This window comes from Solanum dulcamara, chromosome 1 (genome assembly GCF_947179165.1).
Source record: "Solanum dulcamara chromosome 1, daSolDulc1.2, whole genome shotgun sequence".
Classification (NCBI taxonomy): Eukaryota; Viridiplantae; Streptophyta; class Magnoliopsida; order Solanales; family Solanaceae; genus Solanum; species Solanum dulcamara.
The window spans coordinates 79,006,386-79,135,876 of record NC_077237.1 but is presented as its reverse complement, the minus strand read 5'-3'; the positions used below and the strand labels follow the sequence as shown (position 1 = coordinate 79,135,876).

Here is a 129,491-nt window from a genome sequence, read left to right as displayed (position 1 = left end):
GAGACTGTGAGTTTAGAACATGGATCAAGAGGGGATGAGACCGTAGGCAGATAATTACAGTCAAACTCTTGTAACAAATCCAATACAAACTTCCTTTGGCTAACAATATAACCATGCCTTTCCCGAAAAATCTCTAGGCCAAGAAAATAATGAAGCTCCCCTAGATCTTTAATTTTGAACTCTGAGTTGAGAAACAATTCATAGCTATAGACTCAGTAGGATCATTACCAGTAATTAAGATATCATCAACATACACAGCAATAATAGATATCAAACCTCTTGTTTTCTTGAAAAACAATGAATAGTCATTCAATGAAGCTGTGTAACCCTTAAAACTCAGGGCTCCTGCAAGCTTGGCATACCATTGCTTAGAAGCTTGTTTGAGCCCATATAAAGACTTTTTAAGTCTACAAACATGATTGGGAGTTGGAGATGCCATACCCAAAGGAAATCTCATGTAAACTTCTTCTTGAAGTTCACCATGTAGAAAAGCATTGTTGACATCAAATTGAGAAATTAACCATCCTTTCTTGACTGCAATAGCGATGAGACATCTAATTTTTGTCATCTTGACAACAGGAGAAAAAGTCTCATTGTAGTCAATTCGTTCCCTTTGTATATCTCCTCTAATGACAAGCCTAGCTTTGTATCTTTCAAGAGAACCATCAGAATGTTGTTTTATCTTGTATACCCATTTACATGGTAATGCTTTCTTCCCTAGTGGTAAAAGCATTATGTCCCAAGTACTATTGTCCTCCAAAGCTGCAATTTCCTTATCCATTGCAAGTCTCCAATTAGAGTCCAAATTAGCCTATTTGAAACTGGTAGGTTCTGAGATTGCACTGATAGAACCCAATAAATGCTGATTCTGGAGAGATAAGGCTCCATAGGAAAAAGTAGGAGAATTCATAGGTTGAGCAAAATAAGAATCTGAAACAAGGGAGAGATAGACATGATGGCAGACATAGTCATTCAAATATGCAGGTCTTTTGTTATCCCTGTGAGATTTTCTGATTTATGGTGTAGGAGTAGAAATTGGTATGGAATCAGGAACAACAACAACAATAACAACCCAGTGAAATCCCACATCGTGGGATGTGGGGAGGGTAGAATGTACGCAGACCTGACTCCTACCTATATAGGACGGCTGTTTTCGAAAGACCATCGGCTCAATAGAAGCATAGAAAAAGGTCAGACAAGAATATTAGAGTAAATAAGTAGATGACGAAAATGGTCCAAACAATAGTATAATCAAAGAGAGGTAGGAGTAGAAAAGAATTCAAGAGAGGATGGTATAACAGAGGGAGAAATAGGATCTATTGTAGGAAAGAGGGTTCAACATAAATGTCTAGTGAGGTAAGAGGAATAGAAAAAATCAGGTCTGAATCTGATTGCATGGTAGAAAAAGGGAACTTAGTTTCAAAAAAATGAACATCCTTAGACACAAAAGTCCTTTTAGTAGCAAGTTCAAGAAGTTTGTACCCCTTTTGTCCCGGAGGATATCCTAAAAAAAACACAGGTAGTAGCCCTGGGATCAAACTTACCACTACCATCCTTCAAAGTAGAAGCATAACATAAGCAACCAAAAGTTCTCAAAAAATTGTAGTCTGGATATGTACCAAAAAGAACATGATATGGAGTTTTCCCATGATGAACTTTGGAAGAGATCCTGTTAATTAAGCAAGTAGCAGTTAACACACAATCTCACCAGTAACATTTGGGAACTTTAGATTGAAATAATAGTGCTCTTGCTATTTCTAATAAATGTCTATGCTTCCTCTCAACAACCCCATTTTGTTGAGGGGTAGCAACACAAGAAGTTTGGTTAACAATGCAAAGAGAAGACAGACAGCAAAGCAAAAGTCAATTGCAAGGAAGAAAAGAAAAAAGCAGCAATTGTTGAAAAGTAATTGCAAGGAGGAAAAAGTAAAAGGCAGCAAGACAGTTGGTATTCAAGAAAAGTTACTATTTACAGATAGTACCTTCGCATAAAATAGACAGAATAATCGAGAGCTCTGATACCACTGTTGGAAGGAGAAAACACCACAACTAAAGTTTGATATGATGAAAATAATAAAAATAAATTGGACACGAGAATTTTACGTAGAAATCCCTCAAACAGATAGAGGGGAAAAACCACGGGTAGAAGGATTTTACTATGAAAATATGGGAGTACACTGCTCTCTAATACAAGGAGAAAACAATAATTAACACTCATCTCTTGTAAAAGAAACAACTCACTAAAGGAGACACTCAAGAATACAATATTTATCTTGGTGTATAACTCTCTTTGTGTATTTACTCTCTCTCTTTCTGAATTGTGGATGCTTTTAAATGAGGGTAAAATGCCCTCTATTTATAAAAAACAATAACGTATAAAAAAAATTACGCGTTGCAATTTTTCAAAGGAAGAACGCGTTTTCTACGCGTTAACAAAGTTAGGTTCAAAAGTTACTGCCAACTATCTTGCTGCCTTGTACTTTTTCCTCCTTGCAATTGCTTTTCAACAATTGCTGCTTTTTCCTTTTCTTTCTTGCAATTGACTTTTGCTTTGCTATCTGTCCAGAGGTCTTTAGCAGTCCTTAAATAGATCACATAACTTGCTATGTCCTTGGATAAAGAGTTGAGTAACCAAGAGGTTACCATATAATTACACATGTGCCATGTTGAGAAATCATTTGCTGTAGCTGGTGGTTCTGAAAAGTTGCCATCAATAAACCCCAATTTATTTTTAGTTGAAAGTGCAATCAAGACAGATCTTCTCCATCCTTGATAGCCTCTTCCAACAAAGATATTGTTAACCAGATTCATCCCTGGTGCATCTGAAGCATGAAGAAAAAGAGGATTTTCAGAGTCAATAGTGACAGTACTGGGAACTTGTCTCTCAAAAGTGCTCCCTTCGGTGGTGACAACCATGATTCAAGAGGAGTATGAAACACAAATGAAGAGCAAGAAATATGATCTATCGCTCTGATACCATATTGGAAAACATGAAGAAAGTTTGGAGAAATTTTCTGTGTATTTCTTGTTGTTCATTCTGTACATCCTTAGGCTAATTTATACAAGAAAATCAAAAGAAATCAATAATAAAATGTATGTCAAGTGCTATGACACTTGTGGTTTATCTATTTGTTTCCCACTAACAAAGTTTAACAGCATGTGCTATGACACTTGTGGTTTATCTATTTGTTTTCCACTAACAAACTCTAACAGCTTTATGTCATGTGTTATGCATATGCACTGCCAGTGAAGCTTCTGAATTTGTACATCTACTTGTCCATCTTCTTCCTTCCACTATCTTTTGTAAAATCTCTATCAAAGCTTGGTGTTCTTTCTTGATTCTCAACACAAACGCTTACCATCGTACTAAAAAGTATAGTACAACTCATGCAATATGTTGTTTTTGGGAACTGGCCGCTTACCGTCATGCCAAATGTTATAGCTGAAAGCAAGAGTGCAACTTTATTTCTTAACTAAGCCCACCAAAAAAGCCTCATGTTCGATCATGACTTCAACCTGTGACACCCCAGCCTTCTTATGGGCCTTACAATAGGCATGATGCGGCGTTACCCAATAGTCTAAAAACTATATTGATAGAGAGCAACATAGTTTAGGATTAGGATGTAGAATCTTAACGTTAATATATATTGTTGACACCCAATTTTGACCCTCCACAATGCAAATTAGCTATTGAATTTCTTTGAATTTCGAATATTTTTGAAATAATTAGCTTTTATAAAAAATAAAGATATTTTCGTGTTATTCTTAACTATTTTTATCTTTTTATAAATTTAATATAATATACATATTTCTATACAACTATATCTTTGATTACTATTTATGTGGTTATTTGAAAATCATCTCAAAAGGATTTTATTTTTAACTAAATACAATGTTAGTTAGGTTAGTTTAATTATAGTTTGTATTTTTAAAATTTTTAGTTTTTTCTAAAAAAAATAATAATTCCAAATCTCCCACATCGAAAATCCTTGAGGGATTTGGAGGTTTTGGAGCTTATATAAAGGCTCATATTCTCATTAAGAAGAAGGGAGAGGTGAGAGATTTTTTAGCCATCTCAAAATTAGAAATTTTCTTAACTTGGTTAGGATTTTGGATTCTTATTCCCAGCCTAAAAGTTGTGAAAATTTATAACTTTCAATCTATATTTTTCTTCAAGGAAAATAAGAGATTAAAGTCAAAATTTAGGCTAAAAACAATGTTCTTATAGCATCGAACCCACGGAGGTTCGACTCTAAATTTTCAATTTTTCTTTTGTTGTGGATTGGAGTTCCAACAATTTGACGCGATACAGTAATACAATGAAACAAGCAAATCAATTGTTCTTGTTGTTAATACTCACAATTCACCACCCTAGTCATCGCCTATGTAACACCCCCCAAAATTTTTCGCTAAGATTCGAACATTTTTTCATGTGAGTATAGACTCGGACCGGAGGACTTGTAATTCTACACATGAGTTAGGATTAATTCCTAAGTATTTGAAGTGTGTTAGATGTGTTTAGGGGTCATAAGGAATCTCTAACACCGAGTCGAGTCCAAAGAACTCCAATCGATTAAGTTTTTGGGTGAGTTAGTATTAGGGTCAACTTCAAAGGACCATATCTCCTAGGATATAAAGAACTGGGTGTCCCACAACCTACCAAATTAAAGTTAGTCGAGTCTTCTTTTCAACGCCACTAAGAATGTGAATTTTGGAGTTCGGAGTCGAAAGATGCGACGATCCTAAGACGAACTAGCATGGCAGGAATTTCATTTTCAGGCCTGGGGTTCAACTACTGGAAATCTGGGCTTGGCGCCATAGCGGCGCAATGCGCCACTATCGCGCCAGGAACATGCCTCAGTAGTTTGGCCCCTGGCGCGACGCGCCGCTAAAAGTTGTGCAGGTTTTTTTTGGCCAATTTTCCAGAACCCAGAAATTTTGGTCTTGGCGCTATAAAGGCGCGACGCGCCACTATCGCGCCAGAAACATGCCTCAGTAGTTTGGTCTCTGGCGCAACGCGCCACTGCGAGGTATGCATGTTTTAGGTGTAATTGGCCTGGCGCTGCAATGGCGCGACGCGCCACTATCGCGCCAGGTGCATTTTTAGCCTATTTTCAGAACTTTTGAAGAGGGGTAATTTGGGAACTTACCCAAATTATATATATGTTACCCTTGGTCTTTTGGGAACACATTTTGCAGCCTCACCCTCTCTCTAAAAAGCCCTAGCTTCTCTCTCTTTTCTTCTTCTTCTCCATTTCTAACAAAAGGAGCCCAAGAGCTTCAAGATTTGAGTTCTCCATTGAAGACCCAACCACAAGGTTTTCTTCAAGTCTTCACTAAGGTATGTAAGGCTAACCTAAAATATGGATTTAGTTCTTCCATATGCCCATAGATGTGTTGGATAGAAGTTGTGAAAGAGTTGAACCTTCTAAGAAGGTTTTCTTGAAAGTTTTCCTAAACTATAGAATGTTTTTAAGTACTATTAGTGATTGATGTTTTTAATGACTTGAGTTACTAAATAGTTATCTTTTATATTATTGATTTCAAATGTACCTTTGTATATAGATTTATAGATGTTGATGATATTCTTGAGTTGAGTTTTATTGAGAGTATGGATTCATGTTTCATTCACATGAACCCAAAATGAGATTTTTTTGGTCATAATTTGTCTTGAGTTGAGGTGGATGGTTTTGTGTATATATGTATTGATTGGAATAAAAAGAATGAATTAGATAGTTAAGAATGTCCTTTTGCTTCTATAAAATGAACATAGAACTAAAATAAGGATTTTGGAGTAGATGTTTGACGATTGATGTGATGATGATACTTGACAATGATGTGATGATAATGTTTGATGATGATGTGAATGATGATATATGATGATAATGTGATGATAATGTTTGATGATGATGTGAATGATGATATATGATGATGATGTGATGATGATGTTTGGTGACGATGTGAATGAAGAGGTATATTGATGAGGATATTATGCGATGAAGTGGATTGGAGTCTAATGTGATTTTATGGTATGTGATGTGCATAATTTGAGTTGATTGGAGTCTTAGGAATATTTTGAAAATAAATTATCTTTTGAGGAGGAACTTTAAATAAATTATTTGTGAACCTTTTTGCATAAACCATTTACACGCTATTTTGAGTCTAAGGAATTATTAGTTTTATCTTTGATTTAGAAAGGAGTTTAAGTATGAGTTGAGTATGAGGAGCCTTTAAATGAGTTGAGTATTTTTACATTAAAGTATCTATTTTGAGTTTGAGTTGAGGGGTTGAAATTATGTTTTAATGTACATAATATTTTCTGCATCCATTGAGTTGAGATTGTATAAATTTTTTAAAGGAAGAGTTTGATGATTTGAGATAAGTCGATTTGAAAGAAGGTCCAATGAGGCTTGATTGAGTTGAAATGAGAACAGAGTTGATGGGGTGGCAATGTTCCACATGAAACTAGCCGTGAGGGCTTGTTTGAGATGATTGGAGGAGTTTTATGAGCATGGAGTCATGGGAGGAGTATCGAGCACCGAATTGGGCAAGAGTATAGTCCATACTCGAACCCAATACCTGTGTTGCCAAACGTAGGGGGGATTGAACCGTTAAAGTCGGATGCTTCCCCGAGAGTTTTGTCCTGACATTATAGGACTTGGTTGGATTGGATCCATGAGTGTTTGATTCGTTCATACCCTATCAAGGTATGAACGGGCGCGGCAACAACATCGTTTTGTTGTACCTTCACTGGCTCATAAGTGATGGTTGTCGGTTAAGAGAAACTCCCATTTAGGTCTTGATAGTACTCTGAGTCAGTTGAGTTGAGTGAGTTGCTATATGCTTATGAGTTAGTCCCGTCTAAACTATTTCTTGTTAGATTTAGGACACTTGAGTGAGTTGTTACATATTTATTGAGTTGAGTCCTTTGAGTTGAATTGTGAAACGTTGCATAATTTAATTTGCATATTTACTGAGTTGAGTCCTTTGAGCTGATGGTTGAGTTGAATGTTGAGTAGATTGTATACGTTCGGATTGGAGTAGATGAATTGTGATTGGATTGAATAGAATGGTATGTGACTAGATTGGATTTGATTATTGAGTTGATTGTTCAGTTGAGTGTATATAATCGGTTTGAACATGATTGAAAGAGATCGAATTGTAAATGATTTGATTGAACTGTATTATACATGATTGGATTGGACTGTATGATATATGATTGATCCTTGTCTAAAAATGTATTCTTACTTTAGACTTATGATGCCTTATTTGAGTCTCTCTTATCTTTCTAGTTTGAGATATGTGGACCGATGTTATTCTTCCTCGAGGTACATTTCATTCTGCCATTTTACATACCAGTACATTCCACGTATTGACGTCCATTTGGACCTGCATCGTTTTATGATGCAGAGACAGGTTTAAGAGATCGTCAATTGGAGCATCATTGGGGATCTATTCGCACTCAGCGTATTGGTGAGTCCTCCCCTACATTCGGAGGACACCGTCTGTGTATCCTTGCATCGAGTTAGCCCTTTTCATTTTGATTTGAGATAGCCATGAACATGTCATTGGCACCAATTAGATAGTAGTGATAGAGGCTTCATAGACTAGATAGTGATGAGTCGATTGAGTATTCCTATCCTTGAGTTATTCTTATCAAACTATTTTTAAATGACAAATATTTTAGTTGATCTGTCGGCCCATGGCCTTTATTCTTTGAGTTGGATGGGTGATTTGAGTTGCCCGCTAAATTATTCTTTACTTTTAAGCTTTCCGCTGATCGAATGAATGAACGGATGTGTGATCAGACTATGTGGTTCGCTTGGGAGCCAGAAATGGTTTCTGAGTGCCGGTTACGTCTAGGGTACCCTCCCGGGGCGTGACAGCCTAACACTTGCCATCGTCATTGCAAACGTAGCCACCGCCGTTCTTAGTTCTTTAAATTTTGATGTTGTGAACCTAAAGTAATACTAAAGTCTAAAGGGTAAAAATTAAAATAATAAATTGTTATAGTCTTAATGGGTTATCAGTTTACCCAATAACCCAATATTAAAAAATCAATACCGAACCGATAATTTAATATTTTTTTTAAAAAACCATTAAATAATCGTTAACTCAATAATTCAATACCAATAAATCAATAACACTTTTTTCAATTTGGTTTATCGATCGATTAGATTTTTGCACACCCAAGCTCCTATGTATAAACCATGTATGTGTGTGTATATATATATATTACCCTATTATATAAGCCAACAAGGGCTGGGACGAACACAGAAATAGGTTATTGTACAGAAAGTTACATAGGTTGTACTATTGGTAATTTAACTTACATAAATATACAATATTAAGAAAATATTTACCATCTATAGCAATAAAAAAAAATTCACTGAACATTTATAATACAGTTTTAATACATATTGCAGAGAACTATTTATAAAACATATATAATACAAGTTTTATAGATGGATAATATATTTATTGCATACTTTAATACACTTATAATATATTATGTTAGTATCTTACTACACAAACATAATATATATTTTAAAACACTTATAATACATTTATATTGTATGCATAATTCAATTTTAATACAAATGTAGATTTATCATAGTATTGTTATGTATTGCTATAAATGGTAATAAATAAAAAATATCGCTAAAATCAATAATTAATTTTTAAAAAGCACTCAATCAAATAATTTTTTTATTTTTATTTAGCCTCTTTTGTGGGCACGTGTATTACACTTGACTTGCAGCCCACGATTTCTCTTTTTTGGGGTACACACCTGTCTCCCTGGCTTTAGTTCACTTTTTTGGGGCACACCTGTCTACTTCCATTCTCTTTCTTTGTCCAATCCTCTCTGTTACTCTTCCCCTCTTTTCTTATATCTTCTTCTTTGTTCCCAGTTCTCTCTACAAAATGTTATTTGTCCCAAATTGGTCTGCGCTTGTGGATTGGACCACTAAAATTCAGGCTAACTGTGGTGAATATTCGCTAGATTTTTCTTCATCTTACTTTATTATTATTCATAGTTACAATCTGGTGTTTTTGTTAGTTTTCAATCATTTTGAATGTAATTTCTTACTAAATTTTTTACGTACATGTTAGTAGTTGTACTGCACATGTATCATATCTCTTTGATGAATTTTGTCTTCGTTTTTAACTAATTAAAAAGTTTTGAGCTGTCAAAGAGTTGAATTTTACAAGGTGTTTGCTTTTATGCATGACTGCATGAGCCATCATATTTTGACTATTTCGTTGTCTTTTTTTTCTTTTTGTGTTGCAACAATGAAATCTCTGGATCTAATGACCAAAGATTCTTGTTGATTTTGTTCACCATCCTAGCTATATATTATCATCTTCCACAAGTTAAAGATGCAAGGCGTGATTGTTAATTACTTGTTACAGTTATTCTCCTTGCTATATTTTGATCAACGATGAGATCTTGAGTATTGCTTACTGCTACTGTCATTTTTTATTTTATTTTTATGTTTGATATGTTGTTCTACTTTTTCTTCGAATTGAGGAATAGTAAAATTGAAAGATTACTATAGGCTGATTTTTGCATTTAAAAACCCTTGGAACTAACTTACTTTGTCCAGTAGAATTATTAGTCCCCTTTTCTTAATTCTCTTAGACTTGAAAGAAAATGATAGTGCATTGATATTGAAAATATTACTGAAGTTACAAATTATATAGACAACTTTTCTTATCCTTTTTGTTTTGTTTCTCTTTCATGTTATGCATTTCTGTTTCTTTTCATTCTTTTCTTTGAAATTAAATTTTTATATTATATAAAATAATATCTTATATATATATAAAAGAGGATCTTCAATCTGGTGATGTGGCATTCTCTCAGATTAGAAAATACATTTTCCTCCTTTTCATCTTATTTTTCACTCTAATTACTTTAATTAAAAACCCGAAAAATTGTCTTTTCAATGAAAAAACAATCCCCAAGTGACTATTAACCATGCAACCATTCGGATAGTAAGTGGGATTGCAACCGTTCAGACAGTCAGTGGGATTATATAAATAAATTATTCACAAATATAGATGGTGTAATGTGAAACAATAGAAAAAGGCATAAAATTGACACACACATATTAATGGCTTTAATTTTCTGCCCAGGTTTCTTTCCTTATTCTCTGCCTATTCATTCACCAAAGCATTTAGAAATTTGATTCAAATGAAAACTGAGTCTTATTAGTCTACAGTTTCTGGGCATCAAACTTTGGAAACCGATATAATCCGCTATTGTAGATCAGAGAACCAATATTTTACAAAAAAACGTACAATTCCTTTCTTTCAACATAGTACAAACCTTTTCTCAAGACAAACTGTTGGGGTCGTTGCTTCAGATCTTGTTCTCCTGGTGTGAAACATATGTTATATTTACTTATATATTCTTGTACAAACAAGACTTAAATCTTTGTTTGATCATTTTTCTTATGATATATGCTGTTGAAACAAAAGTTAATTTCAACCAAAAAGAATTGGAAGGCTGTACTTTTATTTGAAACACATAATGACTACATATAACTTCTTGGGTTATCATATGACGATTATGGAACTTTTGTGCTTGATAAACACATCAAAATTATAAAAAAAAAGGATTAAATATTTCAAAAGCAGTTGATAGTGTTATACCAACAGAATTTACAGACATAAAGTTTATCTAAGAGAGTTGCATACGGCATCTTAGACTAGATTTGTGATGATACGAACTTTTATACTATATTCTTAATCTACATTGTGTGGTCTTTTTCCACTCAATTTCTATTAAATTAAATGTATTTCCTCTTCTTTTCAAGAGTAAAGTGAAAGAATTATAATAATGGAAATAATGAATGCAATTAAAATTTCCACAAATAGTTTTGGTTGATATGACTAATGCAATGGTAGGAGGAGCTATTCAAAGAAATAAGATAATTTATTATTTATTAGCATAAAATTATGAGGAAAAAAGAGGAATTGATTTGGTTATTTAGTAGTCAGTGGGTGAACAAGTAGGAAAGAAGAGGTAAGAAGGAATACGCGAGAGTTAATTTCTTATACAATTATTCAACTAATATTTTACTTCAGACCGTCACTTAATTTTATTTTATAACATAAAAGTCATTTAACTAATGATAGTTATTTTAAAAAGTCACTCAACTATTGTCATTTCACCTATAATTCACTCGATGACTTTTTAAGATGATTATTATTATGTGAGTGAGATTTTTCTGATAACAAATAAAGTTGAGTGTCTTTTTTATTTAATTTTCATTAATTAATTGATTTTTTTGTTATAAAATAAAATTGAGTGACTTTTTGAGATAATTATCATTAATTTAATAATTTTTATTTTTATAAACAAAGTTAAATAACTTTTAAGATAAATTATTTATTTAGTGATCGCACGCGAAATTAGCTCGAATAAACAATAAAGAAGGGAGAGGAACAAAGGAAAAGAAGAATTATGGAAGAAGGGGAGAACAAGGAAACAAAAAAGAAAAAGAGAAACTAAAAACTTTGAAGACAATAATTTGAAACCCATTAGTTGACTCTCTAATTAAGGACACAAACAAAATATATATTATTAAATATACAAGAGAGAAAAATCATTTATTCAACATATGTTTGTCTAAATAAATATATTGTAACCATATAGATAATAAAAATAAACTAACTATTGCAAAAATTATAAATCAATTTAATGAATCTGTAAAAAGTGAAATTATGTAAACTAGGAGAAAATAGTATTATGATCTGAAATTTTGCCTATGGTAAAATACAGTTGCATAATCTTTGTATTTTTTTTCTTAAAAAATTATATAGAAATATTATAACATCAAAATACAAAAAGAATTATATTCTAATCAATCTTAGAGATGATTGCTCGAGTTTTGATTGTAGGAACTACCTCGAGATCGAATTTTTAAATTATATTTCTCTATTTTTGATTACTTATTTGATGATTAAAAAATGAATATAACCTTCAGTTATAAAATCATAAAATTATTTATTTATCAATCTTTTAATTCATTTGTATAACCACGCAAAGCGCGGACATATTTACTAGTTTGTTTTATATATTAGAAGTAGTCTATATGAATCTCTGTACCCTATGACCCAAATTTCTTTGTGCTAGAAACTGTTACCTATTTAATATACAGAGAGGTGCAAATGTAGTACGTACCTAAGAGAACATCCACTGAATGGTTACTAAAAGGATTCATCATAATGTTACTCTTTTTAACAAAATCTGATGGGGAAGCATTCTTTCATGTTCAACATTTGGTATTTTAGATTTAGATATTAGTTACTTGACTAAAATTAAGTAAATTTATTCATTAGTAATGTGTCTACATCTTCTATTTATGTTTTATGATCAATCCAAATACAAGAGATAAAAATATTGATTCTTGTAATTTAAGATAGTTTATGCATTATTATTTTTTAGTTTAATTAGTTATTGAAGACCAGATGTCATTCTATAAAAAATAACGAAAGTCAAAATGTTAATTTTGATAGATTGTTTATATTATCAACTGGTGTTACAATATTCAGGTTTCTCTTTTGCCCTTTGCCCAACTCCTGCTCTCTTCTTTTCAATTTTGTTGAGAGCTTCCTTTTCCCGTCTGATTTGACCTTATGGGGTTAGAGAGTAAGGAATGAGGGTGAAAAGGGTAAAACTCGATTCTTTACCAGAAACAATGGTAAAAATTTGCTATGAGTTTGAAAAATTACTTCACAAATTATCAAGAACTGTAAATTATAACAAAATATGTTTTTTCTTCACTTTATATTTTCTTGTTTTTTTTTTTGGATCTTTTTTTACTCGATTCTACGTAGATGTGTTGTCTTTTGAATATTTGAAATCAAAACGACGTTCTCTAGGAGGTGTAGCGGGTATTCTTGTAGAGATTTTTCCTCTTCTCCTAATCAAGATTTTCAAAGGTTAGTAATAAACTTATGTTCAGTCAATTATTTGTTTACCTAATACCTTTTTTATAGACTAGATTGGAGTGGACAAAAAAAGAGTTTCTTTTAGCTCTTTCTAAAAATCAAAAGCAATGTATTTTGTTCGAGTTAATCACCATTTTAATTAGATATTGTAAGAATTAATTTCTAATTGAATTGTGCACCTCTTAAAGTTAAATAAGGCAAAAGATGTGTGTTAAAAATACTAATTTATTTATTTAGTGAATTTATTGATCTTATAGGACTCGACATTGTGAACAAGACAACAAGACCGGACATTTAGGTGCTGAATATTTTGGTGGAGGAATAATGTTGAATACTAAAGTCTATGTCAAAGTGGAAAGAATGTAATAGCACATTCGATAATATGAGGTTATCTATATAATGTGGTGGTCTTATACATTTATTATAATAAATAAATAAAAGTACCCAATTATGCACATAGCCTATTGATTATTGTTATCTATTTAAACTACAGTATGAATCAATGTTTGATTATATCTAATCTTGATGTAAGATTGGAACAACATCAATATTATCCAAAGCCCAAAGGTATATAAAAAATACTTCTTATTTTATTATAATTATTTTTTATTGTTATTTGAATAAAAACTAATGATTGATTTATTATGATCTTATATATATGACATATATTATGAAATTATTCTTTTTTCACACTGTACCAGCATTTCTCCACCAGGGGCGCCTCACAGAAATACTATTCGCCGAAAAACTTTTACCTTTTCTGGTCACTGTAATCAAAATTGCTCTCTAGAGCAACAAGAAGTGACAAGAACCTTCCAGAGCTTTCAGATCCGGATCCGGAACTACTTCTTCTTCTTCTTTCTTTTTCTTTTTCTTTCTTTTTCTTTTTCTTTCTTTTGCTTGTTTTCCAACGAATACCTCCAGATCTGTTCAGATTTGGCCTAGATCTATTGATTTCCGGCGTCGTCTCGCGGTTTTCCATTTTTCCGGCTTGAACAGTGTTTCCGGCGTGAACAATGTTTCCGGCGTGAACAGTGTTTTCGACGTGAACAGTATTTCCGGCGTGAATCAGGTTCTTTTCAACTGGAGTTGGTACCTCCGGTTTACCCATATTTTTGTTCATACACTTATCGTTGCAATTTTCTAAATTTAGATTTTTGAATAATTTATTAATTCCTACTTATTTTCGTGGCTTTAGATAGTGATGGTAGACTAAGGTCATGTTCTCATTCAGGGACGGGGTCGGGGACAAGGGTAAGGAGGGGTAAGTGGGTTAAAGGAGCGTCTAGACTGAGAGTTGGTTCTTGGAACATTGGAACGTTAACGGGCAAATCCATAGAGCTAGTTAAGATTCTAAAGAAGAGAAAGATTAATATAGCTTGTGTCCAAGAGACCAAATGGGTAGGTTCTAAAGCTAGGGAGGTAGACGGGTATAAGCTTTGGTTTTTAGGTAGATCAAAATATAGGAATGGGGTAGGCATTTTAGTAGATAATGATCTAAGGGATCAGGTAGTGGAGGTTAAGAGAGTCAACGATAGGATGATGTCGATTAAGGTGGTCGTTGAAGGGAGCATATTCAACATTATTAGTGCTTATACGCCACAAGCGGGCTTAAGAGAGGAGGATAAGAGGCGCTTTTGGGAGGATTTGGACGAGTTAGTGGGAGGTATACCACCTACTGAGAAGCTTTTCGTGGGAGGGGATTTCAATGGGCACATCGGGTCTATTTCAGGAGGGTATGATGATGTGCATGGAGGCTTTGACTACGGGGTCAGAAATGGAAGAGGCCTTTCACTTTTGGAATTCGCAAGAGCTTTTGGGTTGGTCATAGCCAATTCGAGTTTCCCAAAGAAGGAAGACCACTTGGTAACATTCCATAGTTCAGTGGCTAAGACTCAGATAGACTTTTTACTCCTGAGGAAGGTCGATACAGGTCTGTGCAAAGACTGTAAGGTTATTCCGATAGACAACCTTACAACCCGACATAAGCTTTTGATGATGGATTTAGGGATCAAGATGATGAGAAATAAGAGGGTCGGGGATGATCGATCTAGGATCAGATGGAGGAGTTTGACCACTGCAAATGCCCTGGAGATGGGAGACAAGTTGAAGGTCATGGGGGCCTAGGATAGTAATGGGGATGCGACCAGTATGTGGGATAGGACGGCTAGTTGTATTAGGACTGTGGCAAGGGAAGTGTTGGGAGTCTCGATTGGTAGTCGTAGTCGGCATCGAGGAGATTGGTGGTGGAATGGAGAAGTGCAAGAAAAGGTGGAAGCAAAAAAGATGGCGTACGCAAAGTTGATAGAAAGCACAGATGAGGTGGAGAAGTGGACGAATATGGAACTTTATAAGATAGGGAGAAAGGAGGCGAAGTCGGCGGTTTCGATGGCAAAAACAATAGCTTTTGAACGCCTTCATGCTGAACTAGAAGAGAAAGGTGGGGATAGAAAATTGTTCAGGCTAGCCAGGGCGCGGGAGAGAAGGGCACGCGATGTGGACCAAGTGAAGTGCATTAAGGACGAGCATGGAAAAGTATTGGTAGACGAGACCCTCATTAAACAGAGATGGCAGTCCTATTTCTATAAACTCTTGAATGAGGAAGGGGACAGAGACTTTGTGTTGGGAGATTTAGAACATACAGGGAGGCGTCGCGATTTTGGGTATTGTAGGAGTATTAAGGTCGAGGAGGTTAAGAGTGTCGTTCGTAGGATGCGCTGGGGAAGAGCAATCAGACCTGACGAGATTCCTGGGGAATTTTGGAAGAGCATGAGCTCGGTAGGTTTGGAGTGGTTGACTAGGTTATTTAATGTCATCTTTAAAATGGCAACGATGCCCGAAGAATGGAGGTCGAGCGTAATGATCCCTCTATACAAAAACAAAGGGGATATCCAGAGTTGCAACAACTATAGAGGTATTAAGCTACTAAGCCATACTATGAAACTGTGCGAAAGAGTGGTAGAGATGAGGGTGAGGAGAGACGTGTCTATTTCAGAGAACCAGTTTGGATTTATGCCGGGACGCTCAACTACAAAAGCCATCCATCTTATGAGGAGACTGGTGGAGCAGCATAGGGAGAGGAAGAGGGACTTGCATATGGTATTCATCGACCTAGAAAAGGCTTATGATAAAGTCCCAAGAGAAATACTATGGACATGTTTGGAGGCTAAAGGTGTACCTGTGGCATACATTAGGGTGATCAAGGACATGTACGAGGGAGCCAAAACCAGGGTAAGGACAGTAGGAGGGGACTCAGAGCACTTTCCAGTGGTGATGGGGTTGCACCAAGGATCAGCTCTTAGTCCTTTTTTATTTGCCTTGGTGATAGATGGATTGACGCGATAAATTCAAGATGAGGTGCCATGGTGTATGCTTTTCGCGGATGACATAGTCCTGATCGATGAGACTCGCCGCGGAGTTAACGCTAAGCTGGAGGATTGGAGACATACCTTGGAGTCTAAAGGGTTTAAGTTGAGTAGAACAAAGACAGAGTACTTAGAGTGCAAGTTCAGTGAGACACCTCAGGAGGTTGGCGCTGTAGTTATGCTTGGTGCTCAAGCCATCCAAAAGAGAAGTAGTTGCAAGTATCTTGGGTCTATCATGCAAGGCAGCGGGGAGATTGACGATGATGTCACACATCGTATTGGGGTAGGGTGGATGAAATAGAGGCTCGCTTTCGGAGTTCTATGTGACAAGAATGTGCCACCAAAACTTAAGGGCAAGTTCTACAAAGTGGTGGTTAGACCGGCTATGCTGTATGGGGCGGAGTGTTGGCCAGTTAAGACTTCTCACATTCAAAAGATGAAAGTTGCTGAGATGAGAATGCTGAGATGGATGTGTGGGCACACCAGGAGCGACAGGATTAGAAATGAGGCTATTCGGGACAAGGTAGGAGTGGCCTCGGTGGAAGACAAGATGCGGGAAATGCGACTGAGATGGTATGGACATGTAAAGAGGAGAGACACAGATGCCCCAGTGCGGAGGTGTGAGAGGCTGGCCATGAATGGTTACAGAAGAGGTAGGGGTAGGCCGAAGAAGTATTGGGGAGAGGTGATTAGACAGGACATGGCGCAGTTACAGCTTACGGAGGACATGACATTAGATAAGAGGGTGTGGAGGACCCACATTAGGGTAGAAGGCTAGTTCATAGTCTCGTTATTCTTCTCTATTCATAGGCGTAGTAGTGCATTACGATCTCTTGCGCTTTGACTTCTGATTTCTGTTATTATTTATTACTTTCTATGTTTTGATTACTCTATTTTACCTGTGACGCTTTTATTATTTATTTAATCATTATTTGTTATTGGTATTTATGTATTTGTATTTATTTGTTATCTATTCGTTATTTGTTTGTTGTTTTTCTCATAAAACTTTTAATTTCCTATTCTTATCTAACATTATTTTGTATGCATTTATGCTTTTACTGAGCCGAGGGTCTCCAGGAAACAACCGTCCTACCTTGATAGGAGTAAGGTCTGCGCACATTCTACCCTCCTCAGACCCCATATTGTGGGATTTCACTGGGTTGTTGTTGTTGTTGTTGTTGTTAATTAATAAAATGAGATTATGAAGAATAAAATAATTTTCTACATTTTTATTACTTAAGGTGGTTTGAAAAAAAAATAAGAATAGAGTTCCTTAAAAGTTATTTTTTTTATAAGGAACAAGATTTGTTTTTTTTAAAAAAATATATTTATTTGAAAAATGACATTTTTGACCCATTTTGTAACGATATGAGCATTTTTAACCCATTAAATAACAATAGGGGCATTTTTAGATCAAAGTATTCACGACAAGGACATTTTTGGATCAAACTATGAACGAAGGCCATTTTTGTTCATTTCAAATAGTTTAAGGGTATTTTTTATTCTTTTCCTTTATTAAAATAATCCTTAATTGGCGACTTACAACTTAAAATCTCAAAATAAATAAATTAAAATAGGTAAAAAGATTATGTACTTATATTTACTTTATTTGCTTTTATGATATTAGTGATAAAATAGGAGATTTAAATATCATTTTGCCCGTTATTATTCAATTTAGGTAATAAAAATAATAATTATCTCAAAATGGCAAAATCTTTACAAACTTGACTCAAAATTTGAGATCTCTAACATTAGCACAATCCACGCAATTATTGGTAAGCGGAATTCATTTTAGTCTATAATAGGTATAATATTAATGTTCTTATAATTTCAAAAATCTCAAGTTATATGAATTTACCATATAGTTGGATTGAAGACAGATAGGAATATTTTTTTATCACTAGTATAAATAGAAGTGCAAAAGTTTGGAAAAATCAATTATCTAAAAGTTCATAAAATTGAAAATGAAGCTAGCTTTAACAACATGTTTCGTCGTAATAGCTTTTCTTTTTCTCATATCAGGTATATATATAAATATTCTTTTGCTAAGATAGTTTTTATTTTTCGTGATTTACCTTGTTGTTATTGTTAAAGTTCCTAATTCCTTGCATATATGCTTCAATTCACATTACTTTGCTATTAGTTATCATATTTTTTTTTTAATTACTGCTTTAATTTTGCTCGAGCGAATGGTCTTTCAGAAACAATCTTTCTACCTCGTAGAGGTAGTGGTAAGATTTGTGTACATTCTACCCTTCAGTGGCAGAGCCAAAATTTAAATTTAACTAAGGGGGTTTAAAATTTGAAAAAGTAGACACATGAACTTGTCGAAGGGGGGTTTGAAATTTGCTATATATACATAAGAAACTATTTTAACCATATATAAATAGCGTAATTTTTCATGAAAGGGGGTCTGAATGAACCCCGTGACCACAAGATGGCTCCGCCCCTGCTACCCTCCCCATACCTACTTTGTAGAATTTCGCTAAATTTGTTATTGTGTTATTGTTGTAATATAGTTTTTATTTTCATCATCCATTTAATCATGTGTAATTGTAAAAATTTAATTCTACAATTATTTTTGATGAGTTTCACACGTAAGGTGTAAGAAGAACCTATTATTACTTGAGTTTAAGTTTTGTGCACTGTTAGTGTAACAAATTTTTTACACATTTATAACGCTGTGGTAGTTCAAGGTCGAGATAGACCATCAGATAATCCCAAAGTTAATTAACCATGGTAACTTTGTTATGTACGTAATAGTAATACTTATTACCTTTTTAAATATAATTATAGTTCAAAAAAAATATTTAAGGCAAGTTGAATCTTATTTATACTCTAACTAGAATTACTGTGAAGATTTTGGCTTATTTCTTGATCATGATATAATTAGGTTCTAGAAACATCTTGATTATAGGTTCTTCTTAGTTTGAATTTAGTTCCTTCCAATTCAATAAGCTTTATAGATATTAATCATGCAAATTGAATATATAGAGAACTTGGAGAAAATGACAAACTTATATCATATTATTAAGCCATGTAATTGTATTGGATTTTTACCATGAAAAATCATCATATCACGGTCAGAACACATAAGATTTTAGATGAACATGATACGCATGAGGAACATGAAGGAAAGAACATAAATGGATGATCAAATCTTCGTAATTTGTGAGACTTTGGAAGATGGAGGTTTTGAAGGGAGCCGAAAAAGAAAGGTTTTCGATCGACCATCGATTCATGGGAATGAGTGAAGAACAAATTAATTGTTGATGAAGTCAAATCTATTTATGTAGCTATTTATTTAAATTGACATTTCTAATAATTTTTATCTTTTTTACAGAAAATGGAATGATTTTAGTTGAAGGTGCTCAAGTAAATGTTTGTGAGAGATTAGTACTTGGAGTTGATTGTCCAGTAGAATCACAATCAAGAATATGCCTAACAGAGTGCACTAAAATATCCAAAGGTCATTACCCTTACGATCATTATTGTTTACAAGGGAATGATTCAACTTATTGCTATTGTGAATGGCAAGCAGATTTCTGCAATTAAGGGGTCGTTTGGCAAGATGCATTACAACGTCGTTTGGTACGTTATAATTGGTGTACCAACCAATACTAGGAAAAGAGTTTTAAAAATATAATACTATTGTTGACTTGTTGTTGATTCTTTGTGAAATTTTGCAAGTATAAGATGGAGTTGCTTTTAAATATTGCATTCATAAGATATTTTTGAATTAATTTCTTAGATATTTTAGATTTGAAATGAAAGAAATTTTCAAGGATTACGCTATGTTATTACTTAAAAAGACCATCGAAATTTAAAACATATATATTTTATTTAATTAATATGCTGGTTTGACCAACGATATGCACGGTCACAAAGTTTAATAGAAGATAATAAATACTACTTGATAGACCTAGGGAGCATTGTCAACACTTTAGCTTTTGCACTCTTTTCATTTCCTGCAATATAGATGAATCAAAAGATTTAAAAAAAGAATATATTATAGTATTATCGGAAAAGAGGGCATGGTAGGTGTACTTCTGTGCCACAAAGCTAGATCATGGAAGTAATTTAAAAAAAGAGAAAAAGTTATGTATTTGGACCATCTGTTCTATCCTTTACTTATTTAAAGAAGATAAGAAATTAAAAATAAAAGTGTTCGCAATATATATCAAAAGAATACTACACAACTATCACACATTAAGGACAGTGTCAACTTTCGTAATTTTTTTTTATGAGGAATATTACCTAGTGCTAGATTCAAGATGAAAATAATTTAATCTTCCCTAGGGCTGTTCAAAACCGTCCGCTATCGATAACCCAACCGCAAAATTGGCTTATTGGCTTATTGGTATTGAGTTATCGGATTAACGGGTGGGGAATGGATTTAAATTTTATAATTAACGGCTTATCGGTGTGGGGAACGGATTACTCAATTTTGTTATTGGGTAAACCGTTAACCCGTTAAGAATTTATTATATTTTATTATATTTTTATCCCTAAACATATAAAATATGTATGATAATTATAATTTATAAATCTAAAATAAGCCTCAATAGGCCAAACTCATTTAATTAAACAGGCCAAGCCCATTTAAAATATACTCAGCAACTAATTACTAAACATAATTTTTCCTAAACCTAAATAAGAGTATAAGAGATTCAGAGTGCCACTTTGCCAGTTGCCCTCTGTCTCATCTCTATTCTCTCATTCTCTCTCAAAGCTCAGTGTAGTGTTAAGTTGTGTATACTGTGTACTCTTCTTGACTGCCATGGTGGCTTGAAATAATTTAAACTAGTTTGATGTTGCTTGAGCATTGATTGGTCTCCAAGATGTCAACAGAAACGTTGTGGCTCCAAACTCCGGCGAACAACAGGCTATGCGCCGTTGGGATATTATAAATATGTATTTATTTTCTAAGATTTGTGTTTATCTAGATATTCTGGATTATATTTGTTATAGTTTAATTTTATTATTTTTGTCCAAGTCTATTTTCAGTGACTAGTTTACTAATTTTTTTTAATCCTCAAATAAGTTATGCATTGTTAAATTGTCTTTATTCTTTTATTATTGGTTTCTCACTGATCTTGTCCTCCATTGTTTCATGATATTATTTTCTATCATTTTATCTTCTAAAAATCACGTGTTGGTGATCTATTTAGATTAGCTTTTGTTTCTGCATTTAAGATATATGAATATATGTGATATTTTTTTTTAACAACGTTGGATTTGTATTGCTGCTCCACTTGGTTCACAGTTAATTTTCCTTAATTTATTTGAATTGATTTCATTCACTGTTTAAGAATTTGTTGGCAACCCTTGTGTATGTCATTTTCATTTGACTACTTTTTGTTGTTTGTCTTTCCTTTACATGTTACCATACCATCGATACACCGCCCGATAACCGTCCGATAATTGCTAATCCGATACCGAACCAACCGATATCTTATAGGTTGGCTAGTGGATTAGTACTTTTAAAAGCCGATAACCATTAAGTCAAACCTTTAAGCATAATAATCCGTCCGATCCGCCCGATAAGCACCCCTAATCTTCCCCACTCTATTTAATTTGACAAAAAATTCATGACGATCTCTGAGAAAATCACACGACTTCATTCTTGACGTCACATTTTTTCCTTAATTTTTCATCAGAATCCAAATTCACAGTACTATTTAGTCTTTTTTCTAGCAATAACTTGGTAAAATCCTAGGAGGCTCAATGAGAGTGATTTGGGTGTTAGTAAAAAGGTAGGTCGGATAAATTTAGGATTAAAATGGGGCTGATTTTTTTTGTTCAATAAGAACGTGACATGTGATTTTTTAAAGTAGAAAATGATTTTAACGGATAATGAGTATATATAACTAATTTTAACGTGAGGGAGTAAATATAGATCTATTTTATAATTATAAGGGTATATTTATTTATTTTTTAAAAATAAATAATAGAAATTATTTTTCATACAAATTATTTCGGTAGTAAAAAGGCAAATATAACATTCAAGAATGAAAAATTAAATTTTATATTTTTTTGGGGGAAAATAAGCTCAATTTTTTCATCACTATTCGAAATTGTATAATCCAATATTTTATAGCGTATGGGTTTCAAAAACATCGAGAGAAAATAATAGAGATTTTTGAGAGGAATATATATGAATTTAGGTGAAACAAAAGACCCACAAACACATTTTTTCACAGCCAAATCTATCACCTACTAAACTTGAGCTACCATGGAAGACAGCTTCATATATACAAATTCGATAAAACACTAATTTGAGAGCTTGATCGAAAAATCGAATAAAAATGACGACAACAACAACAACAACAATCCAGTGAAATCCCACAACGTGGGGTCTGGGGAGGGTAAATGTATGTAGATCTTACTCCTACCAAGGTAGGATGACAGTGTATACAATATTATTTTTATATATCGAACTGTATACACATTGTATACCCCCTGTTTGTTTCATGTATCTACTGTATATCACTCTATATTAGATTGTATATATACTGTATATCAGTATATACAATATTGTTTTCTTACATATCAGACTGTATAAATACTGTATATCAGTGTATACGATACTATTTTCCATCTGTATTTCGTGTATACAATCCAATATCAATATTCAAACCATGAATATTAGCTTCTTTCCATGTATCAACTTTCCAACAATTTGAGCAAGATGATGGGAGACTCAAAACTCAACAATATGCAAGGATGGAATCCAAAGATGGACTCGAATCGATATCACATGCACCAAAATAAAATTACATAAGTATCTACTCATTTTAAGCTAAACCAAAGAATATATCATGATATGTTAAGGTATCAAATTGATGGGCATCCTAGAGGTGACTAATAACATATATTATATATAGACAAAGAAAAGGAAAGAAGAAATATATTCAAGTAACTAAAGGAAACAAAATTAATATATACGCTAGGGCTGTACAGGACAAACCGATAAACCGCACCAAACCGACAAACCGAACCAAACCGGAAAAAAAATCCGACTAGTGGTTTGGTTTGACTTGGTTTGGTGTTTGAAAAAAAAACCCGACCATTCTAGGGTTGGTTTGATTTTAACTAAAAAAAGTCAAACTGAACCCAAACCGAACCCAAACCGACCCGATTATAGATATACCACTTTTAAATTATGTTATACATAAAAATATTTATTAAAATGTAATTTATAAATATTTTTTAAAATTTTTTCATAATTTTTGTTTTCTTTCTTACATTTAGATTTGGACTTGAGTAGCTCATCTAAATAATAGACAAAATTTTTTTATCTTATAAAGTTAAAACTTCAAACAGTGTTGTGCCTCCATCTTATACGTTGATATTTTGTACTAGAACTCTTTTTAAGAAGCACTGCTCTGTGCTTTTTATTTGATACTATGAGAAACCCGAAAAAATTCGAAAAAACCCAAAAAACCCGAGAAACCCGAAAAACTCAAAAAACCCGAAAAATCCGAGAAAAATTGATATCGAAAAACCCGACTTTTATTAGTTTGGTTTGGTTTATAGATTTAATAACCCGACACAAATGGTTTGGTTTGGTTTGTAAAAAATTCGAATCAACCCGGTTCATGTACACCCCTAATATACGCTATACTAACTCAAATTTTAAAGAAAAAATTAAATCAATTAGGCCATGAAAGTTCTAACTAAATAATAATTTAAACATATTTTTATTATCTAAATCATGTTAAAAGAAGAAATTGAAAACATGAAAATCTATATTGTCAAAGAAAATTACTTGAAAAAATAATGAACAAAACTATGTGCTTTCATGAAATAATCCTAATACATGCTAATTATAAGAAATTTCTATCATTAATCTAACTATTCTTAATACATGCTAAAAAAAAGACAACGAATCAACTAAATATAAAACATGAAATAATTAAATAAAATAAACTTGGGTAAAGATTTTACCTCTTTTCGGGCAGCGAGACTGAAGACGACAAGCGAAAGACGACTTCACCACCACCCAAGAGCTTGACGGAACTCCAATCCAAAAAAGGAAAACTGAAAATTGAGACTCGAACCTTCTTGTGTTCGACATTATAAGAACTCCGTTCTTAGCCTAAATTTCGACTACAATCTCCTATTTTCCTCAAAAAAATATAGATTGAATACTAGTAATTTTTACAACTTTTAGACTGGGGACAAAAGTCCAAAATCCTAGTCAAGTTAAAAAAAATTCTAACTTTGGGGTGACTAAAAAACCTCTCACTTCTTCCTCCCTTTTAATGAGAATATGAGCCTTTATATAGGTTCAAAAAACCCTAAATTCTTCGTTAATTTTCGATGTGGGAGAATGTTTTTTTTTATAGAAAAAACTAAAAATTTAAAAAATATAAACTATAATTAAACTAATCTAACTAACATTGTATTTAGTAAAAAATAAAATTTTTTGAGATGATTTTTGAATAACATAAATAGTAATAAAAAATATAATTATATAGAAATATGTATATTATATTAAAATTTATAAAAAGATAAAAATAATTAAGAATAACATGAAAATATCTTTGTTTTTATAAAAGCTAATTATTTCAAATATGTTCGAAATTTAAAGAAACTCAATAATTAATTTGCATTGTGCAAAATAAAAATTGGGTGTCAATAGTGATACTACTATCTTATACACATGGTATTGTATACCTTTTGAATCTTTGACATTCAGTTGCTAATTGCTAACAAGATAATTATACATCGCTTAATGATTAAATGATTTTTTTGTGGTTTAACTTAAATCATTTCTTATGTTTAACGTTAATTGATTATTTCTTCCATCTCAATTTGTTTGTTTGATTTGAAATTTTATACGAAGTTTTAAAAAAAACTTCTACATTTTAGAAATTTTAAACTGACGATATATGAAATATACCCAAAAAAATAAAATTAAAGACCTTGAAATAAGTTATACTTGAAACTTTTGGTCATTAATTTTATTTTGGTGCATTGTTTGTTTGTTATGGTTTGAAAGTTGTTAGCTACATTACTTTTTAATTTTGGCTTTTAATTTATTGTCTTTACATATATATATGCATTTTGTTTTTCTTCCTGAAGCAAAATATCCCTCTTTCTTCGGAATGGAAGATTATAATATCATTGAATTCGGATTAATTGAATTTTAATAAAAAATAAATGACGAAAGATTATACTACTGGGGGCATTTGAATTGGGCGCGAAAAAGCGAGGGAAAAGATATGTACTGTGTATATACATTTTCCTGCCTCTTTCTTGAGAATGGAAGATTATAGGCTATAGCTACTCTGTTTCTGTCAATCACCATAACCGTCTCTACACGAAGAAGAAAGAAAGAAAGCTCTGTTCTGTTCTCCATGGCTCCCAAGAAAGGGGCGAAGAAGGAGTCATCCTCAACTACTACCCATCAACCCGCCATTGTTACTCGAACCTCTCCTCGCATTGCTAAACCCAAATTGGATTCTGATTCTGATCCTCAACCACTACCCATCAATGTGTCTTCTGGCAGTGGAAAAGCAAAATTGGATTCTGTTCCTAAGCCACCTAAGTCCAAGAAGGCTGGTGGCGGTGCCGGTGCCGGTGAATCTTCTTCAATGGGTTCCAAGAAAAAGGTAGATACACAGACTGCCGCCATTGTTACTCAAAGATCTACTCGACAACGCGGCAAAGGTAAAGTGAATTCTAACGTGCCTATTGATTCTGTTTCTCAACCACCCAAGTCGAAGAAGGCTGAAATAAACACTTCTGATGGTGGAGGCGGTGAATCTTCTTCCGTGGCTTCCAAGAAAAAGGCAAATGAGGAGTCTGCCGCCATTGTTACTCAAAGATGTACTCGACAAAGCGGGAAAGGCAAATTGGGTTCTAATTTTCCTCCTGATTCTTCTTCCGCCACCCCTACCCCCACTAGAAAGTCCAATCACCGTGGCAAAGAAACTCTCAAATCGCCTCTTGCTATCGGTCGAAAACCCAAAACACCACCAAAGAGGACCAAATTGGAGTCTAAATTGCCTTCTGCAAGCACTCCTCCTTCCGGTTCCGAGAGAACCAAAACAAATTCTGATGAGGGAAACGCCGCAGCCAAGAAAAGGGCAAATATGGAGCCCTCCTCCAGTTCCGCTCGCAGTGATAAAGGTAAAGGGAAATTGGAGCTTTCTGAGAGAAGCACCTCATCCTCTGAGGAAATGGAAAATGATCAGAATAGCCGTGCCATAGCAAAAGCTATCAAAGAGAATAGTTTCCCACACATGTTCAAGCCTGTGAATTTAACCGTCTCTGAGGTCAATGCCGTTCTTACTAAGGCGCTGCCACCCAAGGAAAGGGAAGTTGTGCAGCCAACTTCCGGTGTTCTCACCCGCCGGGCGAAAGCCCAAATGGGTTCTGACTCGACCCCTCCTGCTAACCCACAACCACCAAAATTCAAGACAGCTAAAGCCACAGCGTCCACTTCCGGCTCGACTCGCCGGGGCAAAGCTAAAATGGGTTCTGACCCAACTCCTCCTGCTGACTCAGAACCACCAAAATCCAAGAAGGCTAAAGCCACAGCGTCCACTTCTGGCGCTACTCACCGGGGCAAAGCTAAAATGGGTTCTGACCCGACTCCATCAAAACGGACTACTAGGGGGAATTCTTCGGTTTCAGCAACGCCCAAGAACAAGAGAACTGTGGAGCCTTCCAGCAGAGTGCTTCGGAGTGCTAAAAAAGATTGAAGGTCATTTTCTGGGAAATTACTCAATTGAATCATTCATTAGCTTCAGCTTTATATCATAGATTTTTTTTGCAATCGATAGTGGCAAATGACATTCTTTTGTTTGTTGGTTTTTATTCATCTTCTGTATTAGAATCAGAAAAATGCAGATTCAGTCACCAGCTTATGCATATTGGAATCAGAAAAAGAGTATATGAAAGTTTAGATTTGATTCAGCTTCATCTTAATTCAGACTCTGTCAATCTGTTTGGCTGCTTATTATTGGGTATTTTAGCTTGTGTTTGATCATAGATTTTGAAGTTTAAACTTGAAATTAGAGAATTTGAAGTTGTGTTTCGATATGTATTTTGCTTGACAAAAATTTGAAGTATTGTACCCAAAAATTGGTTCTGTTTTTTGAGAATTTGAAAATATTTGAGGATAATTTGATCAAACTTCATGATCAAACAAAATATTTGAAGATGAATTTTTAAAATATAATCTAAAATTTATGGTCAAACGCTAGCTTAGTTTTTGGTACAAAAAAATTTGGGTTCATACTCTGATTTGGAGTGGTAATTATTTGCTGTTATTTACCTGTTCTTGTTAATTGCACCAAGTTCTTCTGAAAAGCCAATTAAGAATAGTATTAAGATAGATTTATGATGAAAAAAGATAAATTTTAAGGGGATTATTGTATTTTATTTTGGACAGAAGAATAAATGATAATGTGTTGTGATCTAATGAAAGCATTCTCTTTGCGTGGTTGCATATTAGGAGTAATATTATTATTGACTGAATGATCGTACCAAAGAGATTTTACGCAATGAATTACTCCTTCTATTCCAATATAAATGAAATTTTAAACATTTTTTATAGTCCAAAAATGTGATTTTTTCAAAATTATCCCTTTCTTTGACAAAGTTTCATCTTTCATGGACTATCTTTAATTTTAAGAAAATGTTAGAAAAAACAGAAGAATGACATTGATAATTTTTAACTAGTGTCTATGAACGTGCTTTGCACATTATTCTCTATCAATTATCATATAAAAAAGAATGTTGATGACTAATTCAGAGTCCCATCTCGACACCTTATTTGGAACTCGACCCCGACATTCGACCTCGACACTAGATACCTGAATCGGAAATCTACTTCTGAACCAAGACTAGACCCTGGCTCTTGACCCATTTCCCGATCCAACTCTTGTTCTAGGACTCGACTTGATATACGACTTCTGACTCGAGATTCGATCTCGATATTTGACTCTGGACTCGACTGAAATTCGACCCCGACATTCGACCTCGACACCCGACACTGATTTGGGACCACACTTCCGACACCAACTCTCGACCTAAGACCCAAACCGAGTTTCGGATAGGGACCCGACTTCCGATCTGAGATTCGACTCTGCACCCGACTTTCTAATTGGGATCTTACCCCATCCGACCGTAACATCCGACACGAGACCGACCTCAATTTCTGACTGTTGACCCGACCCAATTTTTGACTCGAGGTCCTATCTCGACATAAGACCTTGGATCTGACTTGCAAATTGGGATCTGACCCCAAATCTGACCTAGGACCCGATCTCGATTTTCGACACATGACTCGACTCCAATTTTTTATTCAGGATCCGACCATGAGATCCAACTCTCGAACCAGGATGTGATCTTGACACTTGACCCTGACGATCTATTAAGGACCCACTCTAATACTTGATTTGAGACCTGACCTTGACTCTCGATCTGAAATCCGACTCCGACACCCTACACGAAAATCCATCCTGACACCTAAGTCAAGACCTAACCCTGACACCCCAAAATCTTACCTCAATTTTCTGATTCGGAATTCGACACTCAAATTGAGATCTGACCTCGATTCGACCTGGGATCCAGGAGTTGGGTCTTGAATCATCTTGAATTTAGGAAAAAAGGTTAATGATGAAATGTTGTATCTCATTGATTATTGATTGAACATTGCCTTTATTGAAAGACTCTATAATAGATAAAATTATCACTTACTATTTTTCTACAATAGACAAAATTGTTATTTACTATTTTCTTTAAATAATTGTTATTTAATTATTATGCAAATATGTAGGACTTTGAAATTAATTAAAGTTATAACTATTAAATATTTACTCCTTAAGAATATAAAAGTCGTTCAATATTTAATGGATATTTTCGTCGATCAATATTATTAAACGTGTAGAAATTTCCTATTCATAGTTTAATTGAAATAGATTTAATGTTAAGCTCTAGTATTAATAGGATAATATGTATTCAACAATAAACTTAGTCGTAATAGAAATATGTTTTATTTAGTGTTAGTACAAAGTTACATTTATACCCATTAGTAATCTTTTAGATGGAGAAAATTTTAACTTAAAAAGGTAAATAAGTAAATTAACTTTTAGTGGATATTTTGGTCGATCAACATTTATATTCGTGCTTTTATAATAATACTAGTGTCTATGAACGTGCTTTGCACGTTACTCCCTAGCAATTATCATACTAAAAAGAACCCCTATAAATAATTTGGAGTCATTCCCGACATCCGACTCGGGACTCGACCCCGACATCCAACCTCAATATCCGACACCTGAATTGAAACTTTGCTTCCTAACCAACGCTCGACCTGAGATTCGACGCCGTACTCGACTCAAAACTCGACCTCAAAATTTGACCTCGACATCTAACACCCGACAGTTTCAACCCGATCACTAATGTCATCAATCTTTGCTTATGATTCTTTTTTAATTGATTTTGAAACCATGGTATTAGTAATGGCATATTTTTTAATGCATGCATGGTTAAAGACATAATTGTTCCTCAAAATCTGTTCCATATTCTTTCGATCTAGTTTGTGGAGGGTATTTTTGTAAATAAATATTTTTTTTTAAAAAAATATTATACAATATATGTTATTTTTGATACACTAAACCAAGCAATGCATAAAAAATAATCTCAACATAACTAATACAAATATAATTAATTCCACCATTACTAATACTCCTTATATATATTAAGCACTATTTTTAGTCACTAGACTTTGTTTATGTTTGTATCTTTTTCGGTTGAGTTTGTAACAGAAGCGGAGGTAGAGCAAAAGGTACGAGTTCAATATAATTTAATAACATTTTTTGTTTAAATACTATATTTCTTTTAGAAAATTCGTTTCATATGTAAATAATAATAATATTAATTTAAAATTCATTAATTCATAAACTTCAAATTTTATATCAACATATACGTAATAATGTTTAGACCTTTGAGGTGTGTGGAACTTGGATTATATATATATTCCTGTATACAGATGTTCTAAAGTATGTACGTGAGCGTTGTTTCCTTCTTCAAGCTTGGGTGTAAATTAATGGACAAGTAAGGAAAATTAATTTGGTTTAATTTTAACTTAAAAAATGTCAAATCAAATCAACCCCATATTATATGTATATAATTTTTAATAGTATTTTATACATAAAAAGGTTTAAGAATAATTTCAGAGATTTCTCCTAGAATTTGGCTTCATAACAGAATCCTCCCATGTGATTTAATTTATGATGTTATGCTTACCTCCCTTATTTTGATTTATTTATAACAATTCCTTTTACTTTCTTTATTATTGTTCTTCTTCCTCTCTCTCGCTGTTCCACCAACCTCCTTACCATATATGCATGACTTCTATAGTTGATCGTTTCGACATGAATCTTAACTAATTTACGAAAATATCCATTCCCTTTCTTACCTCCATCATCCTCTCCCAAACTCTATAATGCAACTTAACAGCTTGATACCCCAATAATTATTACAATTCTCATATTATTATTATTATTATTTAAAATGGCGCTGAGCAGTGGCGGAATTAGGATTTTTGCTCAGGAGATTCAAAGTATAAAGAAGAAGCTCAATGTGGTAATGCAAGCGCCCGATGAGAGTAGCCCTCTCGACATGCTCTTTGTACAAGAAATCATAGGTATTTCATTAGTTCATAAAAGTAAACACCAAACTAATCAAAGATACCAAAAATAAAGATACGTTGATAAATTTTTTTTAGCGAATCAACTATATTACATAAGTTAATTCCTAAAACACATGAAAATTAAAGGATGAAAAAGAGAGCGAGACGAGGAAGGAAAACAGTTACTTTAGCCTGCTAAATTTAACTTACCTTATTATACCACATCATGTATTTCTTCCTACTTTTATCCTGCTCCATCGAACATTTTTAAAATTTCTTTTATTTTGTACTTTTATTTTGTAATGTTTTACTTTATTTTGCACTTTTAAAAAAAATTTAAATTAGCATCTATTCAATCATATGTTACTATGAAAATCGTCAAGATTCTCTAAAAAGTGTGCAAAAATAGGGTTATTAATATTATAATGCATATTCAGAATATAAATAAATGGAATCGTCAATTTTATAAGTTCATATAATTCAATTAACTAGGTTAGTCATCATTTGTAAAAAAAAGAGAAGACAAATGATGAATAAATTAAATAAGTTTTGTTTCCATCTCTCTAAAATAGAATCGGAAAAATAAAATAAAAATTCAATGAATTCTATTAAATTGGTATTTTCAAAAGGGTATTGATGATTTTTAAGTTTCTTCATTCAATTACATCTAATTTACCTTATATTTTAAAAAAAATTCTATCTCAAATTCAACTTTAACATAATTCATCATTTTTTGAAGTGTTTATTCAAGTTAGTACATAAAAAAAAGAGTTACGTTGAAATAAAATGAATAATAAATATAAGAAGAATAAAAAAAACTAATAAAAAGAATGTGTCTAATAAATTTAAACAAAGACAAATTAAAAAGAAGAAATGGTATAAAAGAGAAAAATAATTAAAAATAAGAAGAAGATCTTAACCAAAAAATTGAGCTAAACTTAGTTTTTAGGACTTTTCCATTTTCATTAAAAAAGGGAAAAGATTTTGTTGCATGTGGGATTTGAAATCATAACATGGGAGCAATTCTTGAACCACTTATCCACTAAGTTAAATTTTTCACTTCTTTTCAGGGGTTTATTTTAATAAATATAGTCATAAAATATGAATTTGACCTTTTAAATATATATATATAATGTAATTTTTCGATGAGGGAGTCGGGTAAACCCTTGGATACCACGTACATCCGCCCTGGCGGCGCTGAGGACATGATAACCATACCCCTCATTTATATTCTCTTTAGTGGCTTTTTTGCTGTAGCCTCCATGGATAGGAGTTGAATTTTTGAATTAATTTATAGTAATTAGTTAGGAAAGTCACTTATTTTTGTTTTGTCTTTTAAAATTTATTTAATATGTCCTGTTAGCTCTTATGGTCATTTTATCACAAAATATAACTTTTGATACCTAGAATAGCGTAAATGAAAAAGGAAAATAAATATAAAATAATTTATAGGAGTAGTGTGTTCTTTACGGACATTTTAGTTAAAAAATATTATAAAATAAAATTCACATCTCCGGTCTTCACAAAAAAATATATATATACTGTCGATATATACTAAACAAGATTTAAATTTATGAACAGAGTGTACAATATTAGCAAGATCTTATAATCAAGCACATGAAACACCAATAGGGCAATGTCTTCTTACCTTATTGGCTAGCTTCTGCGGTTAAATTAAGTCAAATTATGGCGACCGTGAATACCGTAGGTTTTATTCTTCTTCCCAACGACAAAACGGAGTACTTCTATGCTTTGATCTGAACACGGACTTCTATGTCGAACTCGAAATTTGTCAAATTTGGGTTTTTCTCCATATTGTAGTTTGTATCACTATGGAAATGAGAACTATATATTGATGACATGAGACGTTTATTTTTATTTATTTATTTATTTATATATTGAAGGAGTGAATGGGAAATAATACTCCATAAAGAGGAAGTTTCTATTAATAAGAATTGTGGTAGAATGGTAAGTATTTTTTCATCCTTAATCAGAAGTCTCGCGTTTGAGTCCCCCTGGATACAGAGTCAGTCGCCTTTGTTATGAAACCTTTACTTCCCAATGTGAAATTTTTCAACATAAATTTGAATTTAGTCGAGCTTCAATGAAAATATCGGACACCGACGAGAAACCAAAAAAAAGAAAGTTTCCTATAATTTTTTTAATTATTATTTATATATTCGACGCGTTAGCTATTGACCAAAATCGACCAGCAGGGGGTTGGAGTAATTAATAATTTCACGTATTTTTTTTATTCATAAAGCAAATACCACATGTTTATTTATGAAGTTCCATAGTACACACTGTTGAATAGGGGCTTAAATAGTATGATTCGGACGATTATTTCTTAAAATTTATGTTATATTAATTTTTTGGTTGCTTCATTTTGTATATATATATATATATATATATATATATATATATATATATATAGCCAAAATTAAAATTTCTGAAACCATCTTATGATCATCTTGATTTTACTTCGATAGCAATGTCATTCGACTAATTTTCAGTATTATTATTGTTATTATTATTATTTTTGTTAAAGTGTCATGTATCTGTGACACCCCGGAATTTTTTTCGCAAATAATCAAATATTTCTTCACGTGTGGGTAGACTCGGGCCGGAGGACTTGTAATTCTACATGTGAGTTAGGATTAATTCCTAAGTATTTGAAGTGTGTTAGATGCGTTTAGGGGTCATAAGGGATCTCTAACACCAAGTCGAGTCCAAAGAACTCCAATCGATTAAGTTTTCGGATGAGTTAGTATAAGGGTCAACTTCAAACGACCATATCTCCTAGAATATAAAGAACTGGATGTCCCACGACCTACCAAATTATAGGTCTTTGAGTCTTCTTTCCAACGCCACCAAAATTTCAATTTTTGGAGTTCGGAGTCAAAAGTTATAGCCATTTTACTACAGACTAGTACAACAGAGATTTTCAGGCCTGGGTTGCAATTGCTGGAAAACTGGGCTTGGCGCCGCAGTGGCGCGATGCGCCACTATCGCGCCAGAAATATGCCTCAGTAGTTTGGGCTCTGGCGCGACGCGCCACTATAAGGTGTGCAGGGTTTTCCAAGCCAATTTCCAGAACCCAAAAAATATTGGCCTTGGCGCCGTAAGGGCGCGACGCGCCACTATCGCGCCAAGAATGTGCCTCAGTAGTTTGGTCCTTGGCGCGGCGCGCCACTACGAGGTGTTCAGGTTTTAGGCGTAATTAGCCTGGCGCTGCAAGGGCGCGACGCGCCACTATCGCGCCAGGTGTATTTTTGCCTATTTTTCAGAACTTTTAAGAAGGGGCAATTTGGGAATTGTCCCAAATTATATATGTATCACCATAGACCGTTTTAGGATCATTTTTCAGCCCCCACTCTCTCTCTAGAAAAGCCCTAGGGGTTCCTCTCTCTCTCTCTTCTTCTTCTTCTCCATTTCCAACAAAAGAGTTCAAGAGCTTCAAGAATTCAAGCCTTCCATTGAAGACCTAACATCAAGTTCCTTCAAAGTCTTCAAACAAGGTATGTAAGGCTAACCTAAAATATGGATTTAGTTCTTCCATATGCCCATAGATGTGTTGGATAGAAGTTGTGAAAGAGTTGAACCTTCTAAGAAGGTTTTCTTGAAAGTTTTCCTAAACTATAGAATGTTTTTAAGTACTATTAGTTGATTGATGTTTTTTAATGACTTGAGTTACTAAATAGTTATTTTTCATATTATTAACTACAAATGTATCTTTGTATATAGATTTATAGGTATTGACGATATTCTTGAGTTGAGTTTTGTTGAGAGTATGGATTCATGTTTCATTCACATGAGCCCAAGATGAGATTTCTTTGGTCATAATTTGTCTTGAGTTGAGGTGGATGGTTTTGTATATATATGTATTGATTGGAATAAAAAGAATGAATTGATTAGTTAAGAATGTCCCTTTGCTTCTATAAAATGAACATAGGACAAAAAAAATAAGGATTTTGGAGTAGATGTTTGATGATTGATGTGATGATGATACTTGACAATGATGTGATGATAATGTTTGATGATGATGTAAATAATAATATATGATGATGATGTTTTGGTGACGATGTGAGTGATGATGTGAATGGTGCTTATTTAATATATGTAGAATGGTTGACGAAGAGGTATATTGATGAGGATGTTATGTGATGAAGTGGATTGGAGTCTAATGTGATTTTGTGGTATGTGATGTGCATAATTTGAGTTGATTGGAGTCTTAGGAATATTTTGAAAATAAATGATCCTTTGAGGAGGAGCTTTAAATAAATTATTTGTGAACCTTTTTGCATAAACTACTTATACACTATTTTGAGTCTAAAGAATTATTAGTTTCATCTTCGATTTAGAAAGGAGTTTAAGTATGAGTTGAGTATGAGGAGCCTTTAAATGAGTTGAGTATTTTTACATTAAAGTATCTATTTTGAGTTTGAGTTGAGGAGTTGAAATTACATTTTAATGTATATAATATTTTCTGCATTCATTGAGTTGAGATTGTATAAATTTTTAAAGAGAAGAGTTTGATGATTTGAGATGAGTCGATTTGAAAGAAGGTCCAATGAGACTTGTCATTATGAGTTAATTGAGTTGAAATGAGAACAGAGTTGATGAGGTGGCAATGTTCCACATGAAACTAGCCGTGAGGGCTTGTTTGAGATGATTGGAGGAGTTTTATGAGCATGGAGTCATGGGAGGAGTATCGAGCACTGAATTGGGCAAGAGTATAGTCCATACTCGAACCCAATACCTGTGTTGCCAAACGTAGGGGGGATTGAACCGTTAAAGTCGGATGCTTCCCCGAGAGATTTATCCTGACATTATAGGACTTGGTTGGATTGGATCCATGAGTGTTTGATTCGTTCATACCCTGGCAAGGTATGAACGGGCGCGGCAACAACGTCGTTTTGTTGTACCTTCACTAGCTCATAAGTGATGGTTGTCGGTTAAGAGAAACTCCCATTTAGGTCTTGATAGTACTCTGAGTCAGTTGAGTTGAGTGAGTTGCTATATGCTTATGAGTTAGTCCCGTCTAAACTATTTCTTGTTAGATTTAGGACACTTGAGTGAGTTGTTACATATTTATTGAGTTGAGTCCTTTGAGTTGAATTGTGAAACGTTGCATAATTTAATTTGCATATTTACTGAGTTGAGTCCTTTGAGCTGATGGTTGAGTTGAATGTTGAGTAGATTGTATACGTTCGGATTGGAGTAGATGAATTGTGATTGGATTGAATATAATGGTATGTGACTAGATTGGATATGATTATTGAGTTGATTGTTCAGTTGAGCGTATATAATCGGATTGAACATGATTGAAAGAGATCGAATTGTAAATGATTTGATTGAACTATATTATACATAATTGGATTGGATTGTATGGTATATGATTGGTCTCTGTCTAAACTATATCTTTACTTTAGACTTATGACGCCTTATTTGAGTCCTTCTTATCTTTTATGAGTTGAGATATTTGAACCAGCGTTACTCTTCCTTGAGGTATGTTTCATTCTGCCATTTTACATACCAGTACATTCCACGTACTGACGTCATTTGGCCTGCATCGTTTCATGATGCAGAGACAAGTTTAAGAGATCGACAATAGAAGCATCATTGGGGATCTATTTGCACTCAGCGTATTGGTGAGTCCTCCCCTACATTCGGAGGACACCGTTTGTGTATTCTTGCGTCGAGTTAGCCCTTTTCATTTTGAGTTGAGGTAGCCATGAACATGTCACTGGCACCAATTAGATAGTAGTGATAGAGGCTTCATAGACTAGATAGTGATGCGTCAATTGAGTATTTTCTTTCCTTAAATTATTCTTGTAAAACTATTTATAATGACAAATATTAGAGTTGATTTGTTGGCCCATGGCCTTTATTCCTTGAGTTAGACTAATGTTTAAGTTGCCCACCGAAGATTCTCTTTATTCTTTTGTCTTCCGCTGATTGAATGAATGAACGGATGTGTGATCAGGCTATGTGGTTCGCTTGGGAGCCAGAAATGGTTTCTGAGTGCCGATTACGTTTAGGGTACCCTCCCGGGGCGTGACAGTATCATAGGTGAAAATTGAAACTAGATATTGTACATACTTTTGTAGGACATTAATAAAAATTATTTCAATGATAATCTATATTTCACCATGTATTTTTTCAATAAACTGGTTTGATGAGAAATACATGTTCTATAGCATAATTTTTTTTACTGATTCAGATGAAAAAAATCTTTATTTCTAGTAGTGTGTTGTTGGAGAAAATACTGAGATGTTGTACCAGCCATCAAATAATTTACTGCAAACTATCCTAATAATTTAATGATGATTAAAGCTAAACTAACGTTTCTCACAAATGCTAATTAAAAAAGGCACCCTTGAAAGATCTAACTGCCAAATCTTGATGTACACACATATAATGTTTTATGATACTCCCCTCCCATTAAATATTTCACATGTGAACATGATATATAATTGATTTGACAGATATTTAAGCCAAAAAATAAAATAATGGTAAACAGTATTTTTAAAATATAATTCATGCATGTTAATAAACAAAGAAATTCAATTTTCAGAACCCAATAGGACATGAAAATCCTGTAACGAAGTAGGGCATAATCTTACATAAAAGTCTTATAAGTTGAAAAGTCGGAGGTCATTCGGAGACATTCGGTAAAATTAGAACGATACAGAAAAGATTAACATGAAAAGTAGGAGGCCGACTTATCCATTTTATCAAACGTGTATATAAGTGATCAAAATGTCTGCTTTTCTTGGCGAACTTCTAGCTTAGAACTTCATATCATGGTAGCTAGGGGGTTGAGCTAGTAGCCTGCATGTGGGTTTGGTCCAACCCTGTAGATTTTGCTTAAATAATAATATTTATATTGATAAATTCATTAGTTATATAAATATAAAAATTTTGAACCCAATTATTATCACTTAAAAGTGTCATTGTAAAATTCAAAATCCATAAAGTTAAAATACTAGTTTCACTTCTGAATTGGTAGCTATCTTGAAAGGTAACAAAAGATTATTAAATAATGGCATAATACATTAATATGCCCTTCAATTTTGTATGTGCACAAGTAGACACTTATTAAATTTATATTAAATTGAACAAGTAGATACACACGTCCTACATGACATAATACATGTATGTAGGACACAAAATTGCCATGTAGAACACCACATAATACACAAAATTGTCATGTAGGACACCACATAAAATGATTTGTTGTGTATGTATTAATCCTTTTCAAGTTCACTCCTTTCAGTCCTATTAGCTATCTGTTGTGGCCATACATAAATGCAAGTGCATATGATCGTACAAGTAATAAAGTAATGAGAATTCAAGTATCGTTTACTAACTAATTCAAACTAATACGGATTATTTATATAGTCAATATTCTCCAAAGTGATACGTAATATTTTACTTAACTACTTGCAACAAATTAATAAACAAACAAGTAAAATGTGAACTCAAAACAAAGGAATGCACACAGACACATACATCATATGTGTCATTATATTCACATCCTAAGTGGCATTCTAGGTGTATTATGCCACATAGTATATGATGCGTATGTCTACTTGTTCAATTTTATACAAGTTTAAGTGTCTATTTGTGCACACCAAAGTTGGAAGACATAATTAATGTCAACTGAGGCCAAGTTAAAAATCTAATTACTCTGTTGTAAGTTTATAACAGTAAAACATTCTTTGGGACAACCATATTCATTAACAACCAGAAAGTTGTAAAGGCAATTATAAGATACAATTTAGATTAACACTACCATTCTTTTTACATACAAGCTTTTTTGTTTTAATACTTCAAATTATATACACAAGCCTATAATATATACAGAGTTCTGAACACACCACTTAAGTTATGAACATGTAGACCACTTCATAATTTCTATACTTAAGCAGTTGGATAAGAAGCTTCCATAGCAATTCCGCAAAGTCCTTCTTCAGCATCAACGTTTCTTTGCATTCTAATGTAACCATTCTCGCCCCAACTACTTCCCCATGAGTTCTTTACTAACCAATACTTCGTCCCATCACTAGCTTCACCATATCCAACTGCTGTAACACCGTGATCTAACTCAGTTCCACATTCACCAGTAAAAACACCGCTTGAATAGAATTGAAAATCTGATCCACTGGCATCAATCGCGACAGATACAGGTTGGTTAGCTACAGCTTTAAGTAGAGCAGACTCGCTATTAGCTGGAACATCTTCGTAACTAGTAATCTTTGCAGCATAGTTTGATTCCTTGCTGGTTTTGCAATTACCATCCGTTCCCTCATATGGGTAATTGGATTCAGTAGTAAGCCCATGGTTCTTGATGATAAACTCAAATGCATCATCCATGAGACCTCCTTCACATCCCATATCGGAACTCGTGTCACAGTCCACGAGTTCCTGCTCAGATAAAGAAATCAACTTGCCAGTTTTGATCTTGTTGATTCCTTCTGTAGCAGCAACGGCAGAAAACGCCCAGCAACATCCTGCAATATTATAACAAGGTCTATTAGATTTTAGAGAAAACTTCACTATTTTCCCAGTGAAAAATGTTTAGTGGCTATTCCCACGGGTAGTTTGATTGAATTAATGAGAAAAGAAAAAACGGTAATGTTTTTATATGGAAAAATTAGGAAGTTTCTCACTATTTCAGCGAGAATCTGTTTCACACCATGCATTTTCGATGAGAAATGAGTGGAAAAATCATGTTCTATAGCACAGATTTCCTACTGATCTGTGATGGAAAAAGCCTTTGTTTCTAGTAGTGAATCATATTTAAAAGGCGGTTATATAATCATGTGTTATTGGTTTAACTTACCACACTGCCCTTGATCCTTAATTCCAGTGACAGCACCCTTCTTTCTCCAATCCATAGCAGCTGGAGCCGTTACATTTACGTATTTGAATGATGTGATTTCAGGGGATCTCTTTTGATAAGTCATTCTGTATCCGTTACGAGTGGCTTTGAATTCATCACTCGTCAAATCAGCAAATTCGTTGATGTCCAACTTGTAAGGCTTGATTCCAGCCTTGTTGAAGGAATCAATGTACTCAGTATTGTCCTTGAATATTTTGAATCTCTTTGCCTTCTCTACATCATTTTTGTACACACGCCCAAAGTGAGCCATCCACTGCTCGTGTTTTTGGACCATTGAGTCTTGATTCAAGCTGCGAGATGTGGCTTGAGAAGCCTCTATTACAAACACTAGTAGAGCTACAAAAGCAAACTTCCAATTAAATGCCAGGGCCATTTTTCGCTACTTGTACCTTTGTAGTGATATTAATATGCTTGTCTTTTGAGTGTTGATGAAAAGTTGAGAGGGAGCAAGGAATATATATAGTACTGCAGGTGTTGTTATGTTAACATTTTCTCATGGTAATTGAGTTCCCTGGAATGCCCGGTATGCTATGTGTGATTGTGACAATGAAGATGGACCCCGTACATGCTGCTCTGATGTCCTCAAATGATATATCTTAATAAGCCTTTCATTTGTAACTTTATGATATGTTTTCTTCCCATAATATTGTAATATATATCAATGGAGTACATGACCATAATGTTGTCCTGGTTGTAAATTACAATCATAATCACTAAGTTCAAATAAAAGTATATAAAGCAAATAAATTCAAAAAGAAGAGGAGACAATAGAGATATACAATTGCATTGAACTAATTTTGATCTATCCTACACTTGCGAAAAAACAAATAAAGAACATCTTGAGTTTTGTGTATAACCTATCTAGACATTGAGATTACTCAAATAGCACTTAAAAGAAACCATATTGTGTAAAGGGGTTGCAATACCCTGATCACTTTCTTTTATAAAATTCCTTGTTTTCGAGTGAGAGAACATGCAGGCAATCTGAATCGTTGGTTGTGAACGAGTAGACAATCACCATTATAGTCGTTGGTGTAATGGTGCTTAAAACCATACTCATTTGATCATGTGAAAACAACAGTGAAAATCTGTTGTGTGTCTAGGAGACTAGACGTAGGCCACTAGTTTGGGTCGAAACAAGATAAATTCATCTTGTGTCTTTCTCTTCTTACCTATCTTAGCTTCTACATAATATCTTGATTTTTTTGCTCTATTAAATACAACTTCTTGCAATTAATTCATGAATACTAAAGAAGGAATTTAAGCCAAAGAATCTTGATAAATGATGATTCAGACAAGATTTGGTGTTTTTGAACTAGGAAGTATTTTGTTTCCGTTTGGCATAATACATAAATAGGATCCCTAACTTGGCTTCAAATTATAACTTTGAACTTAACCTTGATAGTGCACAAATAGGCACTCTAACTATCCAGTACTTAAATAAAAAAACACTTGAATCTTGCAGCCAAAACGCGTGATATGGAGACACTCTGCGTGGATTAGTGAGCCACTCAGTAGCTGCCAACTAATTAAAATTTTTACACGTAGGTTTTCAAAATAATGAAAAACAAATTTTAATATAGAATATGATGAAAGTGAAAACAACCGCTGGTCATGGAGCTCGAAGTTTGTTGGGACTGGAAAAATATGTTTGGAGCTGTTGTGGTTTTGAGATCCGGTGATGTTGGGTCTCGTTGGCTGCTGTTGTTGGAGTTTGGAGCGGCATGAAGCCTTACTGGTTCGTGGTGGGTCTTGTAGTGGCTGGTCGATGGCGGTCTTGTTGAAATCTGGTTCGCTAGTGTGGGCTTCTCATTTGGTTGGTTGTTTGCGATGGAGATCTGGTGGTCTTGGTGGTGGTTCAGCCGGAGAAGGAGGGGATGGAAAACCAACAACAACCTAAACAGAAATATACCTTTCAATTTGAACAAAAGATGAAATATTTTGACCGTTATCAAATGATACATAGTGCGATACAGTAAGTTTTATAGTAAGTTTCCCTCCGGTCAAGAATTGGGGCCTCACAATCACTACAAATATACCTTTCTTCATTCATGGTTAGATATTCTGCTGTCCTAGGCATAGAGGAACCACACCAAAAATAGTGATATTTGCTAGCAACAACATAATGGAGGCAGTCACTTGATATAGATTGATCTGAATCTAATTCAAATCCCATCGCACTTATGGGTACATAAGAAATGTATTGAATCGATTCATGTTTAAGTATAATTTCATCACATTATATACCAGTCTTTATACATACAAGTTTTGTTTTAATACTTCAAATTGTATAAACAAGCCTATAATATATACAGAGTTCAGGACACACCGCTTAAGTTATGAACATGTAGACCACTTCATAATTTCTATACTTAAGCAGTTGGATAAGAAGCTTCCATAGCAATTCCGCAAAGTCCTTCTTCAGCATCAACGTTTCTTTGCATTCTAATGTAACCATTCTCGCCCCAACTACTTCCCCATGAGTTCTTTACTAACCAATACTTCGTCCCATCACTAGCTTCACCATATCCAACTGCTGTAACACCGTGATCTAACTCAGTTCCACATTCACCAGTAAAAACACCGCTTGAATAGAATTGAAAATCTGATCCACTGGCATCAATCGCGACAGATACAGGTTGGTTAGCTACAGCTTTAAGTAGAGCAGACTCGCTATTAGCTGGAACATCTTCGTAACTAGTAATCTTTGCAGCATAGTTTGATTCCTTGCTGGTTTTGCAATTACCATCCGTTCCCTCATATGGGTAATTGGATTCAGTAGTAAGCCCATGGTTCTTGATGATAAACTCAAATGCATCATCCATGAGACCTCCTTCACATCCCATATCGGAACTCGTGTCACAGTCCACGAGTTCCTGCTCAGATAAAGAAATCAACTTGCCAGTTTTGATCTTGTTGATTCCTTCTGTAGCAGCAACGGCAGAAAACGCCCAGCAACATCCTGCAATATTATAACAAGGTCTATTAGATTTTAGAGAAAACTTCACTATTTTCCCAGTGAAAAATGTTTAGTGGCTATTCCCACGGGTAGTTTGATTGAATTAATGAGAAAAGAAAAAACGGTAATGTTTTTATATGGAAAAATTAGGAAGTTTCTCACTATTTCAGCGAGAATCTGTTTCACACCATGCATTTTCGATGAGAAATGAGTGGAAAAATCATGTTCTATAGCACAGATTTCCTACTGATCTGTGATGGAAAAAGCCTTTGTTTCTAGTAGTGAATCATATTTAAAAGGCGGTTATATAATCATGTGTTATTGGTTTAACTTACCACACTGCCCTTGATCCTTAATTCCAGTGACAGCACCCTTCTTTCTCCAATCCATAGCAGCTGGAGCCGTTACATTTACGTATTTGAATGATGTGATTTCAGGGGATCTCTTTTGATAAGTCATTCTGTATCCGTTACGAGTGGCTTTGAATTCATCACTCGTCAAATCAGCAAATTCGTTGATGTCCAACTTGTAAGGCTTGATTCCAGCCTTGTTGAAGGAATCAATGTACTCAGTATTGTCCTTGAATATTTTGAATCTCTTTGCCTTCTCTACATCATTTTTGTACACACGCCCAAAGTGAGCCATCCACTGCTCGTGTTTTTGGACCATTGAGTCTTGATTCAAGCTGCGAGATGTGGCTTGAGAAGCCTCTATTACAAACACTAGTAGAGCTACAAAAGCAAACTTCCAATTAAATGCCAGGGCCATTTTTCGCTACTTGTACCTTTGTAGTGATATTAATATGCTTGTCTTTTGAGTGTTGATGAAAAGTTGAGAGGGAGCAAGGAATATATATAGTACTGCAGGTGTTGTTATGTTAACATTTTCTCATGGTAATTGAGTTCCCTGGAATGCCCGGTATGCTATGTGTGATTGTGACAATGAAGATGGACCCCGTACATGCTGCTCTGATGTCCTCAAATGATATATCTTAATAAGCCTTTCATTTGTAACTTTATGATATGTTTTCTTCCCATAATATTGTAATATATATCAATGGAGTACATGACCATAATGTTGTCCTGGTTGTAAATTACAATCATAATCACTAAGTTCAAATAAAAGTATATAAAGCAAATAAATTCAAAAAGAAGAGGAGACAATAGAGATATACAATTGCATTGAACTAATTTTGATCTATCCTACACTTGCGAAAAAACAAATAAAGAACATCTTGAGTTTTGTGTATAACCTATCTAGACATTGAGATTACTCAAATAGCACTTAAAAGAAACCATATTGTGTAAAGGGGTTGCAATACCCTGATCACTTTCTTTTATAAAATTCCTTGTTTTCGAGTGAGAGAACATGCAGGCAATCTGAATCGTTGGTTGTGAACGAGTAGACAATCACCATTATAGTCGTTGGTGTAATGGTGCTTAAAACCATACTCATTTGATCATGTGAAAACAACAGTGAAAATCTGTTGTGTGTCTAGGAGACTAGACGTAGGCCACTAGTTTGGGTCGAAACAAGATAAATTCATCTTGTGTCTTTCTCTTCTTACCTATCTTAGCTTCTACATAATATCTTGATTTTTTTGCTCTATTAAATACAACTTCTTGCAATTAATTCATGAATACTAAAGAAGGAATTTAAGCCAAAGAATCTTGATAAATGATGATTCAGACAAGATTTGGTGTTTTTGAACTAGGAAGTATTTTGTTTCCGTTTGGCATAATACATAAATAGGATCCCTAACTTGGCTTCAAATTATAACTTTGAACTTAACCTTGATAGTGCACAAATAGGCACTCTAACTATCCAGTACTTAAATAAAAAAACACTTGAATCTTGCAGCCAAAACGCGTGATATGGAGACACTCTGCGTGGATTAGTGAGCCACTCAGTAGCTGCCAACTAATTAAAATTTTTACACGTAGGTTTTCAAAATAATGAAAAACAAATTTTAATATAGAATATGATGAAAGTGAAAACAACCGCTGGTCATGGAGCTCGAAGTTTGTTGGGACTGGAAAAATATGTTTGGAGCTGTTGTGGTTTTGAGATCCGGTGATGTTGGGTCTCGTTGGCTGCTGTTGTTGGAGTTTGGAGCGGCATGAAGCCTTACTGGTTCGTGGTGGGTCTTGTAGTGGCTGGTCGATGGCGGTCTTGTTGAAATCTGGTTCGCTAGTGTGGGCTTCTCATTTGGTTGGTTGTTTGCGATGGAGATCTGGTGGTCTTGGTGGTGGTTCAGCCGGAGAAGGAGGGGATGGAAAACCAACAACAACCTAAACAGAAATATACCTTTCAATTTGAACAAAAGATGAAATATTTTGACCGTTATCAAATGATACATAGTGCGATACAGTAAGTTTTATAGTAAGTTTCCCTCCGGTCAAGAATTGGGGCCTCACAATCACTACAAATATACCTTTCTTCATTCATGGTTAGATATTCTGCTGTCCTAGGCATAGAGGAACCACACCAAAAATAGTGATATTTGCTAGCAACAACATAATGGAGGCAGTCACTTGATATAGATTGATCTGAATCTAATTCAAATCCCATCGCACTTATGGGTACATAAGAAATGTATTGAATCGATTCATGTTTAAGTATAATTTCATCACATTATATACCAGTCTTTATACATACAAGTTTTGTTTTAATACTTCAAATTGTATAAACAAGCCTATAATATATACAGAGTTCAGGACACACCGCTTAAGTTATGAACATGTAGACCACTTCATAATTTCTATACTTAAGCAGTTGGATAAGAAGCTTCCATAGCAATTCCGCAAAGTCCTTCTTCAGCATCAACGTTTCTTTGCATTCTAATGTAACCATTCTCGCCCCAACTACTTCCCCATGAGTTCTTTACTAACCAATACTTCGTCCCATCACTAGCTTCACCATATCCAACTGCTGTAACACCGTGATCTAACTCAGTTCCACATTCACCAGTAAAAACACCGCTTGAATAGAATTGAAAATCTGATCCACTGGCATCAATCGCGACAGATACAGGTTGGTTAGCTACAGCTTTAAGTAGAGCAGACTCGCTATTAGCTGGAACATCTTCGTAACTAGTAATCTTTGCAGCATAGTTTGATTCCTTGCTGGTTTTGCAATTACCATCCGTTCCCTCATATGGGTAATTGGATTCAGTAGTAAGCCCATGGTTCTTGATGATAAACTCAAATGCATCATCCATGAGACCTCCTTCACATCCCATATCGGAACTCGTGTCACAGTCCACGAGTTCCTGCTCAGATAAAGAAATCAACTTGCCAGTTTTGATCTTGTTGATTCCTTCTGTAGCAGCAACGGCAGAAAACGCCCAGCAACATCCTGCAATATTATAACAAGGTCTATTAGATTTTAGAGAAAACTTCACTATTTTCCCAGTGAAAAATGTTTAGTGGCTATTCCCACGGGTAGTTTGATTGAATTAATGAGAAAAGAAAAAACGGTAATGTTTTTATATGGAAAAATTAGGAAGTTTCTCACTATTTCAGCGAGAATCTGTTTCACACCATGCATTTTCGATGAGAAATGAGTGGAAAAATCATGTTCTATAGCACAGATTTCCTACTGATCTGTGATGGAAAAAGCCTTTGTTTCTAGTAGTGAATCATATTTAAAAGGCGGTTATATAATCATGTGTTATTGGTTTAACTTACCACACTGCCCTTGATCCTTAATTCCAGTGACAGCACCCTTCTTTCTCCAATCCATAGCAGCTGGAGCCGTTACATTTACGTATTTGAATGATGTGATTTCAGGGGATCTCTTTTGATAAGTCATTCTGTATCCGTTACGAGTGGCTTTGAATTCATCACTCGTCAAATCAGCAAATTCGTTGATGTCCAACTTGTAAGGCTTGATTCCAGCCTTGTTGAAGGAATCAATGTACTCAGTATTGTCCTTGAATATTTTGAATCTCTTTGCCTTCTCTACATCATTTTTGTACACACGCCCAAAGTGAGCCATCCACTGCTCGTGTTTTTGGACCATTGAGTCTTGATTCAAGCTGCGAGATGTGGCTTGAGAAGCCTCTATTACAAACACTAGTAGAGCTACAAAAGCAAACTTCCAATTAAATGCCAGGGCCATTTTTCGCTACTTGTACCTTTGTAGTGATATTAATATGCTTGTCTTTTGAGTGTTGATGAAAAGTTGAGAGGGAGCAAGGAATATATATAGTACTGCAGGTGTTGTTATGTTAACATTTTCTCATGGTAATTGAGTTCCCTGGAATGCCCGGTATGCTATGTGTGATTGTGACAATGAAGATGGACCCCGTACATGCTGCTCTGATGTCCTCAAATGATATATCTTAATAAGCCTTTCATTTGTAACTTTATGATATGTTTTCTTCCCATAATATTGTAATATATATCAATGGAGTACATGACCATAATGTTGTCCTGGTTGTAAATTACAATCATAATCACTAAGTTCAAATAAAAGTATATAAAGCAAATAAATTCAAAAAGAAGAGGAGACAATAGAGATATACAATTGCATTGAACTAATTTTGATCTATCCTACACTTGCGAAAAAACAAATAAAGAACATCTTGAGTTTTGTGTATAACCTATCTAGACATTGAGATTACTCAAATAGCACTTAAAAGAAACCATATTGTGTAAAGGGGTTGCAATACCCTGATCACTTTCTTTTATAAAATTCCTTGTTTTCGAGTGAGAGAACATGCAGGCAATCTGAATCGTTGGTTGTGAACGAGTAGACAATCACCATTATAGTCGTTGGTGTAATGGTGCTTAAAACCATACTCATTTGATCATGTGAAAACAACAGTGAAAATCTGTTGTGTGTCTAGGAGACTAGACGTAGGCCACTAGTTTGGGTCGAAACAAGATAAATTCATCTTGTGTCTTTCTCTTCTTACCTATCTTAGCTTCTACATAATATCTTGATTTTTTTGCTCTATTAAATACAACTTCTTGCAATTAATTCATGAATACTAAAGAAGGAATTTAAGCCAAAGAATCTTGATAAATGATGATTCAGACAAGATTTGGTGTTTTTGAACTAGGAAGTATTTTGTTTCCGTTTGGCATAATACATAAATAGGATCCCTAACTTGGCTTCAAATTATAACTTTGAACTTAACCTTGATAGTGCACAAATAGGCACTCTAACTATCCAGTACTTAAATAAAAAAACACTTGAATCTTGCAGCCAAAACGCGTGATATGGAGACACTCTGCGTGGATTAGTGAGCCACTCAGTAGCTGCCAACTAATTAAAATTTTTACACGTAGGTTTTCAAAATAATGAAAAACAAATTTTAATATAGAATATGATGAAAGTGAAAACAACCGCTGGTCATGGAGCTCGAAGTTTGTTGGGACTGGAAAAATATGTTTGGAGCTGTTGTGGTTTTGAGATCCGGTGATGTTGGGTCTCGTTGGCTGCTGTTGTTGGAGTTTGGAGCGGCATGAAGCCTTACTGGTTCGTGGTGGGTCTTGTAGTGGCTGGTCGATGGCGGTCTTGTTGAAATCTGGTTCGCTAGTGTGGGCTTCTCATTTGGTTGGTTGTTTGCGATGGAGATCTGGTGGTCTTGGTGGTGGTTCAGCCGGAGAAGGAGGGGATGGAAAACCAACAACAACCTAAACAGAAATATACCTTTCAATTTGAACAAAAGATGAAATATTTTGACCGTTATCAAATGATACATAGTGCGATACAGTAAGTTTTATAGTAAGTTTCCCTCCGGTCAAGAATTGGGGCGCGACAGAACCGGAAGCGCCCCTTCTTTCAAAGAGAGGAGGACGGGTTATTCACATTTCATTTGATGGTCAGAGGCGAATTGAAAGTTAAGCAGTGGGAATTCTAAAGATTCCCCGGGGGAAAAATAGAGATGTCTCCTACGTTACCCATAATATGTGGAAGTATCGACGTAATTTCATAGAGTCATTCGGTCTGAATGCTACATGAAGAACATAAGCCAGATGACGGAACGGGAAGACCCAGGATGTAGAAGATCATAACATGAGTGATTCGGCAGATTTGGATTCATATATATATCCACCCATGTGGTACTTCATTCTACGATATATATAAGATCCATATGTATAGATATCATCATCTACATCCAGAAAGCCGTATGCTTTGGAAGAAGCTTGTACAGTTTGGGAAGGGGTTTTGATTGATCAAAAGAAGAATCTACTTCAACCGATATGCCCTTAGGCACGGCCATACATAACATAGAAATCACACTTGGAAAGGGTGGACAATTAGCTAGAGCAGCGGGTGCTGTAGCGAAACTGATTGCAAAAGAGGGGAAATCGGCCACATTAAAATTACCTTCTGGGGAGGTCCGTTTGATATCCAAAAACTGCTCAGCAACAGTCGGACAAGTGGGGAATGTTGGGGTGAACCAGAAAAGTTTGGGTAGAGCCGGATCTAAGCGTTGGCTAGGTAAGCGTCCTGTAGTAAGAGGAGTAGTTATGAACCCTGTAGACCATCCCCAAGCAAAGCTCTTCGCATTGCAATGCCTATTGTGTCGGCTTGGCCTTTCATAAGTGGAGACAGAATAAAGCGTCCATAATAAAGGCGTTTACTGTCTGTTCTTGATTCAACACACTTCCACTGTAGTGTCCGAGTAGATACTGTTACTTTCTCTCGAACCATAGTACTATTATTTGATTAGATCATCGAATCTTTTATTTCTCTTGAGATTTCTTCAATGTTCAGTTCTACACACGTCTTTTTTTCGGAGGTCTACAGCCATTATGTGGCATCGGAGTTACATCCCGTACGAAAGTTAATAGTATACCACTTCGACGAATAGCTCGTAATGCTGCATCTCTTCCGAGACCGGGACCTTTTATCATGACTTCTGCTCGTTGCATACCTTGATCCACTACTGTACGGATAGCGTTTGCTGCTGCGGTTTGAGCAGCAAACGGTGTTCCTCTTCTCGTACCTTTGAATCCAGAAGTACCAGCTGAGGACCAAGAAACTACTCGACCCCGTACATCTGTAACAGTGACAATGGTATTATTGAAACTTGCTTGAACATGAATAACTCCCTTTGGTATTCTACGTGCACCCTTACGTGAACCAATACGTCCATTCCGACGCCTAGATCACGGATAAATGGAAATTTTATTGATAAGACCTTTTCAATTGTAGCCAATATCTTATTACGAGTAATTCCGACAACTTCAGGAGAAAAAGAGGCATTTACCTATTACAGAGATGGTGCGATTTGATTCTTTTTTTTTTTTTTATTTGTTATTTATTCATTTCTCTCAGTCTTACGAGGAGAAAAACACGTGATTCGAGAAAAAAAATCTACGCTTTTTGAAGGTGAAGTTTGGAAATAGAACAATTCCTTCTGTCGTGTATCCTCGATTAATGCAACCTCAGATGCTATGTTTCAATTCTCGATTCTAGTATTAAGCGAAAGGTTACGCCTAGAGGTTCTGTATTACGGGTCAGTCCTACTCTACTAGCGCTAATAGGCAGCATAGGGGAAGAAGCGCTACACCTAGGAATCAACAACACGAAAACTTTGTTCTAAGTCAGCCCTTTCCTTAGCGGGCTTGGGACTAAAAGAATGGTTGGGCCACAAATTCCACCCCCAAAAACCATATTTTGACTGGGCTTCCACTATATCAACTGTACTTGAACTGTTAGATAATCATAGTCGATGATAACATCACTGTGCCCATCGCTATTACAGAACCGTACGTGAGATTTTCACCTCATACGGCTCCTCAGAGGTCACAAATAAATCTAAGGGACCTTTCCTATTCTTTATCTTGATATGTTTTTGTCAGATAGAGTCAAAATCTATCCTAGGGCCTCACAATCACTACAAATATACCTTTCTTCATTCATGGTTAGATATTCTGCTGTCCTAGGCATAGAGGAACCACACCAAAAATAGTGATATTTGCTAGCAACAACATAATGGAGGCAGTCACTTGATATAGATTGATCTGAATCTAATTCAAATCCCATCGCACTTATGGGTACATAAGAAATGTATTGAATCGATTCATGTTTAAGTATAATTTCATCACATTATATACCAGTCTTTATACATACAAGTTTTGTTTTAATACTTCAAATTGTATAAACAAGCCTATAATATATACAGAGTTCAGGACACACCGCTTAAGTTATGAACATGTAGACCACTTCATAATTTCTATACTTAAGCAGTTGGATAAGAAGCTTCCATAGCAATTCCGCAAAGTCCTTCTTCAGCATCAACGTTTCTTTGCATTCTAATGTAACCATTCTCGCCCCAACTACTTCCCCATGAGTTCTTTACTAACCAATACTTCGTCCCATCACTAGCTTCACCATATCCAACTGCTGTAACACCGTGATCTAACTCAGTTCCACATTCACCAGTAAAAACACCGCTTGAATAGAATTGAAAATCTGATCCACTGGCATCAATCGCGACAGATACAGGTTGGTTAGCTACAGCTTTAAGTAGAGCAGACTCGCTATTAGCTGGAACATCTTCGTAACTAGTAATCTTTGCAGCATAGTTTGATTCCTTGCTGGTTTTGCAATTACCATCCGTTCCCTCATATGGGTAATTGGATTCAGTAGTAAGCCCATGGTTCTTGATGATAAACTCAAATGCATCATCCATGAGACCTCCTTCACATCCCATATCGGAACTCGTGTCACAGTCCACGAGTTCCTGCTCAGATAAAGAAATCAACTTGCCAGTTTTGATCTTGTTGATTCCTTCTGTAGCAGCAACGGCAGAAAACGCCCAGCAACATCCTGCAATATTATAACAAGGTCTATTAGATTTTAGAGAAAACTTCACTATTTTCCCAGTGAAAAATGTTTAGTGGCTATTCCCACGGGTAGTTTGATTGAATTAATGAGAAAAGAAAAAACGGTAATGTTTTTATATGGAAAAATTAGGAAGTTTCTCACTATTTCAGCGAGAATCTGTTTCACACCATGCATTTTCGATGAGAAATGAGTGGAAAAATCATGTTCTATAGCACAGATTTCCTACTGATCTGTGATGGAAAAAGCCTTTGTTTCTAGTAGTGAATCATATTTAAAAGGCGGTTATATAATCATGTGTTATTGGTTTAACTTACCACACTGCCCTTGATCCTTAATTCCAGTGACAGCACCCTTCTTTCTCCAATCCATAGCAGCTGGAGCCGTTACATTTACGTATTTGAATGATGTGATTTCAGGGGATCTCTTTTGATAAGTCATTCTGTATCCGTTACGAGTGGCTTTGAATTCATCACTCGTCAAATCAGCAAATTCGTTGATGTCCAACTTGTAAGGCTTGATTCCAGCCTTGTTGAAGGAATCAATGTACTCAGTATTGTCCTTGAATATTTTGAATCTCTTTGCCTTCTCTACATCATTTTTGTACACACGCCCAAAGTGAGCCATCCACTGCTCGTGTTTTTGGACCATTGAGTCTTGATTCAAGCTGCGAGATGTGGCTTGAGAAGCCTCTATTACAAACACTAGTAGAGCTACAAAAGCAAACTTCCAATTAAATGCCAGGGCCATTTTTCGCTACTTGTACCTTTGTAGTGATATTAATATGCTTGTCTTTTGAGTGTTGATGAAAAGTTGAGAGGGAGCAAGGAATATATATAGTACTGCAGGTGTTGTTATGTTAACATTTTCTCATGGTAATTGAGTTCCCTGGAATGCCCGGTATGCTATGTGTGATTGTGACAATGAAGATGGACCCCGTACATGCTGCTCTGATGTCCTCAAATGATATATCTTAATAAGCCTTTCATTTGTAACTTTATGATATGTTTTCTTCCCATAATATTGTAATATATATCAATGGAGTACATGACCATAATGTTGTCCTGGTTGTAAATTACAATCATAATCACTAAGTTCAAATAAAAGTATATAAAGCAAATAAATTCAAAAAGAAGAGGAGACAATAGAGATATACAATTGCATTGAACTAATTTTGATCTATCCTACACTTGCGAAAAAACAAATAAAGAACATCTTGAGTTTTGTGTATAACCTATCTAGACATTGAGATTACTCAAATAGCACTTAAAAGAAACCATATTGTGTAAAGGGGTTGCAATACCCTGATCACTTTCTTTTATAAAATTCCTTGTTTTCGAGTGAGAGAACATGCAGGCAATCTGAATCGTTGGTTGTGAACGAGTAGACAATCACCATTATAGTCGTTGGTGTAATGGTGCTTAAAACCATACTCATTTGATCATGTGAAAACAACAGTGAAAATCTGTTGTGTGTCTAGGAGACTAGACGTAGGCCACTAGTTTGGGTCGAAACAAGATAAATTCATCTTGTGTCTTTCTCTTCTTACCTATCTTAGCTTCTACATAATATCTTGATTTTTTTGCTCTATTAAATACAACTTCTTGCAATTAATTCATGAATACTAAAGAAGGAATTTAAGCCAAAGAATCTTGATAAATGATGATTCAGACAAGATTTGGTGTTTTTGAACTAGGAAGTATTTTGTTTCCGTTTGGCATAATACATAAATAGGATCCCTAACTTGGCTTCAAATTATAACTTTGAACTTAACCTTGATAGTGCACAAATAGGCACTCTAACTATCCAGTACTTAAATAAAAAAACACTTGAATCTTGCAGCCAAAACGCGTGATATGGAGACACTCTGCGTGGATTAGTGAGCCACTCAGTAGCTGCCAACTAATTAAAATTTTTACACGTAGGTTTTCAAAATAATGAAAAACAAATTTTAATATAGAATATGATGAAAGTGAAAACAACCGCTGGTCATGGAGCTCGAAGTTTGTTGGGACTGGAAAAATATGTTTGGAGCTGTTGTGGTTTTGAGATCCGGTGATGTTGGGTCTCGTTGGCTGCTGTTGTTGGAGTTTGGAGCGGCATGAAGCCTTACTGGTTCGTGGTGGGTCTTGTAGTGGCTGGTCGATGGCGGTCTTGTTGAAATCTGGTTCGCTAGTGTGGGCTTCTCATTTGGTTGGTTGTTTGCGATGGAGATCTGGTGGTCTTGGTGGTGGTTCAGCCGGAGAAGGAGGGGATGGAAAACCAACAACAACCTAAACAGAAATATACCTTTCAATTTGAACAAAAGATGAAATATTTTGACCGTTATCAAATGATACATAGTGCGATACAGTAAGTTTTATAGTAAGTTTCCCTCCGGTCAAGAATTGGGGCGCGACAGAACCGGAAGCGCCCCTTCTTTCAAAGAGAGGAGGACGGGTTATTCACATTTCATTTGATGGTCAGAGGCGAATTGAAAGTTAAGCAGTGGGAATTCTAAAGATTCCCCGGGGGAAAAATAGAGATGTCTCCTACGTTACCCATAATATGTGGAAGTATCGACGTAATTTCATAGAGTCATTCGGTCTGAATGCTACATGAAGAACATAAGCCAGATGACGGAACGGGAAGACCCAGGATGTAGAAGATCATAACATGAGTGATTCGGCAGATTTGGATTCATATATATATCCACCCATGTGGTACTTCATTCTACGATATATATAAGATCCATATGTATAGATATCATCATCTACATCCAGAAAGCCGTATGCTTTGGAAGAAGCTTGTACAGTTTGGGAAGGGGTTTTGATTGATCAAAAGAAGAATCTACTTCAACCGATATGCCCTTAGGCACGGCCATACATAACATAGAAATCACACTTGGAAAGGGTGGACAATTAGCTAGAGCAGCGGGTGCTGTAGCGAAACTGATTGCAAAAGAGGGGAAATCGGCCACATTAAAATTACCTTCTGGGGAGGTCCGTTTGATATCCAAAAACTGCTCAGCAACAGTCGGACAAGTGGGGAATGTTGGGGTGAACCAGAAAAGTTTGGGTAGAGCCGGATCTAAGCGTTGGCTAGGTAAGCGTCCTGTAGTAAGAGGAGTAGTTATGAACCCTGTAGACCATCCCCAAGCAAAGCTCTTCGCATTGCAATGCCTATTGTGTCGGCTTGGCCTTTCATAAGTGGAGACAGAATAAAGCGTCCATAATAAAGGCGTTTACTGTCTGTTCTTGATTCAACACACTTCCACTGTAGTGTCCGAGTAGATACTGTTACTTTCTCTCGAACCATAGTACTATTATTTGATTAGATCATCGAATCTTTTATTTCTCTTGAGATTTCTTCAATGTTCAGTTCTACACACGTCTTTTTTTCGGAGGTCTACAGCCATTATGTGGCATCGGAGTTACATCCCGTACGAAAGTTAATAGTATACCACTTCGACGAATAGCTCGTAATGCTGCATCTCTTCCGAGACCGGGACCTTTTATCATGACTTCTGCTCGTTGCATACCTTGATCCACTACTGTACGGATAGCGTTTGCTGCTGCGGTTTGAGCAGCAAACGGTGTTCCTCTTCTCGTACCTTTGAATCCAGAAGTACCAGCTGAGGACCAAGAAACTACTCGACCCCGTACATCTGTAACAGTGACAATGGTATTATTGAAACTTGCTTGAACATGAATAACTCCCTTTGGTATTCTACGTGCACCCTTACGTGAACCAATACGTCCATTCCGACGCCTAGATCACGGATAAATGGAAATTTTATTGATAAGACCTTTTCAATTGTAGCCAATATCTTATTACGAGTAATTCCGACAACTTCAGGAGAAAAAGAGGCATTTACCTATTACAGAGATGGTGCGATTTGATTCTTTTTTTTTTTTTTATTTGTTATTTATTCATTTCTCTCAGTCTTACGAGGAGAAAAACACGTGATTCGAGAAAAAAAATCTACGCTTTTTGAAGGTGAAGTTTGGAAATAGAACAATTCCTTCTGTCGTGTATCCTCGATTAATGCAACCTCAGATGCTATGTTTCAATTCTCGATTCTAGTATTAAGCGAAAGGTTACGCCTAGAGGTTCTGTATTACGGGTCAGTCCTACTCTACTAGCGCTAATAGGCAGCATAGGGGAAGAAGCGCTACACCTAGGAATCAACAACACGAAAACTTTGTTCTAAGTCAGCCCTTTCCTTAGCGGGCTTGGGACTAAAAGAATGGTTGGGCCACAAATTCCACCCCCAAAAACCATATTTTGACTGGGCTTCCACTATATCAACTGTACTTGAACTGTTAGATAATCATAGTCGATGATAACATCACTGTGCCCATCGCTATTACAGAACCGTACGTGAGATTTTCACCTCATACGGCTCCTCAGAGGTCACAAATAAATCTAAGGGACCTTTCCTATTCTTTATCTTGATATGTTTTTGTCAGATAGAGTCAAAATCTATCCTAGGGCCTCACAATCACTACAAATATACCTTTCTTCATTCATGGTTAGATATTCTGCTGTCCTAGGCATAGAGGAACCACACCAAAAATAGTGATATTTGCTAGCAACAACATAATGGAGGCAGTCACTTGATATAGATTGATCTGAATCTAATTCAAATCCCATCGCACTTATGGGTACATAAGAAATGTATTGAATCGATTCATGTTTAAGTATAATTTCATCACATTATATACCAGTCTTTATACATACAAGTTTTGTTTTAATACTTCAAATTGTATAAACAAGCCTATAATATATACAGAGTTCAGGACACACCGCTTAAGTTATGAACATGTAGACCACTTCATAATTTCTATACTTAAGCAGTTGGATAAGAAGCTTCCATAGCAATTCCGCAAAGTCCTTCTTCAGCATCAACGTTTCTTTGCATTCTAATGTAACCATTCTCGCCCCAACTACTTCCCCATGAGTTCTTTACTAACCAATACTTCGTCCCATCACTAGCTTCACCATATCCAACTGCTGTAACACCGTGATCTAACTCAGTTCCACATTCACCAGTAAAAACACCGCTTGAATAGAATTGAAAATCTGATCCACTGGCATCAATCGCGACAGATACAGGTTGGTTAGCTACAGCTTTAAGTAGAGCAGACTCGCTATTAGCTGGAACATCTTCGTAACTAGTAATCTTTGCAGCATAGTTTGATTCCTTGCTGGTTTTGCAATTACCATCCGTTCCCTCATATGGGTAATTGGATTCAGTAGTAAGCCCATGGTTCTTGATGATAAACTCAAATGCATCATCCATGAGACCTCCTTCACATCCCATATCGGAACTCGTGTCACAGTCCACGAGTTCCTGCTCAGATAAAGAAATCAACTTGCCAGTTTTGATCTTGTTGATTCCTTCTGTAGCAGCAACGGCAGAAAACGCCCAGCAACATCCTGCAATATTATAACAAGGTCTATTAGATTTTAGAGAAAACTTCACTATTTTCCCAGTGAAAAATGTTTAGTGGCTATTCCCACGGGTAGTTTGATTGAATTAATGAGAAAAGAAAAAACGGTAATGTTTTTATATGGAAAAATTAGGAAGTTTCTCACTATTTCAGCGAGAATCTGTTTCACACCATGCATTTTCGATGAGAAATGAGTGGAAAAATCATGTTCTATAGCACAGATTTCCTACTGATCTGTGATGGAAAAAGCCTTTGTTTCTAGTAGTGAATCATATTTAAAAGGCGGTTATATAATCATGTGTTATTGGTTTAACTTACCACACTGCCCTTGATCCTTAATTCCAGTGACAGCACCCTTCTTTCTCCAATCCATAGCAGCTGGAGCCGTTACATTTACGTATTTGAATGATGTGATTTCAGGGGATCTCTTTTGATAAGTCATTCTGTATCCGTTACGAGTGGCTTTGAATTCATCACTCGTCAAATCAGCAAATTCGTTGATGTCCAACTTGTAAGGCTTGATTCCAGCCTTGTTGAAGGAATCAATGTACTCAGTATTGTCCTTGAATATTTTGAATCTCTTTGCCTTCTCTACATCATTTTTGTACACACGCCCAAAGTGAGCCATCCACTGCTCGTGTTTTTGGACCATTGAGTCTTGATTCAAGCTGCGAGATGTGGCTTGAGAAGCCTCTATTACAAACACTAGTAGAGCTACAAAAGCAAACTTCCAATTAAATGCCAGGGCCATTTTTCGCTACTTGTACCTTTGTAGTGATATTAATATGCTTGTCTTTTGAGTGTTGATGAAAAGTTGAGAGGGAGCAAGGAATATATATAGTACTGCAGGTGTTGTTATGTTAACATTTTCTCATGGTAATTGAGTTCCCTGGAATGCCCGGTATGCTATGTGTGATTGTGACAATGAAGATGGACCCCGTACATGCTGCTCTGATGTCCTCAAATGATATATCTTAATAAGCCTTTCATTTGTAACTTTATGATATGTTTTCTTCCCATAATATTGTAATATATATCAATGGAGTACATGACCATAATGTTGTCCTGGTTGTAAATTACAATCATAATCACTAAGTTCAAATAAAAGTATATAAAGCAAATAAATTCAAAAAGAAGAGGAGACAATAGAGATATACAATTGCATTGAACTAATTTTGATCTATCCTACACTTGCGAAAAAACAAATAAAGAACATCTTGAGTTTTGTGTATAACCTATCTAGACATTGAGATTACTCAAATAGCACTTAAAAGAAACCATATTGTGTAAAGGGGTTGCAATACCCTGATCACTTTCTTTTATAAAATTCCTTGTTTTCGAGTGAGAGAACATGCAGGCAATCTGAATCGTTGGTTGTGAACGAGTAGACAATCACCATTATAGTCGTTGGTGTAATGGTGCTTAAAACCATACTCATTTGATCATGTGAAAACAACAGTGAAAATCTGTTGTGTGTCTAGGAGACTAGACGTAGGCCACTAGTTTGGGTCGAAACAAGATAAATTCATCTTGTGTCTTTCTCTTCTTACCTATCTTAGCTTCTACATAATATCTTGATTTTTTTGCTCTATTAAATACAACTTCTTGCAATTAATTCATGAATACTAAAGAAGGAATTTAAGCCAAAGAATCTTGATAAATGATGATTCAGACAAGATTTGGTGTTTTTGAACTAGGAAGTATTTTGTTTCCGTTTGGCATAATACATAAATAGGATCCCTAACTTGGCTTCAAATTATAACTTTGAACTTAACCTTGATAGTGCACAAATAGGCACTCTAACTATCCAGTACTTAAATAAAAAAACACTTGAATCTTGCAGCCAAAACGCGTGATATGGAGACACTCTGCGTGGATTAGTGAGCCACTCAGTAGCTGCCAACTAATTAAAATTTTTACACGTAGGTTTTCAAAATAATGAAAAACAAATTTTAATATAGAATATGATGAAAGTGAAAACAACCGCTGGTCATGGAGCTCGAAGTTTGTTGGGACTGGAAAAATATGTTTGGAGCTGTTGTGGTTTTGAGATCCGGTGATGTTGGGTCTCGTTGGCTGCTGTTGTTGGAGTTTGGAGCGGCATGAAGCCTTACTGGTTCGTGGTGGGTCTTGTAGTGGCTGGTCGATGGCGGTCTTGTTGAAATCTGGTTCGCTAGTGTGGGCTTCTCATTTGGTTGGTTGTTTGCGATGGAGATCTGGTGGTCTTGGTGGTGGTTCAGCCGGAGAAGGAGGGGATGGAAAACCAACAACAACCTAAACAGAAATATACCTTTCAATTTGAACAAAAGATGAAATATTTTGACCGTTATCAAATGATACATAGTGCGATACAGTAAGTTTTATAGTAAGTTTCCCTCCGGTCAAGAATTGGGGCCTCACAATCACTACAAATATACCTTTCTTCATTCATGGTTAGATATTCTGCTGTCCTAGGCATAGAGGAACCACACCAAAAATAGTGATATTTGCTAGCAACAACATAATGGAGGCAGTCACTTGATATAGATTGATCTGAATCTAATTCAAATCCCATCGCACTTATGGGTACATAAGAAATGTATTGAATCGATTCATGTTTAAGTATAATTTCATCACATTATATACCAGTCTTTATACATACAAGTTTTGTTTTAATACTTCAAATTGTATAAACAAGCCTATAATATATACAGAGTTCAGGACACACCGCTTAAGTTATGAACATGTAGACCACTTCATAATTTCTATACTTAAGCAGTTGGATAAGAAGCTTCCATAGCAATTCCGCAAAGTCCTTCTTCAGCATCAACGTTTCTTTGCATTCTAATGTAACCATTCTCGCCCCAACTACTTCCCCATGAGTTCTTTACTAACCAATACTTCGTCCCATCACTAGCTTCACCATATCCAACTGCTGTAACACCGTGATCTAACTCAGTTCCACATTCACCAGTAAAAACACCGCTTGAATAGAATTGAAAATCTGATCCACTGGCATCAATCGCGACAGATACAGGTTGGTTAGCTACAGCTTTAAGTAGAGCAGACTCGCTATTAGCTGGAACATCTTCGTAACTAGTAATCTTTGCAGCATAGTTTGATTCCTTGCTGGTTTTGCAATTACCATCCGTTCCCTCATATGGGTAATTGGATTCAGTAGTAAGCCCATGGTTCTTGATGATAAACTCAAATGCATCATCCATGAGACCTCCTTCACATCCCATATCGGAACTCGTGTCACAGTCCACGAGTTCCTGCTCAGATAAAGAAATCAACTTGCCAGTTTTGATCTTGTTGATTCCTTCTGTAGCAGCAACGGCAGAAAACGCCCAGCAACATCCTGCAATATTATAACAAGGTCTATTAGATTTTAGTATATTGCAGATTCACTACTAAAAGTTCACTATTTTCCTAATAAAATTTCGTACTGGAAAATGTTTAGCGACTATTACCACAGATAGTTTGATTGAATAAAAACAATAATGTTTTCATACAGAGTCGGTGAGAATCTGTTTCACACCGTGCATTTTCGATGAGAAGTGAATGGAAAAATCATGCTCTATAGCACAGATTTCCTACTGATTCGTGTTGGGAAAAACCTTTGTTTCTAGTAGTGATTCATATTTAAAAGGCGGTTATATAATCATGAGTTGTTGTTTTAACTTACCACACTGCCCTTGATCCTTAATTCCAGTAACAGCACCCTTCTTTCTCCAATCCATCGCAGCTGGAGCCGTTACATTTTCGTATTTGAATGATGTGATTTCAGGGGATTTATTTTGAGAAGGCATTTTATACCCATTGCGAGTGGCTCTGAATTCATCACTCGTCAAATCAGCAAATTCATTGATGTCCAACTTGTAAGGCTTGATTCCAGCCTTGTTGAAGGAATCAATGTACTCAGTATTGTCCTTGAATATTTTGAATCTCTTTGCCTTCTCTACATCATCTTTGTACACACGCCCAAAGCGTGTCATCCACTGCTCGTGTTTCTGGACCATTGAGGCTTCATACAAGCCGCGAGATGTGGCTTGAGAAGCCTGCATTCCCAACACTAGTAGAGCTGCAAAAGCAAACTTCCAATTGAATGTCAAAGCCATTTTTTGGTAGCTGAATGTTTCTAGTGATACTAATATTTTAGTGTTTGAATGCTGGTGAGGAATGTTAGAGGGAGCAAGGTATTATTTATACTAGTGAAGATGTTACACATAACATTTTTTAATGGTGAATTACGTAAACGCTGCTCTGTTGTCCTCAAACAATACATACTAATAAGCCTCTCATTTGTAACTTTCTGATATGTTTTCTTCCCAAAATCACAATAGCTCCTCGTTTGGCCCTTAATGTGACACAGAAAAGAACAAAAAAATGATTTAGCCACAGCATTTTTTACCACAAGCGTAGGGATCACAATGGGGCGGAGCGGGGCGGGGGCGGGGGCGGGGGCGGGGCTTGTTGAAGTAATTATTTTTAAAATTAATGCGGGGCGGGGTGAGTTGCGAGTTTAAGGTACCAAATAAGAACCCGAAGAAAATTAAATCTCTGTAATTAGTAAAAATCAAGTATATGAACTTTTAATATTAAACTTTGACTTTAATTTTAATTTTTTTAATAAAAATAAATAAATTAAACTAGATATGTCCAGTGAATTGTTAGTAGTTGAAATGTTAATTAGAAATAGTTAATTAGCTATTAAGAAATAATTGTTGAAATGTTAACTAGAAATAGTTAATTAGAAACAGTTAATTAGTTGTTGAGATGTTAATTGACGAAAGATGAAAAAAAATTATGAATTTTATTTTTCATATTAAACTCAATTAAAAAAGAAAAATATTTAAAAAATTATGTGGGAAGGGTTAATGCGGGGCGGGGTAGGGCAGCGTGGGTTGAAAATGAAAAAAATTGTCATGCGGGGTGAAACGGTTTAAAAAATTTACGGGTTAAGCTCAACCCGTCCCGCCCCATTGTCATCCCTACATAAGCTTTGGGAAAGAAAAACATTTTCACAGGGATCGCAAGCTGGCGAGGTGGGTGCGGGTTTTGTCTTTTTCAACCCGCCCCACAATTTCCAAGAAAGTTGCATTCAAAATTAAAATTATAATGTTTGGTCCCTGCTAAATTTTCCCTTTTTTAGTATCAGGCCATGAGAATGAATAAAATCAAGACAAAGAAAAGAGGTAAATCTTCTTTATCTTTTTTGCTATTCTTGGCTCTTGGAATTCTCCTTTCACATACTTACAGGGGATGAAATGAAGGGATGAGGAAGAGAAAAGACAAATCGCTTCGGAAATCCACCTGTTCTTGGGAGAAAATAATGCACCATGAAATCATATACAACATAACGCGAAGGGTTAAAGATACAACAACAAACAAGGAACTTTTTTCTTGTACAAGTACAAAAACAAAAAAAGGCAGTCAGAGTCTAGGGAATACTAGTAGCACACCAGCCTCTAGATGAGACGAGTGTATGGTTCTCATGACAACAAAAGTTCATCCAGTAGCAAATATTTACAGGGCTCAATATCTTGCACAGCCAGAATCAGTAATGGTTCTTCACAATGAGAAATAGCCATTACAAGAATAATCTGGTTGCATGTAATGAACAGAGGTGACCTTCAGATGATTAAAAGGAAGCATCAATATATACACACTCTCATCTGAGATCGAGCAGTACAATCATAATACCCATCACTCTGCTCACCTTCTAATCAAAATCCATGTATGCTCCAGCATCAAAAAACGCATATGCCCACGCTGCTGCATTTGCAAAAACTGTGAAGCTACATTCTATCAATAGGCTCGGTATGGCCCTGCACCGCCAAACGCTCTGACACATCAGCTAATGATTTGAGGTTACAGCGGATGAGGGCCTCCACAAAGAAGCATGTTTCGTCCTTAGTATTCCCATCTGGTATGTCTACTACAAATGACTCGATTACAATTGTTCCAGGTCTCCCATCAATGACCTCGGGATGAACAGTGATAATCGATGAGTAGTTCTGCCATGTTTTCAAAAGAAAAAGAGAAATCACTTGCTAACAAGTCCAACATATGAATATTAAAACTTATGTTTTCCAACAAAAAATCTGCACTCCAGTAAATGATGCAAGAACATACTAACATAATTTTACTACATAGTGTGGAAGAAAACCTGGCTCACGTTATGAATGTGGAAGCGCAATATTTTCATCATCAGCTATATGTATTTGGTAAAGAAACAGAAAAAGATAAGAAAGAAAAGGAGTTTATAGAGAGCTTAATAAATTGAGTTTAGATAATGCAAGGTAGGTTCCTTGGACTTATAATGAGCCTCTTGCATAGGGAAGTTATATATCGATTCTTACAATTCATACTCTTAGCAAGTCCTTTTACTTTTGCATCATTTGATTAATCATACAATTTGTGTTCAATTATTATTAAAATAATGAAACTAATAAATAATATTTACAGTAGTGATTTTGTTTTCTCAAGCATTAGTGGAAAATCTTTAACTATATCACTTCAATTAGAAATCATCAGAAATTTCAATGAAAGATCTGCAAGCATGTGAATAGTTGGGTTTGAAGTCTCAACATTGATAAGTTTACGTGCTTAATATGTAAATATATAAAAAAAGCTATGATTGGTTATTTTGGTACTTTAAGTGCATCGTGCGGACACTATACTAGTACTTTAATAAGAGAAGGGATAGAGAGGAGTTGCACAATCTTGTTTTGGCAAAATGGTCCTAGCATCCTATGCCACATTTTCACTGAATTTCTGTCAATTCTTCGATACGAAACAACAGAAACCACTCTTCTCATGGAGGAAAAGCTATCCTTGCATTCACTTCTTAGTTCTCCATTTCCTAACCAAAAAACATCCATGGAACAGTTCGATATGCTAACCATCTGAGCAATCAGTCCAACAAATACAACTGCTACTACCTTAATCCAAAACCAGTTGTTGATGGCTTTAAGAATTTTCAACATTCATTCCACTCCATCTGGAACTTCTTTTTTTCTGGAAATAAAATAGCTTGAAATAACTCCATCTAGATCCGCTTCATTCCAACACTCAATAATGTGTATTTTAAGAAAAAGTAGAGGTCTATAAAAGATTCTCTACATTTTCTAGTGGTCTACAAATGAAATTACAACAACAACAACATACCCAGTGGAATCCCATTAAGTGGGGTCAGGGGAGGGTAGATTGTACGCAGACTTTACCACTCTCGAGGTAGAGAGGCTGTTTCCGAAAGGCCCTCGGCTCAAGTGCCTCAAACCCAAATAACAGAATAGTGCACAATAAATTCAGCATAGCAATTAATAGTAAAGTCTACAATGAAGAAACAATTCACAGCAAAAAAGAGTGATAATATAGACACGATACACAACACAATATGCTGATCCTCCACTAATTCCCTCCCCCTACTAACTTTCTACCCTAATACGTGTCCTCCACTCCTATCTAAGGTCAAGTCCTCTGTAATATGGAGTTGTGCCAAATCCTATCTAATCACTTCTCCCCAATACTTCTTCGACCTACCTCTACCCCTCTGATTCCCCCCTACAACCATCCTCTCGCACCTCCTTCGCACATGTCCAAACCATCTCACCCTTGCTTCCCTCATCTTGTCCGCCACAGGGGTCACTCATACCTTCTCCCGAATAACCTCATTCCTAATCCCGTCGCTCCTAGTATGACCACACCAGACCTAACGATTCAGGACAAACACCAGACCTAAAGAGTGTACATGCACATGAGACCATGGAAAGAAAATGAGTATATACAAATCTCAATAAATTGTTTTTTTCACATGGTGAGGTAAATTTCATTATAAATTGTACCAAGAAGGCACTGGGAAGTAGAAAGGGAAAAAGATTCCAGCATTACATTTTCACCCCCATAAGGAACAAGAAATCAAAAAGTATGATCTTCATCGTCAATCCAACTACTATTATACCAGAAGCTCAATAAATTGAGTTAAGATGATGCGAGGTAGATTATTTCGACTTAGTATTAGCCTCTCCCAGAGGAAGGTACCTCTCCCAGAGGAAGGTTATCTAACCATTCTTACAAATTCATGTGCTTAGCAGGTGATTTTGCTTTTCATCATTCCAGTTAACAAATATTAGCATTACACACTCATCGGATCAGAAGTTGTTAAATCTTGTACAGGTAAAAGGATCCCTACATCCAATGCTATACCCTCATGGCAGGTATGCATCGATGAATCTTCCAGAAACAAACCATAAAAACGTCTCTTGCAATGAGGAAAACATGACCAGGCATTCACTTCTCCATTTCCTAACCAAAGAACAGTAAATGAAGAGCAGAATATTTGATGAATGGAACAGTTCAACATGCACACCGCCTGAGCCATTAAAGTTCCACAACGCAAACCATGTGGGATCAAAATTGAAAAATACTACAACTTCCTCTATTCCAGTTTATTTCCTCTTTAGTTTGTGTAAAAAGATAGACATCCCATTTTTGACGCTATTGACATGACTTATTTGGAGCCCACTTGATATAAAAGCTTACTTTTTTATTAAGCAGAAGATGAAGGAAAATGTGGAACTCTTACTCCCATTTAATTATTGCTATCAAGGTCAACTTTAGTACTTTAATATAGTCAAAATTTTTCATACTGATACAGTCAAACACCATCATGTAAAATGGGATACGAGGTGTACCATTTATTAGCCACTTTTCTAAGACTAATTATTGCTCAAAAAAGTAATAAGACTAGTATGAAACGCATTATGCAAGAAGCTTCCATGTGATATTCAAACACAACAAACTAACTATTAACTGAGTAACCCAATTCTGAGGCAATAAACGAAGATGGTCCAAATATTTTTCCAGAAAATTAAATTATTAAGGTCGTACATGACAAGCAGACAAGGTGCGAGTAAAACTCAAGTTACTTCCATCTAAACCTCAGCAGACATTCTTTAGGCTCAAGCTTGAATTTCTTTGAATGGACACTTCATGATCACTATAAAACATTTCATGTAACTTCTTCTAAACTTCATTAGTTGTGCTTTCCCATCCCCTGCTTTAAAATCAATCTCTCTCGTTCACACACACACATACCGCGAAGGCATTTGAATAAGCAATGGTGGCATTAATGAATGCTGAACACTGCAAGTTTCAAGTTTAAATGCTGTCTGCACTCATTTATAAAATAGTATAAACTTGTGAATCTCATCCCACAACGGATGCTTAACTTAAAAGGAATCTTTGATATTTATCAGCTCTTTCAGAATAGAATGTTGAAATTAACCGGGAAATCTTAGTTTGGTTGGCTACCTAAACTTTCACATTGTTGGTGAGGATTCGATTCCCTATCTTGTAATCCCCTCCCTCATTTCCTCTACAATAAAAAAAGTGTTGAAATTAACCTCGCTTGATCTATATATGGTGATAGATAATGTTTTGGCTTTGAAAACAACCTCTCTACCTCCATGTGGTAGGGGTATGGTTTGCGTACACTTTACCCTCCCCAGGCTGCGCATATGGGATTAAGTTGGGTATGTTGTAGTTGTTAGTGTTCGAGTTGAAGAAGCCGATCAGGAAAAATAAAATTAGAGGTGAGAAGGACAAAGAGGATAACATGTTCAAACAGGGCCAAGTTAAGGCTCAAGTTCCAAAGACTTCTCATTCCAGCATAGTTGAATGGTGGTAACATCATCTCTAGTTGGAGTGATTGGAGTGACTGAGTGAAAATAGCAAAGATTCAAGTACATATAAATTCAACTTCACTTATTAAGTACCATAAGATAGAAACAACACCTGATCTTACAACTTAGCCCACATATATAATCCATCCAATGCATACCACATATTTTCTATGAGAAAATAAAAGATGCATACCCTGAGCCGGTGATCTCCACCAACAATCTTTACGCCAAAGATGTGCTCCTCATCATCTAGAAGCTCTAACCTCTCCTTGCTGGTGGTAGCTGGAAGACCTGACCTAACATTCACTTCTCTCACACTCCCAATTTCAAGATCGTCCCCTTGCACAACGCACCTGCTGACAAATGGTTTGTACCTTTGTGGTTGATCAAACCTTCTCACCAATGACCATACCTATGAAATATACCAAACCAGTAAGAGCTCTGTAAGAACATATATTGTAATGTGGCCTTTGTTTGTCAAAGATTTGGAAGCCACTAATGTTGAAATTTGGCAATCATATTTGTTAAAGATTTGGTATACTTGATAAGGTTCACATTTGGCAATCATAAATGTCAAAGATTTGGTAGCCACAATATTTGATATATTCACACTAAGATGTTGAATTTTTGTATCTTCAAATGATATCATCCATAACATCAAGCAACCCATTTTTTCCCTATAAATAGGGAAGTTGGCCATTAGTTGAAACACACTTTGAAGCATATGAAAACATTTCATTGCTTTCTTTCTTTGTATTTTCATTAAGAGTTATTTTGTAAGAGAGTTAGTGTTGGGAAACACTTGTGTGAACCCTTTCTTTGGAGTGATCTTGTGAGGTTATTCTCTTGGGGTATTTGGGATTAATAATCTAATTTTGTACTCTTGTTGATATAGTAAAATCCTCTTCTCCGTCTGTGGACTAGGTCACACCGACAGAACCACGTAAAATTTGTGTCTTCTTTATTTGCTTTTACTTTCGTTATTATCAACTTACTATTGTCTTTGCTATTATCATTATAACATTATTTGGCTAAATTCCGCATTACCCGAGTTCTCGATCCTAACAGATTGGTATCAGAGCCAAAATCATACATTCGTGTCTTGCTTATCGTAGTTGCCATGTATGATTTGGAATTAGAACAACTTGATGTTAAGACAACTTTCTTACATGGCGAAATTGAGGAACAAATATACATGCATCAACCTGAAGGATTTAAAATTGAAGGAAAAGAAGATCATGTTTGTTTGTTGAAGAAATCCTTGTATGGACTAAAGCAGTCTCCAAGACAATGGTATAAAAGGTTTGATTCCTTTATGTTGGGTCATGGTTATTCGAGGAGCATGTATGATAGTTGTGTTTACTTCCGGAAGTTAAATAATAGTTCATTTGTTTACTTATTATTATATGTTGATGATATGCTCATTGCTGCTAAGGATTTGACAGAAATTCACATTTTGAAAAGTCAGTTGAAAAGTGAATTTGAAATGAAAGATTTGGGAGCAGCTAAGAAAATTCTTGGCATGGAGATCAAAAGAGATCAAGGAGCCAACAGGCTATTCCTGACCCAAAGAAGTAGTTGGAGAAGGTCTTGGAGAGGTTTGGCATCAAAGATGCTAAACCAGTTAGTACTCCTCTTGCGGCTCATTTTAAGTTATCAGCTACTCAATCACTGCAGACAGAGGAAAAAGAAAGGTATATGGAACAAGTACCATATTCTAGTGCAGTTGGCAGTATTCTATATACAATGGTGTGTACACGTCCAGACATTTCACAAGCAGCAAGTGTGGTAAGCCGGTATATGGCTTTCCCTGGTAAAGCTCACTGGCAGGTTGTGAAATGGATCCTCAGATACTTGTGAGGCACTTCAAATGCATGTTTGGAGTTTGGGAGAAATGCTAACACCTTGGTTGGTTTTGTAGACTCTGATTATGCAGGTGATCTTGACAAAAGAAGACCACTAACAGGTTATGTTTTTTGTATTGGTGGTTGTGCTATCAACTGGAAAGCTACATTAAAACATGTAGTAGCTTTATCTACTACTGAAGCAGAATATATGGCAGCGTCTGAGGCGATCAAAGAAGCCTTATGGTTGAAGGGTCTATTTGCTGAACTCAGCTTACACCAAGGTGGTATTATTTTTTTTTGTAATAATCAAAATGCCATTCACTTGACTAAAGATCAAATGCATCATGAGAAGACGAAGCATATTGATAATTTGATATCAAGTATCACTTCATCCGAAAAACCATTGCTGAAGGAAAGGTCTCTGTTCAAAAGATTAACACTAGAGACAACCCTGCTGACATGTTCACGAAACCTCTTCCACTCAGTAAGTTCAAGCTCTGCTTGAACTTGATTGGCGTTTATCAAGAAAAATTAGCCCATATGGGCTTTTTCGGAGAGGATGGAGCAAATTTACTATATTCGCCAAACTCAGGCCAAGGTGGAGATTTGTAATGTGGCCTTTGTTTGTCAAAGATTTGGAAGCCACAAATGTTAGAAATTTGACAATCATATTTGTCAAAGATTTGGTATACTTGATAAGGTTCACATTTGGCAACCATATTTGTCAAAGATTTGATATAGTTAATAAGATTCACATTTGACAACCATAAATGTCAAAGATTTGATAGCCACAATATTTGATATATTCACAATAACATATTGAAGTTTTAAATCTTCAAATGATATTATCCATGACATCAAGCAATTCATTTTTCCCCTATAAATAGGAAAGTTGGCCATTAGTTGAAACACACCTTGAAGCATGTGAAAACATTTCATTGCTTTCTTTCTTTGTATTTTCATTAAGAGTTATTTTGTAAGAGAGTTAGTGTTGGGAACACTTGTGTGAACCCTTTCTTTGGAGTGATCTTGTGAGGTTATTTTCTTGAGGTATTTGAGATTAATTAGAGTATTTACTTTAATTTTGTACTCTTGTTGATATAGTAAAATCCTCTTCTCCGCCTGTGGATTAGATCACACTGACCAAACCACGTAAAATTTATGTCTTCTTTATTTTCTTTTAGTTTCGTTATTATCGACTTACTATTGTCTTTGCTATTATCATTATAACATTATTTGGCTAAATTTTGCATTACTCGAGTTCTTGATCCTAACATATATGTTACAGTCAGCCCCACATCCAATAATTGATTACACATGAAATCAAGTACATAATACAATTTGGTTTACCAAAGCCAATTCTATCTCCAACGTCAAACCATGTGAACATTCTAGGTGATGGAACAATTAACAATGTCTTACATATTTTTTTCCCACCAGCACAGATACCGCCTAACACTATCCATCAAGGCTTAAACATATGGGAAGAATCACCCAGTATTTTTGTCCTTTGGTGAAACAATTAACACTGTCTTACACAGAAAAATACGTTTTCTTCTTTACCTCAAATTTCGAAGGCTCAGCAGCAAAATCATAAATTACACAATTCGACCAATTTATTCTAAAGAATGATAAAATCCCAAATCTTGTTTTTTCTTTTCCTACAATGTAACCAATCCGAGATGAAAAATCCGAGAAAGCCTTTGTAACAAGATGATCGCATATAGATCTGAGAAAATATGAAAAGTAAAAGGCCAAGTATAAAATGGATTAAGCTTACAAGATTAACAGGAGCTCTGATGCGTTTAACAAGTGAAGAACTACACTGATTGTCCTTAAGCACATGCCTATGGTGTCTCCTAATGTACTCATCTTCCATATTGTTCATCATCTCCAAACCAAAAAAGGAGAAAAAGAATTCAATGGTGGGGTTTTCAGAATAGGCAAGTGTGAATCAGAAGAGTCCAAAAGACATCGCCTATTGGAACTTCCGATGGCTGAATGGTCCAAAATTGGTCCATTTTTTATGAAAAAAAATACAGAGCAAGTGGACATTTGGGGGTCCCTTTACTCCCACTCATGCCGTCATGGATGTAGAATTTTCATTAATTGATTCAAAATAAAAATATAAAGTGAAGAGGGGTTGGATCCACGAGTGAACCTATATGGATGCACAGGTTTATTCGAATCTTTTTCAAGAAAAATTATACAATATATATAGGATGGAGTTTTCTATATTTTTATATATATATATTAATTTTAAATCATCTAATTTAAAGAGGAGAGATAGTTTAGTAGTACTAGACTCCAAAATTTGGATCGCGAACACTATTCCCAATTTGTAGGTTTGATTTTTGCTGGTGCACAGATTGACTAATTTTTTAAAATTAAATTCTTTGCTGGTGTACAACCACTACTTTAGAAAAATATTAGAATAACTTAAAAAAGATTCCCTTTGATGTTTGTATTTATACTCTAGTTCACACATTTATATTTTTATTTTTCAAATTTTCTGAGTGAAAATTCTAAATCCGCTACTGATTAGATCCAAGTTTCGCCCCTACTCCACACAATCCACGTGTTACCGGAACATGGTTGAATTGTTGCCCATTTTATAAAATATTAATAATAACGATAAAAATAATAACAATTTAAGTAAAATCTCATAAAGTAGAGGGTTCCAAGAGAATAAAGTGTACACAAAATTTATCACTATTTCTCTAGATAGAGTGGCTCATACAAATCAAAGTAATAATTTAATATTAAAAAATAAATAATACATAATAATAAGAATAAAAAAACAAATTATGTCTTAATTTTGCTAATAGATAAAAGTAATTATTTATTTTTTAATATGATAGGACAAGTAAAAATTTACGGTTTGTTTTGTAAACTAAAATGGAAATATGGTTTTGACAAGAGAATTGGCGAATGAAAGGGTTGATGAAAAGGATAAAGCATATTATTGGATAATGCTTGCTTGCTTTCATTTCACTCATTTCCCTTTCTTCTATTCGTTTTAATTTAATCCAACCGAATATTCGGATCCACATGTCTAGATTTTCTGCTTTGACACTGGAAAAATATGTATTGTTTGGCCTTAAATAGTGTTTGAAATTTTTTTTAAAAAAAATCTGAGAACTAGTATTTGATCATATAATTTATCATTACTTGACAAATATATTTGGTAAATATTTCAAGTTCTAGAAAAAACAAAACTTGGGCCAAGTTGTAATATTTGGAAATTTTTAAGAATTTAAAAATTACCTCAAACTTTTATATTTTATAAAAACACCATCATTTATTAATTTCAACTAATATTTATCTACCAACTTACTCCATTACCGGGACCAACCAACACCATCTTTTTGTGTTTGTCATGTTTTTCAAGAAAATTTTAGTTTTTATAAAATCTGATTAAGATCACAGCGTCACGAGATTGAACACTCTGTCACCCATGACTGAGCCACTTTTATCTGAGAGGTGCCAATTTATACCCTAATGCTGGAAAATTTCACTTTGTAGATAGGATCAAGATTTTTTTTTTGTATATATACATACTATGTGTCGAATTTCCTTGGCTTTTTTCGTATGTTTACTTTTTTATATCTTGAATTCTTTTATTGAAAACTCTAACTATATCCACTAGATATTAGAAGGATCACAATCTATTCAGTTATGATGGAGGATCAAATGTGTTGTCATATATTTCTAATGTTTTTATCTTAGTTGTGAATATGTTATTTTCGTGAATACAAGAATATTTGAGTTAATTGTTAGAGAAAAAGAGTATGATGTCTATGATTATGTAGTATGTACGAGTGTTATAGTGGAAGTTGTGTCTAGTGAGCAAGGTCTACCTGTGACCGGCCCAACGGGCCAATGCCATTCATAAAGGTTGTTAGGTGGTCTGTATCCAAGTCGTCTTTCAGGTAGCTAGTCATGTCAAGTGAGCATGGTTGGCCCGTGATCCCAATCGGACACAATACGAGTGGTCTAGTGCCTTTTCGGCCTTTTTGGTTTGTTTTGTATATGTGATTTGATCTGTCTGATAGAGCTTTTGGCTGGATAAGATGACGGGGAAGAAATGTGTCATGGTCACAACAACGCAAAAATTTGGTATTATATGGGGTGGTACACCAAAGTATTGGGAATGATTGTCTCACCTAAACCCCAGATTTTATATTTTTGCAGTTCCTTTTCATGTACTTTAAATTTTGAAAGAATTACTTTAATAAATATAATTACTAAGAAAGTGTAATTTTTTGTAACATCCTGAAAGTTCACACCATAGATCAGGCCATATGAACCAGATAATGAGAAGTTGAGGAGTAGAACAATGCTGAAAATGGGCATTTACGGATGCCATCTACGGCTCGTAAAATGAACCATGGGTCATAGACAACATTCATGAACCAATTTCAGAAACCTTACTTTTGGTCTGATGTTGAAAAGAATTTGGATTAAAAAGATAAAACTAATACTAAATTTTAGATGATATTCAAAGTGAATCGGTTGAAAAAAGGCAATTCCCGGGGATTCAATGTTACACCCCGTACTTTTGTACCTTGGAACGTGTTCTTAAGCTCCCTAAGCTTCTTAAGTTTCTTAAGCTTCCTAGGCTTTTTAAGTTTCTTGAAAGGTTCTTAGGCTCTTAGAAGTCACCATGTGAGCCGGATAATTTATAACGCTATCAAGTAACTCTAAGGAAAGGAGAATGTGATACCCCATAATAGAGAAGATTAATAATAAGGTTATAAGAATCCAGAAGAAGTTGGAGGCCAAATAACGAGTCGTAGGACTCGACTTACTTACGTAAGCTACCAACTTGAAAGTCTTACATACGCAAGCTACTTGAGTGCATACCAAGCTTACGTAGCAAGGATTACATAGGTTCGTAAATTAAGACAAGATTACGAACACATGAGGAGGAAAAAAGAGTGACACATGGTAACATGAGGGAGTGCCATGTGGTGGCAGCTGGGAGTGCCACGTGGCAGCAGCTGAAGCAAGGGGTGGGACCCACATGCCACATGGCAGCCCCTAAGTGAAGGAGGTGGTACTTTGGCCCTACGAGGGCTTGACACATGTCACCACTTGGGGCTTGACACATGTCACCCCCTAAGGTGGAATATATGTATATGTTTTATGACTTTTATTCCATCCTTATCCCATAAGTCATCTTCGTCCAAAAGAAATTCTAGAAAGAAGAAGAGAAAAGAAACTTGAAGCTAGAGAGAGAGAGAGAGCCATGGTTTTGAAGGAGAAAAAGGTAAGCTCTCTGATTTCATTCCGTGAATTAATTATCTAGGGTATACCACGAAGGTATGAAGGTGTTAGTAATGTAAATTTATGGTGTGTTTCAGCACGAAAATGACATCAAACAGCCATAAAATTTCAGCCGCGCTAGAGGAGCTTTCGAGGCGAGTTTTGGCGAGTTTCGGGCAAGGTAAGTCTTTTCCTTTCGAATTAGAGTTTATGATGTTGTTATGCAGTATATTACATGTCTTTAATGAGGTTGGAAGTGAAAAAATTATATAAGGATGCTTGACGTTAGAAACAAACTAAATTGAAGTTATTATAATCGAATCGAAGTCGAGTAGTGTGTTGTGATTGTGGTGCTGTGGTTGCATCTGGTGGGATGGAGTGTTGCAGAGATGGAAAGTGGTCTAAAATGGGTGTGGGTACTGCTGGTTGCAGGCACACGACCCTCCGTTTCGTATGGTTAAAGGTTTTATGAAATAAAGGCTAAAAACTCTATTTTGGTATCGTAGTGTTGAGCTAGTTGTTTGGAGTTGTATTGAGTAATGTTGAGGTGATTTGATTGTATATATAGATGCTGGTTGTTGTTGGTAATATGGCTGCTAAGATTAGTAGTTGAATAGGGCAAGTTATAGGGGAGATGTTGCCCGATTTTTGATAACTTTGGAACTAGTAATAAACTAGTCGAGAGAAATGGATAAGGAAATGATTCCTATGGATACTTGGTTGTGGAGTTGGAAATTGGAAAGTGAAAGGTTATTAACCTTAGTATTGCTTTCATGTTATATAGGTTCAAAAGACGATGAGGCGAACGTGGTTAATAGTAATCCGTAAGAGGTATGTAAGGCTACTAACAACATGAATTGAATTCACCATGTGCCGTACATCTTCTTTGAGATTGAATGTTCATAGGAATTGGATTTTCTTAATAGATTTATGTCCTAATGAGTTTATACATCTATTAACTTGATTTTGTTATGTTGATATTGATAAGTTGAGAAATTGATAAATACTTCATGTTTGATATGAGTTGATTGATATGAGTTGTTATATATATATTTTGTTATGTCTAAGAGTTGATTGATATGAGTTGTTAAACATATTTTTGTTATAAACTTAAATATTTGAGTATCCTAAATTATTGAGTTAAAGTCTTGGTGAGTCATGATTTAGCCCCAAAAGATTGGCTAAATGAATAGAGAAATGATAGGATAGAATTAAATATTGTTATAAATACATATCTAAACTACTCTTGGAAAAATATGATTGGGGTTGATTGAATAATATGATTGGTCAAGAGGCTTGATTTGGGATAAAATTGATGAATTGACAAGGGTCCAAATGAGATTAGTCGATATGATTAGATTGAATTAATTGGATAAAGTTTTATGAGCATTGAGTCTTGGGAGGAGTATCGAGCACCGAATTGGGTAAGAGTAAGTAATAACTCGAATTCAATAACTACGTCGCCAAACGTAGGAAGGGATTGGACCGTTAAAGTCGAATGTTTTCCAAATTACTGTCCTAATATAATAGGACTTGATTGGTTATGGATCCATGATTTATTGATTCGTTCTTACCCTGGCAAGGTATGAACTGATGTGGCAACAACGTCGGCTTGTTGTGCTATCACTGGCTCATAAGTGATGGTTGTCGGATAAGAGAAACTCCCATATAGGTCTTGATAGAACTCTGAGTCGGATTGGAATGGATTGGGTTGAATTGTATGGGATTGGTCTTGTATAAATCATATATTCTTGTTTAGATTCAGGACATCTTGATTGAGTTGTTTCTTCTTCTGAGTTGAGGTTCCAAATTGATTTGATTCTACCTTGATGTCTGTTTCATTCGGCCATTTTACATACTCGTACATTCCACTTACGGACGCCATTTGGCCTGCATCATGAAATGATGCAAAGACAAGTACTAGAGATCATTAACATGCGCACCGTTGAAGATCTATTCACTTCCAGCTAGTTGGTGAGTCCTCCTTATTTCCGGAGGATACCGTAGTTATCTTTTCAGCTTTGAGTTAATTTTCCTTTATTTTGATTTGTGGTAGCCATGAACCTGTCATTGGCAACTCTTATATTGTTGATAGAGGCGTCATAGACTAGAGTGTGGATGATGTTGAATTATTTCGTTGTGACTAGTTTTATTTTTACTAGTTGTTGAATGGAGACGTGGTTGGCCTTTGACCTTATTATGAGTAGTATACTTATGATTTGAGTCTTCCGCTGATAGAATGTGACTGAATGAAAGTGTGATTGGACCAAGTAGTTTGCTTGAAGGCCAGAAATGGTTTTCGAGTGCCGGTCACGTCTAGAGTACCCTCCCGGGGCGTGACATTCGACTAGTCGTTGAATCGAATGTTATTTGGGAAAAGTTTTTGTTGGATGATTACGAAGATATTATCTCGAGATATGTCTCTCCGTGTGTTTGCTCTTCTAAAAAGGAGCTAAACTGCTATGCATTCCATTCCATTCTAACCTTTTCTTTAACTTTGTATTAGCTGATATTTAGTTGAATATGCCAAAAATACAGTTGGTCAGCTATGCTTTATGGTATGGAATGGGGCCTAAAACACAATCACACACAGAGGAATGAAGTCAGAATTTAAAGCTTATGAGTTTGGGATTTTAGTATTTTTGAGTTACTGAGGTAAGAAATTAATAATTTATTCGTATTAGATGAATTTCTTAAGACAAATATAATGTTTGAACCAAAACTACTGCTTCCTTGTTCTAGATTAGCCCCTAACCGCTGGTGTGATATACTGATAAAGTTCATGTACCTTTTCACCAGACATCTCGGGTTTTAATAAGAGTTGGAATCTTCTGAGTTGAAATCTAGGAATCAAGTTGTGTTCGATAGGAAGCACTAAAACTCACCATAATGTACTTCAAGCTGCCCATATCTAAATTAATATGATAACTATTTAAATTAAAAATGCAAAATTAAATAGTTTATATCAGGTGTCAACTTTTATTTTTGAATGGACTAAAAGCAACGATCGTCTATATATTAAAATGAGATGAAAATGCTCCATGAAACGTCCACGAAAAAGAATCGATGGACGGATGGAAATAGAATTGGGATTTTTTTCAAATACATGAGACAATGGAGATGTTGAAGCGCGATTGATGGAGATTATGAAGCTTCATGGAAAAAGTGGCCTTATTGTTCAAGCAATGGAATTTAGGCCATAATGAAGAAAGATTGTACAATGATCCTATCCTAGGTTATGTTATTTTCTTGATATAAACAATGATATTCTATACTTTACTTCAAGATTGTAGAAATATTTCAACAAATTTTACCTTGCTTTGTACCGTGAATAGACTAACTCGAATATTTTGTATTTTTTTTACTCAATTTCAGAAAAAATAAAAGAATAAAGTGTTTACATTATTATACAAATAAACCTAGAAAAGTAAAACAAATGAGATGGTAGTCATGTCCTTGTTGATTTTAGATGCACCGACCTATGTACATGTGAAACCATGGAGAGTAAATGTGTTAAATGAAAACAAGGTATACATAGACTTAAATTGCGTGGAAGCAAAGGAAGTTGTTTCAAAAAATCTAAATGCTATTGGAATGGATGTTGAAATAGCTACAGAAAAAATCGAGCACATAGTAAAAGTAAAAGAAATGAGAAGGTCTGGTCATGTTTTACATTGACATCCAAATACTTACCGAGTTTGGTAAAATCTTATTCACATATGATGTTTACACCAAATCGACTAATTTATCATGATTAAATCATAAATTAATTAAGTATTTATGGTATGAAATCATAGTGAATGGAGATGTTATAAGGACACATGATCGACCTAAAATTACAAGAAAGTCATCTTGAAAGACTGAAAGTAAGGCACAATGGAAGAAAAAAAATCTATATAATCGATACAAGTTAATTGAAACTTAAGATCACAATTCATTTATGTCAATACGCTTACTAAGGTCCAACGCTTTGTAGGAGACTTTTAGTCCTTTATACGTCAAAATAAAAAATGTTCTCATAGTCTTATTTTTATTTTATATAATATTAGACGCAATATACTTAACTGGTGTTTAAATAAGTTTGAATTTTTTATTTGTTTAATCTACGAATAATAAAAATTGCATCTAGTCAAATTTACAATAAAACAAACATAATTATATGTTTATCTGTACTTATGACTATAACTGACAATATAGATTTCTAAAATCTCTTCCCTTTTGATTATTTAAATCTTATATAAAACTTGGAACAAAAATAACTTGATTCTATTTCTCAGTTATAAACTTTTATAAAAACTTTGACATGACTTTTTCGAAGCCCATTGCTCCAATGAATTATTTTGAAAGGCTGCCAGAAGGCTGCATATTTGAAATAATTTCAAAAACAACTCCAGCAGATGCAGTAAGATCAACAATTTTATCAAAAGGATTCAAAGATGTTGTAGAATCAGATAAAATTTGGGAAAGATTTTTGCCTTCTGATTATCAAGAAATAATTAATAGATCCGAGTTTCCTCCCATCTGCAACACCAAAAAGGAGTTATTTTTTAGTCTTTGTGATTATCCCATTCTCCTTGATGGAGGAAAAATGGTAAAATTCCATTTTGATTTGGTTATTTTTTTTATGATTTTTTATTTTGTAACAGTGATACCTGAGTTAGCTTATGTGTACATACCTTAAATATTTATTAGATATCCGCTACCTCTCACTATAGGTGAATTCAGGATTTATAAATTTAATTTTTAAAAGATTCTTAACATTGAACCCATTATATTTTTAATAGCAACCCCCTCTTGTCGATATCGAAGTACTAGATTCATATGAAACCGATATTAATACTATACATCTAAAAAAATAAGAACTCTACATCTATTTTTGCCTCTCATCAACACAGATACCAAATAATGGTGGAGTTAAATATTCCTATAAGACAATTAAAAAGCATAATAGGTATCACACCTAGGACTTGAATTTGTAATCAACCCTCTACTACTAAAGTAAAATTTTGGATTTAACCATCTTATATAATTAAAAAAGTCATTTTGCCCTATATGCGTTAGTGTAATTTGACGTCCTTTAGCTCCACTCGTTACCAGGCAACTCTTCAATTCAAATATGTGAAAAAAAATCACTTAGTATTTTTATCTTTATTGAAATTTACAATTTATAATTTAATCTCTTATCAGTCTTAATCCAGTTCATTGATCACTGGCTATATCTTTCTTGATTTTTTTGTACTTTTTAATACTTTTTGTAGTTAAATGCCTTTAAAAAGATCGAACAAATCCTATTTTATTGTGTTTCACTCTCCAAAATTTAGATTATTTGTAAAATTGAATAATGTGCATTTGGGTGGTTGTTAGCTATTATGTTGCTATTTTAAATATATTATTTTATTTTGATTAATCTGATTGTAAATAAAATACAATATATTTTGAACACTTTTTACAAAAAAATTTCCTCAGAGTTTTTTTCTCGATAAACATAGTGGGAAGAAGTGTTTTATGATATCACCAAGAGAGCTTATAGTTTCGGGAAATGATCACACAGACTATTGGCTCTGGACGGAACACCCTAATTCCAGGTTTCTCTCTTTTAATTTTCTTAATTTGATGTACAATTTCATTGCTCTTTCTTGTAAATGTTTTATACAATGCACTCATTCTTTCTCCTTTTTTTTCCCCATTTATTTCAAAGATTGTCTATTTATTTGCTTGGTAGGTTATTATAAAGATTGTCTCTTCATTTGTATTGATCAGGAGGATTCATTTTTAATTAGAATTTATGTTATGTACACTGAGAGTATAAAAAATAACCTGCATTATCAAATTAAGTTAACCTATCATAATATGTAATTTTTCATGTCAAGTCTAACATGGTAAACCGTAAAATAAATTAAGAACCTACTTTAACAAGTTAAATTACAATAGAATTATTATAGATTGAACAAGAGAGCCCAACCGCAAAGACTAGTCTATTAAGTGGGAGAGCCCAACCGAAAAGACTAGTTAGGTAGGAGAGCCCATTGAAGCCTATCAACCCCTAAGTATTTCTCTATCTAATTAATGAGAGATAATTGGAACATAATTATTGTCCTAGCTTGGTAATGCGCTCTTGGAAAAATGACGAGGCTACCGAAAATGGGATGAAGAGAGAAGATTACGGCTAGGGGGAGACCAAAGAATCAACATAAAAGAATCCAACGATCCAACGAGCCAACAAGCAGGAAAGTCAAGGTTTCAACAATTGACAAAGGGACAAGTTCTACGGTTATCGAAAGAAAGGACACTACACTAAAGATTGTTATTACAAGAAAGTTGAAGGTAACATAGTCACTTCTTCTAGAAACAAGAAAGACGATGGACAAGAAGCTTGGGATTAAGAAACCTCTTATACAATTGAAGAAAGGAAGCAATCAACAAAAGATATCGCCACCTCTCACTCTGACAAAGAAAAGGAGCTTGCATGTGCAATTGTAAGTGAGAAATTGATCGATGATGCAAATAATTGGCTTGTTGATTCGGGATGCTCCAACCACATGACCAGTGATGAGAAAAACTTATCAACATGAGCAAATATAAAGGCGGTCAAGTAGTGATGACGACAAACAGTTGTAGAATGTCAATAACTCATATTGTCAAGACAGGTGTTTATGTCTCATCATAGCTCAAGAAAAGTACAACTTCAAAATGTCTAGTGTTTTGAAAATGTAGAGAAGAACTTATTATTTGTGTTACAACCAACAACCTCAGGCAACTATATTGAATTTGTACCGAATGATGTAAAATTATTGCAAAACTTGAAAGTTACAAGTTTTCCAATCATGGAGGGAAGGATATTAGAGTCAATCTATGTCATGGTAGCCAAGCAACTTACATGAAGAAGACTCGGAGTAATGAAACAACTGATTTATGGAATCCATGTCCTGGGCACCTGAGCTACAAAAAATCAAAAATCATGATGCAATAGTTAATTAAAAGGTCTTTCCCAGCTTTAGAATAGAGGAGACACTATATATGTTGGATGCCAATATGAAAGCACATCAACTTTCCTATAGAGAATCAAAGTTCAAGACAATAAGTCACTGGAGTTGGTGCACTTAGACATGTTTGAACTAATAAAGCAGCCTTCTATCAGTGGTTACTGATACATGGTAATATTCATTGATGATTTCTCAAAGTAGGTGTAGATTTAATTTTTAAAGGAGAAATCTAAAGTAGGAGAAATCTAAAGTATTTGAAAAGTTTAAAGAATTATAACCTGTTGTGAGAATGATATTGGAAGGAGAATAAAATATCTTTGTATGGACAATGGGGGGGAGAACACGTCAACGACTTCATAGTACATGTTTATGTTGTACTTATGCAACAACAAAATGGAGGAGCTGAAAGAAATAAAATATAAAACCTGACAAATATATGCAGAAGTATGTTGCATGATATGCATGTAGCAACAAGATTTTGGGAAAAAAGCATGAAAATTGTTGTCCACATCACGAATAGGATGCCATGGGCGAGATTAGGATCTATCTCATCACTCGAGAACTCAAGAAGATGATACCTAATTTAAGTCACTTGCGACAACAAGTCAAAATTGCACCACAACCGCAACAAAGGAGGTCTACATGACTGAAACACCCAAACACCAAGTATATAGATGCAACTTTACCGGAGGTTGTCCAGATCAAGGAGACTACTACCTTGAAGATCATTCAAAGAGTAGTGAGTGGAGAATTTCAAAGGATGAAGAGGTTCATAAAGTGCCTAGACATCTAGATGATTGCAAAGTCTCTATTGATAGCCAAGAAATAATAGATAGGGCATAGAACACTATGTATAACGGAAAATCTCATCCCATACGATGAAGACATAATACCGTTAGATAACTACTCTCTAGTAGAATTATCACAATTGACTACGTAAAGTTAAAAGATAATTTGTCTGATCCACTTATGAAAGACCTAACTAGAAAGGTAGTAGAAAGATCATCAAGGGAAATTGGATTAAGGCCTAGGTCAAGTCATTATGAATGTAATTCTACCTAGTAATCTGGAGATCCCAGGAGCTAGGTTCAATGATATTAAACAAAATTATGAATGATGATTCATCATTGTCAAATAAATCAACCCATTCTCACGATGAAGATAAGGTTGAGATACAAGGATAAATCTTTGAGGTTTTAATCTTTTTAGTTGTTTCTAAGTTTGGTAGGATATGACCAAATAGTTTATTTATAGGATTAAATGTTTCAAAATCATCTATATGAGTGTGAAGTATAAGCCACTTCAAAAAATATAATAGTAAAAGTCGATTTTGTACGCACTCATGAAACCAACCAGTGTTCATATGGCTGAAATTAAAAAACAAAGCAGGAGAACCATAGATGGTTAAAAGTTAGTTGTGTGACTTATATTGTTAGTTGTACAATAAAGTTTGACCGTTCAAAAATATTGCATCTACTTATTGACCAAGTGCATCTGGTATAAATTCATTACAGAAAGTTTAAAGGGAACCTACTTATCAATATGCAATTAGTCTCCGCTTGTAAATCACACATATATCCGTATTTTCTTTATCTTACAGACATTCCTTGTTCATGTGGGGGATTTTCGGATACCAGTGTTGAAAGTGAATGGAAAATGAAGAGAAAGTGAAAATGTTACTTCACTTTTTGAAAGAAGTATTCTCTCACATTGGTGGGAGGAAGTAAATTTCAAGTGCTTCAATATAGAAGCACATCTTCATATTTGTAATGAGTTGAGAAGAATACAAGCCTCATGTTGTCGTTACCCACTTAGCTCAACTTCGTCTTTGACTTTGACAAATGATAGATTGAGAGCTTATCTTTTTGGACAAAGATTCATTAAAAATTAATTGCTTCATCCAAAATACCGACCCCTGAAAATTTCCCTCATGTGTGACCGCATAGGGTGAAGTACGGACCGCACATGCAATGCATACTGAAGAGACACATCTTTTCACTACAATATTTTGGATGTACTATAGAAGTGTGAATTGTACTTGGGCATGTACGGACCACACAACCTAAAGAGTGAAGTTTTGTTTTTGAAGTGCTACTCACGTCAGTCACGTATGGACCCCACACACCCTGCGCTTCTGAACAAATGAACTTTTCTGAACATTTGCTTTTTTCTGAATCTGTTCTTGGTGGCTATAAATATTTGATTCTTCCTCAGTTATTAAGTACGAAATTTCCAAGTTTTCTACTATTCTTTTCTGAAAAAATCAAGTGTGATTTGTAGTGGTTGAATGAGTTTGAAGTTCAATGAAATTTGAGATACCACTATTCTGTTGAAGTAAATCATTCTACACTAAGAGGATATATTTCGTAATCTCAAGTGCTTGAAGGGAATTCTTGTTTTAAGAACACATTGTGAATTTAGTGGACTTAATTTTTCTTTCCATCTCATTTTATTATTACTTTTAGTAGTGTTGATTGTTCATATTTTGTTGAATACATTTTAGCACAAAAAACAATCTCGAGGATCACTCAAAATGGATACAACGAAAAAATTATGTTGGTACTGAGGGGGAGTGTTAAAAAATCATCACAAAATTAATTAATATCTAAGATATTTCAAAGAAGAATCTATAATATTCAAGACTTGTAGAGAATTGAAGGAAGAACTCCAGAATGAGAGTTCTAGAGTGCAAATCTGAAAACATTCTAGAAAGTGCAATTCTATAAATAATTAAGTGGAAGGTGTAGTTCTAGAATATTACATTCACTAGATCCTTTCATCACCACCTATAAATAAAGGTGGTTAGAATTGTACTCATATAAATAGTGTGTGTTGAAGAAAGAAGTGTGAAACATGTGTACTCAAGAAAAAAGAGAGTGCTAAAGAAAAATTGATTGTAAAGATTTGTAAGACCAAAGTTGGTTCGTACTTAGCAATAAATAATATTCAAGTTGTGAGTAACTAATTGTTCCTAGAAATTTCCATAGGGCACTTCTTTTTGATCCAGACCGCCACTCTTATCGGTTGGTCATAGCTATCAACCCTCCTTAGTCCAAGCCACCACTCTTGGCTCTTTACCAAGCTATTGAGTTGCAACCTCAAGAGTTAATCAACGTGATCAAATACCAAGTATTGTAGACGGAATAAGATGGCCCAACCCTAGAAACTAGTATATTAGGGGGTAGAGCTCACTCAAGCCTATAAACCCTTTAATATTTTTCTTATTAATCAATAAGGGTCAATTAGCACACAACAAAAAAGGTTAAAGATTCCTCTGCAATTAAGAAAAATTTGGTTTGCACCCTTGAGAGGAGTCACCTTTTATAGGAAGCTCTTAACCCTCCCCGTCCTCCCTCCTCCGCCGCCAATATTGATCTTTATTTTATGCACTCAGACGGTGCATAGGTTCACTTCAATACTAATTTGATCGTAAAAAGAAAAATCTGCTATTACAAGTTAAATTGCACATATAATACTAAAGATAACTCAAGCTTTTAAAAGTAATTTTTCTTTCATTCAACCATCTGGTGCCCTAATTCAAATTCGCATCTGGTATCTACTAAGAAGATAAAACGCTACGTCATTAATTTTTTTATACAAAATTTCTTTTAAAATGTTTCTTGCAATATTTTTGTAGATTCTCAGAAGCGGCATATCTTGGCTTTGTACGTTCATTGGATTTTCGGGGAAGTATAGAAACAAAAATGGTGTCACCCAAGACAGATTATGTTGCCTATTTGGTGTTCAAATTGGTAGATACGTCCAATGGACTTGAATCTGCTAATTTAACCATTATGTCTGTTAGTTATAAAGCTGAAACTGCGACTGAAGAACAAGGCAACATTGTGCAGCTAATTTCAAAATTTCCCAAACTAAGAGGAGATGGATGGATGGAAATAGAATTGGGAAATCTTAATAGCAAGGAAGGCAGTGATGGTCTTTTTATAGAGAGATTGATTGAGATTAAACGTCCAGATCACGAATTAAGTGGGTTCAACATTGAAGGAATTGAGTTTCGTCCTAAAATAATTGACTAAGTTGTTAGAGGTGGATCTGAGATTTTAAGTTTAACGGATATGAACTATAATTATCTTTTGTTTTCTTGGTTTGGAATACATTATTTATACTTATTAAAACTAAGTTTCTTGATCTAAACTCAGAATTTGAACCATAATTGTTGGGTTTTTCCAATGTCGTAACTCTAATATTACATTGACGTGTGCTCAAGTTGACTTTGACATTATGGTCATTAAAAAAACTCTAAGACTTCATTAGTGATTTATGATGCTCTTGTTTCCAAATTTAGCATTATATTATGTTTTTTATTATTATATGTATTTGATGGGTCCTACTAAACATGCAACTCTATTATGGCTTCACCCTACCCCCCCTCCCCCCTCCCCACCTAAAGTTGTGATGATGAAGTCGAAGAGTGCATTCAAGATGGCTCAAACATTATAAAAAAGCTCTAGACTTTATAAGAGATTTATCTTTCTCTTATTTCCAAAGTTAGCACTAAGAGGTGAGCACATCCCAACAATATTAGTATTATGAGGATTCATACCGTGAACCCTTGTTTATTCGAGCTTAAAAATGGATAGCGAAGGGTTCTGAAAAAGTATGAACTGAATGTATGTATAATGTTTAGCGCGCACAAATTTTATACTTGCTAGATAAACCCATTATGACCAAAAAAATATTTCTCGTAAATATCGGCGTTTATATCAAATCAATTAGCATAGCTATTTCTTGCGGCACAATGTTCGAACTTACAACTGGAACATCTAAATAATAAAACCACTAATAAACTTTAGTAAATCATGACATATTTTTCAGGGAAACAACATCAAGTACATACATGTAAACTTAACAAGCTAATTTATGATGCAAACTTAGGAAATAAAAGCAACACAAATCACTTGTAAAGTCTAGGGTTTTTCTCTACTGACCGTAATGTTTGAGCCAAATTGAACGCACTTCAACTACATTATCCTAACTTCCAAGTGCAGAGCCATAATAGAGTTACAAGTTTGATAGACAGATACACGCAAACTAAACAAGTTAATAGTATATTAAATCATCAGTGCTAACTTAGGAAATAAGAGCAACATAAATCACTAATAAAAGTGTAGAGTTTTTTTCAATGATCATAACATCCAAACCAATTTGAATACAATTCAACTACATTATCACAACTTCTTAGGACGAAGTCATAATAGAGATATGGGTTCGACAGAACCCAACAAGTACATATAAACTAAACAAGTAAATATGATGCTAAATTTGGAAATAAGAGCAACATAAATTACTTATAAAGTCTAGAGTTTCTTTTTAATGACCTTAAAGATGAGCCAACTTGAGCACACTTCAAAGCCATAATAGAGTTACGGCTTTGCCAGAACCCAACAACTTTGGCTCAAATTTCGCATTTTATATTAAGAAATTCAATTAATAAGTACAAATAATTTATCTCAAGCCTAGAAAGTAAAACTAGTTAAAGTTCAAAATCCGTGAAACTTAAAATCTCAAATCTGCCTCCGACAACTTGTATTCACTTATTTTAGGACGAGACGCAATAATACCAATTAATTTGTAATTAGGACATTTAATCTCAATCAATCTCTCTACAATTGGACCATCACTATGTTCCTTGTTAAAATTTCCCAATTCTATTTCGATCCGTCCATCTCCTCTTAGTTTGGGAAATGTTACAAGTTGAACAATGTTGGCTTGTTCTAAAGTCGCAGTTTCACTCTTTTAATTAACAAACATAATAGTTAAATTAGCAGATTCAGGTCCATGGGATGTATCTACCAATTTGAACACCAAATAAGCAACATAATTTGTCTTTGGTGACACTATTTTTGTTTCTATTCTTCCACGACTATCCAACCAACGTACAAAGACAAGATATGCCGCTTCTGATGATTTAAGAGATTCCTATTTAAGGTAATCCCTTCAATGGTGCGATCCAACTTTTCTTCACTGCAAGGAATCTTACCATCTTTATAGTGTGCAAATTGACCCTTATTGATTAAAAAGGAAAAATACTAAGGGGTTTATAGACTTGAGTGGGCTCTCCCCCCAAATATACTAGCTTTTAGGGTTTAGCTGTCTTATTCAATCTATAATAATTGATACTAGAGTAGTTTGAATAATGCTTGAGGCCACAATTCGAAGTAATAGCTTGGTATATACTAGCTTTTAGGGTTTAGCTGTCTTATTCAATCTATAATAATTGATACTAGAGTAGTTTGAATAATGCTTGAGGCCACAATTCGAAGTAATAGCTTGGTGGACTGGACCAATGAAGGGCGAAAGTTATGACCAATAGATAAGAGTGGTTGGCTGGATCCAAAAGAAATGTTTTTTGCGAATTTCTGGGCATAATTGGTTGCCCACGACTTGAATTTTGTTAATGTTAAGTAAGGACCATTTTCGGTCTTACAATGCTTTGCACACAATTTTTCTTTTGCACTAACTCTTTCTTTGTGGCTCTTACTTGTTTCTTGAACACACACTCTTTTTTTGAGTACCTTGCTCTTGCTTCTTTCTTAAACACACACTCTTTATTTGAGTACACATACAACTAAAATGACCAGCTCTATTTGTAGTAGTAATGAGAGGATATGTTGGAGGTAATATTCTAAAACTACACTGTCCACTAGATTCTAGAATTGCATTTTCTAGAATATTTTTAGACTTGACACTCTACTAGAACTCTTATTCTAGAGTTCTTTCTTCAATTCTCTATAAGTTTATATTCTTATTTGAAATATTTTAGATATTATTTAAGTTGGCGAACACTTTCCTCAGCACCAACTTAATTTATTTATTGCGTCCATTTTGAAGGATACTTCCAGCTGTCTGCCTCCTTGCCTTTTTGACTTTGGAGGACAACAACAAAAAATATTTCGGTGGATTCCTTTAAACTTGCAGCAACTAGCCAAAACACCTTTAGGTGGGAAATTTCCTTGTTGAAGTTATGAGCCAAACTATAGCTATAAATAAGAGCCTTGTAAGAGCTCTTATCATCAGCAAAGTATCAACAATAACCAGTGAGTTAATAGCTCCAAGAAGAGAGCTTAAGAGTAGTTGTTTGAGAGGTTTTTGTATAGAATTTGGGTATACTCTTGTAATTCTATTCTTGTGAGTAATAGAAGATTTTTCCTCTTAAATACTCTCTAGTGTTCATAAAAAATACAACAAGTGGTATCAGAGTGTAAATTGGTGTCCGAAAGAATTTATTTTCGAATTTTCCGTTTTAGGGTCGAAATATTTTGTCTCCAAATTGATTTCTGGGCATACATCTGGAAAGATATCGTTTCAAGGATTCTGGAAATATTTTTTTCAGATTTTTTTTGACATTGGGAAAGTCCTCAAATCATTGGTCAAAGTTTGGTCAAATGTGCCGGAAAAGTGGCCGAAAAACCAGTGGCTAGAGGTTGAAGACAACCCAGTCAGCGCCACATCATCGACCAGTCAGCACCACATTGCCGCCACATCGCCGCCGCGTCACAACTTTTGCCGAGCCAGTGTCCACGTGGCACTCTACGTCATCGCCTAATCACCTGCCACGAGCCTGACACATTAGCGACACGTGCCTACCACGTCACTGCTGCCTGCTGCCACATTGCGCCATGTCATCAAGTAAGCCTCTTTGTTCTGCCACGTGTTACTTACTTCTACGTTATCGTTTTTTGACACCGGAGAGGTCAATCCTACCATTTTCGATCGTTTCGGACGCAATGGTGCACTCCATTTTATCAAATTCTGCTTTTAAAATTTGATAAAGTACGAATCAAGTTAGAATGGTGGCCGAAGACTCGTCATTTGGATCTATGCTCAAACTCACGGCTACAAACTATACACTTTGGAGACCTCGGATGGAAGAACTCCTTAGTTGTAAAGATTTGTACGATCCAATCGAGTTTGAAGGTAAGAATCCTAAGCCTATGAAAGAAAATGAATGGAAGAAAATGAATAGAAAGACGATCGATCAAATTCGTCAATGGATCGATCATAGTGTCTTCCATTATGTTTCTGAGGAGATTGATGCATATTCACTTTGGACGAAGTTGAAGGATATGTATCAGCCCAAGACAGCTCGGAACAAAGCTTTACTAATGAGGCGATTAGTAAATCTGAAGGTACGGAGTGGAAAGCCGGTTGCCGAGCATGCTAGTGAATTTCAAAGTTTGGTAAACCAATTAACATCAGTTGACTTCAACCTTGGAGATGAAGTGCAGGCTCTCCTACTTCTTGTTCACTACCTGACAGCTGGAAAACACTTGTTATCACCCTTGGAAATTTGGCCCCAAATGGTATACTTACCATGGCAATGGTACAGGAAGCCTTGTTCAATGAAGAGGCCAGGAGGAATGATGCAAGTTCAGATCAGACAGAAACTCTTGTCACTGAACACCAAGGGAGATCACAAGGAAGAAATCAATATAAATGAAGAGGTTGAAGCAAGAATAAAGGCAAATCGGCAGATGGAAGAAAGGACACATATAGTTGTTACCATTGTGGCTTAGAAGGCCACATGAAAAAGAATTGCAGGAAGCTATTACGAGAGCAGAGGCAGAATGGCAAGCAATCAAAGAAGAAGAATGGAGACACACTTGTCACTGTCACCGGAGAAGTGGCCATATGCTCAAGTGAAGAGGAGGTATGTCTTCATACATCAAGCCAAGATGTTGAGTGGATTATTGATAGTGCAGCATCCTACCATGTCACTCCACACAAAGAATTCTTCACAACGTACAAAGCTAGAGACTTTGGTACAGTGAAGATGGGAAATACGAGTTATTCTCAAATTGAAGGGATTGGTGACATTCAAATAAAAATGAATTTTGGTTGTACTATCACCCTGAAGTATGTGCGGCATGTGCCAGATTTTTGGCTCAATCTACTTTCAGGTTCAGCTTTTGACAAGCAAGGTTATGATAGTTTTTTCAGCAATGGCACATGGAAGATGTCAAGAGGTTCCTTGGTTGTCGCCAGAGGACATACATGTGGTACTCTCTACAAAACACATATGAAAGTATGTGAGAGTAGCCTCAACATTGCGGAAGGTGAGAAGTCTCAAAATCTATGGCATCGGAGACTCGGACATATGAGCAAGAAGGGTTTATCTACCTTGACCAAAAATGAGCTTATCACAATTGCCAAGGATGCTACACTAGATCCTTGCAGCCACTATCTATTTGGTAAGCAACATCGAGTCTCATTCCGTTCATCATCGTTGAGGAAATCAGAGTTGTTGAGTCTAGTACACTCTAATGTTTGTGGTCCCATGGAGGTTGATTCACTCGATGGCAACAGGTATTTTCTAACCTTTATTGATGATGCTTCTCGAAAGGTATGGGTGTATTTCTTAAAGAGAAAGGACCAGGTTCTGGATTATTTCAAGGAGTTTCACACCATGGTAGAAGGTGAAATAGGAAAGAAGCTAAAATGCCTCCGCTCAAATAATGGAGGTGAGTACACATCCAGAGAGTTCAAAGCCTATTTCAAGGGACACGACATTTAGCATCAGAAAATAGTTCCTCACACCCCACAACACAACGGCATAGCTGAAAGGATGAACAAGACTATCATGGAGAAAGTCCGAAGTATGATGAGCATAGATAAATTACCAAAGCCATTATGGGGAGAAGCTATTCGTGCTGCCTGCTACCTGATCAATAGATCACCATCAGTCCCGCTGAATTTTGAGATTTCGAAGAAAGTGTGGTCAAGTAAGAATCCATCTTATTCACAGTTGAAAGTGTTTGGATGTTTAGCATTTGTACATGTATCCAAAGAGCTCAGGCAGAAGGTAGATGCAAGAACTACTCCATGCATCTTCATAGGCTATGGAGATGAAGAATTCGGATACAGGTTGTGGGACCCAAAGGCAAAGAAGATTATTAGAAGCAGGGATGTGGTGTTCCATGAAAACCAGACGATAAAAGACATTGAAGAACCCACAATGTCTACTCAATCAAAGTCCAGTGCTCAAGATATTTCCCCTGATCCAGCACCTATACGATCACCCATGGAGAATGATGAGGTGCAAGAGGAAGTACCAGAAGCAGAACAAGAGGAGGAAGAAGGAGATATTGAGCAGGGGGAGACTCAATCCTTTCCACCAGAAGTTGCAGGACCATCACAAGAGATAGATGATGATACACCTTCTAAAATTCAGAGTCCACGGATTCATAGATCTGAATGCGGTAGGCTTCCATCAACCCAATATTCAGACTCAGAGTATATTCTGCTTACAAAAGATGGGGAGCCAGAAAATTTCCAAGAAGCTATATCTCATCAAGACAATAGTAAATGGAAGGGAGCAATGCAAGATGAGATAGAGTCTTTGCAGAAAAACCACACGTACGAGTTGGTTGATCTTCCAAAAGGAAAGAGGGCACTGAAGAACAAATGGATATTCAAGCTCAAGAAGGATGGAAGCGGAAAGGTGGTGAAACACAAAGCCCGGTTGGTGGTCAAAGGATTTCTTCAGAAGAAAGGAATTGACTTTGACGAGATATTTTCACCAGTTGTGAAGATGTCTTCAATCCGTATCATTCTTGGATTTGCAAGATAGTCAAAACGCGTTTTGAACGCGTAGTCAACAAAACGCGTTTTGAACGCGTAGTCAAAAAAGGAACAAAACGCATTTTGAATGCGTAGTCAAAAAGGGAGGTTCAATACGTGGATTTTACGCGTTTCTAGTTTCCTATAAATAGAAGACCTCTTACCTTCATTTATCCCATCCCAGAAAGAGAGAGTAAGAATACAAAGAGAGTTATACACCAAAATAAATATTTTAGTCTTGAGTGTCCTCTTTAGTAGTTGTTCCTTTTACAAGAGAGAAGTGTTTATTATTGTTTTCTCCTTGTATTTGAGAGCTGTGTACTCCATATTAAAATAGTGAGATCCTTCTACCCCGTGGTTTTTCCCTTCTATCATTTAGAGGGGTTTCCACGTAAAATTCTCGTGTCCAATTTATTTTCATTATTTTCATCATATCAAACTTTAGTTGTGGTGCTTCCTCCCCCCAACAGTGGTATCAGAGCCCTCGGTTATTCTGTCTGTTTTATGCGAAGGTACTATTTGTGAATAGTAAATTTGGTGAATAGTACTATTCACATGAATAGTAAATTTCGGTAATGGTACAGTTTATTACGATTATTTGCAAAAATATTCAGAAATGATCTAGAAGGGTGTGAAGCAAATAACAATGTCGAGTACAACAAAGTTTGAGTTTGAAAAATTCAATGGGACTAATTTCTCATTGTGGAAAATGAAAATAAAAGCGATATTGAGAAAAGACAATTGCTTAGCTGCAATTGAAGGCAGGCCCACAGACTTTGTTGATGACAGCAAGTGGAACGACATAGACAGCAACGCAGTTGCTGATCTACACTTGGCACTAGCTGATCAAGTATTGTCTAGTGTGGCGGAAAAGCGGACGACGAAGGAAATATGAGATACTCTTACAGGGTTGTATGAGGCCAAGTATTTGCATAATAAAATCTTCTTAAAAAGAAGATTGTATACTCTTCGAATGGAAGAATCCATGTCAGTTACTGAACACATCAATACTTTGAATACTCTGTTTTCGCAACTTATAACAATGGATTGCAAAATAGAGGAGACTGAACGTGCGGAGCTTCTACTTCAAAGTCTGCCTGACTCGTATGATCAACTCATCATCAACCTGACGAACAATACAGACAGTCTAGTTTTTGATGAAATTGCAGCCGCTGTCTTGGAAGAAGAAAATCGGCGCAAAAATAAGGAAGACAGACAAGCAAGTTCGCAGCAAGCTGAAGCCTTGATAATGGTGAGAGGAAGACCAACAGAACGTGGCCCTAGTGGGAGTCACAATCATGGCAGATCTCAATCAAGAAGTAAGAAGAATATCAAGTGCTACAACTGTGGCAAGAAAGGGCACTTCAAGAAAGATTGTCGGTTCAAGAAGAAGAGTGAAAACCCTGAGCCATCAAATGCTCAAGAGAATGTTGCATGTACCTCGGATGATGGCGATATTTTATGTAGTGAGGCAATATCAAATAATGAAGGCAGAAAACGTTTCGCTGATGTCTGGATCATGGACACAGAAGCAACATGGCACATGACTTCCAGGAGAGAATGGTTTCATCAATATAATCCTATCTCAGGAGGGTCTGTGTTCATGGGAAATGATCATGCTTTGGATGTTATTGGTATTGGGTCCATCAAAATAAATATGTATGATGACACGGTTCACACCATCCAGGAGGTACGACATGTAAAAGACTTGAAGAAGAATCTATTGTCTTTAGGACAACTAGATAATAATGGATGTTCGTATAACACTCATGGTGGAGTCATGCGAATATCCAAAGGAGCGCTTGTAGTGATGAAAGCAGAAAAACTTGCTGCAAATCTATATGTGCTTAAAGGTGAAATACACCAAGAAGGAGAAACATCAACCGCGTCAGCAAGTTCATTTGAAGAATCAACGATGATGTGGCATCATAAACTTGGCCATATATCGGAACGAGGTTTGAAGATTCTTGCTGAGCAAAAACTTCTTCCAGGGCTCAAAAAGGTTTCACTACCCTTTTGTGAGCATTGTGTTACCAGTAAGCAAAATAGACTGAAGTTTAGCAGTTCCTCTGCTAAAAGCAAGGAAATACTAGATCTGGTTCACTCTGATGTCTGGCAAGCACCGGTGGAGTCTCTAGGAGGAGCGAAATATTTCGTGTCATTTATCGACAATTACTCCAGGAGAAGTTGGGTGTATCCAATCAAGAGGAAGGCAAATGTTTTTTCAGTTTTCAAAGAATTCAAAGCGCGGGTGGAACTTGAATCTGAGAAAAAGATCAAGTGTTTGAGGACAGATAATGGAGAAGAATACACTGGTGATGAATTTAATAACTTCTGTAAACAAAAAGGTATTAAACGGTAGTTCACGATGGCATATACTCTACAACAAAATGGAGTAGCAGAGCGGATGAACAGAACCTTGTTGGAACGGACAAGAGCTATGTTGGCAACTGCAGGGTTGGAAAAACCATTCTGGGCAGAAGCAGTCAAAACCGCCTGTTATGTGATCAATCGGTCACCATCAACCACAATTGATCTGAAAACACCAATGGAGATGTGGACAGGAAAACCAGCTGATTATTCTCGCTTACATATATTCGGAAGTCCTGCTTATGTTATGTACAACACCTAAGAAAAATCAAAGTTGGATCCAAAATCCAGGGAATGCATTTTCTTAGGGTATGCTGATGGAGTCAAGGGGTATCGCTTGTGGGATCCCACAGTCCGCAAGGTGGTAATCAGCAGGGATGTTGTATTTGTTGAAAACAAGATACAAGCAAAAGAAGGTAGCACTTCAAAAGAAAAATCAGAGACTACTATAATTGAAGTTGAAGAAATAGAAGAAGTTCCAGTTTCTTCTGAAGCAGCACTAGAGCACGAAGAACAAGAGCAAGCTAAGATCGAAACTCCAGAAGTTCGACGGTCAACTAGGGAGAGAAGAGAACCAGCTTGGCACTCAGATTATTCTATGGAGAGTAATATTGCATACTGTCTATTAACAGAAGATGGAGAGCCTTCAACCTTTCAAGAAGCTATGAAAGGCCAAGAATCATCTCTGTGGGTGGCAGCAATGCAAGAAGAAATTGAAGCTCTTCATAAAAATAAAACATGAGATCTTGTTCAATTACCACAAGGAAGGAAGGCCATTAGAAATAAATGGGTCTACAAGATCAAACGCAATGGTAATGATCAAGTAGAGAAGTATCGTGCAAGATTGGTGGTGCAAGGATTCACTCAAAAAGAAGGTATAGACTTCAATGAGATATTTTCTCCGGTGGTTCAACTCACAACAATTCGAGTGGTCCTGGCGATATGTGCTACATTTGACTTGTACTTGGAGCAGTTAGATGTCAAAACTGCATTTCTTCATGGAGAGCTTGAAGAAGAAATTTACATGCTCCAACCAGAAGGTTTTGAAGAACAGGAAAAAGAGAACTTGGTTTGAGGTTGAACAAATCTCTATACGGTCTCAAACAGGCGCCGAGATGTTGGTATAAGAGATTTGATTCCTTCATTATAAGCCTTGGATACAACAGACATAGTTCAGATCCTTGTGTTTATTACAAGAGATTTGGTGATGAAGATTTTGTTATTTTGCTGTTGTATGTTGACGATATGTTGGTAGCAGGCCCCAACAAAGATCGTCTCACAAATTTAAAGGCACAGTTGGCTAGGGAGTTTGAAATGAAGGACTTGGGACCAGCAAACAAGATTCTAGGGATGCAAATTCATCGAGACAGAAATAATAGGAAGATTTGGCTTTCTCAAAAGAACTACTTGAAGAAAATCTTGAGACGTTTCAAGATGCAAGACTATAAGTCAATTTCTACCCCACTTCCTATTAATTTCAAGTTATCCTTAAGTATGTGTCCTAGCAATGAAGCAGAGAGGATGGAGATGTCTCGAGTACCGTATGCATCAGCAGTGGGAAGTTTAATGTTCGCTATGGTATGTACAAGACCTAACATTGCACAAGCAGTGGGAGTGGTTAGTCGGCACATGGCTAATCCTGGAAGAGAGCATTGGAATAGTGTTAAGAGGATCCTAAGATACATCAAGGGTACCTCAGATGTTATAATGTGTTATGGAGGATCAGACTTTACTGTTAAAGGTTATGTTGATTCAGATTATGCAGGTGATCTTGATAAAAGCAAGTCCACCACAGGTTATGTGTTTACTCTTGCTGGAGGAGCTGTAAGCTGGGTTTCAAAATTGCAATCTATCGTGGCAACATCTACGACGGAAGCAGAATATGTAGCAGCTACACAAGCTAGCAAAGAAGCAATATGGATGCAGATGTTACTGGAGGAGCTCGGGCACAAACAAGAGAAGATTGCTCTATTTTGTGACAGTCAGAGCGCTTTGCATCTTGCAAAGAATCCGGCATTTCATTCAAGGACAAAGCACATACGAGTTCAGTATCACTTTATTCGTGAGAAGGTGGAAGAAGGCAGTGTGGATATTCAAAAAATTCACACTAATGACAACCTGGCAGATATGTTTACGAAGCCGATCAACAGTAACAAGTTCATATGGTGTCGATCTTCTATTGGCCTAGCAGAAACGTAACATTGCAGTAATTGGGTAGAAAGAATGGTGTGAAGACTTAATTGATTCTCAATTAAATCTTCAAATGGGAGAATGCAAGATAGTCAAAACGCGTTTTGAACGCGTAGTCAACAAAACGCATTTTGAACGCATAGTCAAAAAAGGAACAAAACGCATTTTGAATGTGTAGTCAAAAAGGGAGGTTCAATACACGGATTTTACGTGTTTCTAATTTCATATAAATAGAAGACCTCTTGCCCTCATTTATCCCATCCCAGAAAGAGAGAGTAAGAATACAAAGAGAGTTATACACCAAGATAAATATTTTAGTCTTGAGTGTCCTCTTTAGTAGTTGTTCCTTTTACAAGAGAGAAGTATTTATTGTTGTTTTCTCCTTGTATTTGAGAGTTGTGTACTCCATATTAAAATAGTGAGATCCTTCTACCCCGTGGTTTTTCTCTTCTATCATTTAGAGGGGTTTCCACGTAAAATTCTCGTGTCTAATTTATTTTCATTATTTTCATCATATCAAACTTTAGTTGTGGTGCTTCCTCCCCCAACAGGATTGGTAGCCAACTTGGATTTAGAGCTTGAGCAGATGGATGTAAAAATAGTATTCTTTATGGTGATCTACATGAAGAAATCTACATGGAGCAGCCAGAAGGATTTCAGGTTCCAGGGAAAGAGAACCTCGTTTGCAAGTTGAAGAAGAGTCTGTACGGCCTCAAGCAAGCGCCTAGGTGGTACAAAAAGTTTGACTCATTCATGAGGAGTCAAGTATACAGGAGAACTACTGTAGACCAGTGTGTTTACATCTAGAGATTTTGAGATGGAAGTTTTGTTGCACTACTACTATATGTAGACAACATGTTGATCGTTGCACATGATGCAACAAAAATAAGCAAGCTGAAGAAGGAGCTCTCCAAGTACTTTGATATGAAAGACTTGAGAGCAGCCCAACAGATATTAGGGATGCATATAATTCGAGACAGGAAGGATCGGAGGTTATGGCTATCTCAGAAGAAGTATGTTGAACGGGTACTTGAAAGGTTCAACATGTACAAAGCCAAACCGGTTAGCATTCTATTTGGAAATTATTTCAATTTGAGCAGAAGATCGTGTCCCTCATCCAAGAAAGAGATAGAGGAGATGTCAAAGGTACCATACTCTTCTGTAGTAGGAATCCTAGTGTATGCTATAGTTTGTACTAGGCCAGATATTGCTCATGCAGTGGGAGTTGTGAGCCGATACCTTTCCAATCCTGGAAAGGAACATTGGGAAGCAGTCAAGTGGATTCTAAGGTACCTTAAGGGTACATCAAAGATGTGTCTATGCTACGGGGGAGCTGACCCAGTATTGGAAAGCAATACAGATTCTGATATGGCTGGAGATCTTGATGGTAGAAAATCTACATCAGGATTCCTTTACACTTTTGCAGGGGGAGCTGTGTCATGGCAGTCAAGATTGCAGAAGTGTGTTGCTTTATCCACAACAGAAGCTGAGTACATTGCAATAGTGGAAGCTGGTAAAGAAATGTTGTGGCTAAAGCGGTTTCTAGAAGAATTGGGAATTAAACAAAAGGAGTACAAGATACATATTGATAGTCAGAGTGCTCTGGACTTGAGCAAGAACCTGATGTATCATTCCCGCACAACACATATCGACACTCGTTATCATTGGATACGAGAAGTGATAGACAAACAACTATTAAGATTAGTGAAGATCCACACGAAGGAGAATCCTGCAGATATGTTAACAAAGATGGTTCCTCGAGAGAAGCTACAATTATGTAGAGACATAATTGGGATGGATTGCAGATGACAATCATTTCAGATGCAGCTGGAGGGGGAGAATTGAAGGATACTTCCAGCTGCCTGCCTCCTTGCCTTTTTGACTTTGGAGGACAACAACAAAAAACATTTTGGTGGATTCCTTTGAACTTGCAGCAACTAGCCAAAACACCTTTAGGTGGGAAATTTCCTTGTTGAAATTGTGAGTCAAACTATAGCTATAAATAAGAGCCTTGTAAGAGCTCTTATCATCAGCAAAGTAGCAACAATAACCAGTGAGTTAATAGCTCCAAGAAGAGAGCTTGAGAGTAGTTGTTTGATAGGTTTTTGTATAGAGTTTGGGTATACTCTTGTAATTCTATTCTTATGAGTAATACAAGATTTTTTCTCTTAAATACTCTCTAGTGTTCATAAAAAACACAACACATTTTGAGCAATCCTCGAGACTTTGTAATCAACTTGATGTTTGGGCACTTTATGAACCTCTTCTTTCTTTGAACTTCTCCACTCACTACTCTTTGAATCTTCTTCAAAGGTAGTATTCACCTTGATATAGATCACCTCTTCTAGTGTTGCATTTATGAACTTGGTGTTTGGGAATTTAAGTCATGTAGACCTCCTTAGATGTGTTTATGGTGCTTCTTGGACTTCTTCTTGCAACACATTTAGAGTTACACGGGCTCCAGGTTGCCATGAAATTTTCGTGTGTTTGTGTGTGGAGATACCTCTGATGTAGGTGATTTGGATTTTTCTCTGCCTCTTGGTTAGTTTCAATTTCTTCTTCTTTGAGCTTAGCTTGCTATGTTTGCTCAAGTGCTATTGAGTTTGGTAGAGAGAACTCTATGACCACTACATTGACACTACCACATTTCTTGACACATATGTTCAATTATCTATGTGGATACATTTGATTATCCTGCCAATATCATTTTTCACAGTATGTTGGACTCTTTAAATATCTCAAATACTTCTAACTTCTCCTTTATTGGTGAATCCGTATGCTTTTCCCCAAAATGTCTCACATTTATAATGTCTTTACACCTTAATAAAATGTAGGTTCTCGACTTTATTGGCAGATTCAACAATATATATTTCATGTTATAAAAAAAATGAATATTCTCCTTTTCTTAGAAGGACTATGCTTGACTTAGCTCATATCTGTCCCCACTAGTACATATATACTCGATTTTTCCTAGAGTCCCATTAATATAGCTGAATCTGACACAGTTTGGGAGATTTTTTGCCTTGTGATTATCAATAAATTATTAATACATTCAATATATCTGAATCTTTTTGGTTTATTCTTCCAAGAAAGAACTTTGTTTAGTCTATGCAAATCCCCAATTCTCCTTCATGGAAGCAAACTGTAATATCAATCTTTTCCTTATACTTTTTCCGTCCCAAAATATTTGATACATTCGTTTTTTAAGAATTAATTAGACTAATTTTTATGGAAGATAAATTTTACGGCCTTAGTATTGCTACTAGAGTTGTTACATTTGTTGATTCTGAGAGTGACCATGAAACGGAGCAACGAGCTAAAGTTGTCATTTTTCTGGATGAGGACCTAGAGTGACACTACCCTTGAAAAAAGGTGATGGATGGATGGATGGAACTAAAAAATGGGAAACTTTCTCAATGATACAGGAGAAGATGGAGATGTTGAAGCGCAAGTGATGAAGATTAAGCATCGCAATGGAAAAGGCGGCCTCATTGTTCGGAAATTCTCTCCTTCACATCGCCGAAAGATGCAGCTAGGTATTCAGCTGTCTCACAAACATTGTCTACAACAGAATCCAACGTCGTCTGGGAGGCATTTTTTCCATCTGATTATCAACAGATTATTTCTAGATCAGGCTCTCTAAGGGTTTTTCCTTCCAAAAAACAAGTTTACTTCAGTCTCTGTAACTCTCCGATTCTTTTTGATAGTTAAAATAAATTGTGTGTGTATACACTATGTGTCGAATTTTCTTGACTTTTCTAGCAGGTTTACTTTTTTATATTTTGAATTTTCTTAATGAAAATTCTAACTCCATCCACTAGATATCAGAAGGCGTACAATCTTATTCAGTGATGACTGAGAGATCAAATGTGTCAGATCTTTCTAAAGTTTTTATTTTAATTGTGATGAATGTGTTATTTTCGTGAATACAAGAAAATTCGATTTAATTGTCAGTGAAAAAGGTTCATATGTCTATGATTGTGTAGCATGTACGGGTGGTACAGTGGAAGCCGTGTCTAGTGAGTCGGGTCCAGGGGCGGATCCATAGCCAGTTCAGGGGGTTCATCCGAACCCCCTTCGTTAAAAAATTACACTGTATATATAAGATAATTTTTTTAATTTATATGTATATACTTAACATTGAACCCCCTGAGCATAAGCCAAAGGACTAGCTCAGTGGCAAAGGGGGTTCAATATTTCACCTTAGCTTGTCTCAGCTCGCGGGTTCGAATTCAAATAAGCACATTTTTTTTCTAATTAGCGTGTTTAATTTTTTTTTGAACCCCCTTCATAAAATTCCTGGTTCCGCCACTGGTTGGGTCCGCTCATTACTGGCCCAACCCCCTGATAACAATCAGGCCAATGAACGGCTTGTCCCATTCATAAGGGTTGTTAGGTGGTCAGGATATATCCAGGTCGCCTTTCACTTAGCTAGTCATGTCAAGTGAGTGTAGTTGGCCAGTTGTGATCCCAATCAGACATAGTAATAGTGATTTAGTGCCTTTTTTGGGAGTTAAGAAATATCATGAGCTAACTAGCACACAATCACAAACAAAGAAAATAGAGAAGAGAAATAACACGGGATTTAATGAGGTTCGGCTAGGCTTAAACCTCTCAGCAATAGCATAGAGTTTTTCACTATAAAAGAAAAAAAGAAGTCTACAATTCTGTAGAATCTCCAACTGCATCCTCTATATATAAATTTCAAGTAGTCTCAAACTTATAAGGACAATATATTCCTTTTCAAATCTATTAGGACAAAGGTTGTCCTAAACCAATAAAGATTATGAGCTTCCTTAATATGCAAGGGGTAAATTCAAGACATAATTAACATCGGTCTTTTTGACTTGTTTTTTAAATCCTAATTTTGTTATTTGTGATTTGATCTATCAAATAGAGTTTTTCACAGGATAAGGAGACGGGGAAGAAATGTTTTATGGTTGCAGCACAAGAACTTGTGAAATGGGGTGGTACACCAAAGGATTGGGAATGGTCGTCTCACCCAGACTCCAGGTAATTTTGCGGTTCCTTTCCACATACTTACTCTTATTTTTGAAAGAAACTACTTTATTAAATATAATTACTGAAAGAAACTACTTTATTAAATATAATTACTGAGAAAGTGTAAAATTTTTGTAGATTTTATGTAGTGGCTAAATTTAATCGGATGTGTTGGCTTGATATCTGAGGCAAAATTGAAACTCGAATGTTGTCAAAAAGAACCACTTATTTTGCTCATCTAGTGTTCAAATTGGATGATGGATTTTATGGACTTAGAACTGCTAAAGCAGTTGTTAGATTTGTCGATTCTCAGAGCGACCATGAAACAGAGCAACGAGCTAGAGCTGTCCGTTTTTCAGGATGAGGACCTAGAGCAACGCTGCCCTTGATAAGAGGTGATGGATGGATGGAATTAAAAATGGGGATCTTTTTCAATGATACAGGAGAAGGCGGAGATGTTGAAGCGCGATTGATGAAGATTAGGCATCTCTGTAAGAAAAGCGGCCTCGTTATTCAAGGAATTGAGTTTATACCAGAATGAAGAAAGATTGTACAATGATCCCATCATAGCTTATGTTTTTTTTTTACATAAACAGTGATATTTTGTACTTTACTTCAAGATTGTAGAAATGTTTCAACAAGTTTTTTCCTTGGTCTGTACTATGAATAGAACAGTGTTTACATTATTATCTAAATAAACCTAGAAAAGTAAAACAAAAGAGATGATTTGGCCATGTTCTTCTTGATTTTCGATGCCCTGACTTATACGTGTGAAACCATGGTGGGAGATGAAATGGTAAGGGTTATTTCAGGAGGACAAAAGAACCAGGTGAAATGCTTGTTGGACCGTCAAAGGCTTTTTTCATGGATAGTTCCACCACTTATTGAATCGTGAATTCTCTAAGGCAAACTGTTCAAATCTTGAAGGGAACTGCTGTGATATCTCTCTTGCAGCCAGTGCTAGAGACCTACCATTTGCTTGATGACATTATTCTGTTATCAGATGGTTTAATTGTCTATCAGGTCCCTCGAGAAGACGTCATTGGCTTCTTTGAATCCATGGGTTTAAATGCCTTGAAAGAAAAGGCGTCACCACAACAAAAGAGAGATTACCGGTTTATCATATCAAAAGAATTTGTTGATGTTGTGTTTAATTTTTAGTTTGAATGGGAAATTGAGGGGAAAAGAAGTGGAGGAAAAAAATTATCTGTTCTCTCTTGCTTTATTAAATAAGCTTTGGTCCCACATAGGTGGTAGAAAGGAAAAGTCTCCTACGTAAAAGTAGAAGCACTCCTTCATGTTGCTAAAGGGTCAAGAAGAGGGTCTCCCCTCGCGCCGTCGTCGTCGCTCGGCTCAACTTCGGCTTCGGATATGATTGATTGATAATCTTTTTGGACCAAATTTCCTTTAAATTTTAATTAATTAATATTATTTATTTATTTAATTAATTAAGTGAAAAAATCCTGACCCGTGACCTGCAACCCGTTTCTTTCCTGGATTAATTTAAAAATATTTCCCTCCCTTTTTCAACAGATTTTTTGAAAGGTTGCAACCTTGTCCGAAAAGTTGCAAACATTTTCTCAACAGGCAAACTTTTTCCCAACAGATGCCTTTTCTTAAAAGGTGTAAACAGTCTATATATATATATCTGTTAATCCTCAGAATGTTCCATACGAAATTTCTGAAATAACATCTTCTTCTTCTTCTTTCTGCACTTCCTAAAACTCGTGTGATATACAGTCTTCGAGTGGTTTGCAGTCACCAGAATTTGCAGTACCTCTATTTTGGTGAGTAAATCGTTCTATCCTGAGAGGAAAAATTCTAAAAACCTCAGGTACGTTGAGGGGAATAATTTCCTTAAGGACACACTGTGCATTCAGTGAGCTCGATTTTGTTCTTACATTAATTTTTCAGATTCTGTGTTTTATTACTTACAGTAGTTATTGTTACAGTTTTAATATTTACAATACAGTTTACTAACAGTTGAAGCATATCAAGCATTTCATGTTGGGCGGAAACTTAGGGATGAGGTATATTTGGTCATTTATATGTCTGCAGTAGCTCTTGCTTTGCTTAAATTGTTAACTATCGTGGTACTAGATAGGCTTTGGCGCACTTCTTGGATTCACAATCATGTTCAATATCTGCTACAACATTGCACTTGCTTACCTAAAACGTGAGTATAGTGACTAGTGAGGGTCAGAATAAGAAAAAAGGAATGGTTCTTCCATTTGAACCGCATTCCATCACCTTTGATAAAGTTAAGTATTCTGTCAACATGCCTCAGGTATTGTTATTGATTAAATTAGCAATGCTAATCCCCTATTTTCAACAGAATATGTTACTAGATTTCGAGTTATCTTAAGATCGCAAGACACATTTGTGCATATATCTGAATATTGTGAGAATAATGACATCCATTCACCTTATGTTACAGTTTATGAGTCATTAGTATACACAACTTTGTTGTCTTTACCTCATGATGTTGATGGAAAGACCAGAAAGGCTGGTTCTTATGTTCTTGATATAAACAATAATATTTTATGGCTAGTTGCTAACTTTACTTCAAGATTGTAGAAATGTTTCAACAAGTTGTTTTCTTGGTTTGTACACTGAGTGTTTACCTCATTTATCGCATGAAACCATAGTAAAAAGATGTTAAAAACAGATGAGGTAGGCCTAAAATCACAACAGAGTTGTCATGAAAGATTTACAATCTCTAGTCTTTGGAAATGTTTATCTTAAAATACGAGGTCGTTTAGTAGGGTGTATTAGAAGAAATAGTTTATGTATTATGTATCTTATTATTTAGTACTATGTTTGGTAGGAATTTCGGACATGTATAGTAGTTATACACCCTACATGGTATTATAGGGTGTATACCTAATACCTTCCATTTGGTGTTATTAGTAATACATATGATTTAATATCATGGGATTAAATATGTAAAGACAAAAACACCCCTCAAATCCTTTTAATTTTTTTTTTTGTTTTCTTAGTTTTATGTTTTATATTTGTAGTTTTGTACTAGAAAATTTATTTAACTAAATTAGGGGATTAGTTATGTCCTAATGAGTTTATACATCTATTAACTTGATTTTGTTATGTTGATATTGATAAGTTGAGAAATTTATAAATACTTCATGTTTGATATGAGTTGATTGATATGAGTTGTTATACATATTTTGTTATGTCTAAGAGTTGATTGATATGATTTGTTAAACATATTTTTGTTATAAACTTAAATATTTGAGTATCCTAAATTGTTGAGTTAAAGTCTTGGTGAGTCATGATTTAACCCCAAAAGATTGGCTAAATGAATGGAGAAATAATTGGATAGAATTAAATGTTATCATAAATACATATCTAAACTACTCTTGGAAAAACATGATTGGGGTTGATTGAATAATATGATTGGTCAAGAGGCTTGATTTGGGATAGAATTGATGTATTGACAAGTGTCCAAATGAGACTGGTCGATATGATTAGATTGAATTAATTGGATAGAGTTTTATGAGCATTGAGTCTTGGGAGGAGTATCGAGCACCGAATTGGGTAAGAGTAAATAATAACTCGAATCTAATAACTACGTCGCCAAACGTAGGAAGGGATTGGACCGTTAAAGTCGGATGTTTTCCAAATTATTGTCCTGATATAATAGGACTTGATTGGTTATGGATTCATGATTTGTTGATTCGTTCTTACCCTGGTAAGGTATGAACGGACGTGGCAACAACGTCGGCTTGTTGTACTATCACTGGCTCATAAGTGATGGTTGTCGGATAAGAGAAACTCCCATATAGGTCTTGATAGTACTCTGAGTCGGATTAGGATGGATTGGGTTGAATTGTATGGGATGGTCTTGTATAAATCATATATTCTTGTTTAGACTCAGGACATCTTGATTGAGTTGTTTCTTCTTCTGAGTTGAGGTTCCAAGTTGATTTGATTCTACCTTAATGTCTGTTTCATTCGGCCATTTTACATACTCATATACTCCACATACTGACACCATTTGGCCTACATTATTTTATGATGCAGAGACAGGTACTAGAGATCATCAACAGGCGCACCGTTGAAGATCTATTCACTTCCAGCTAGTTGGTGAGTCCTCTTTTTTTTCGGAGGATACCGTAGTTATCTTTTCAGCTTTGAGTTAGTTTTCCTTTATTTTGATTTGTGGTAGCCATGAACCTGTCATTGTCACCACTTATATTATTGATAGAGGCTTCATAGACTAGAGTGTGGATGATGTTGAATTGTTTCATTGTGACTAGTTTTATTTTTACTACTTGTTGAATGGAGATGTGGTTGGCCTTTGGCCTTATTATGAATATGTCACGCCCCGGGAGGGTACCCTAGACGTAACCGGCACTCAGAAACAATTTCTGGCTCCCAAGCGAACCACATAGCCTGATCACACATCCATTCATTCATTCAATTAGTGGAAGACAAAAAAAATAAAGAGAATATTTAGTGGACAAATCCCAAATCGACAATCTAGCTTAAGAAAGAAAGGTCGTGGGCCAATAAATCAAACTTCAATCTTTGTCATTAAAATAGTTTGACAAGAATAATTCAAGGAAATAAAATATTCAATCGACCCATCACTATCTAGTCTATGAAGCCTCTATCGCTACTATCTAATTGGTGCCAATGACATGTTCATGGCTACCTCAAATCAAAATGAAAGAGCTAACTCGATGCAAGAATAACATAAGCAGTTTCCTCCGAATGTAGGGGAGGACTCACCAACACGCTGAGTGTGTATAGATCCTCAATGGTGCTCCTATTGACAATCTCTTAAACCTATCTCTGCATCATGAAATGATGTAGGTCCAAATGGACGTCATTACATGGAATGTACGAGTATGTAATATGGCAGAATGAAACATACCTCAGGGAAGAATAACGTTAGTTCAAATATCTCAAATTATAAGGATAAAAGAGAGACTCAATCAAGGTGTCATAAGTCTAAAGTAAGAATACAATTTTTTGACAAAGACCAATCATAAACCATACAATCCAATCCAATCATGTATAATACAGTTCAATCAAATCATTTACAATTCGATCCCTTCCTCATCATGTACAATCCGATCATACACTATCTGGTCACCTATCATTTAATCCATTCCAATTCAATACTATACAATCAACTCAACAAACAACTCAACAATCAAGTCAAATGACTCAAATCAATAAATATGCAACTTAGAACTTAGTAATGTTATGCAATCCAACTCAATCATCAACCAATCTCAATCGAACCAATCATATCATGCACAAACCACTCAATTTGGGAGTTTCTCTAACCGACAACAATTCCACCACTATATATAGGTGATGCACAACGAGTCACACCATTGCTCCATCCGTTCATACTTGCCAAGGTATGAACGACTCAAACCAATCATGGATCCGTCAATCAATCAAGTCCTATCATTTCAGGATAATGAAATAGGGAAACATCCGACATGGTACAATCCCTTCCTACGTTGGCGGCGTAGTTTATGGGATTCGAGTATGGACTATACTCTTACCCAATTCGGTGCTCAATACTCCTCCCAAGACTCAATACGCGCATAGCTATTAAGTGAGTAAAATATTTAAAATACTCATGTAGCCTCATCAGACTTTTTCAAATCAACTCATTTAGTCTCATTGGACTCTTTTCAAAACTCAATCAAATCTGGCCTCATTGGACCCTCTTTCAAATTGACTCATCTCCAATCATCAAACTCTTCTCTTTAAAAATCTATACAAATCTCAAAATTTACATTTTTAAAGAAAAATAATGCTCAACTCATTTATACTCCAAATACTCATGTTCAAAAATAATTAAAAGACTTCTCAAACTCAACTCATGCTTAAACTCTTTTTAAATCATAGATGAAACTAATTATCCTTTAAAACTCAAAATAGTGTGTAAATAGTTTATGCAAAAATGTTCACAAAATATTTATTTAAAACTCTTTCTCAAAGGATTATTTATTTTCAAAATATTCGTAAGACTCCAACCACATCAAATTAGGTAAATCACATATCACATGGTCACATTAGACTCCAATCCATTTCATCACACAACCTCCTCATCAACATAATCTCTTCATTAATCATTCTACATATATTAAATAATCACCATTCACATCATCATTCACACCATCATCAAAACATTATCATTCACATCATTATCAAAACATCATCATTCACATCATTATCAATTATTATCATCACCTCATTGTCAAATATCATCGTCACATAAATATCAAATGTCTACTCCACAATCTTCATTTTAGTCGTATGTTCAATTTATAGAAGCAAAAGGACATTCTTAACCATCCAATTCATTCTTTTCATTCCAATCAATACACATATACACAAAACCATCCATCTCAACCTCGAGACATTTATGACAAGAAATCTCATTTTTGGTTTATGTGAATGAAACATGAATCCATACTCTCAACAAAATTCAACTCAAGAATATCGTCAATACCTATAAATCTAAATACAAAGATATATTTGTAGTCAATAGTATGAAAGATAACTATTTAGTAACTCAAGTCATTAAAATCATCAATCAACCAATGGTATCTAAAAATATTCTATAGTTTAGGAAAACTTTCAAGAAAACCTTCCTAGAAGGTTTAACTCTTTCACAACTCTTATCCAACATATTTATGGGCATATGGAAGAACTCAATCCATATTTTAGGTTAGCCTTACATACCTTGTTTGAAGAATTTGAATAAACCTTGATGTTAGGTCCCCAATGGAAGGCTTGAATTCTTGAAGCATCTTGAAGGCAATCTTTGTTGAAGAAGGATTTGAAGAAGAAGAGAGGGAAATTTCTAGGGCTTTTTAGAGAGAGAGAGAGGGGAATGAAAAATGGTCCAAAAATGTTCCAAGTGAGGGTATATATAATTAGGGAAAAAGTCTAATTTGCCCTTCTTCAAAATCTGGAAAACTGGACAAAAATCTTGCTGGTACTATAGTGGCGTGTCGTGCCACTGCAGCGCCAAGCGAAAATAGGCTTAAAACCCTGCACATCTAATAGTGGCGCATCTCGCCAAGGACCAAACTACTGAGGCTATTTTCTGGCGCAATAGTGGCACGTCGCGCCACTGGAGCGCCAAGCCTAAATTTCCTGCAATGGTCGCCCAGGCCTGAAATTTCTGCAGTACTAGTTTGTAGTAAAATGGTCATAACATTTGACTCCGAACTCCAAAAATTTCAATCTTGGTGGAGTTGGAAAGAAGATTCAAATACCTTTAATTTAGTAGGTCGTGGTCCACCCATTTCATTATATCCTAGGAGATATGGTCGTTTGAAGTTGACCCTAATACTAACTCATCCGAAAGCTTAATCGATTGGAGTTCTTTGGACTCGACTTGGTTATAGAGATCCCTTATGACCCCAAAACACATCTAACACTCTTTAATTACTTAGGAACTCACCCTAACTCATGCACACACTTCACAATAATTGGGTTCGACCCTGCACAGATATAAGAAAGGTCCAAATCTTAGGGAAAACTTTTGGGGGGTGTTACAATATCTCCCCTTTGGGATCATTCATCCTCAAATGACAAGTAAAGCTGGACTCGAGGAATGAATAACAATAGAGACTCATTCAAATCAACCAAATCAAGCAATCTAGATCATTGGCTATTCAAACCTAAGAATAGACAAATCATTTCAACTCAGGAATAGGGACATCACCTTCAACACCCTTATCATAAGGCACGAATAGAACATCAAAACTCCATCAATCGAATCATTCAAACATCTAGATCATCAATTGTCGAACTCCAATTCTTGAGCGACATTCCCAATCCTCTTTACAATTTCATGAGGTCAATATATCGGTGCCCAAACTTCCCCTCCTTTCCAAGCCTCATAGCACCCTTCACGTACCTCCAATCTTTCCCCCAAATGACATCATTAGCCTACTACCATCACTCTCACAGTGACAACTATACACTCAAGCTTATCACTCTAACCACCTCACTCACATCTAAGAGTTGTCATGCTTACTCTAATACTTATACCCTCATCATTGTATGAGCTCTTTCCCGGAGACACACTAACATACTCTTACCTATCTATTGCTCATCACAAGTTCTTATCTCGCTCCTCATCCACACATTTATCCTTGACTAGACAAGTACAACACAACTATCATAATCGGGAAGCACTCACTTTCCCTCATCTACTCTTGCTCAACTCCGTCTACTATCATCTTGGCCAACTCATCACTATCGAAAGCTCAAGACTTACTTTGGCTCATTACCCTATCATCTCCCCCTTAGCTTAAAGGCATCATCTAAAGGATACTAACTAGTCACCCAAAGCAACTCATAAATTTAGAACCTCATATAACTCTATACTATCTCATATGCACATTTTAAGCCTCTTCTTACCAAATAACTTTGCATCAACTCACTATTTACATTTGAGGGTCAGATACCCCTCCATTCATAGCACACACTTCTCTCAAGTTAATATTCTAATCTCTCACATACGTCATGTCAAGCCTACTAAATCAAATCTTAAAACTAGCACTATCACAATCATTTATTACACCTCATTACTCACTTCATAGATACTTCACCCTAGTTGTAGGCCTCAATCAACTACCATTCTCACTATTTGAGTTCTACTCATCTAACTCCTTCTTTCTAACTCTACAATCATCCTACCAACCATAGCTCACCATACCTCAAATCACATTTCATCGGATGGTGATACTTATCACCTAGATATACAACTTGCTCCTCGAATGTAACATTCGAATCGAGATATAGAGATGAGATTTCCTCGAATATATCTCGCTCTGACTCAACGCACGATCCATATGAATGAGAGTACATCTTTCCAGATTAATAGAGTTAAGCACAGTAATTGGCTCCTCTCAAGCCTTGTGTAGTCTCTTTGCTTCCTCAAGACTTTATCTTAACTCATCAATAAGAATCTCATATCTACCGTTTTAACTACCTTGAGTATGAGGGGTAGTCGAACGGATATGAGCAACGCACGATTCAGAAAGGAACATTCATAGAGTTAAACTCTATCGCACGAATCTAGAATATGAAAGAAGGGAAACAATTGTTAATGTCCTATAGCCTCCTGATTATAAGTGTGGTGCACAACACACCCATAAGCAAGACTCTACTAGACACGGCTTCATAGAATCCCTAGGACTCTTGAACTCTGTGCTCTGATACCATATTTGTCACGCCCCGGGAGGGTATCCTAGACATAACCGGCACTCAAAAACCATTTCTGGCTCCCAAATGAACCACATAGCCTTATCACACATCCGTTCATTCATTCAATCAGTGGAAGACAAAAAAAATAAAGAGAATATTTAGTGGAAAAATCCCAAATCGACAATCTAGCTCAAGAAAGAAAGGTCGTGGGCCAATAAATCAAACTTCAATCTTTGTCATTAAAATAGTTTGACAAGAATAATTCAAGGAAATAAAATATTCAATTGACCCATCACTATCTAGTCTATGAAGCCTCTATCGCTACTATCTAATTGGTGCCAATGATATGTTCATGGCTACCTTAAATCAAAATGAAAAAGCTAACTCGACGCAAGAATAATATAAGCGGTGTCCTCCGAATGTAGGAGAGGACTCACCAACACGCTGAGTGTGTATAGATCCTCAATAGTGCCCCTATTGACGATCTCTTAAACCTGTCTTTGCATCATAAAATGATGCAGGTCCAAATGGACGTCATTATATGGAATATACGAGTATGTAATATGGAAGAATGAAACATACCTCAGGGAAGAATAACGTTGGTTCAAATATCTCAAATTATAAGGATAAAAGAGAGACTCAATCAAGGTGTCATAAGTCTAAAGTAAGAATACAATTTTTTGAAAAAGACCAATCATAAACCATACAATCCAATCCAATCATGTACAATACAGTTCAATCAAATCATTTACAATTCGATCCCTTCCTCATCATGTACAATCCGATCATACACTTAGTAATGTTATGCAATCCAACTCAATCATCAACCAATCTCAATCGAACCAATCATATCATGCCCAAACCACTCAATTTGGGAATTTATCTAACCGACAACAATCCCACCACCTATATATAGGTGATACACAACGAGTCACGTCGTTGCTCCATCCGTTCATACTTGCCAAGGTATGAACGACTCAAACCAATCATAGATTCGTCAATCAATCAAGTCTATCATTTTTGGACAATGAAATAGGGAAACATACGACACGGTACAATCTATGGGATTCGAGTATGGACTATACTCTTATCCAATTCGGTGCTCAATACTCCTCCCAAGACTCAATACGCGCATAGCTATTAAGTGAGTAAAATATTTAAAATAATCATGTAGCCTCATTGGACTCTTTCAAATCAACTCATTTAGTCTCATTGGATTCTTTTCAAAACTCAATCAAATCTGGCCTCATTGGACCCTCTTTCAAATCGACTCATCTCCAATCATCAAACTCTTCTCTTTAAAAATCTATACAAATCTCAAAATTTACATTTTTAAAGAAAAATAATGCTCAACTCATTTATACTCCAAATACTCATGTTCAAAAATAATTAAAAGACTTCTCAAACTCAACTCATGCTTAAACTCTTTTTAAATCATAGATGAAACTAATCATCCTTTAAAACTCAAAATAGTGTGTAAATAGTTTATGCAAAAATGTTCACAAAATATTTATTTAAAACTCTTTCTCAAAGGATTATTTATTTTCAAAATATTCGTAAGACTCCAACCACATCAAATTAGGTAAATCACATATCACATGGTCACATTAGACTCCAATCCATTTCATCACACAACCTTCTCATCAACATAATCTCTTCATTAATCATTCTACATATATTAAATAATCACCATTCACATCATCATTCACACCATCATCAAAACATCATCATTCACATCATTATTTGCATCATTATCAACATCATCATTCACATCATTATTAATTATTATCATCACCTCATTGTCAAATATCATCGTCACATCAATATCAAATGTCTACTCCACAATCTTCATTTTAGTCGTATGTTCAATTTATAGAAGCAAAAGGACATTCTTAACCATCCAATTCATTTTTTTCATTCCAATCAATACACATATACACAAAACCATCCATCTCAACCTCGAGACATTTATGACAAGAAATCTCATTTTTGGTTTATGTGAATGAAACATGAATCCATACTCTCAACAAAATTCAACTCAAGAATATCGTCAATACCTATAAATCTAAATACAAAGATATATTTGTAGTCAATAGTATGAAAGATAACTATTTAGTAACTCAAGTCATTAAAATCATCAATCAACCAATGGTATCTAAAAATATTCTATAGTTTAGGAAAACTTTCAAGAAAACCTTCCTAGAAGGTTTAACTCTTTCACAACTCTTATCCAACATATTTATGGGCATATGGAAGAACTCAATCCATATTTTAGGTTAGCCTTACATACCTTGTTTGAAGAATTTGAATAAACCTTGATGTTAGGTCCCCAATGGAAGGCTTGAATTCTTGAAGCATCTTGAAGGCAATCTTTGTTGAAGAAGGATTTGAAGAAGAAGAGAGGGAAGTTTCTAGGGCTTTTTAGAGAGAGAGAGAGGGGAATGAAAAATGGTCCAAAAATGTTCCAAGTGAGGGTATATATAATTAGGGAAAAAGTCTAATTTGCCCTTCTTCAAAATCTGGAAAACTGGACAAAAATCTTGCTGGTACTATAGTGGCGTGTCGTGCCACTGCAGCGCCAAGCGAAAATAGGCTTAAAACCCTGCACATCTAATAGTGGCGCATCTCGCCAAGGACCAAACTACTGAGGCTGTTTTCTGGCGCTATAGTGGCACGTCGCGCCAAGCCTAAATTTCCTGCTATGGTCGCCAGGCCTGAAATTTCTGCAGTACTAGTTTGTAGTAAAATGGTCATAACATTTGACTCCGAAATCCAAAAATTTCAATCTTAGTGGAGTTGGAAAGAAGACTCAAATACCTTTAATTTGGTAGGTCGTGGTCCACCCAGTTCATTATATCCTAGGAGATATGGCCGTTTGAAGTTGACCCTAATACTAACTCATCCGAAAACTTAATCGATTGGAGTTCTTTGGACTCGACTTGGTGATAGAGATCCCTTATGACCCAAAAACACATCTAACACTGTTTAATTACTTAGGAACTAACCCTAACTCATGCACACGCTTCACAATAATTGGGTTCGACCCTGCACGAATACAAGAAAGGTCCGAATCTTACGGAAGATTTTTATGGGGTGTTACAGAATAGTATACTTATGATTTGAGTCTTGCGCTGATAGAATGTGATTGAATGAAAGTTTGATTGGACCAAGTGATCCGTTTGAAGGCCAGAAATGTTTTTCGAGTGCCGGCCACGTCTAGGGTACCTTTTCGGGGTGTGACATTCGAGTAAGTCGTTGAATCGAATGTTATTTGGGAAAAGTTTTTCTTGGATGATTACGAAGATATCATCTCGAGATATGTCTCTCTGTGAGTTTGCTCTTCTAAAAAGGAGCTAAACTGCTATGCATTCCATTCCAATCTAACCTTTTCTTTAACTTTGTATTAGCTGTAATTTAGTTGAATATGCCAAAAATACACTTGGTCAGTTATGCTTTATGGTATGGAATGGGGCCTAAAACACAATCACACACAGAGGAATGAAGTCAGAATTTAAAGCGTATGAGTTTGGGATTTTAGTATTTTTGAGGTACTCAGGTAAGAAATTAATAATTTATTCGTATTAGATGAATTTTTTAAGACAAATACAATGTTTGAACCAAAACTATTGCTTCCTTGGTCTAGATTAGCCCCTAACCACTGGTGTGGTATACTGGTAAAGTTCATGTACCTTTTCACCAGACATCTCGAGTTTTAATAAGAGTTGGAATCTTCTGAGTTGAAATCTAGGAATCAAGTTGTGTTCGATAGGAAGCACTAAAACTCACCATAATGTGCTTCAAGCTGCGCATATCTAAATTAATATGATAACTATTTAAATTAAAAATGCAAAATTATATAGTTTATATCAGGTGTCAACTTTTATTTTTGAATGGAGTAAAAGCAACAATCGTCTATATATTAAAATGAGATGAAAATGCTCCATGAAACGTCCACGAAAAAGAATCGATGGACAGATGGAATTAGAATTGGGATTTTTTTCAAATACATGAGACAGTAGAGATGTTGAAGCGCGATTGAAGGAGATTATGAAGCTTCATCGAAAAAGTGGCCTTATTGTTCAAGCAATGGAATTTAGGCCATAATGAAGAAAGATTGTACAATGATCCTATCCTAGGTTATGTTATTTTCTTGATATAAACAATGATATTCTATACTTTACTTCAAGATTGTAGAAATATTTCAACAAATTTTACCTTGCTTTGTACCGTGAATAGAGAAGTGTTTACATTATTATACAAATAAACCTAGAAAAGTAAAACAAATGAGATGGTAGTCATGTCCTTGTTGATTTTAGATGCACCGACCTATGTACATGTGAAACCATGGAGAGTAAATGTGTTAAATGAAAACAAGGTATACATAGACTTAAATTGCGTGGAAGCAAAGGAAGTTGTTTCAAAAGATCTAAATGCTATTGGAATGGATGTTGAAATAGCTACAGAAAAAATCGAGCACATAGTAAAAGTAAAAGAAATGAGAAGGTCTGGTCATGTTTTACATTGACATCCAAATACTTACCGAGTTTGGTAAAATCTTATTCACATATGATGTTTACACCAAATCGACTAATTTATCATGATTAAATCATAAATTAATTAAGTATTTATGGTATGAAATCATAGTGAATGGAGATGTTATAAGGACACATGGTCGACCTAAAATTACAAGAAAGTCATCTTGAAAGACTGAAAGTAAGGCACAATGAAAGAAAAAAAATCTATATAATCGATACAAGTTAATTGAAACTTAAGATCACAATTCATTTATGTCAATACGCTTACTAAGGTCCAACGCTTTGTAGGAGACTTTTAGTCCTTTATACGTCAAAATAAAAAATGTTCTCATAGTCTTATTTTTATTTTATATAATATTAGACGCAATATACTTAACTGGTGTTTAAATAAGTTTGAATTTTTTATTTATTTAATCTACAAATAATAAAAATTGCATCTAGTCAAATTTACAATAAAACAAACATAATTATATGTTTATCTGTACTTATGACTATAACTGACAATATAGATTTCTAAAATCTCTTCCCTTTTGATTATTTAAATCTTATATAAAACTTGGAACAAAAATAACTTGATTCTATTTCTCAGTTATAAACTTTTATAAAAACTTTGACATGACTTTTTCGAAGCCCATTGCTCCAATGAATTATTTTGAAAGGCTGCCAGAAGGCTGCATATTTGAAATAATTTCAAAAACAACTCCAGCAGATGCAGTAAGATCAACAATTTTATCAAAAGGATTCAAAGATGTTGTAGAATCAGATAAAATTTGGGAAAGATTTTTGCCTTCTGATTATCAAGAAATAATTAATAGATCCGAGTTTCCTCCCATCTGCAACACCAAAAAGGAGTTATTTTTTAGTCTTTGTGATTCTCCCATTCTCCTTGATGGAGGAAAAATGGTAAAATTCCATTTTGATTTGGTTATTTTTTTATGATTTTTTATTTTGTAACAGTGATACCTGAGTTAGCTTATGTGTACATACCTTAAATATTTATTAGATATTCGCTACCTCTCACTATAGGTGAATTCAGGATTTATAAATTTAATTTTTAAAAGATTCTTAACATTGAACCCATTATATTTTTAATAGCAACCCCCTCTTGTCGATATCGAAGTACTAGATTCATATGAAACCGATATTAATACTATACATCTAAAAAAATAAGAACTCTACATCTATTTTTGCCTCTTATCAACACAGATACCAAATAGTGATGTTTATTCCTATAAGGCAATTAAAAAGCATAATAGGTATAACACCTAGGACTTGAATTTGTAATCAAAAGAAACCCCTCTACTACTAAAGTAAAATTTTGGATTTAACCATCTTATATAATTAAAAAAGTCATTTTGCCCTATATGTGTTAGTGTAATTTGACGTCCTTTAGCTCCACTCGTTACTAGGCAACTCTTCAATTCAAACATGTGGAAAGAAATCACCTAGTATTTTTATCTTTATTGAAATTTATAATTTATAATTTAATCTCTTATCAGTCTTAATTCAATTCGTTGATCACTGGCTATATCTTTCTTAATTTTTTTGTACTTTTTGATAATTTTTGTAGTTAAATGCCTTTAAAAAGATCGAACAAATCCTGTTTTACTGTGTTTCACTCTCCAAAATTTAGATTATTTGTAAAATGGAACAATGTGCATTTGAGTGGTTGTTAGCTATCATATTGTTATTTTAAATATATTATTTTATTTTGATTAATCTGATTATAAATAAAATACGATATATTTTGAACACTTTTTACAATTTTTTTCCTCAGAGTTTTTTTCTCGATAAACATAGTGGGAAGAAGTGTTTTATGATATCACCAAGAGAGCTTATAGTTTCGGGAAATGATCACACAGACTATTGGCTCTGGACGGAACACCCTAATTCCAGGTTTATCTATTTTAATTTTCTTAATTTGATGTACCATTTCATTGCTCTTTCTTGTAAATGTTTTATACAATGCACTCGTTCTTTCTCTTTTTTTTCCCATTTATTTCAAAGATTGTCTATTTATTTGCTTGGTAGGTTATTATAAAGATTGTCTCTTCATTTGTATTGATTAGGATAATTCATTTTTAATTAGAATTTATGTTATGTACACTGAGAGTATAAAAAATAACCTGCATTATCAAATTAAGTTAACCTATCATAATATGTAATTTTTCATGTCAAGTCTAACATGGTAACCCGTAAAATAAATTAAGAACCTACTTTAACAAGTTAAATTACAATAGAATTGTGATAGATTGAACAAGAAAGCCCAACCGCAAAGACTAATCTATTAAGTGGGAGAGCCCAACCGAAAAGACTAGTTAGGTAGGAGAGCCCATTGAAGCCTATCAACCCCTTAGTATTTCTCTACCTAATTAATGAGAGATAATTGGAACATAATTATTGTCCTAGCTTGGTAATGTGCTCTTGGAAAAATGACGAGGCTACCGAAAATGGGATGAAGAGAGAAGATTACGGCTAGGGGGAGACCAAAGAATCAACATAAAAGAATCCAACGAGCCAACAAACAGGAAAGTCAAGGTTTCAACAACTGACAAAGGGACAAGTTCTACGGTTATCGAAAGAAAGGACACTACACTAAAGATTGTTATTACAAGAAAGTTGAAGGTAACATAGTCACTTCTTCTAGAAACAAGAAAGACGATGGACAAGAAGCTTGGGATTAAGAAACCTCTTATACAATTGAAGAAAGGAAGCAATCAACAGAAGATATCGCCACCTCTCACTCTGACAAAGAAAAGGAGCTTGCATGTGCAATTGTAAGTGAGAAATTGATCGATGATGCAAATAATTGGCTTGTAGATTCGGGATGCTCCAACCACATGACCAGTGATGAGAAAAACTTATCAACATGAGCAAATATAAAGGCGGTCAAGTAGTGATGACGACAAACAGTTGTAGAATGTCAATAACTCATATTGTCAAGACAGGTGTTTATGTCTCATCATAGCTCAAGAAAAGTACAACTTCAAAATGTCTAATGTTTCGGAAATGTAGAGAAGAACTTATTATTTGTGTTACAACCAACAACCTCAGGCAACTATATTGAATTTGTACCGAATGATGTAAAATTATTGCAAAACTTGAAAGTTACAAGTTTTCCAATCATGGAGGGAAGGATATTAGAGTCAATCTATGTCATGGTAGCCAAGCAACTTACATGAAGAAGACTCGGAGTAATGAAACAACTGATTTATGGAATCCATGTCCTGGGCACCTGAGCTACAAAAAATCAAAAATCATGATGCAATAGTTAATTAAAAGGTCTTTCCCAGCTTTAGAATAGAGGAGACACTATATATGTCGGATGCCAATATGAAAGCACATCAACTTTCCTATTGAGAATCAAAGTATCAAGACAATAAGTCACTAGAGTTGGTGCACTTAGACATGTTTGAACTAGTAAAGCAGCCTTCTATCAGTGGTTACTGATACATGGTAATATTCATTGATGATTTCTCAAAGTACGCGTAGATTTAATTTTTAAAGGAGAAATCTAAAGTAGGAGAAATCTAAAGTATTTGAAAAGTTTAAAGAATTATAACCTGTTGTGAGAATGATATTGGAAGGAGAGTAAAATATCTTTGTATGGACAATGGGGGTGGGGGGAGAACACGTCAACGATTTCAAAGTACATGTTTATGTTGTACTTATGCAACAACAAAATGGAGGAGCTGAAAGAAACAAAATATAAATACCTGACAAATATATGCAGAAGTACTACCTAATTTAAGTCACTTGAGAACTCAAGAAGATGATACCTAATTTAAGTCACTTGCTGTCACGCCCCGGGAGGGTACCCTAGACGTAACCGGCACTTAGAAGCCATTTCTGGCTCCCAAGCGAACCACATAGCCTGATCACACATCCGTTCATTCATTCAATCAGCGGAAGACAAAAAAAATAAAGAGAATATTCAGTGGGCAACTCAAAACATCGATCTAACTCAAAGAATAAAGGCCATGGGCCAACAAATCAACTCTAATAGTTATCATTAAAATAGTTGGACAAGAATAATGCAAGGAAAGAAAAACTCAATCGACCCTTCACTATCTATTCTATGAAGCCTCTCTCACTACTATCTAATTGGTGCCAATGACATGTTCATTGCTACCTTAATTCAAAATGAAAAGGGCTATCTCGATGCAAGAATGATATAAGCGGTGTCCTCCGAATGTAGGGAAGGACTCACCAATACGCTGAGTGTGTATAGATCCTCAATGGTGCTTCTATTGACGATCTCTTAAACCTATCTTTGCATCATGAAACGATGCAGGTCCAAATGGACGTCAGTACATGAAATGTACGAGTATGTAATATGGCAGAATGAAACATACCTCAAGGAAGAATAACGTTGGTTCAAATATCTCTGAATCAGAAAGATAAGAGAGACTCAAATAAGGCATCATAAGTCTAAAGTAAGAATACATTTTTAGACAAAGACCAATCACATATCATACAATCCAATACAATCATACACAATACAGTTCAATCAAATTGTATACCATCCGATTCAATCCAATCATATACAATCGGTTTAATCTGGTCACATACGATCCGATCCAATCTAATCATATACCTTTCCATCGTACACTATCCAATCACATATTATATAATCCGATCCATCACACATCACCTAATCCAATCATATAAAATCAACTCAACAATCAACTCAACAATCAACTCAAAGAACTCAATAACTATGCAAATTAAATTATGCAATGTTTTATAATTCAACTCCATCATCTACAATCATATTCAAACCAATCATATCAAGCACAATCCATTTAATTGGGAGTTTCTCTAACCGAAAACCATCACCATATGAGCGAGTGATAGTACAACAAGCCGATGTTGTTGCCACATCCGTTCATACCTTGCCAGGGTATGAACGAATCAACCAATCGTAGATCCAATCCAACCAAGTCCTATAATGTTAGGACAATAAAATGGGAAGCATCCGACTTTAACGGTTCTATCCCCTCCTATGTTTGACGACGTAGTTTATTGGTTCGAGTATGGACTATACTCTTACCCAATTCGGTGCTCGATACTCCTCCCAAGACTCAATATGCTCATATCTATCAAGTAAGTAAAATACTCAAAATACTCATTTAGTCTCATTAGACTCTTTCAAATCAACTCATTTAGTCTCATTGGACTCTTTACAAATCTCAAATTAAATCTGGCCTCATTGGACCTTCTTTCAAATCGACTCATCTCAAATCATCAAACTCTTCTCTTTAAATTGATACCATCTCAACTCAATGGATGTAGAAAATATTATATGCATTTAAAATATAATTCCAACTCCTCAACTCTACCTCAAAATAGACATTTTTATGTAAAAATGTTCAACTCATTTATACTCAAAATACTCATGTTCAAAATAATTAAAAGACTTTTCAAACTCAACTCATGCTTAAACTCTTTTTAAATCATAGATGAAACTAATAATTCTTTAGACTCAAAATAGTGTGTAAATAGTTTATGCAAAAAGGTTCACAAATAATTTATTTAAAGCTCCTCCTCAAAAGATCATTTATTTTTAAAATATTCCTAAGACTCCAATCAACTCAAATTATGCACATCACATACCACAAAATCGCATTAGACTCCAATCCACTTCATCACACAACATGCTCATCAACATAACCTCTCCATTCACATCATCGTTAAATACCATTATTCACATCGTCATCAAACATCATCATCACATAATCATCATCATCAAACATTATCATCACATCATTGTTAAATATCATCATCACATCAATCATCAAACATCTACTCTAAAATCCTTATTTTAGTCCTATGTTCAATTTATGGAAGCAAAAGGACATTCTTAACTATTCAATTCATTCTTTTCATTCCAATCAATACACATATACACAAAACCATCTATCTCAACTCAAGACAAATTATGACCAAAGAAATCTCATCTTGGGTTCATGTGAATAAAACATGAATCCATACTCTCAATAAAACTCAACTCAAGAATATCATCAACATCTATAAATCTATATACAAAGATACATTTGTAGTCAATAATATGAAAGATAACTATTTAGTAACTCAAGTCATTAAAATAATCAACCAACCAATAGTATCTAAAAACATTCTATAGTTTAGGAAAACTTTCAAGAAAACCTTCTTAGAAGGTTCAACTCTTTCACAACTCATATCCAACACATCTATAGGCATATGGAAGAACTCAATCCATATTTTAGGTTAGTCTTACATACCTTGTTTGAAAACTTTGAAGATACCTTGATGTTAGACCTTCAATGGGAGGCTTGAATCCTTAAAACTCTTGAAGGCACCCTTTGTTGGAGATGGATTTAGAGAAGAAGAAGAAGAGAGGGAAAATTTTAGGGCTTTTTAGAGAGAGGGAGGACTGAAAAATGGTCCCAAAATGTTCAAGGATAGGGTATATATAATTAGGGAAAAGTTCAAGTTTCCCCTCTTCAAAAATCTGAAAAATTGGGCAAAAACCTTGCTGGCGCGCCAAGCCAAAATAGGATTAAAACCCTACACATCTAATAGTGGCACTTCGCGCCAAGCCCCAAACTAGTGAGGCTGTTTTCTGGCGCTATAGTGGTGTGGGGCGCCACTGGAGCGCCAAGCCTAAATTTTGCCCAGGCCTGAAATTCCTGCAGTACTAGTTTGTAGTAAAATGGTCATAACTTTTGACTTCGAACTCCAAAAATTGCAATCTTGGTGGAATTAGAAAGAAGACGCATATACCTTTAATTTGGTAGGTCGTGGCCACCCAGTTCGTTATACTCTAGGAGATAGAGTCATTTGAAGTTGATGCTTATACTAACTCATCCGAAAACTTAATTGATTGGAGTTCTTTGGACTCGACTTGATGTTAGAGATCCATTATGACCCCTAAACACATATAACACACTTCAAATACTTAGAAATTAATCCTAACTCATGTGTAGAATTATAAGTCCTCCGGTCTGAGTCTACCCACACATGAAGAAATGTTCGAGTCTTTGCAAAAAAAATTCCGGGGTGTCACACATGCGACAACAAGTCAAAATTTCACCACAACCACAACAAAGGAGGTCTAAATGACTGAAACACCCAAACACCAAGTATATAGATGCAACTTTATCGGAGGTTGTCCAGATCAAGGAGACTACTACCTTAAAGATCATTCAAAGAGTAGTGAGTAGAGAATTTCAAAGGATGAAGAGGTTCATAAAGTGCCTAGACATCTAGATGATTGTAAAGTCTCTATTGATATCCAAGCAATAATAGATAGGGCATAGAGCACTATGTATAACGGAAAATCTCATCCCATACAACGAAGACATAATACCGTTAGATAACTACTCTCTAGTAGAATTATCATAATTAACTACATAAAGTTAAAAGATAATTTGTCTGATCTACTTATGAAAGACCTAACTAGAAAGGTAGTAGAAAGATCATCAAGGGGAATTGGATTAATGCCTAGGTCAAGTCATTATGAATGTAATTTTACATAGTAAACTGGAGATCCCAGGAGCTAGGTTCAATGAGATTAAACAAAATTATGAATGATGGTTCATCATTGTCAAATAAATCAACCCATTCTCACAATGAAGATAAGGTTTTTTTTTAAGGAAACAGACCCTACACGAGGCTCCCACTTCTCGTGCACAGTCAGGGGTTGAGCATCACCCCCAAGCCTTATTATAAATAAAAAATAGAAAAATACAAGGAGAGGGACATAAACCTTACCTCCGCTCCTAGGTTGGTTCATAAGTTGGCTAACCTAGTAAGGTCAGCTGACTCATCCCTAAATACAAAAAAGGACTATCTAGAAACTAAAAAGCAATAAACCTATGGGAGGACTCCTCCCGGTACAAGTCAACTAAGAAAGCATAAATGAAGGAGACTCTCTCCTTTCATAAGAAAAAAGAAAGTAACCTATACTAGTTCTATTCAATTTATCTATGTATGATACGTAGCATAGTTGAAAAAGAACAAGTATACAAAACTTCTATGTCGCATGGGGTGAGAAAATTCTTTTCATCTTTGCCCTTTTTAGTCTTATCATACCAAGTAAGACCAAATAGAAGGATGTATCAACATCAAGATCATGATTATAAGAGCTAAGGAGGATGAAAAAAAGGGGGGGGAAATAGAGTTGTAGCAGGCCGCAGCTGGAGTTGTTGTTGAGGATGATGTTGGGTTGAATTGTTATAAGTTGCAGCTTGTATGTGATGGAGTTGTGGCTTGAACTGCTGCTTGAAGGTTCAACTGATGGTGCTTTGCACCTTGGAGGGTGCTTATGTGCCTGCACAAAAACAAATAAGCAAGTAAATAGCTCCAAGTAGCTTGGATGCAGGAGGGCTGTTTCTGCCCATCCAAGTGCAACCATGCACTTTGTAATCCCTGCACAAGAGGCTCAGCAGTGTGTATAATCTTGAGAGCTTCCAGGTTGGTGCACTCCAGTATTGCAGTGATTGAAGTAGCCAGCAGGAAATGTGATGGAGCTCTAGATGGTTTCTTTGATACTTGTTTGCATTGTAGGAAGTCTAAAGGAGGCTTCAACTTCAAAGAGATGTTGCCTTTCTTTAGTGTGCCTACACATAACAACTTAACAAGAAACAAATAAACAATAAAGATGCTCCAAAAGTGCTTAAAAGTATTACAGTTGTCTAGTATATCATGCTTGTGCAAGCTGTAGTATCCTGCAATAGAGAGGCATGCTGATTTATGCTGCAGTTCTACAAGCTCTTGGGAAAAAGAAGATGATGAGGGACTGGTGGTAGATTTTTGCAGGTTCTGATGTTCCTGCACAAGATGCAATAACCAATAGAGGGGAGGGGCTGCAGCTCTATGATTATACCTACAGGGCAGAAAACAAAGGGAGGGGAGCTTATTCTAATTCTAGATGCAAGATTAGAGTTTATGAGACTAGAGGAGCAAGAACTAAGGGAGACTCTCCTTTTTACAGTGGCCCTAACTATGAATTCTTCAAAGACAATATAACTATGAAGTAGATACATTCAGGTTGAAGAATAAGTAAGTGCACTAGGAAGTACTGCAGGGGAGAAGTTAGGGTGGCTTGTTGATCCTCTTGGTTCTTCTTCTCCTGAAGTTAGCCATGCCCAGTTTGTCTATTTCCATATGAGCTCTGGCTTCTTTAAGGAGGTCTTGCTTTGTGAAGAAGAGTTCAGGAGAAGTGCATTTGTGGCTATGTTTAGATAAGGAATCAGCTGTGTAGTTGGCTTCTCTGAAGATATGGTTGCAGCTGAAATCTTGGAATTGGCTGATGATGTTCTTTAAGCTGTTCAGCTGCTCTTTGATGGGCCAAGGGGGTTTTGCTTCTTATTGCAGCCACTTGGTAAGAAGTTGAGAATCCACCTTCAAGTTTACCTGTGAGTAACCAAGATGAAGGCGCTAAAAGAGACCAAAGATGGCAGCCTTGATCTCTGCTTGATTGTTACCCAAGAGGGTTGCATAGGCAAAAATGAGATCACCATAAGCATTCCTAAGGAGGCCCCCTCTACCAATATTGCCAGGGTTGCCAAGGTCACTACCATCAGTGTTAAGCTTCACCTTGGGAGCAGCTAGTTTAAGCCAACATGTAAGGGTTACTTTGGTATCATGAAAGCACTGCTCAACCAAAAGGACCATGTCCTTCCAGTTATTAGGCCAGACCATATAAGGAAAAGCTGTGGTGAGAAGGTTGTAGGTGTCTTTGACGATGGAGAACTTGACTCTAGTGAGATTAGACTGCTTCCCACCATATTTGGAAGCACATCTATTCTTCCATAGATTCCAACAAATGAAGATAGGAGTTGTATGGAGAATGAGTTTATGGGCCTCATTCTTATGCTTTGAAGTCCACCATCTTATTAGCAGGTTTCTAAGGGGAGTGTAATCAGTATTAATGCCCAAAGAGTCAGAAAATAATCTCCATACATTATGAGCAAAGGCTCCTGCAACAAAGCTATGATCAATGGTATCCTGGCCAGGTTTATAATAATAATAGCATTGAGAGAGATCTCTTCCAAAGCTGATCAGCTTCTCATTGGTAGGTAATTTCCCTCTAATGGCTCTCTAGACCAAGAAGGAGTATTTGAAAGGAATATACTTATGCCAAGTACATGAGTTCAGGATAGTCTTTGTCCTCTTATCTCTGATGATCTCCCATGCAGAGGAGCAACTGAACTCCCCATTGGCACTAGGGATCCAGCAAGGCAGGTCCTGATGGAGGGGGTGGTAGCTGAACTGAGTTACTAAAATGTTAGGGACAAATTGAGGAGGGGCTTCTTGGATGATGAGATCCACATTCCATTGGCCATTGGTTAGGAAAGATGAAACTTGGGTGTTGTTAAGCCTACAACTATTAGAAAAAAAGTGTGTTAAGGGGCCAACACCTAGCCAATTGTCCCACCAGAAAAGGCAAGACCCATACTTGATTTGCCACTGAATGTGAGGCTTAATGTTGTGCTTGTTGTTCATCAGATGCTTTCAAGTTAGGGACTGACCAGTGTGCCATTTTTTAGAGATGATGTTGTCCCTCTGACAGTATTTGGCCTTAAGAAACTCTCCCCACAAAGTGTTCTTAGTTCTAAGGGTCCACCACTGCTTGTACTGAAAGGATTTAGCAACATCATTGATTTGTCTAACTCCTATACCCCCTTCATCACAAGGATAGCTAAGATTCTTCCATGAGGACCAGTGGTACTTTCTCTTATCATTTTTCCACCCCCAAAAGAAGTTAGCAGTGATGCTTTGGATCTGCTTGATGATGGTAGAGGGAGGGGTGCTGGCTGATAATAAGTGTATTGGCATGGATTGAATAACATGCTTGACCAGAATAGCTCTGCCCCCATAGCTCAATATTTTTGCATGCCAACCAGTGATCCTGTTAACAACCTTTGCAATAAGATCAGAGTAATAGATAATTCTTTGCCTGCCAATGTAAATAGGACACCCCAAGTAGGTTATGGGACTACTCTTTTGGCTAAATCCAGTGATCCTCTTGATTCTCAAGACAGTAGCCTTGAAGGCATTGGATGGAACCATAAAGTGACTCTTTTGTTTGTTGATCAATTATCCAGATACCTTTTCATAAGCATCTAAGGTCTCCATGATGAGAGTCAAGGTCTGCTTCCTTCTAGAGGCAAAGATACTAATATCATCAGCAAAGCTAAGGTGGTTGATTTGAGGGCCCTTTTGAGCCATGAAGAAACCATGAAACTGAGGGTGGTGATGAAGATTGTTCATGAGCCTAGAGAGAACTTCAGCTCCAAGGATGAATAAGGCTGGGGATAGAGGATCACCCTGCTTGAGACCCTTTGTAGAATGAAAGAAACCATGCCTGAATCCATTAACTATAACAGAGTACCAATTGTCTGACATGATTCTCCAAGCCATATCAATAAATCTTTTACCAAATCCCATTCTTCTCAGAACCAGGCATGTGTAGGACCATGATACCCTATCATAAGCTTTGGCTATGTCAAGCTTGATCACAACATTTCCCCCTATGTTAGGCTTTTTGATCTGGTGGATGATTTCCTGGGCCAACATGATATTCTCAGATATGCTCCTATTCTTAACAAAGCCATATTGGTTAAGAGAGATGAGATTAGGAAAGATAGGTGCAAGTCTAAGATGAGTTTGGAAATGATTTTGTTGGTGAAATTATTCAAACTTATGGGCCTGACTTCAGAGATTTTGGTGGGGTGGTTTACCTTGGGGAGAAGAACCAAATAGGCATGAGAGAAATACTTAGGCATAGTCTGACCATAGAAGAAGGAAATGACTATACTAAGGAGGTCTTCTTTGATGATGTCCCAACATACTTGGAAGAATTTGCCATTCATCCCATCAAGACCAGCTGCTGAGTTGGGATTCATGGAAAACACCACACTTTCAGCTCTTCCATAAAAGGTATGGCTTGGAGGGCCTCATTCTGCTGATCAATAACCATAGGAGTAATGAACTGAAGGTTCTGTTGTTGAATATACATCTCTTCTCCAGTAAAGATTTATTGAAAATGGTTACAAGCTGCTTCAGCTATCTCATCATCACCTTGCACCCAAGAGCCTTCATCATTTTGGATCCTATGAATGTACAGCTTCCTTCTTCTGCCTCTAATCAAAGCATGGAAGTAGCTAGAATTCATATCACCCTCTTTGAACTAGTGCAACTAAGATTTCTGCCTGAGAATGGCATCCTCCATTTTCATGTATCTAATATATTCAACATTGATAGCATGAAGCTTGGACCTGTTATCATTGGAATTCATGTTGATTAGGTTTTCTTTAGCTTGTCTAACAGCTTCCTCATACTTTTTGACTTTAGCATAAATATCACCAAACTGATTCCTAGACCAATCACTAAGAGTGGTGGCAAGTCTCTTCATATTTTTGTGAAATATCCACATAGGATTACCCTCTATGTGTCTGATCCAACAGTTTTTAACTAGCTTCATAAAAGAAGGATGTTCAGGCCAACAATTAAGAAACTTGAAATACTTGATGGGGTTGTGATGTTGATCAACCATTTCCAAGAGTAGAGAGCAGTGATCAGAGCCTACAGAGGGGAGATGAGTGATGGAGGTAAGGGGCATGGTTTTTATCCATCTGTCATTAGCCATCCCTCTATCTAGTCTCTTCCAAATTCTGGACATGATGCCCCTCTGGTTGCACCATGTGTACTTTTATCCAGTGAAGACAAGATCTTGCAAGCCACTATCCTCTATAGTACTAATAAACTCAAGGATTTTTCTCATAGTATACATGACCCCTCCAAGTTTTTCTTTAGGATCAGTAATAACATTAAAATCACCTAGAGTACACCATGGAAGAGGTGTAGTGGATTGCTGCAAAATGCTATCCCAGAGAGGCCTTCTAAGATGATCCTTACACTTGGCATATACAAAAGTAGTAATAAAATGATTAGGGCTTATTACATGATTGATTTCACAAGTGATCAGTTGTTCCTCATTCTCCAAGATAGTGCAATTCACATCTTTTGTCCAAAAAATCCAAATCTTACCATTTGGATTATGAGTGGCATAGTCCATATTGAGATGGTTTCTGAAGTACTGCAGCTGAGTGTTATCAGAGAAAGGTTCCAGAATAGCAATGATAGAGATATGATGAATGTTTTTGAAGAGTTTAATTCTTTCCATGCCTCCTTGGGTATTAATACCCCTCACATTCCAACTAAGGATACTAATCATTTGGATGGTTTGGGGGTATGGAGCTTGGTACTTGGCTTGCCAATGGGGACAGATATAGTAGAGTTTTTTGTTTTAGTGCTAAGTATGGTCCTATATATCCCTCTAGGAGATAGGCCCTGTGAACTAGTCACTTGCTGAGTTTTTTCCTCATAGATATTATCAGGAGAGGGGCTGAAGATTTTGATTAACTGCTCACTTACACTATCATCATCATCATGATCTTGCAATGAAAAGTTATCATTATTTTCTTCATTTTCTGACTCACACTCTGACTCACCACTGCATACTCATCAGTAAGATCTTGTATATTAGTGTTGAGGGTGCATTTGAGTTGAGGGAGATCAGTAACTATTTCAGGAGTGATGTGAACAGTTTGTTTTGGAGATGTGAGAATGTAGTGAGCTTGGAGAGAAGTGATATCCTTCCCTACTTGATCCTCATCAAGAACAAATTGTTGGCATTCCTGCTCCCCTTGATGCAATATCACCCTGTCCAAATTGGGAGATTGACATTTCTCAGCAGAATTCTTTTCTTGAATTTTCTTTTTGATGGCCTCTTTTCTCTTTTTGCTCAATTTATTCTTCTTAACAGTGGAATCTTTGCCACTAGTACTAGCATGGGATCCAAGATCTTTGGCCATGGAACCTTTGGCATTTTGCATGGGAGGTTCATTAGTAGAGATAGTAGCATGAGTAGAAGTGTCAGTTTGAGCCTAATGTGCAGAGGTAGCAGGAGCTATAAAATCACTCCTAGGGTCACATATTTTTGAATTTGAACTTGTAGGAGATGATTCGAGGTCCCTTGTTTGGTTGTGAAGCATCACAACACCTTTAGGGACATTTTGGCATTAGTCCTCCATCAATTGGTTCGTCGGAGCTCTAGCAACTTGAGTTTTCGTCGACGACTTACTGTTACATTGATTATGCGTACCTTCAATTACTTGAATTTGATCAGGAGCATGATCATAGCGATCACAAGATTGCATTCCATGCAATTGTTGCTGTAATTGGCCCTGCAAATTAATTTTTTTTGGAAATCGACCAGCTGAACCTGAGTGTTCTTTGCTTGAACTGCGATCAGGAGTTGAAGAGATGTTCGAGGAGCTGGGGATTGATTCGATCTGGCACTTGTTTCTAGGGAGATGCACAAGACCTTTACGAACATTTTGGCATTGGATTTGGTCGGATTGGGTTGCCGGAGCTCCGGCGTCGACATAGATTTTTTCATCGGCGATTGCTATGTCGATGAAACTTGATCCCACAGCTGCTTCATGACCTGGGGAACAAACCCCAGGAGGTCCGATGTCTCGAATGTCACCGGAGCATAGTCGAATAAGAAGGCGACATTTCGGCGAGTCCGGCTTTTTTAGTTCAGCGATCGCCAGGTCATTACTCACAATTTGTGTGGTGATTTGATCCAATTTTTGGACTATGGGTATTCCAAATGATAAGGAATCAGGCGCACCTAGTCTTGTAACTCTAATCAATCCATTGGTTTGCAGAGGAATAATTTTTTGAGCAAT

At 35.6% G+C, this 129,491-nt stretch overlaps 13 protein-coding genes and 1 pseudogene across 13 annotated transcripts; 3 read left to right on the top strand and 11 right to left on the bottom strand.

Moving 5' to 3' along the window:
• The first annotated feature begins 25,690 nt into the window (after positions 1 to 25,690).
• Positions 25,691 to 27,040, top strand: LOC129894561 (uncharacterized). The gene has a single exon (XM_055970261.1). The coding sequence runs from the start codon at positions 25,691 to 25,693 to the stop codon at positions 27,038 to 27,040; it is 1,350 nt and encodes a 449-aa protein (XP_055826236.1).
• An 11,864-nt stretch (positions 27,041 to 38,904) lies between these two features.
• On the bottom strand, positions 38,905 to 40,259 carry LOC129889183 (senescence-specific cysteine protease SAG39-like). The gene is made up of 2 exons (XM_055964381.1): positions 39,827 to 40,259; positions 38,905 to 39,494 (listed from the first exon to the last, which is right to left on the bottom strand). The coding sequence occupies exons 1-2, from the start codon at positions 40,257 to 40,259 to the stop codon at positions 38,905 to 38,907; spliced, it is 1,023 nt and encodes a 340-aa protein (XP_055820356.1).
• A 1,999-nt stretch (positions 40,260 to 42,258) lies between these two features.
• On the bottom strand, positions 42,259 to 43,613 carry LOC129889173 (senescence-specific cysteine protease SAG39-like). The gene is made up of 2 exons (XM_055964374.1): positions 43,181 to 43,613; positions 42,259 to 42,848 (listed from the first exon to the last, which is right to left on the bottom strand). The coding sequence occupies exons 1-2, from the start codon at positions 43,611 to 43,613 to the stop codon at positions 42,259 to 42,261; spliced, it is 1,023 nt and encodes a 340-aa protein (XP_055820349.1).
• Positions 43,614 to 45,612: 1,999 nt separating this feature from the next.
• Positions 45,613 to 46,967, bottom strand: LOC129889168 (senescence-specific cysteine protease SAG39-like). Its single transcript, XM_055964365.1, has 2 exons — positions 46,535 to 46,967; positions 45,613 to 46,202 (listed from the first exon to the last, which is right to left on the bottom strand). Exons 1-2 carry the CDS (start codon positions 46,965 to 46,967, stop codon positions 45,613 to 45,615), a joined length of 1,023 nt encoding a protein of 340 aa, XP_055820340.1.
• A 2,002-nt stretch (positions 46,968 to 48,969) lies between these two features.
• On the bottom strand, positions 48,970 to 49,514 carry LOC129894553 (uncharacterized protein ycf72-like). The gene is made up of 2 exons (XM_055970254.1): positions 49,445 to 49,514; positions 48,970 to 49,337 (listed from the first exon to the last, which is right to left on the bottom strand). Exons 1-2 carry the CDS (start codon positions 49,512 to 49,514, stop codon positions 48,970 to 48,972), a joined length of 438 nt encoding a protein of 145 aa, XP_055826229.1.
• LOC129894546 (30S ribosomal protein S11, chloroplastic) lies at positions 49,354 to 50,852 on the bottom strand. Its single transcript, XM_055970249.1, has 2 exons — positions 50,716 to 50,852; positions 49,354 to 49,967 (listed from the first exon to the last, which is right to left on the bottom strand). Exons 1-2 carry the CDS (start codon positions 50,850 to 50,852, stop codon positions 49,580 to 49,582), a joined length of 525 nt encoding a protein of 174 aa, XP_055826224.1. The 3' UTR covers positions 49,354 to 49,579.
• Positions 50,853 to 51,048: 196 nt separating this feature from the next.
• On the bottom strand, positions 51,049 to 52,403 carry LOC129889162 (senescence-specific cysteine protease SAG39-like). Its single transcript, XM_055964359.1, has 2 exons — positions 51,971 to 52,403; positions 51,049 to 51,638 (listed from the first exon to the last, which is right to left on the bottom strand). The coding sequence occupies exons 1-2, from the start codon at positions 52,401 to 52,403 to the stop codon at positions 51,049 to 51,051; spliced, it is 1,023 nt and encodes a 340-aa protein (XP_055820334.1).
• A 2,002-nt stretch (positions 52,404 to 54,405) lies between these two features.
• On the bottom strand, positions 54,406 to 54,950 carry LOC129894540 (uncharacterized protein ycf72-like). Its single transcript, XM_055970242.1, has 2 exons — positions 54,881 to 54,950; positions 54,406 to 54,773 (listed from the first exon to the last, which is right to left on the bottom strand). Exons 1-2 carry the CDS (start codon positions 54,948 to 54,950, stop codon positions 54,406 to 54,408), a joined length of 438 nt encoding a protein of 145 aa, XP_055826217.1.
• On the bottom strand, positions 54,790 to 56,288 carry LOC129894533 (30S ribosomal protein S11, chloroplastic). The gene is made up of 2 exons (XM_055970239.1): positions 56,152 to 56,288; positions 54,790 to 55,403 (listed from the first exon to the last, which is right to left on the bottom strand). The coding sequence occupies exons 1-2, from the start codon at positions 56,286 to 56,288 to the stop codon at positions 55,016 to 55,018; spliced, it is 525 nt and encodes a 174-aa protein (XP_055826214.1). The 3' UTR covers positions 54,790 to 55,015.
• Positions 56,289 to 56,484: 196 nt separating this feature from the next.
• On the bottom strand, positions 56,485 to 57,839 carry LOC129889155 (senescence-specific cysteine protease SAG39-like). The gene is made up of 2 exons (XM_055964349.1): positions 57,407 to 57,839; positions 56,485 to 57,074 (listed from the first exon to the last, which is right to left on the bottom strand). The coding sequence occupies exons 1-2, from the start codon at positions 57,837 to 57,839 to the stop codon at positions 56,485 to 56,487; spliced, it is 1,023 nt and encodes a 340-aa protein (XP_055820324.1).
• A 1,999-nt stretch (positions 57,840 to 59,838) lies between these two features.
• On the bottom strand, positions 59,839 to 61,188 carry LOC129889149 (senescence-specific cysteine protease SAG39-like). Its single transcript, XM_055964337.1, has 2 exons — positions 60,756 to 61,188; positions 59,839 to 60,428 (listed from the first exon to the last, which is right to left on the bottom strand). The coding sequence occupies exons 1-2, from the start codon at positions 61,186 to 61,188 to the stop codon at positions 59,839 to 59,841; spliced, it is 1,023 nt and encodes a 340-aa protein (XP_055820312.1).
• A 1,198-nt stretch (positions 61,189 to 62,386) lies between these two features.
• On the bottom strand, positions 62,387 to 70,712 carry LOC129874093 (abscisic acid receptor PYL5-like). The gene is made up of 3 exons (XM_055949352.1): positions 70,384 to 70,712; positions 66,950 to 67,168; positions 62,387 to 63,087 (listed from the first exon to the last, which is right to left on the bottom strand). The coding sequence occupies exons 1-3, from the start codon at positions 70,492 to 70,494 to the stop codon at positions 62,869 to 62,871; spliced, it is 549 nt and encodes a 182-aa protein (XP_055805327.1). The 5' UTR covers positions 70,495 to 70,712; the 3' UTR covers positions 62,387 to 62,868.
• A 9,519-nt stretch (positions 70,713 to 80,231) lies between these two features.
• Positions 80,232 to 84,891, top strand: LOC129894526 (F-box protein PP2-B5-like). The gene is made up of 2 exons (XM_055970236.1): positions 80,232 to 80,347; positions 84,492 to 84,891. Exons 1-2 carry the CDS (start codon positions 80,232 to 80,234, stop codon positions 84,889 to 84,891), a joined length of 516 nt encoding a protein of 171 aa, XP_055826211.1.
• A 12,909-nt stretch (positions 84,892 to 97,800) lies between these two features.
• On the top strand, positions 97,801 to 101,537 carry LOC129894501 (F-box protein PP2-B10-like; annotated as a pseudogene).
• Positions 101,538 to 129,491: the final 27,954 nt, after the last annotated feature.

What these genes read in the sequence shown, in the direction of transcription:
- LOC129894561 (XM_055970261.1), top strand. Translation starts at nt 25,691, where the DNA reads ATGGCTCCCAAGAAAGGGGCGAAGAAGGAGTCATCCTCAACTACTACC.
- LOC129889183 (XM_055964381.1), bottom strand. Translation starts at nt 40,259, where the DNA reads ATGGCCCTGGCATTTAATTGGAAGTTTGCTTTTGTAGCTCTACTAGTG. An exon ending in TAAGGATCAAGGGCAGTGTG is followed by an intron (nt 39,495 to 39,826) that starts GTAAGTTAAACC and finishes ATAATATTGCAG; the next exon opens with GATGTTGCTGGGCGTTTTCT.
- LOC129889173 (XM_055964374.1), bottom strand. Translation starts at nt 43,613, where the DNA reads ATGGCCCTGGCATTTAATTGGAAGTTTGCTTTTGTAGCTCTACTAGTG. An exon ending in TAAGGATCAAGGGCAGTGTG is followed by an intron (nt 42,849 to 43,180) that starts GTAAGTTAAACC and finishes ATAATATTGCAG; the next exon opens with GATGTTGCTGGGCGTTTTCT.
- LOC129889168 (XM_055964365.1), bottom strand. Translation starts at nt 46,967, where the DNA reads ATGGCCCTGGCATTTAATTGGAAGTTTGCTTTTGTAGCTCTACTAGTG. An exon ending in TAAGGATCAAGGGCAGTGTG is followed by an intron (nt 46,203 to 46,534) that starts GTAAGTTAAACC and finishes ATAATATTGCAG; the next exon opens with GATGTTGCTGGGCGTTTTCT.
- LOC129894553 (XM_055970254.1), bottom strand. Translation starts at nt 49,514, where the DNA reads ATGGTTCGAGAGAAAGTAACAGTATCTACTCGGACACTACAGTGGAAG. An exon ending in TGTTGAATCAAGAACAGACA is followed by an intron (nt 49,338 to 49,444) that starts GTAAACGCCTTT and finishes GATGGTCTACAG; the next exon opens with GGTTCATAACTACTCCTCTT.
- LOC129894546 (XM_055970249.1), bottom strand. Translation starts at nt 50,852, where the DNA reads ATGGGATTTGAATTAGATTCAGATCAATCTATATCAAGTGACTGCCTC. An exon ending in CTAACCATGAATGAAGAAAG is followed by an intron (nt 49,968 to 50,715) that starts GTATATTTGTAG and finishes TCCGTGATCTAG; the next exon opens with GCGTCGGAATGGACGTATTG.
- LOC129889162 (XM_055964359.1), bottom strand. Translation starts at nt 52,403, where the DNA reads ATGGCCCTGGCATTTAATTGGAAGTTTGCTTTTGTAGCTCTACTAGTG. An exon ending in TAAGGATCAAGGGCAGTGTG is followed by an intron (nt 51,639 to 51,970) that starts GTAAGTTAAACC and finishes ATAATATTGCAG; the next exon opens with GATGTTGCTGGGCGTTTTCT.
- LOC129894540 (XM_055970242.1), bottom strand. Translation starts at nt 54,950, where the DNA reads ATGGTTCGAGAGAAAGTAACAGTATCTACTCGGACACTACAGTGGAAG. An exon ending in TGTTGAATCAAGAACAGACA is followed by an intron (nt 54,774 to 54,880) that starts GTAAACGCCTTT and finishes GATGGTCTACAG; the next exon opens with GGTTCATAACTACTCCTCTT.
- LOC129894533 (XM_055970239.1), bottom strand. Translation starts at nt 56,288, where the DNA reads ATGGGATTTGAATTAGATTCAGATCAATCTATATCAAGTGACTGCCTC. An exon ending in CTAACCATGAATGAAGAAAG is followed by an intron (nt 55,404 to 56,151) that starts GTATATTTGTAG and finishes TCCGTGATCTAG; the next exon opens with GCGTCGGAATGGACGTATTG.
- LOC129889155 (XM_055964349.1), bottom strand. Translation starts at nt 57,839, where the DNA reads ATGGCCCTGGCATTTAATTGGAAGTTTGCTTTTGTAGCTCTACTAGTG. An exon ending in TAAGGATCAAGGGCAGTGTG is followed by an intron (nt 57,075 to 57,406) that starts GTAAGTTAAACC and finishes ATAATATTGCAG; the next exon opens with GATGTTGCTGGGCGTTTTCT.
- LOC129889149 (XM_055964337.1), bottom strand. Translation starts at nt 61,188, where the DNA reads ATGGCTTTGACATTCAATTGGAAGTTTGCTTTTGCAGCTCTACTAGTG. An exon ending in TAAGGATCAAGGGCAGTGTG is followed by an intron (nt 60,429 to 60,755) that starts GTAAGTTAAAAC and finishes ATAATATTGCAG; the next exon opens with GATGTTGCTGGGCGTTTTCT.
- LOC129874093 (XM_055949352.1), bottom strand. Translation starts at nt 70,494, where the DNA reads ATGATGAACAATATGGAAGATGAGTACATTAGGAGACACCATAGGCAT. An exon ending in TCAGAGCTCCTGTTAATCTT is followed by an intron (nt 67,169 to 70,383) that starts GTAAGCTTAATC and finishes TATATTTCATAG; the next exon opens with GTATGGTCATTGGTGAGAAG. An exon ending in GTGGAGATCACCGGCTCAGG is followed by an intron (nt 63,088 to 66,949) that starts GTATGCATCTTT and finishes AAAACATGGCAG; the next exon opens with AACTACTCATCGATTATCAC.
- LOC129894526 (XM_055970236.1), top strand. Translation starts at nt 80,232, where the DNA reads ATGGACAAGAAGCTTGGGATTAAGAAACCTCTTATACAATTGAAGAAA. An exon ending in AGGAGCTTGCATGTGCAATT is followed by an intron (nt 80,348 to 84,491) that starts GTAAGTGAGAAA and finishes ATATTTTTGTAG; the next exon opens with ATTCTCAGAAGCGGCATATC.